Genomic DNA, 143,065 nt, shown 5'->3' on the forward strand with positions numbered 1-143,065 from the left:
GTGGCTTGATTATTATGTATGATATATTATATATTTATAAAACAAATTCTATAGGAAGTTCAACCAAATCAAACACACACAAGAGAAGTTATTCTTCCTACTATAGTAACACGTGTTCTCTTCGATACCTTGCTTGTGGAGGAGCCAAGGTGCATTTTGTTGCGGAGTGATGATTCTCTTGACTAAGGAACTTCTGAAGAATAGATCTAAATATGGGAAATAAACAATTGAAAATGTCAGGGCTTTGATCCAGTGAAAACCGATTATTTTGAGTGATTAAAAGTTTTTAGCAGTTCGGTTATGGCTCAGCTGATTGGGTATTGCTTTGCTGATTATTGATATGAGCAAGTTTGCAATTTACACTAGTCAGCTGTAAATTTTGCTGTGTTTGCAGAAGGTATTTTATATTTATGCCTTGATGCTCACTTCAAGGTAAGGCACCTTAAAAGTGCCACGGAACACATCAGAAAATTATGCATGCACTTGGGCGGTGCTGACCTATGATTCATGCATAAGACATCTATGAGATTATGTTTAATGCATGTTTTGCTTTCTTTCTACCTTCTTGTTTTAGGTTTGTGCTTTATGTGCTGATGCATGTAATCGGAAATACACCTTTAAAATGGAAAATTATTTTGAAAAAGAGAAGTTTATTTTTCATTTTTCCTTAACAAGTAAATGCTGTCAGTTATAAAATTGTTTGTTACTTCAATGGGGCAGTGGTCTTTCTTGATACATCCATAATCATACATAAATGTGTATCTTAGTATGCACGTCTGTCAACTTCATCTTGTTGACATGAAATGTAGCATTCAACAAGACTTACTCCACTATTTATTTTACTGCTGGAGTTTATTACTGGATCAATTTCTTGCGGCTTCTGCAGCTATACACTTGCAATGGAGTTCCAGCAGCGAGTGATTGATGAATGGGAGAGTCATGGACCAAGTGCAGGAGATGAATTCAAAGAAGCACACCGACTTCACACCGACTTCTTGAACAGCTTAAGAAGAAGGCTCGTGGTTCATCATCAGATGAGGTTCCTACAAAGGCTTTGCTTCTGCCTCGAATTAGTGAAGTTTCCGGATCCGGAACACTAGACCTAATGCTCAAGTTAGTGGGAAGTGATCAAATAGAGATGGGTTTTCGTTAGATGTGGTCTTCTAGAGGTACCAGTGATCAAACACACTGGAGCAGTGAGGCTTTATTTTTTGATTACTGATATATTGTGTTAATTGATACCTATAGTTTTTGGGATGGACGGAACTTCTGGTTTACTTTTTCTTGGAAGTTTTAGGAGGCTTTGTTTCATGATTATTGATATATTGTGTTAATTGATACCAATAGTTTTTGGGCTGGAGGGAGCTTCTGGTTTACTTTTTCATGTAATTTTTAGGAGGCTGCCTATTGTCTCATGTCAAACATATCTTGCTAAGTTGCAGCTACACAATTTGGTGAACCTGCTGATTCTGTCTTATTCACATCTTTTGGGTACCAAGAAATAGTGGCCTGGTCTGAGTTCAAAACTCGGGATCAGATTGGCTGGATCCGCTGATTTGGATCGGAATTGGCATTAGAATTGCCTTAATCCTCTGCCTGATGACACCCTGTCACTGAAACACTCAGATTTCAGAAAAAAGCGTACAGCTTCAAATTATTGTAACTAGTGAAACCCTTGGCATAATAATGTCATCAATCATCCATGTTCTCACCTCTCGAAGCAGGTTCCAGCTCAGCCTTATGTTGGAAGATAACTGGTCCAATAGTGACTGGGGTCTTTGGTCAGTATTAAGCATCAGAGTTCCATTTACATCGTATTTTCCATGAGCTTCTTTGCACCATAATTTCATATCAGTAGTAGGGCTTTGAAACGACTCTGGTATTGAACGTGTACCAACACCCCCCCCCCCCCCACCTACCCACCCACCCAAAACACAAGTTCATGAAGCAGAACATACAGTTTACCCACTAGTATTGGCTGTAACAGGAATGACCTCAATAAGCTGTTTATGTTCTCTGGTATGTAATCTGTCAGTTTCTCAGTATTCCCACCATATATGCTTTCCCACCCTAAAACCCATCTAGGTCCAATTTCTGTCCCACCCTCACTTATAGCTCTTTCTTGAGAAACCTCAACAATTTTCTCCTCAGGGAGTCTGACAAAAAATTACTACATTTGACTCTTCCATCTCAAACTCCAAGCTCAGCTGTATCTTCTATTCACTTACTGCTTTAATGAAGAGGAGGTGAACTCTTTGCAAAATGAGAGCACAAGTACAAACATGTAAATTTTATCCAACAGAACAAAGTGAACTGAATAAAGCTTGGAGGCCATCGACCAGATAAATGTGGATCAGAATGTACCGAGTCTTTGGAAACTTTTTATAAAGGGTCTAAAACAAGATAACATTAAGCAAATTAAGCAAATATTAAAAAAAAAAATTTCGATTGTACCCATGTAGATCTGTTCCATTCTTTCCCCTAAACCAGTAAATATAGGACGATGGTTAACATGTATCCTTACTATTATACCCGCCCCCGCCCCCACCCCCACCCTCAAGTTGATAAAATGGAAAAAATTATCGAAGAAGAAATCCCAAATTATTCCCGAAGATTTTTTGGTTTTGACCATCGGATAGAAAATCTTGGAGGATAAATTGATGCAATGTCTACGAAAAAATTTCCATTATCGCTTAATAATTGAGACACTTGATTTGTAGCCATTACGCTCTGGATTTAGTGTTGGAACATTAAAGAACAGCGAAAAGCATGGAAAGCATATTTTAGATTTTTAGATTTAGATTTGGTTTTTGAGCATAAAAAGAAGATTGGGAAGGATAATTGCCTTTTGTCTGTTATTGTTAGAAAATTAAAATGAAAATTTCTCATTTTTCTCATCAAGCTTGGTACTTTGAGAAAAATGATCTCGGATACAGAGAGCAGCAAAGTTGCAATTTTCTGGCATATATATCTACTACTCAGAGAGCATCACAACATCAAAAAGTGTTACTACTTACCTGCTTCATCGTTGTTAGCCTTACGATATGATTGGGCCGAGCGTCAACGGATGAATCTACTTCCACCACCCAGTTATCTCCTGATGCTCCATTTGCATCTTTGTGAGTGTCTTCTTATTCCTCTTTATGGAAAAAAATCCAAGCTCCTCCACCTCAATCTTCTTCCTTTGTCCTTCCTCTCTCATCTTCCATTGTTTTCGCCGCGACCGCGACCTTCTTAAGGTCCAAGGAAGCAACGTCGACTATTATAGAATAGATCGACTAGTATTTCTGAATCCGAAGGATCGGGATCCAATTCAACCGCATCCAATTATGAATCGCAGCAAACACCGATTCGTACTCGTCGAATCCATCCAGCTGAGTCAAGTGGTTGCAGACAGAATGCTTCGATGATGATGATGGCGTTGGCCGCAGCGAATTCTCCCCTAAACCACGCAATACTGGCGTCCCTTGCGAACGTCTCCAAAGGTATCTGTGGTGCTTGGGGGTGGGAGCAGAAGTCAAAGGCGGGACAGGGATAAGTGGTGGGGGTGCAAGAGTTGCAGGAATGGGGCGCCGAACAGGTAATTTTGTGGGGGTGGTGAAGAAGAACAATAAGGATATATGTTGTTGAATTATATTGCGTAGATTTTCCTGGTTTACGAGGGAGAAGAAGGGTAAGGATGCAAGAGAGTAAATTTGGAAATTAAAAAAAAAAAATTGATTAATATTATCTTGATTTAGGTATATTCTTAGGATACTCTAATTGCAATTTTTGAAACGTTAGGTATCTTAAATTGTCTTATTTATGATTTTTTTTTTTTAAGACTATAAATTATTTTTATTATTTGGATTAAAAAACAAAACTTCAAGATAATTGTCACAGCGTCTACGTGATCTAAAGCGTTGAGAGGGGTCTAAACGCAAGACAACACCAACAAAACGACCAAAGTGTCTAGGGGCCTAGACATGGCATAGTGAATGGCTTCACAATTGTCAACAAAATCTATGTGCATACTTGTGTGGTCATATAAATCATTTTTTTTTTTTTTGGGGTTAAAAGATCATATTGTATTAGATACAAAAAAGAACAAAGAAATGAAGAGATTAACAATTAGACATACCTAGACGAATACAAACACAAAATCGATTAAAGGCCCCCACCTTCGATGTAGCCATCAACAAGAGCAAAAGTCTAAAGTCAGTTTACTGAACTTCTATACCATCAAAGTTGGGATTTGAGGTTTCGGGATTTTTTTTTTTTTTTTTTTTTTCTTTTTTGGGGCTGGGGGTTGGGAAAGGAAATCATTACCATATAGACCTAATGGTTTACTTTTGCACACAAATTAGGACTTAATATCACAGTTTAAACTATCTTCAGTCTGATTTAAATTAAACAATCCAATTGTAGATTCCTGATATCCATTAGTAACAATACACATTTCCAAGCAAAACACAAGCTCAGATGGATGTCAATCTGTTTATTACGCTTCATTTAGGTTTCATGTAGGAACCGCAATGGTCTTAAAGTGACATACGAGTGTCATGGACACTACTTAAATTCCAGTTGTGCTTAACACAGCACAATATTGTATCCAGACAATTTTACCCACACCCAATTTATCAAATGTGAGACATTAAGTGTGCAGACCAGAACCCTATCCCACGTAATAAAATAAAATGCTAGGCCATGAAAAGTTTGGAATTGTGCACAAACGTTGTAAGTTGCCAATGGATGATGAAAATTTATCACTTCAGTCAAAGCAGTTACAATTTATCACATTGTAAAAGAAAATTTAAAAGAGCAAATGAAAGACGACAGGTGCAAAATGTCTGTAATAATCTGATCAACTGTGAGGGGGCTAGGTCTAATAGAAAGTCTATTGATGAGCACGGCTGGAACACGTGGACAGTAAATTACATAAGTTCATGAACCACGGAGTGAAAAGCGGCCAAACTCTGGTTAAAATCACATAATTTCAGTTGTACTTATAGTAGTACATTTAGGGATGAGAAAACATAACACAGTATATGTTTTAGGTATTACTCTTGTCTTCTGGAATGAAGACCAGAAGCACCGAGTCATCTCATTAGTTGCAAAATTCCAATAAAACAGTTGAAAATTTTCCATTTTAAGCAGTTAAGAGTCAAGTAATGTGGAGTTTGGAAGAAACATATAATTGCAAACCTAGGACCATTAATGGCAGGGAAATAATATCAACAATTCATTCCCACAATGCCAGCCTCCCAAGAGAACAGGGTTCAGTTATTGGTCATTTGCAACGCCAAGAATCCATTGAGCAAGATGTGTCAAATATGGCTCTGCTTGAGAACCATTGCTCAAAATTGGTCCCAAACTCTGAAGCTCGAAATTGAATTCTCTCTCAAATTTCCTGCAGTTTATGAGCAAAAATTAAAGGTAGTACAGAAGTGGGGAAACTGATCAGAATTGGAAATTTATTTCCGTTGATGTTTTAATTTGACTTACAGAACAGAATCTGTCACTGCTGTTGCATCGCTAGTTGCTAACTTCATTACTGGAGCCTTGCTCTTTGATCGCCACTGTTTCAATTTCTCTGATCCTGTTGGGATATTTGACTGTTCCTCTGGCTTGGGAATGTAAATGGATGATGAAATCAACCGTTGAGTAGCCGCCACATACTGAAGACATATGGATTTCAGCCTCTCCACCTTCTGCAATTGGACAACTTCAGCTAAGAACCAACTATGATGAGAAATTGCAAAAATCGTAGCAAGGTGCAGAAGTTACAAAATTCCCGAGACCTGGGCCTATTCTTCAATCAACAGCTACTTTTAATTTTTATTTTGCAGTTTTACCACCAGGCACCTTACCATAACTCGTAAGAATTAATAATACAACCTCAAAATTTCTTCAGCAACGAAGAAATCTAGAGCTATAGCTTGCTTTTGATACGTTTCAGAGAAAATACATATATGGTGTGTGGAATATGAGGTCTGGTCATTCAGACCATAGTTGTCAAGGCATCACCTCGGCATTGCCCAGGTGACCGCCTTGGCATCCAGTTGCCTTGGTTGCCTTGTTGATGTCGCCACCCCCCCCCCCCCCTCCAACACCTTGGGTTGCCTAGACACCATGAAAACTATGATTCAGACTTCAGTCAATAAACCTGTTTGACTATTCTCATCCCGAAGGTGAACTTTCCACCATTATGCTCCCCATCCCCTCCCCCTCACTTTACAGAAATTTAACCATCTAAACAGATGGCTAAACTGTAGAAAGGATGAATAGGCGAGCAGCCATCTCTAAAGAACTCCAGGTAAACCCATCAAATATGTCAGATCAAGGCACTGCATACTCTCTCTACCACCATAGAGGACATTCTAGTTACGGACAAACATGTGCTGCTGGATCATTCCCGTGAAGCTGCTTAAAATTTTAATTTCTCAAATATCATTCCAGAGAAAAATTTGGCATTGGGAACGCTGTAAGTTTAACTTGCAATCGGCTAGTTTATTTTAAGTCCTGAGTTTTTATTTGTAAATGGGGCTTCAGTTAACCCCATGAGACATCAGTAGTCAGCTTACAAGAGGCTAAGAGATAATGTTAGTCTTCAAACTTCTTTTCTAAAATAGAATTATGTTGGTTAAGGAAAGTTCCATGTTAGGAATGCTTTCCTTTTACTTTCCGGGTTCATTTTTTTCTTAATTTTATAATGGGAGAGGGTTCTACGAGCAAGCAGAATAGAGGAGCGCACCAATGAAATGTGGCGGAATTGTTTCGTACATAGGAGGCCAGCAAGGTCATTTCATGTGAAGAGGAGAGAGAGAGAGTGCCAGCGTACCCTCCCCTGGCGGTTCAGAGAACCTATTCCCTCAAATATATAAAATGAAAACGGATTAGTTACTGAGTTTGTTAATGGATGTATTTTGGAGAGTTGTCGGTCCTTTTGTTCTTTCTGTGATTGTAGCCAAGAAAAACCCAGCAAGGGCTATAGCCATGGCTAGTTTCCTTGCCAGGTTGTAGCCTACTGAGCCTTTCATTGTTTTATCTTATTCATCATTTTTTCCTTCTTCCACCATCCCTCTTTAAATTACTGTTCACAACCGCATAATGGTACCTTGTCTTTCTTCTTTGCCCCAAATTTCTTCTACCCTCATAAACCTTAGTCTTTCTTGCATCACATTGAGTTTCTCTTTAAATTTTTTCGGCCAAATTAAATTTAATGAAAAGAGGAAATGAAGAGAAAAAGAGAGAGCTCATTAGAGACTCGAAAAAAGAATGGCAATAAATGAAACAACCATCTCTCTAACCCAAAATAGGCCGACGATTAACTGCAGCCTTCAAGCACCACAAGATTCATATGGTGCAAGACCAACCCCCCCCCCCCCCCCCAAAAAAAAAAAAGAGCCCAATAACCACCACCATTCTCTATCCACCCCACCTCCCAACAAGACAAGCACAAAAGAATCCATACCAGTAAAGCGTTACACATACCATGACAGACTTACTACCCAGGTCCCTATAACCCATAGTTCAAGGTCTCGGTCTCGAACATGGTTTCGGCCAGCCCAAAAACCGAGTTGTCTTGGTGAGATACCAAGATCACGGCCGAGATGATGCATTTTTTTAAAAAAAATTGTGGCCCCTGGTTTCGGTGGCCATATGACCTAATTAGGTCATGAAATTTGTAGGACAGCCAACTCTAGGTCCCTATAAACATAGTGGAATCCTCAGTTCTTTAAAAATCATACCCAAAATGGTAGTTTGACTTAGGGCCCTAGGTTAGTAGTGTATATATATATATATATACACACACATACTGAATTACTGATCTTTAGTATTAGACCACATAATTCAAGTAAAACAACTTAAATAAGCAATAGGTTGTTGGGCAGCAAATCTCCTTCAAATGTTATAGTTGAGCAACTAATCCTCTTGTTCCAGATATTGAGCAAATAAGAAATTTTTTTTCTAAGGTTCCTGAAAATCAGAAACTGTAAGCCAAAACACATCTTCAAATTGAGCCCCACGGTGGTCTGAACCAGAAATTGGTTCAGTTTTAAGAACCACAGACAAAAGAAAGGGGGCTGATTCCATTCTGCTGCAAGCCCTCTTTCTTTTACTACTTCTGGCCACTGAAATCTGCATCAACTACCCAACCACCTTCCCTCCAAGAAAGAGCACAAACAGAAACTGGTATAGTAGAATGTTCAAACAGTTTACCAACAAACAAGTAAATGTGGTGAAGACTTTGAGGCCTAGAAGATATAAGGAGAAATAGATACCATTCATTAGAATTAATCATCGTGGAAGTGGAACTCACTATTCCATGGGCCACCTAAATATCCCATTCATTAGAATTAATCAAGATGATTGGAAGGTGGGTCCAATCTACAAGATCCAATTGCTAGGTCAAATTTAGACACGCTATTTGAGCGCAAGAGGAAAAAGAAAATGAGATAGAATCACCATTTTCTGTTGACTTTTAGGCCTAGAAGATCTAAGGAGAAATAGATACCCCATTACATGCATCTACATTTATGACATTGATTATAACCATTCATGGTTTATCCAAAAGGTAACCTATACAATAGCTAAAGAACTGCAATTAAAAGAAATAAACCACTAACCTTGAGAAGTTCAGGCAAAAGAAGCAAACATTCTTTCAAGCACTTATCAAGGAAAAAATCATGGTACTGGATAACCTGTTATGGGAATCAACATGTTAGAAATTGCTAGCTACTTGACATGGTATATATCTGTCAAAAAGAAATAGTTAGAAGAAACAAAGAGAAAAAGGAACTTACCTCATCTATGCTCTTTGCGGTTTGAAGTCTATCCTGCATCATGTGCCAATTGGGTTCAAGCACCTGAAAATATGAGACGTTAAATAAGTAATTTTACATAAAGTACAAAGCTGAAAGGTTGAAACCTAAACAAATTGTTGCATGAAGGCCAGAAGCAACAAAGGAATCTTCTTTGTTGATACATCATCTTGGACAAAAGCAAGAGAGACAAAAAAAAGAATTCAATGAGTTCCTACACCCAACGCACCCCTTGGCAGTACACCATGTAATGATGGGATTGATGCAGATAAATCAGAAAAAGTGAGCTTATTTTACATATTTATTTCTTGGTCCAATGGCTTTTCATTGTAATAGATCACTTTAATGGGCCTAAAATAAGGGCAGAGCTAGGACTATGAGATTAGTTTAGTAGGATTAGTTTGGAGTATTTTTTATGATACAAATTAACTAAGTCAAGTCCTAAAATTATTAGGAATTTCAGTCCAGAATTCATTCCAAGTCTCTGTTCTGTTGTTAGAGTCCTAGTTTGAGTAGGAGTGTCAAACACTAGTCTGTTTCAACTATTCCAAGTAGTAGTTTGAATTCCAAATCAGTTTAGGGTTGTTAAAGAGTTAGTTTATGAAATCTATACATAGGAGTAGTGGCCTATGGCCTCAGACACGAATATATGAAATATAGCTTTAAGTTTTTCTGTAGTTTTGCTGTTGTGGATTCAGGAGTGTGGTTGTTGGATTCCAAGTGGGGCTTAGGTCTAGCCTGTCTATCCCTTATATTTATCTGTCTTTCTGATTCAAGATTACAGGTCAGTTTTCTGCTAGTTAAACATTTGTTCTAATGCAATCAAGTTCTTATATTATCTTTTCACTTACTGTGTTGAGTTAGCTACAATTGAGACATACGGTTCTGTTATTCAACTTTCTGAAGTTCTATTCTTAGTTCTGATTCTGATCAATATTGTTGTTCTAGTTCCTCTATTAGTTTTCCTAGTAGCACTAGAACTTCTCCACAACTTCATACTCTGTTATCAGAATCCTGTCAAATTCTGCAGGCCTGTTCATCAATTAGAATAGACCACTCGACCAAGTTATTGGACTGTTCTAAGCACTCAGTTTTGAAATATAAACCTTCTCCATTATCTGATCTATATTCTATGTTTCTACGATCTTATTTGTACTAGTCTCTTGCTGGATTTTCTGGTTCAGGATTAGTCTACATTATTTGGTGTCAGAGGCAAGGGCAAGGCACCTATGAACAATAGCAACGATACTGAATGCGACTACAGTCATAGGGTTGGGTACATTGCTAGGTTTTGTCCTATAAAGAGGAAGACCAATGCAGCTGCCAGCCTGCCATTAGTGTAGAAGAAGATGATGATACAGCAGAGTATAATGCCTATCCTCAAGACGAAGAGCAAAAGTTTGATGATGATGCTGATGAGGAAAATAAGACTGGAGTTCCTGTGGAGAGCAAAATTTTGTTGGTTGAAACCAGAGGAGAAGATTGGAGATGACTTTGTCTTCCACAAACACATGAACAGTGGACTTAAAACTGTGGAGTTTATTATGGATAGCGTATTTGCGTGAATGTGGTACCTAAAGCCTTCATTAATTGGGGCCAAGTTACCTACAGAAAAGCATCCAAAACCTTATGAAGTCTCTCCCCTAAATGGACACAACTTAGAAATAATCAGTGTCAGTGGTATTCTGTTCCATTGAAGCTCCAAGCATATGAGGAGAAAATATGGTGTGATGTGATACCAACAGATGTATTATTAAGCCACCTTGGACGTATAACAATAATGTGTTGGTTGGAGGAATAAAAAATCAGTGCATCTTCAAGTTCAAGGAAGGTCAATCAAGTTCAATCCTATCAACATACCAGCTGAGAAGGCAAGAAGAAGTCCCTAAAGGCTAACAAGAAGCAGGATAACAAAGACCAAAAAAAAATCTTAGCATTACAAAAGGAAGAAGTGAACGAAATTGTCAAAGAAAAGGAGCCTATTATGTTGGATGGGCCAGCAAAGGAGAATTCAGATCCCCCCCCATACAAGTATGATGTGGATCGTGATTGTGAAAAGGAGATTGTGATTATAGAGAAATTAGTAACTCATGGTGATCCTTTGCAAGGCAGGATATTTTCTTTCCTCGAGAGCAAGAGCCAAAAGAGGAAGACAACGTTGAAGAGATAAAAAAAAAACAATAAAGACAAGGTTGAAGATTTTAAGGAAGAGTATCAACACAAAGAAACTCTATTAAGGAAGACAGTGTTGTTCCTGGTCCAATATATAGAAAAGAGTCAAAAGACGTGCTTCAGGTTGAGGATCAATCAATTGCATGAAAGATAGTACGTGGCTGAGATCTAGTTAAAGAATGATATACATAAAGCTCTGAGAGTTTAAGATGTTGTTCCTGCTACCAAAGAGCTTATTGAGTTCGTGATATCTCACCACTTCTACGAGCAGGTTTGATGCATTTTTTATTTGATTCTTATTGTTCGAGAGAAGCCAACATTTTGTTTTGGGTTGAAGATTGATGTCGATCACGTGGTTCTGATTCTACATCACTTCAAAACTTGAAGACGAATTTCTTATTTTCAACAAACGCACAATTGATGCACATAAATTAGAAAAATGGTTATTAAGTGGAAATAAGCCTTGGGTTGGGTTCTATACATGTTGGTTCTTCAGTCCAATGGATTTTCATTGTGATAAATCTTCTCAATTGCCCTAAAATAAGGGGAGGAGCTAGCACTACGAGATTAGTTAAGTAGGATTAGTTTAGAGCCTTTTTATGTTAGAAATTAACTTAAGTCCTGGAATTATTAGAAATTTGAGTCCATATTTCATTCTAAGTTTATGTTATTTTTTTTAGAGTCCTAGGTTAGAGTAGGAGTGCCAAATACTAGTCTATTTTGACTATTCTATGTTGTTGTTTGAATTCCAAATCAGTTTAGGATTGTTAAAGGATTAATTCATGAAATCTACATAGATGTAGTGGCTTATGGCCTTAGACACGAATTTATGAAATATAGCTTTCAGTATTTCTGAAGTTTTACTGTTGTTGATTCAGTAGTGGGCTTGGTGGATTCCAAGTAGCCCTTAATGGATTCCTAGTCTGGTTATCCCTTTTATCTATCTATTTTTCTAATTCAAGATTACAGGCCAGTTTTCTGCTAGTGCTACATTCTCTGCAGCACCCCAGTTTTGTAATCTGATTCAATTAAGTTCTTCGTATATTATCTCTTTAGTTACTGTGCTGAGTTAGCTACAAACAGAGACACAAGGTTCTGTTATTCAACTTTTTGAAGTTCTGTTCTTAGTTATAAAATTTTCTGATCAAATACTGATCTTCTAGTTCTGCTATTAGTTTTCCTAGTAGCACTAGGTCTTCTACATAACTCCATCCTCGTTTATCAGAATTTTGTCAAATTCTACAAACCTATTCTCTTATTAGAATAGACCACTCGACCAAGTTATTAGACTGATCTGAGTTCTCAGTTTTGGGATATAAACCTTCTCCATATTCTGCTCTATATTCTCTGTATCTAAGATCCTGTCTGTAATACTCTTGCTAGATTTTTCTGTTCTGGACTGTTTTACATTAGGGATCCATTTTGGTTTAATTGGATCATCAGAGCAAGCACAATATACATGGACGCAGATCGTATTATTATCTTTCTAATGGTAGAAGGAAGAAGTAAAGCTTACCTCAAATGTTAAATAGTTTAAAAGGCTGTTGATAAATTTAAGCATGCTACGACATAAAACTGATGAGCGGGAGATGACAGTTCCTCTTGTGTAAAGAGCACGAACTCCCTGAGGAAATAAACTGCATTTAGCTTGGGAAAAAAAAAAATTTTTTTTTTTTTTGGGGGGGGGGGGGGGGGGCGCTAGGAAACATTCAAGCAGGTTAAGCGAAAGATAACTCCATACTTGATGAACTTGCCATGCCCCACAAAGCTGACGGTCAACGTGTTTACAGTGGAACAGGAAGCGGAATATTAATTGATATTTTGTCAAGGCCTTTCTTGAAATAACAAGGGACAATGGCCATTGAACCTGTACCAGAAAGTAGATCAATGAAATTGAGATTTCTGCTAGATCATATATTGAGTAGACTCTTAAGAATGGTCTAGATTTGGCATCATGCAAAAGCTTTGCAAGAGATAGACTATCTCGCAGAGAAGCATCCCACGAGATCAATAAGGGTAGGATTGGCAGATTCACCTCAGCAAATAATCCTGACCATCTGATCTATCAAAAAACATAGGACAAAAATGGAAATATGATCTACAAAATTATTGGTAGACCAGTTATAAAATCAATAGTTTAGGGCCTCACAGAAGAGCACATTGAATCGTAAATCTAACCACAAAATATAAGGATACAACTTGGCCAAAAGCCCATGAGAAAATCGGGCTCATATTTGAACTAAATTGAGCCCGGCCCCAGGCTCAGGCCTAGTCAAAATTCATCAATTGGCCAATCCAGCCAATCCAAGTTGCAGCCCTTCCTACACGTGCTACAGGCATATTGGCTTACTGTCCACAAAAATCTAATAAAGTATTTCATAATTAAAGAAACTGAAAGGAGCCACAGAAATTCCACATACCTTGTAACTCAAAGAAAACGTTTCCAGGCCAGTAATGCTTACTGATTCCTCTAGGTCATTACTATCAGAAACAGGCCTACTAATTTCAAGATCTTTAAGCGTGCCCAATCTTTTAAGCAAAGAAGATCTTTCCTGGAAAAAGAGAGGAACTCATGAAAGGGACAAGAAACCCCAGCCAACTCCATCTAACAATGAAAGTTTAAAAAGGATAAGTAACCTACCACACAACATGTCAAGTCCTCATGGCGAGGATCTGCTGCTGCAGCCGTGGTTCTCAGTGCAAGATCTAGAAGTGACTACTTTCACAAAGATCACCAGGAAAAAATAAAGATTCAAAAATAATTTGCGTTTCCTCAAGGCAATAGCAGCAATTTTTAAAGAAATAAAGAATTAGAGAAATTTTAACCTGAAGCTTCTCCACCGAAATTTCATCAGGCCTTTTCACGAGTTCATCTCTAGCAATGTCCATAAAATGAACCAAGAAGTCACCCTGTGGATCAATACACAAATAATCACAGGACAGGAACAAAATGAGAGTTACAACCACAAAGATAAGAGTGATCCATTATTTTCAGGGTAATAATACACAGCTTAGACTAATAAAGTGTTCTATGCAACCAAATCAGGAAAGATTAGGAAGAAGAATAACACCACAGAGAACAAGACAAACAAAAACAATGAAAAAGGACAGCACAATGTATGACATTCCCAATAAAAGCTACCATACAAGCTTTGCAAAGATCCATGTTGATGCATGCCGAGCGAAATATGAAGAATCTATTGACTTCTTCTGTCTCTGGATGCCTTTGAGCATTTCTGCCGTTTACTCAAGTTTACAATGAAATAAATGATTATTTGCAGGAGTTATGGTTGGGGAGGTTAAAGTGTTGTGGAGTTAGTATTTCATGGGTGTCTTTGGTTATATTGTTTATTTCCCCTCTGCCCTTCATTTATGTTGCAGTTGCGTTAGCATAAAAACCCACTTTGGAGACCCAGCTGTGACGCAACTGACCGAACTTGATTTTTTAAAGAGGGCTGGTAGTTTAAATAGGAGCAATTTTTTATTTTATTATGGTGGGTAGATTACATAGGAGTTATTTGGCAGTTTTCTTATTTGATTTATTTCCTTGTTGAGTAAGTTTCCATATTGAGTTGGGCTTCGATTAATATGTGAAGAGTTTTTCTTTATATTTAAATGTACTGCCGAAGGAATTCAGAGAATTGAATGGAATAAAAATTGATGATTGAGTTTGTCCTTCACAATGGTGAAGTTGTGACTTTGTGTGCAGGTTGGCTACCCATGATCCTCTCCCTTTCTTGATTCTTTTCCTCCCTCTCTTCTCCTGTCCTAATCACTCTTTCCACAGGTATGACTCCCCCCCCCCCCCTCTCTTTCATTCATCTTCTTCCTCCTTCCTCTTTTCTCCATCCTATTCTAATCCTTACTCTAGGGTGGTCTGAACCCTAGTTCCCTGCTCCTTATTTCCATCCTGAGGTGAGATGAGTCTGAAACTCAACCTGCTACTCCTTCCGCCATGTTTAATTTTACAGATTTGGGATCTCTTCATAACGGTTATTTGAACCATTACAGCTTGCATTCAGTTGGGTATTGGGATAGCCTCCCTCGCCTGAATTTTCGTTTGGAAAGGATTAGAGGTGTCAGAGATATCTCACTCGAATTAATTCTGTTCCTTACACAAGTGTTATGGTCGAGAGGTTGACAATGAGGTTGCTTCCCAAGTTACGATTAAGGGTAACTCCCTCAAATTACAAAAAGCCCCTTATTCCTTTAATTGATCCTAATTTATCACCATACTTTCTAGAAGCTATTATTGACATTTTTTATGGTTCAGTCCTAGAATCTGTTGTCCTCTACTTCAAGGGTCTTGAACTTCAGATAATTACAGTATTGACACTGCTTTATCATAATTGGATTTCATTGTTCGAGTGGGACCATAACTGATCCAAACCGGATTTTTTGGTACCCCAGATTGCATCAATTTAGTATCAGAGCTAACCTCCTTCCTACCCTAAATTATGGTGGCCAACAGTGAAGTTATTCAACAGCTCAACTCCCACAAAGAGGAAACCCGAGCCAATATTCCCCGTCTCATAGACTGGTTTGATCAAATCGCCACTAGAGTAGATAGTTTCAACTCCACAATCACTTCCCTTCAGTCCATGATGGCGTCACTACAAGCTTGTACTGACAAATTAGCACCTTCAGATAAGGGAAAGAGTCTCATTCAGTCTGAGGACTCTTCCAGCTCCGTTCCACGGGTTCCATTTCATGTTGCCCCATCACCACCACCACCATATGGAGCTGGATGACATGTAATCTTTATGGGGATATTTTTCAGATGGTATGCGTTGACCGAGGCTAGAAAGATTCTTTTAGAGGAGGCTAAACTGAAGGGCATGGCTCTGGATCAAATACCAACAACAGAACCAAACTCGCAGCATCGGGTTTATAGTTGGCAAGGCGTCGCCTAGGCACCAATTAGGCATCTAGGCTCTTTCTTGGGTGCAAGGGGACAACACCCCTTGTTGACACTTCAGGATTTTTGTTGTTTATATTTATTGCTTTGTTTTTTGGTGAATATGCTTATATTATATCATATGCTTTGTTTAACATGTTTATTTTATCATATTAGACCATTACTAGCATAATTATATTATATTGCATTGTTATGACTTATGTGTTGCATATAAACATAAAACATAGTTATATAAATTATCAGTGCTATTTACATATAGTCATTAATGTGTCCCTAAGCGATGCCTAGGCAAGCACCTTGTCACCTAAGCACTCCTCCAACTCCTAAGGTTACCAGGTCTCCTTGACAACAAATATGATCAGGTTAGTTACTACTAGGGCTGAGATGACCAAATCCATAAACTAGAGATTCCTACCGACCGACTACAAACAATTGATGATGCACCTCAAGTTCGCACAACTGAGACAGGACAGCATGACTGTTGAGGACAATGTGGCCAGATTTTATTACTTAGCCACTCGATCTGATTTTTTAGTGGGATTAAGAAATACTGGTGGCACAGTTTCGCAATGGCTTGCATCCTCAAATCAGTGTTTCACTAGCATCCAGTGGACTGCTTACTATGGAGGATGCAGTACAAGGGGTAAAGTATATAACAGGTAGAAGAGAGTTTGAAGAGACCTTACACTCGGAAGACTTTTACAGGCACTTCCCTTGGGGTGATAGCACGAGCAAGCAACCTTCTCAACCAGAGAAGTTGTTCAGCAAGCCACATGCTAGTGGTTCCTCTATGGCATCCTCTATGCCAAACCGACCGTCCCTACTCTCCACCTTGCATTCGTGGTTCTGATAGACCTTCTGTGATGCCAAAGGCCGCGACTCAATGTTTTACATGTAAGAGGTACAGACATATTTCTTCCCAGCGTCCCAACTTTCTGGTAGCTTATATTGATAGACTCTTTTATACCTCTTGCTCCAGAAGAGCAACAGAGTCTCGAGACAGTTCTATTGGAGGCATAACGTGAGCCTGGTGAAGTCCACAGTGATAACAGTGAAGGGGAGCAGCATCCTTGTTATGTTCATCATCCTATTTTTACCACTCACAAGGTCTCTAAGGATGAATATTCGTGTTGTAGCAGTATTTTCCAGACTCGAGTAAAGTGCAATGACCAATTATGTAACATGGTGATTGATAGAGGTAGTTGCACTAACATCGTCTCTGAAGACGTCGTTTGCAAGTTAAGTTGGGATTGAAGGCAAAGCCACACCTCACTCCATACAAGGTTGCATGGGTGAACAACACTAATAAATCTTAAAATTACTGATGAATGTTTGCTCATTTATTATATTGGTGGGTTTGTGGATATGGTACAATGTGATGTCCTTCCTTTGAAGGTATGTCACATATTCTTCTCTTAAGCCCAATTATTCTCTCTGTCTATCAAGAGAAAGAGAAGAGACTATCACTACAAAATAGCAAGAAGTGTATTTTAAGCAGCCACAATATAACAATACCATCACAAAACGAGCAGGATAGAGAAATCTTATTAACTAAGACATCAAGTTTAAACGTCATACAAATATGGAAATGGAAGTGCCAAATGGATTGTCTTCTTTTTCTTTATCTATTTACTAAAGAAAACAAGAGAATCCATTTGTGAAACATAAGGAGCAATCAGCTGAACAATTTAACGTCCAGGGTGAAGTTAGAATCCAAATAAATTTCAATATCAAATTCAAGTAGTAATAGATTAGCACACCTGATCAAGAAGAAAATAGTGTTTTATAGAACGAAGCTTTCCCATGAGATCATACTGTAAAGACGGAGGATAAATTTCATTATCAGAAGAATTGTCACATAAAGCATTTGAATGGCAAGTATACGAGAAAAAAAATAGAAAATTGCAAAGAATATGCCAAAAAATGAAAAATAGAACAGCATCACACCTTTTCCTTTATGAGGTTCAAGAGTTCGCCACTGGCAAAATTGTAAGCAGATTTGATACACTCAAGATAATGATGATTTGATCCAAAGCTCATCAATTTTGAATTCTCTGATACAGGAACCTAAGGACAACAACCTCATCAGCACTATGCGTTGATGCACCATGGTGAAGATTGACTGAGGCTATTGCTATTGTAGGTTCCAATGAAAATTTGGAACAGTAGCAGAAAAGACAGATATAATAAAACCTGAACATTATGTCCACATTCTCTCATGACGTTTAAATATTTCCCGGTGGTCAAAATTGTCCCCGCAGCATTGCTGAGGAAGCTAGGAATATCATCCTTGAGACTATACCGCTGTTGCCAATACTTAGCATCATAATCCTGAGTGAGACTCTCCTATCAAAAATGTAAACCTACATAAGCAAATTAAGTCCATGTACCATGACCTCATACTCAACAATAGGGATATTATCGTTACCTTTTGGAGTGATTTGTTCTCTGCAATGAAAAACTCACCATATGGATCATCGATCACCCCCTCATAGACCCACCTAGAGATTGATTCCATACAGTTCAACTGAAGGCATCATTAAGTATGCATAACAAGATCAAAGCACAACATACAACAGTCAAAGGCATATAAATGAAGGCTAGGAATAGGTAGTTGTGAAGTTCAAACCAAATCCATAGAATGACAGTTGACACAGAACATGAATAAAAAGATCCGTCATTGTTTGGGCTTTGTTTTGTAGCCTGTAGCACTTCTTTTATAAAAGCTGTTTTTTCTGCTCTCTTCTTGTATCTCTCGTTCCTTCTCTATTATTAATATATCACTGTCTTCTGATATATAAAGGAAAAAATGAAACAAAACAAAAACAACAACCGAAGCTGATGATTGAAGTAGACTGGGTTGAAACCAGTCATTCTGTATCCAGGAAAAGGGGACAGACAAGATTGAAGACATAGCCCTTTTTTTCCGCGGGGGGGGGGGGGTGTGGAGGAAGGTAGAAACTGATTTACCCTATTGTTTAGATTTTTATTGGGGTGGGGATCAGCCTTCAGTTGTTGCAGTATATTATTTCCTTGTACTTTTTTTTAAATAAACTTCGCCGTTAGTTATCCGTGAACCCCAAAAAAAAAACTGTATTGGGTTGGGTCCAGAAAAGAAACGTGAACCTAAAAGAGAACCCGAATTCTTGCTGATTAAGCCTGCAAATCATCCGACCAAGGAGATTTCCAGTGCTAAAGGTCAGCCAGTCTCAATATAATAATTAAATCAAAAGATTGACGAAATAACAAAATAAAATAGATCTCTAGAATAGGATGATTCCTTCAAATAGTGGCCCTGTGCCTCTCAAATGGCAATCAATCCCACTGCACATGCACTGTGAAAATATTAATATGCATTTGGTAGATCCTTTCCCCAGGACCAAACAAGCACATCAGACTTCTTCTTGGTATGTCAAATTAAAATTCAGATTCCTAGATTAATTTTACAATTAGACTTAGAATTTTGAGCAGACAACCTTTAGCAAATCAAATTGACACAGGAGTGCAAGAGTAGAATTTAAAATAAGCTGCCCAGCAACAAATACCTTTCCAATATGCCAAGATATGCAGAACTTGCACACTGTGTCATCTTCTCCAGTAATGACCTCACCGCATGATCACCAGCCATTGCCTTGGCCTGAAATTAGCAAGAGGCACAATGATAACTGAGGAAATAAAAAGAATAGACACTTCAGTGATAGATACGAGGTAATATTAGGATATTCAACATCACAAGAGAAAGCTTTACAGGAGTTTACTCGAAAGACCTTGAAGTTATTGAGAGAAAAAGTAGGACCTGGTTTTGCAAGAGATTAAGAACCACAGAACCCATGAAGTTATTAGCTGAAGCCTTCTGTACCACAGCGCACAAAGCTTGCATTGAACCCATCATTGGCTGGAAAGCATGGCATAAATGAGGGATAGGATATCCAGGAATATTTTGCAGTAAAAGATAGATTTAAGGCAAACTCGAACCTGACAGAAAAACCAGAATCCTTGTATAGAGAGCCTTCCAAGCCGGAATTGGTGCTCCAGTTGTGCCACCATAGCCTGGAAATCCTGATAAAGAAAATTTTCCATGAGTTTTGGACAAGTACGAAGACTGATGGCATATCAATGCAGTTGGAATATCAAGCCACCAACACGAGTAATAGAGTTACTTGCAATACCATTACTAGTAGAAATTTATAATAGATATACATGAACAAGGATGACGAAGTAGATCCTTCCAATTCTTATCAGATGTAGCAACTGAATACATGGTCGAAGTTAGAAATAGGCTGCCTCTTTAAATTTTCAGAGATGATAATTTGTGGAACGATTTTGAATCTTTTAGAAGGTTTGAGGAGAATTATCTGCAACAAAAAGGTTGGAGCTTGCATTGCCGCTGTGGAGGAAAATGTGCTTGTCCTTGAAACCAAGTCAAATGAGAATTATGAGTTATCTGTCCATTAGAGATTCTAACAATTTCTCTATTCATAGTAGTATTAGAAGCAATTGCTCTCGATCCTGACAAACAATAGATGTGTTTGGACAAAGCTAGGAAAGCAACCCTTTCAAACATTATCAGATGTAAGCAGTTGAACAAGTGGTCAAACCATGGTTCGAAATCTCGTCGAAATTTCGGAAATTTTCGAAGTGGCTGACTCGAAATACCATACGAATCAGAAAATCAACAATGTTTCGGTCGAAATTTTGGTGCTTAGCCGAAATTTCGACCCTACATCGTATTGTTTCAGCAATACAGTTCAACAGGTTATTATAAATACCCTGTTTCGAATGTGCCTAGTCAAAATTTTGACCGAACTCAAACCATTTCACCCGTTTTGCCCCTTTTCTCTGCAGGAAGAAGAAAAATCACATTTCGGCCTGATTTTTGCCACCTCACAAATACACATTGTTGGAATACGGTGCGAGAGATTGCCACATCACCCCCAACGACATCGTTTTGCTACATATTGGTGAAGATTTGGCTACACTCAACAGTTCAAGGTATGAATTTCCCAAAAATGAATTTTTGCAAAAAAAAAATGATAAATACCCGAATGTTGGTGATGAAATTTTATATGTTAGACACCAAAGCCCGATCAACGGTTTCACAGTGTCAGGATTTTTTCTGTTTATATATATATATTACTTTTCTGGTTTCAAAGAGTGGATTTTTCTACAACAAAAATGTGACAAAATTAGGGTTAATGTCAACTGGATGGGGCTCAATTTTATACATGTTAGACACAGTTGCCCAATCTACTGCGCATTGTTTTTTCCTACTGGTAAATATTTTTTTAATTATCAAATTAAGAAAAAATATTTTAAAAAAAAGAGGGAAATTAAGGAAAAGAATTCTGTTTCAGTTTGAAAATAAATAAAGAATTATAAAAGTAATTTTAAGTGTTTTGAAACACAAATGAGACTTATTATGTTGTACCATATTTGCTTTTGTTGTATTAGGCCAATATTTTTTTCAAATAAAAAATTATGAAAACTTATTTTTAATTAAGAGAAAAATATAGGAGTTAGGGGAAAAATTGTAAGTAACTACATGGTTGTTTTAGTGGTCTCAGTTGATGTGTCTCAGTTAATAATGGCTTGTTTTCTTCATGCAACAGTACAGTGGTGAGATAATGGCTGCTCAAGGATGGCGGTAGTGGAGACATAGCATAGAAACATCAAACATGGAGTGCTACTTGGAGGTAACAAGAGAAAACACTATGTAATTACTGTGGTAAAAAGATCATGGGAGGTGGGGTCACTAGACTGAAACAACATTTGACTGGGGATGGTAAAGATGTGGCCAAATGTCCAATGATTCCTGTGGAGATTTTTAGGGCCATACCTAAAGCCATGAGGGGAGGGCAAAAGGAGAAGGTGACGGTGATATTTGAGCAGACAGTTCTAGCAACCTAGCCAGGACAGGAGGATGATGATGGCAATGGTGATGACATGACAGTGCATGTCTCTAGTACTAAAACAATATGTAGAATAGGCAATATCACAAGGTATACAATTGGGTTTGGCGTGTACTGCCAACCAAGGGTGCAAATCCAAACTACCGTGTGACTTTTCCTGCAATATAAAGGTTTACATATGTTTATATAGGCTAAAATAAGGCTTTCTTGAAATATCGGGGCTTAATATGGCCGTTTGCCCCCCCTCCACTCCAACAAAAAATGGCCAACCGAAACTCACTGGCAAAAATTGCGTTGTTTAGGGAAAATTGCAGTCATTTGGCCGAAATTTTGGATTTCGGTCAAGCTGAAATGAGACCCAAACCCAAGTTTTCGATCGATGGGTCAAACTTAGAAATATGTCAGCTCAATATCCACTTGAACTTTAGAAGGTTTAGATATTGGTATCTACACCAAAGGGGTTTGGACTTTATTTGTGTTGTGGAAGCATTCTCCTTGGAGGGTGGGGTTGTAGTGGCATTGGAAGCTAGCTGATTCCGGAGGCAAGTCTTTCTCTTCTTTTTGCTATTTGGGTTTCCTTTTTTCTAATTTTATCGAAATATTTTTCTTGCTAGATAAATATCAAGAATTTATTGATAGAAGAAATCGTAGAAATACATAGTGATACAAGTACAACTACGTATAAATATAACAATACCAACATAACCAGCCCTCTACAAGAGGACCAACCCAACACGCATGAAAATAATCCTGATCAGAAATCAACCAAAGAACCCCCAACCAATACAAAAGAAAACTCATAGACCAATCGCAGCAGAATAGAATTCCCAAAACTAATCCAAGGTATAAGTGTATAACAACCCCTTGCTTAGCTAACTCATCCGCAATCTCATAACACTTCTAGGCTGCAGAAAGAATTGTATACTGATTTGAGTAGCTAGTTGACAAATTGGCCTTACTAAGTGAGCATAAGACCAAGGTTCACCACTCTCATCTGTCATCTATTTCATAACTGATGCAGAATACCAGCAAGAAGAGAAAAAGAAGAGCTTGTTGTTTTGGTCTGGTTCATCGAAATATTGTATTTTTTCTGAGTTTTGATTGGCCATTTGTGGTTGTAAAATTCCGAAATACCGAAACGAAATAACTGAAATTTCGACAAAACAGTGCATTTTTTAGTCCGAGATTTCCGAAACAAGATGACCGAAATATTGTATTTTTTTCAATTCGATGTTGCATTTCGTTTCGACTCGACCAAAATACTTGAAATATTCGAAATTTCGACCGAAACGAAACGAGATTTTGAACAATGGATAGAACTTCTGTTTCTGGGCCATGTTTCTATTCCAGAAATGACTTTTTGTATTTCTGTTACTGGGCTGAATTTCTGGACAAAAAAACTTGATAACGCATAGTAATTTCTATTTCTGGGCCAGGAAAGAAATATAAACACATTTGTTATGCACAATAATTTTGTTTCTAGAACTTCTATAAATTTTCAAAAATGTCATTGAATACCCAAAAATTTGGTGGAGGTGGTGGTGATGGTGGTGGTGGCAGTGGTGGTGGTGGTGGTGGTAGTGATGGTGGTGGTGGTGGCAATGGCGGTGGAGGTGGTGGTGATGGAAGTGGAGGAGGTGGTGGCGGCGACGGTGGTGGTGGAGGTGATGGCAGCGAAGGTGGTGAAGGTGGCGGTGGTGGTGGTGGTGGAAATGGTGATGGTGGTAGCGGTGGTGGAGGTGGTGGCGATGGTGGCGGCAGCGGCAGTGGTGGTGGTGGGCCTGGTGGCGGAGGCAATGGTGACTGGTGGTCATAATGGTGGAGGTGGCGGCGGCGACGATGGTGGTGGTTGAAGTTGCATTGGAAGTGGTCTTTTATTTTGAACATGAAATTACTGCTTTGCCCATCAAATTAACCATGTGCTCATTAAAGAGCAACTCCCCCCCCCCTTTTATTTCTTCCTTTTTTTTCTGGGACAGAGAAGGGTCAAATTGTAGCTTCTTTTTTTTATTTCTTAGCAACTGTTCTGTCCCGGTTCATTTGCAGGAAGAAAAGAAATGAACCGGTGTTAACAAATGGATTTTTTTTATTTTTTTTTGTTCCCAGGAACCAAAAAACAAAGAAATAGGGAAACAGAAGTGTTATCACGGGCCCTATGTCACTAATTTTGAGTTCTAATTTCAGCTACTTGAATGAAATGTTGAGGCCCATTTGTGGTATGAAAACGACTGATTGGTTGAATTCCACATTTATTCAACTATCCTTCTAAGATCAAGTACTTCACTTCTTTGACCACCATTTTAATTTATCTCACTGTTTTCCTATAGTTTTGATCCTTTCATGAACAAAAACAAAAACAAATGGGAAATAGCTACTGCAAGTAATCCGGGACTAGGGTTCCCATTTCATGTTTTCTTGGACAAAATGTCCTGCCTGTCCTGGGGATTTAAGACAATTATTAGATGAGAAGCAGCAGCAATATTCCCTTTCCAGTTTCCATCATAAAAGAAACAAAACATGAATCAAGCCATCAAATTAAATGGAAAATTATCTAATTAAATGAAATATAAGACAGAGATACCTACCAAGAGGAGTGCCCTTAGTGCAGCAGCAAAGGCATGATTGACGAGGCCGTTTTTGAATTGTGACTTCGACTCAACAAACTGGTTGATTAACAAAAAGTTCTCACACAAGGGAAATATCCGCTTTGCCAATTCCTGCAATAAGAAGTCATTATCAGTTCCATACACGGGTCGAGGGCTTAGGGCTTAACACAAACTTAATTCCCAAATCCCTAGAAACCTAGGTTTCAAGGATCGCCCCATTACGATAAGAATCCAGATTGGCCAACCTATATTGGTATCAGATTGACACAAATTAATCTATGATACAAATTAGAGCAGCCGATCTACTGGCTGCATCGGCCTTTTGCTCATTGGGTTGATTGATCCTTTGTGTGATTGACCGATCCGAAGCAATCTGGATTGGACTAGCCTGGGGATGATCTGACGTCCAATATCTTAAAATCCATGATAGAACTACTCTGATACTTGATCGAGGTCTGACAGCAGATAATAACTAATTATATCTTATTTCTGTGCAGCCTTACCAAAATACAAACCGAGTGTTGTTGTGCCCCGCTAATCCCAAAAGCTTGAGCTATTAGGTTTTCACGTGATACCATCGTGTGGTGTTGCCAACACGTGGCACCGAGGGGTCCAGGCGGGGGTACAACACACAACACAAACAATTGCACCTACCAGGGATCGAACAACCGATAATAACATGTTACAACTGCTTATCTTAAAAGCTCAGGATGTTGGGTAAGGATCACAACAATCAAGTAAGAGATGTATACAATTAATCTAACATTCCGCAACCCAAAAGAACAAGACCACTTATTAAAAAAGATCGTTCATAAACCATGCAAAACCAGTTAAACATATTCTATGGATCCCCTGAAATTAACTCCCCAAGTACTTTTCTGTTGCAGGTCCCAAGCCCAGATAAAGGAGGAGGATTGTTGTGTTAGCCATTAGGTCAGCAGCCAGCATTGTAACCATTAAAAACCTTAGCCGACCACATTTAGTTGAGATAAGGCTTATTTGAGTTGAGTTGAGTTGAGTTGAATTGAGTAGCTACCCCCCAAAATTGTCTTGCAGGCACAGTCCAATCTACAAGGAACCCGCCAACAACGTACAAAAACTCGCGAAATCTCGACCTTACCGAAACGAAATGCATATTCGAATTGAAAAAATACAATATCTCAACCGATATTTCGGTCATTTCGAGAGATTTTGAGCCTTCGTAACATCTCGCCGAAATATCGGCAAGATGTTACAAACCAACCTTATAAAAAGACCAAATCTTGTGACTCTCGGTCGAAATTTAGACCGAGAGCTCACAAGGCAACTATTTGTTGAGTTTTTGGTCCTATTTCTTCATCCTTCACTCATTTTTTGTGATTTTTGCTTTGTTCTTCAAATCTTCGCCACATCTACGCCGAAAGCACTTGGGGGAGTCAATATTGAACCTTCTTAGCACATCAGTGAAGCTTTTCCACTATTTCAGGTAAAACCATTTTCTCCAAAACTGTTTTTTTGAAAAAAACATGATCATACATGTTTGTTTGTGATGAAATTAATATATGTCAGACACCGGAGGCCGATCTACAACCTCACAGTGTCGAAATTTTTTTCTTTTGTATATATATTATTTTTATTATTTTTCTGCTTCAAAATTTTGATTTTCCTACAACAAAATCTAAAAAAATAGGGGTTATGTACATTGTATGGTGATCAATTAAATATATGTTAAATAATGTGTATGTGTAATTAACTAAGTTACACAATAGGATTCGACCATAAACTGCCGATCAATGGTGCAAATCCAAAACACCACTTTGGGTGACTATTTTTGCAATTTGAATATTTACAGTGACCTACCAAAACCATGCAGAAAAAATACAATATTTCGACCGAAATATCCGAAATTTTGGATATTTCAGTAAGACCGAATACCAAAACAAAACGAGATTTTAAACCTTGCCCGCCAATGTATGCAAAAATTCCAAGATAACACCTGGCACTATCTTCTAACACTCTTCTTTTCTTTTCTTTCCAATTCCACATACCCCAAAATAATGTAGATGATTTCACAGAATACTTCCTCAATCACCAAAAGGAATCTTAAGCCAGAGAAATAACAGCCTATTTACATTCTCAGACCAAGTCAACCTTACTCCAAACAAATCACTAAATCCAAGAAGAAAATCCATACCTTTTTCCATCTTATGATCCGGCAAAGATCTGCCCAACCTTGAAGCTCAGCCAACAAGAAAAAGAAAATACAAATACACTTTATTTTCCGAGTTGTGAGCATTAATTTGAGTTTTCAAGTATCTGATACTGTGGCACATCAAGTTTGCAAGAGCTTTTTTGATAACTTTGCACGCTCTAACTTAAAAGGTTTACCCTTTAACTCAACAATGATTGGCAAATCGAGTTTTCAAGTGGTCAGGATTAATTCAAGCTATTCCATTAAAATAGCATTCATCCGAACTAATAGCAAAATTATTGGTAAAACACTCACCTGAAGCGCTAAGTCCATAGACGCATCAACCTGGAAGCTTACACGGTCATCCTTGCCACGGACCCTCTTTATTGAAGTGTATCGCCCCTCAATTCCAACCAAGGCAGAGAGGAGATCATCGATAAGTAAGAGCTCCTGCTTACAAAATATCAAAAAGTACAAATGAGTTTGCAACCTAGTTACAACTTACAAAATGGGAAACAGTTACCTTGATCAGACTAACAAAGAGAAACAGTGAAATGAATCAAATGATACTCCATCATTTAGAGGATAAATGTGAGTTCATGTTTACCTTATCTTAACATACAAAAAGAAGTAAATTTCCTAGTCTTAAGCAAAAAGGGATTCAAATAGAGGTCAGGGCTTTTTCCCCCTAATTGGCAATGACAAAAACTAAATTTTCATTTCTCAGTAAAAAATGTAATTACAGTTGAGGAAGTACCAAAGAACCACCTCCTCCATCTTAAACAGAAAGTAGAAAATATGCAAGCTATATATGTTGTATTCAACCATAAACAAAAACAAAAAGGACATAGAGACATCATTCAGCCTTCTAATCAAGAGTTGTATTACCATTCCCTTACCTAAAGTAATTAGGTAACTGCAACATTTTTTATTCCTTATTTTGATAAACATGTAGGTGCAATTGATGGACAGGTAATGATGTGGAATCTGGGAGGGGATTCTTGCAGGATCGATTCTGGAGGACAACCAGATTAAGATCAGGTTGTGTAGGATCTTTGGTACTTGTATGGAGGTATGATTAAAGTTTTGATGGTGAGATAGGCTTAAGGGACTGAGGGGAAAACAATTCTGAATTCAAAGAGGGGCTGCAAGCTAGGGAAGATGAAGAGTCACCTAACCACGGTTTGGGTTTAAGTTTGTATGATGGGAGGTTGAGGATGATGGGGATGGTTGAAGTTGGAGTTGAGAGAGAAGATAAACAAAATAAATGAAGACAGCTTTGGCTGTTAGAGATCCACTAGAGCCGGATCTTAGGAGTCCACCTAGATCACCAGCAATGAGATCCACCTTGGATGTAAATGCGGAGATCCACAGCCACTTGAGTTGCAAGTGAGGATTCTCAAAGAGACCTTTTGATTTTTAATTCATGGTTGCCAAAAAGCTCCCACGATTTTTCTCTAATAGCCAATGCATGGGGGCTAATGCCTCTTGAAACTTACAAAAAAATATTAAAGAGACTTTTGGGATTCCAAGACAAGGAAATTCCCAACAAGTCCAAATGATGAGACCTAAACAAAAAAAGAAACATTAAGACTAGAACTAGACTCTAGACTAATACTTAGGAAATTGAAAAGACTAACTAATAACCTAGGAATAGGAAAAAGGCTCATAATTATGCCTTGAAATAGAAAAATTCAAAATACTAGAAACTACAAAAATTAAAGAGACATTCTAGTGGCTTCCTAGCAAGGCCACTAGGTGTACTACAGCAGAAATCGTGGGGCCAGAATTGCCCTGGCCAGCCTAGACCGAAAATGATGGGCTGGGCTTGGAAGTCTTGGACTTAGGCTTGGGCCTGCACAAGTAATTTTTTGAGACTAGGCATGCTGGCCTATTGGCTGGTGGATGCCCTGCATCAGGTAATAGGGATTTTTCAGAAAATTGCCTCCTGCTGTCTATTTGAATCCGCAGGAGGAACATAATAGGAAAATCTTCAATAGCCTGGGACACAACAACAACAACAACTCAGCCTTATCCCAACTAAATGGGGTCGGCTACATGGATCCTGTCAAAAACAAAGTAGGGAAAACTGAGGTCCTCATGAAAGGAAAAGAAAGTAAGAGGAATTAAGAAAGAGATAACAAAAGTGAGAAACGGAAAATGAAAGTAAGAGGAAAAAGGATTTTGTACTTCTATTGGATCATATTTGATGCATTCATCTACTAAACTGTATGAGCTTTAGGGATAAATTGAACATCTTTCAAGAAGGTATGCATGTTATGTAAACATATACCATCTTTTCATCTTTTGTTTTCCTTGCATTGCAGATAACTTTTGGCTATTATTAAGGAATGCTTCTCTCTTTTTCGTATATCCTTCCTCAAGTATTTAATACAACTGTAGCTTTCTTGCCAGTCCATCTAAAAGAAGTTGGAGAACTTGAAAGGTTGTCACAAACAATATCCCCAATTGATAATGGAACTGCCTCAACGAGATTTTTACATGTAATACCATATCCCCACTTGAGGTCAATTTTTGTGATACCTAACTTATATTGTCATTGTGCAGTTCTGTAGGTGCAGCGGACGGAGGGTCGCTGGCGTGCACCTAGGGGGAAAGAAACAAAATGTGGTGTCTACAAGTTCCAAGAATTCTTTTTTCCTTTTTCTCCAGTCACACACATTTTAATTCTCAAGACTATTACCACCAAAACTAACCATCAATCACAACAAGCACATCCATTCATGGAAATTATATTTTGTTCAAAACAGTATAATCACTTTAACTATAATGCAAAACAATTTCAGAACATAACTAGAAACAAGAAACGCCACAAGAAATAAAATTAAGATTATTGCCTTCAAGCCAAAACCCACACCTGAACGGAGGCAGGGTAGCACCCAATAGGCTTTTCCGTACCCGGACTGCTTAAATAAATCAAGTTATCCCCGATAAAAAGATGGGGTGGGGGGGGGGGGGAAACAAAAACAAAACTCAGATTAGAACCAAACTATAGTTACGATTTAAACTACAATAAGGGTAATTAGTAAAATCAACGAATTCGTTACATAAAAGTATCAGTGGAAAACCCTTTTGATCCAGCTTGTTGAGACGTAGCTTTTGCTTCCTAAAACATAGCCAAACTAATCAGAATTTTTTTTCCTTTTCTTTTGATGAATTGAGGGGGAACAAGAATTCAGTTAGATGGAATCTAGGAACAGAGGAGAAGAAGAGATCATACCTGATGAAAACGACCTGTCAGAAACGGTCGTTCCACATTCCATCGAGGAGTTACAGGGCAAGAAGCAGTTTCCATGTAAACCCTGCTCTGAAGAATGATCGACTCAGATCAATGCAAAAAGGAGAAAAAGAGAGATTAGGCGGAGAGAAAAGTTGAGGAAGAAGGAGCTCAAAAAGTTAATGGCGGGATTTTCTTATGCGTATTATGTTTCAGATAAAAAGCGTTTTCTAAAAACTTAAAAAAAAAAAAATCTTTTTTGAAAAACAATTATTGTTTACTGTCACATAAACACGTTTAAAAAAAATAAATAAGATTATGTTGGATGCTAGGAAAAGTAAATTTGAACTTTAAAAGAAAAATGGACACATAAATCAATCATTGTGATTTTTTTTTATCGTTATAACATCCAAACATAACTTAAAGAATAAACAATATCTCCAAAAAAAGGTTGTTTTGATTGATGGGTGCAAGAAATGTTAGCAAAAACACGTCTAAACACGTCAGCAAACGACAAGCATTCATGTTTTAAACGCGCATAAAACGTATTCTCGTTACCTTAGACTTGTTGAACAACAGCTTACTTAACTGACCATATCTCTCTCTCATGAACTTCGATCAGCCTGATTCTTTTAGCGACATAAAGATGACTCGAAGGGCTATATTTTTCATGATATCACATTCAATTCAAGGTCAATGCATGAACACCGAAATTAGAAGTAAGTATTTCAAATAAAAATTCCTCAATTTATATGAGAATATTACCCTTTTTTTGTTCCCTTGTTTTGAAATATAATCGTTTAAAACTTGCACCATTTGTTTTTCGTTTTTTACCGTTCTCTCTTTTTTACCGTCTTATTTGACCGTCCATTTGCAATCTTTATTGTTTAGAACCCAAACCATAAGACTCTGTGTTTTTGCCATTTCCCTTGTTTGCTAACTATGAGTGCATCTTCTCTTTTTCTTTTTCTTTTTTAAAAAAACAAAAAAAGTTTAGGCATTATTTGTTGGTCCAATCTAATGATCCATATTGTATTCTACAGTTAGGGCATATTCTATTCAACTTCTGAACATTCTTTATAATGAGTGTGCATTCCAATCCGTATGATTTTTTTTGTTTTTTTTGTTTTTTTTGTTTTTTTGGGTAATCTCCTATCAAGGGCCATAGGGCAATAGGGGTTGGCATCCCAACTCACAAAAAGGGTGACCAGGGATTGGGGATGTGAAGGGAGGGGATTCGGCTCCTATCCTGCAGTGGCGGGAGCTGGAGCGTCCAGCACCCCCTGCGATTAGGACACCTGGCCATGTGATAATCTAACGGTGTTATTACATTTAACCTATTATTTTAATCCACCCCTCCCATCTACCTCTCTCACCCGCCCACATTCCATTAAATCTGACCCGTTTTTCAGTTTTTTAAATCCAAATCGAAAATAAGAAAGAAGATAAGAGTCCCGTTTGACAAACCCTATTCCAGAGCTCTCACTTCATCTCCGCTGGTTGAGCAAGCGGTGGCGAGTGGCGACGAAAATCATGGTCTACCTACCTACCTATCTATCATGTCTTGCATCCATTGAAGACCTTGGAGAGTACCTGCCGGAAACTGCAGCGGTAGATCCCCAATAAAAAAATGCCGGAAAATCGAATCACCGATGCGAAAACCGATAGCAAATCCACTAAAAAGAGCTTAACTTCAAGAAATCGGCATATACTCTTCTTCAGTATTACTTCCAACAATGTGGAAATCCCAGCTTTAAATCTATACATTTTATTTTTTCTTTCAATTCTATAAGTAACCACTTTTAAAAAACCAAACAAACATTGGGAAAGAATGAAATGGGAAGAGAAATCAATCTTTCTTCAGTTTTGTTGCAACAATTTCTGGGCATTTCCCCTGATGTCTAATAATCAGTAGTAACAATTTTAAGTCAACTACCATTTGAAGAAAGAAGACTGAAAATTTTAAATGTTCCCAATTTTCACCTTTCTGAATCTATCAGATTCTTCATCGTAGATGAACATACTCATCTCAGATCTTGAACCAATAGGAAAATACAAGCCTACATCCTCCAGCATCTGATGAGGATGATTCCTTCCCCCATCTCTTTTATGATGAATAGAGAATCATTAAAATCGATCACTTACAAATACAACATCGGATGAACAAACCCACCTTACAGAAACATCTATCGCCAACATTAATTACTATTTCACGATCCCGTGAAAGGGTACTTAGCAATGACCCAAATATCACCCTCATTGGGGTTTTTCAGGAACAAAAATGTGGGACAGCCAAATCCGAGAGAGAGACAGAGAGAGAGAAAAGTCACATCACCTTTCGTCGTCGGTCGGCTTCGTCGTCTCTCGCCGTCACTCGCCGCCGCTCGCTCAACCAGTGGAGATGAGGTGAGAGCTCTGGAATAGGGTTTGTCGCTCTGAAAAACGGGTCGGGTTTAATGGGATATGGGCGGATGAGAGAGGTAGATGGGAGGGGTGGATTAAAATAATAGATTAAATGTAATAACACCGTTGGATTATCACATGGGCAGGTGTCCTAATTGCAAGGGGGTGCTGGACGCTCCAGCTCCCGCCACTGCAGGACAGGAGCCGAATCCGAAGGGAGGGGAGGTGGAAGAGGGGATGACAAGATGTACTCCGTTGAGGGGGGTCAAATATGCAACATCTCGTTGAACTTAGGCAAAGTGCTCTACTACACTGGCGGCCACCACCACGCCAAGAGGGATGCATAAATCATTATAAAGAAAAACAGGAACTCTGTTTGGAACCTTGCCTGCTTATATTGCATTATACACTTTTAATTGGAAAAATAAAAATTGAATACCTGGGTAGGGCACTCCATGGAATATATGGTGCTCTTTATCCATAAATCTTAAACTCAACTATGAATAATGCGCTTAAACCAAATTGATTAATTCGACCTCCAATTTTAAAAGCATTAGAATGCATATATAAGAGCCTATTCGCCCTTGTTTGCCACTTCTGATACCGTTTACAACTACATTTCCCTTTGTTGCAACATCCATTAAAGCACATGAATTCAAGCCGATAAGCCCTCTCTTCATTCATTATACAACAGGTACAAGATGTTTAGTTTCATGGATGGATACAACATGCTTCGTGTCCTTCGTGTATTAAAATCCTTTGCAGTACCAGCAGGGCAGCGGTGCACGCGATACAACAGAGGCCATGTGTGCCACACTACCACCTGACCTCTACTATGCCGTCGGATGTGCACCGCAGCCCTATCGGTACTGCAAAGGATCCTGGTCCTTCGTTCTACCTATAAATTAGTACATGTTGTTTTCGTCCCTTTCCTTTGAACTGCATTTATCAACTCTCAAAATCTGGTAATCACTAGACACCGAGTGATCCAAGCAAGGGTCTCCTTGGTATTTTTAATACTCGTAGAGAACTTTAATTGAGTGTTGGAGAGGTTGAGCGATTTCACGAAACTGATGACAAAGTTGCACTCCATGTTGTTGAAGCCCTACTTAACTTGTTACAAGTTGAGGCCTTCTTGGTTCATAGGGGGAAAAAATCACATTAGGGCAGGAGAAGAAAAAAAATGTTGGAATTTAATATGGTTCTAAACAAATACCTACATTCACACGAGAGAACAAATATAAATAATAATAATAATAATAAAACAACAAAGCCAAAAACCGCTTACACCACTCTTTACTTAACAATGTGCTATATCTTATATATGTCTAGGAAATCCTAAAAGTCATAATCCTCATATAGTTACAATTTTACCCACGTACATGTAATGTAGCAATAACCTAACCCAAACATATATAAGCCCGATAAAAACTACAGGCCATTATAGAATGTGAGACATAAAACCAGCAAATCTCTATCTTGGTTTGGATTATGCAAACAACACTCGAAAAAAAAAAGTGTTGATGTCGATTCTGCAAATTTCGTCATTGTCTCTGCCTATTAGGCCTATCCACCAGGTCATTGTCGCACGATGTAATGTGGCTTCACCTCTCCTACCCTCAACATGACAGAGAGAGCACTTCCACTAACTAGATCCAAAGCACAAGAGACCCAACTTTTTTCTAGATCTGCATATGTTATAAGACTCAATTGTCTGCAATATTCGTCATCCATGTGTACCTCTTAGCTGAGTTTCAACGGTAACTCCACCCGTTTCAACAGTCCTTCCATTCCTTTTTCCACCCCTTAGAATTGGTTTTACAAATTAGTTTCGTTGATTTGGGCTACATGATCCTCATTCTCAAACGATACACACTTAGAGCAATGGCAAAACGACAATTCCTCAGGCTATGTTTCGTTGCATGGGAAGTGGGGAAAGAGAAATATTTTCATTTCCTGTAAAATATATTTCCCTTGCAATCGAATAAAAATAATAATTTTTTGGGAAAGAGAATGCTACCTGGCCACTTGTGATGCGTGGCTCTTGCGCCTAGACATAAAGGCCCACAAAATGACCGTCATGCCCTAAAGGGATTTCAGCCTTTCCATGGGGGTGCAATGGTCATTCCGAATGACCTTGTGTCTAGGCGCAGGGGCTGCGGGCCGCATACGACCAGGTAGTGTTCTTTTCCCCTTAATTTTTTTAAGGAAATATTTGCATTTCCATTTTGTGGGCCATTGCACTAAGAAAAAAAGAAGAGGAAGAATGGTGTAACTTTAGTTGGAAATTTGGGCTCAAATATGATCCAAAATGAGTCAATTACTGATGGGCTAGGGCTCAAGGTGGTCCAATTTTATATCCCAATCCCACTTGCATCCCTTGTTCGTCAACTTCTCAAGAACCTCAACTTAAAAATGTTACATGGGTGATGAGTCGCTCTCTTCTCGCCCTCCCGCCTTCTCTCTGCAATTCCCATTCTCTCCGAATCTAGCTCTTCCCCAATATCACCAAAGAGGCTCTAAGGGAAGACGCCACCGTCGGAAAACCAGTTTCATTCACCGAAGCTTTTAAAGGATGCAAGTCGCCTCAAACACTCGTAGAATTTCAAGGGTCGTGAGAGCACCACTTTTGATTCACCAGGAGCGTTTTTCAATCTCTGATTATGTTGAGAAACAACATATTAAGCAGAGGAGCTTTTCAGTTCATATTTCCAAAATATCAGGTCCTACTTTTCATTTTCTTCTTTCGTCATACTATCTTAACTGGTATTGAAAACTCTGTTGGACTAAACTTTGATCCTGTTTCAAACATTATCCGAATTGAAAAACAGTTAGTCATCTAGTATTTTTTTTTGCCTGTTTTGTGTAATTTCTGCATTTCTTTACCCGATTTCATTGTACCTCGATGAATGCACGAGTAAACTGAATATACTGAACGGCAGGAAGCATTTGTGGCGTTTCATTACCGGTATCAAACAATGTTAAATTCCTAGGGCATCATCCAATGTGCTCTATGATGGGTAGGGCTTGTTTTGCATCCGAAGCAAGTGCAACAGAAGGAGGCCCTTCAGGTTACTATTCTGTTTTAGTTTAATTAGTGAAGCAACTATCACTTGCTAGTATTGGTTTTTATTTATAAATTTTTTAAATATATTTAAAGGGATGGGTTCTCTGGTTTGACACACCATAAAAGCAAGAGCTTTTATGGCAGTAGGCTGGAATTATGTGACATTTCGGTAGCTTCAATTGTGGTTGGGGGGGGGGGGGAAGGCCTTCTCCACTTTGGATGACTCTAGACCACGGAGTCAGTTTTCTGGTTGGCAGACTAGAAAAAATTTCTCCATATTTAAATTTGCTTGATTTTTGAAAATTAACTTAGTAATATCTCTTTGCAATTGTCGATTGTAGAGGCTGTGAAGGAGGTGTACGAGAAAATGCTTAAGTCTGTTGAAGCTGAAACTATGCCTCCAAATGCATGGATGTGGTCATTGATCGAAAATTGTGTAAATCGCGAGGACATTGCACTTTTATTCCAAATGTTACAGAACCTCCGAAGATTTGTAAAGTTCATTCACCACTACTTTATAGCTTGTTTTTGCCTCTTGTATTTCTTTCCTTATAGTCCTTAAATGCTTTTCTGCGCATTAAATGGTCGATTCTTAATGGTTTATGTTTATATTGGCTACAGAGACTGTCAAACCTTCGTATTCATGCGAATTTTAATTGCAATCTTTGCTTAAGAGTTACTGAGGCATGTGCACGTGTGGGGGCCATTGACTTCGGTATGTAGTTGAGGATCTTTATTCTGTTTGTGCAGAGTTATTGTACCATGATTCCCTACTCGAAAGATTCTTCCTTCTTTAGTCGTTGCTGGATTTTATAATTGATGAATGTAGTTGGTTCCCCCCTCCTCCTTGTTTCATAAAAAAAGAAACACCAAAAGAGCGTCCATGTAGAATGTTTCTGTCTATAAGGAAAATAGGATGGCAATTAAAACTAGCATCCTGCTTATACAGTTTTACCCCAAAAGAACCTCCAACCTTGGTTTAATGCAAAATACAATTTTATTGAACTCACTGAGATAGAAACTATTTGCAATGGCAATGACTTTGACCAAGAAACTGTCCTCACTCTTCATCTGAGATACAATTCTCTCCTATAAAAACTAGATCACTTCCAATTAATTCAGTACTTTAATCACAAATACGTATGTATCATCCTAAATGTGCTACATTAAGCATATAGGGTTCACCCAAGGCACATCAAAATTTTCAGAAATTTGCTGCCATACCTCACTCTCGAAGGGACAATAAAGTGGAAAATTACTTCAAAATTCCTGTCCTTTCTAGGGGAATAAATAGATTTTCATAAGTCCCTTTCTGTTTCAAAATTCCTGTCTGTGCTAGGGGAATAAACAGATTTTCATTCTCCTCCCTCCATCTGAACATATGCTGAGGCTGCCCCACTCAAACCACCCACCGAAGACATCATTGAAGAGGTCTTGGATGACATGCACAAGACCACATGCCATGGCAACGGTTACCATGCTTTGCTTGTCTAGTGGAAATGTCATCCATGTCATGACAACACTTGGATTCATGCTGATGACTTCAAGAGGCTTGATCCTGAGTTATATGAGCGCTGCCTGTCCTTCACCCATTCGTCTCCGATGAATGTTTTCAAGCCGGTGAGAGCTGATGCAGATATGAAGACCTATTTTCGAAAGAAGAAGAAGTCCAGGCTTTCCAAGTAGTATTAGATTAGTAGTAGTCTATACTTAGTTCTTATTTGATGCAACAAGTTACGCGATTACTTAAGTGGTCACATGACCCTTTTTTATTTAATTCAGTTTTCTTTTTTTAAGTAGTCATGTGACCTTTTAAGTGGTCACATGATAGAATCGGCTAGGCTAGATTAGAGTCATGTGACTACTTAAAAGTCACATGACCTTTTTATTTCTGTTGGATTTGTAATAGGAGTCAGCTAGGGGAATGTTCCCTTCTCCTAGGCTGAATAGGTGTAAGGCCTTTGGCCAAATATAAAAAAAGCAAATCGTTAGGGGGGGGGGAATTCTCACCTTTGAATTTTGAAAACTCTCTCAAGCTGCTCTGCAACTTATTCTTCTCCATTGAAGAATGTCTTGTATTTGATCAAGGCTGGTGGGATTGGTGTTTGATCCAATCGGCACCTTGCGGTGTGAAGCCCGGGTGGTTCTTTGAAGCTCTCATTCAAGGTTCTAGTTCCAGTTTTGCAATCAAACAAGCTGCTGCCAATGAAATTCTGCAACAACAGTCAGTTTGAATCATTCCCCAACCCCAATCATTCTTCTTCAAATCCTCTCACAGCCCAAACCCTAGAGTTTCCCCTTTTGTTTTCAATTATCCCAATAGCTAAATTCTGCCCAGACCAAACCAGCTAGCCAAATCACACCAAACTTTGATCGAATTCTCCTCTCATACTAAGGAAAACTCGATCCAAGTTGCTCCCTCATCTGACCATCCTAAACCCTAGAAATCCATCTTTTCCCTTTTCCAAAAACCCAAAACCCTAATCTCTACAGTGCTGCCGATTCTGGTTAGCATACCTAGAACCATTAAACTTTAACACGACCTTCACTGGAAGACTCCCTGACATCAATTAACCCTAACCTTACCATTAAACCCTAGATTCCATTAAACCCTAACCCTAATTTAACCAAAAACATCTATTTTGACCTAGCTGAACTACCCTGTTCTTAGCAGTTCCTGGTTATTTGGCTCCTAGTTTGACTATTCAAACCCGGGGCTACATTACTATTTCCACACAGACAACTTTTCTACCATGTATGGTATATTAAGCATTGGATGGATGGGGAACCCATGAAGTATGTAACATTTCAAATTTAATGCCCCATATGGGCCATCTCAATCGTACAATCACTGTGTGTGGGTCTTTTCCTCTTGTTCTTCAATGGTCCCTATCCTCCAAACAGTCTCAAATATCCTTCAAACTGATGCAAATTTTAAAGCATTGTATGGATATCTGTAGAGGTCAGGTTCATCTGAAAATTAAATCATGAATAAATAATGACGTGGAGAGGTGTCTACTTGGGCATGGACAACTAATGCCATGTGGGTAAAATAAGCAAGGTTCTAAATCTCGGTTTCGAGGCTGGTTTCGGTCAGGCCCGAAACCAAGACGTGCTGGATCTCGTTTTGAGGTTTCGACACTCGGTTTCGTGTTGGCAGGCCCGAAACCGAGACAACTCGGAGGTTTCAGTAAGTTTTGATGAGATTTAGTTTCATGAAAATAAGTTGAGTGTGGGAATTGGTTCCCGCACTATTGGTGTAGGTTCTCACTAAATATAGATTAACTATGTGCAGTAACTGTGAGTTGGAACACATGTAACTCTATGGCATTAAAAGAAATTGTTTAAATTTTTTTTTTTGACAATTTGTGTGATAGGCTTCTAAACTAGATTGCAAATTCATAAAACATTATAGATGGATTTCTTATGCATCTAAGCATTCCTGGATATTTATTTGTGCTGAACTATCAGTCTCTATGGTTGCACAGCAAAATCTAGAAAGAAATCAGTTTGCCCAAATTCTGATGATTAATTGAAATATTTCAACTTTGCCAGAGAGAATGGCGAAACTAAAATATTTAGAAAATTTTTCTCTGTTGCTCACTAGCAAGGGCTGCATAGCCTTGAGAGTTGTGAGCAAACTCTCTCCCTCTTTCTTGTATGAAGGACCTTAATTTTTCATGACAAAGAATAAACTCATTGTAGCAAGGCATCATTATGCAATATAGATGAAAAAGATGTTTATATAATCATCCATTATGTTTACTTACCCCTATTTCCTCCCCCCCCACAAAAAAAAAAAAAAAAAAGGGAAAAAAAAAGACTTGCTAACAATTGTTAAACTTGTATAAGCTGTCACTCATTGTCTATTTCTGAGTGATGTGTTCCCTGTTAAAAAGTGTTTCCCGCTCTGAATTCTGGATGTGTGAAGTTTGTCACTTAGTTTTATCACTTCAATAATTGCTTTTATGAAATATTCAATTGAGGATGATTGGTTGAACTATTTGAAATAATTGAGTTGTTATGCATATGCAGGCAAGAAGGCACTATGGAAGCATAATGTGTATGGGTTGACCCCAAGTGTTGGATCTGCACATTATATATTGGTAATATAGTGGTCTCAGCGTTTTATGCATTGAATTGAAATTTGTCTGTACTCAGCATTGATTGATTGAATGTTTGGGTTCATGAGACTGCAGTTCTATGCTAAAGAGCAGAAAGATACTAATCTTATGGTGGAAATAATGAGACTTCTGAAAAAGAACTCCTTGCCATTACAACCTGGTACAGCAGATATTGTTTTCAGGTACTGTACTCATCCTTTTATTTTGCTCTATAGCTGTTACTGAAGTGCTAGTAGTAATATTTGATCTACGAGGCACTTCAGATAATTATAACCTGGAGATCAAAAGATTTTTTCGCTGTCTGGCACTGGATTATTGCCATAGATTTTGTTAACATTTTAAAAAGGTGACTGAGTCATCCAATTAGTGCAATTTCGGTGGCCATAGCTGATCCAACCTTGAGCAACCTCTAGTTCATGAGCTTGTCTCCTTTTACACACTCTGGGTAGCATGGATTGGTATACCCTTCATCAACCTACAATCTAACGGGCCTATGAGTTGGCTACTTTTATTTTCCTCAACTCTTTCTTTACCCTGAGCCTGAACTTTTGTTGCTTTTTTTCCTATCATGGCTCCAGTGGATGGATCGACCATTGATGCACAAGTCTTACAGTTCATGAATACCTTTTTTTTTTTTTTTTTGGGGGGGGGGGGGTGTGGAAGGGAAAAAAAGAAAAAGAAAAAGAAAAAAAAGCTGTGAGGTCTTGAATAGAACTGCAAAAGGCTATTGAAATTTAATGCAACTTCCTAAGCAAACCTTGGAAATAAAAGGTGCGTTTTACTCTTGGGGTTGAAGATGGAAGTGAAAGCACTAACACTTCATCTTTAATTTCTATATTCCATACTACCCTTAGACCATAATAATTTCGAAGAGAAACTTGAAGGGATTTTTCATAACCTTATGTGCATCTTTTGTTAAATAAATTTTCTGACGTACTATTTGAACTTCAACAAGTAAGACTTCGAGTACCATTGCAGCTTTAAGTGCCTAGGAATCTTTATTGCCTATTCATTCGCCTATCAGCTTTGATTATACGGGTGACGTTGAGTATATCTTAAGTTACAGGCATCCAATTTTGTGTCCATATTATGCAACGACTGCATATATAAGGTTAGCTTGCCTAGACTTGGTCTGTTGGAACGTTTGGACATGCATCTCCAAGTTAGAAAGGAAAGTTTGCAATATGGTCTTTCTGTCTCGAGATCTTCATTCCTCATATGCTGGTCCCCTTTCTGTGCCTTCTTGACTCATCCAGAGTCTTGAAGTTATCAAGCATAGTATTGATCTAATCTTTCAAATTACAGAACAAAATCAACAGAAAATGATCCATTATTTTTCATCATCCTGTTGCTTATGGGAAAAGGTTAATATACTGCTGGCATGTAATTGATATGCATTATGATTTTACCATTGCCTCTACAAAATGCAGAATTTGTTTTGAAACGGATAATTGGGAGTTGATCTCAAAGTATTCAAAAAAGTTTATAAAGGCTGGAGTGAATCTTCGTCGAACAACTTTTGACACCTGGATGGACTTCGCTGCCAAAAGAGGTCTCTACAAGTATTTATATATTTTTCTTGAAAATTATTCCTGGAATTGAGTTTTATGAAGTTCACTGACTTCACAAGTTGTCGTTCAAGATACTGAATTGTTGAAATTTGTTTTTGGGTTAAATCTGTTGATTTTCTTATTTAAGTCGCATCATTCACTTCACATCATGTATATTACTTGATTTATTTTACATAGGCATTCAAGGATGTGCTTATTTTCCAAGTCTATCTTGGTTTGGTTATCATTAAGATGAGGATAGAATTAGAAATGAATTCTTTTATGGGAGTAAGGGTTGCATGTACACAAGACAAAGCTGACAGGGGCAATATGTTTGAGATGGTTTGGTCTATGCAATGAAGGCTGTGGCTGTATCACTGAGAGGAGTGCAGGTTGAAGATATTCAAATGATGAGGGACATACTTAAGCATATATGGCTCTAAGTGGAATGGTGGAAGATGATTGGTAAACAGCCAATCCCAAGTAGTTGTGTAGTACAACTAGCACACAACTAGCAGGCAAACACTAAATTGACGCTGGATCTTGGATCAAACAAGGAAATTTTTTATGGCAAGAGCATAAGAAAAAACAATCCATTTGGTACCAAAGATGAATCACAGCAAAGAATGATAGAAAATTAGAAGAAAACAAGAAAGATTATTTTCAGAAAAGTCTGCCTGCATGACTATTGGAGTCGATCAGGACTGCTAATAGAAGGAGTTCATCTTTAAAATCCAAATATCTCCCAAAGAAAGAAGCTATTTCTGCAACTCAAGAATTTAAATATCCTTAAAAAACGTATAAAATAACTAATTGGGGGGGGGGGATGGTTTGGCATCCTTCTCTATTTATTGCCCTTAAGACTATCTTGAGCTCCTAATCAGAGTAAACATAATAATGAAAATATTGTCAGACTGGTCCCTATTTGTTGTCTGCAATACTATCTTGGGATCTAATTAAATTAAAATTGATAAATAAAAATTGTACAAGGGTTTGTGTGGTGGAAGTTAAAGAAGCCTTAATAAAGAGGAAAGCAGGCAAGACGCCAGGCCCAGATGAGATTCCAATAGAAGTGTGGAAGACCCTACGAGGTTGTGGGGTTTATTGGTTAACCAATCTGTTTAACAGGATTATGAATGCAAGGAAGATGCCAGATTAATGGAGGAGAAGCATTGTAGTCCCGATCTATAAAAATAAAAGGTGATATCCAAAGTTGCAATAACTGTTGAAGCATAAAGCTAACGAGTCACACTATGAAACTTTGGGAGAAGGTTATTGAAGCTCGTTTGAGAAGAGAGATTCATATCTCGGTGAACCAATTTTGCTTTATGTCGGGAAGATCCATGACAGAAGTGAAAAAAGGGCGTACCCAATGCACGAGGCTCCCAACATTGCGGGGTCTGAGGAGGGACATAATGTTCGCAGCCTTACCTTTGTTTTTGCAAAGAAACTGTTTCCAGACTTGATCCCGTGACCACTTGGTCACAATGGAGCAACCTTTTACTGTTGCACCAAGGCACGCCCTCAAATCCATGATAGAAGCTATCTACTTATTGAGGAGGCTCATGGAAAGATATAGAGATAGGATGAAGGGTCTCCATACGGTCTTTATTGACCTGGAAAAAGCCTATGACCGAGTCCCTAGAGATTTAATCCGGCATGTTCTAGTGAAGAGAGGGGTGTCAAGTAAATATGTGGATATAATTAAAGATATGTATGATATCATTATGACCCTCAGACCCTGCAGTGGTGGGAGCCTCGTGCACTGGGTGCACCCTTTTTAATTAAAGATATGTATGATGGCGTGGTGACTAGTGTGAGATTTGTGGGAGGTCAGGGCAAGGAATTTCCAATTACGATTGGGTTACATCAGGGATCAGCCTTAAGCCCTTATCTACTTGTGCTTATCATGGACGACCTAACCAAGAGCATTCAAGACGAGGTCCCGTAGTGTATGCTCTTCGCCGATGATATCGTTTTTGGTGGATGAGACAAAAACAAGGATTAATGCTAAACTAGAGCTATGGAGATCAACTTTGGAAACAAGAGGCTTTAAGATAAGTAGAATGAAGACAGAGTATATGATGTGTAATTTTAGTCATAATATGATGGATACTGACATGGTGTGAATTGAGGGAAAAGAGATACCGCAAAGTGACTATTTTAGATATTTGGGGTCAATCATAAATAAAGAAGGTGACATAGAGAATGATATTTCACAAAGGATTAAAGTGGAATGGATGAAGTGGAGAGGTGTGTCCGAAGTGCTGTGTGACCGACGTATTCCTTTAAAGCTTAAAGGAAAGTTCTATAGGACTGTTATACGACTTGCTATGATGTATGGGGCAGAATGTTGGGCAGTTAAGAAGTGTCATATTGAGAAGCTATGTGTAGCAGAGATGAGAGTGTTAAGATGGATGTGCGGAAAAACTAGGAAGGATAAAGTAAGGAATGATCTAATTAGAGCTGACTTGGGAGTTGCCTCGATCAATGACAAGCTCCGAGAGAGTCGATTGAGGTAGTATGGTCATGTTCAAAGGAGACCTAGGACTCCTAGACTACAAAACTAAAATAACTTGCAGCTCAAACTCAAACTCTATCTAACTTCTACGTAGGTAACCCAAAACAAATAAAAGACTGAAATAAATAACTTACTAAATAACTAATTCCAACCCTTGTTGGACCAAAAACCATTGGACTGGTTCTGTTTGGGTTTGGGTCTCCAAATCCTATCATGCTGGTCCAACGAGCCAAGTGATACTGCATCACTGACAGTCGAAAATTTCTGTATTCTGGGGTTTATCTATTCTAACTGTCTATGATCATTGACTAGAATCTGAGCCCCCTCAGAAAAAGTTGACTTTGAGCTTATTGTTGACCTAATTCTGGTTTAGGGTTTTCTTGAGATCCTGTTACAGTCTTACAGGGGTGTGTAATCTGAACCTAGGGTTCATCCTACCTATTCCCCACCATTCTCTGTTTTTTTTCTTTAAATCATTTAATAGATGTCACAGTGATTTACGCGAAGTGCAATCATGTCTAGCTAGTGGATTTTTCGTCATAAAATGTGTTGAAATTTCACTTTTGCAGGTGATACCGAGTATTTATGGAAAATTGAAAAGCTTAGATCAGATTCCATGAAGCAGCATACGCTTAAGAGTGGATTTTCTTGTGCTAAGGCAAGTTCTCTCTCTCTCTCTAGATAAAGATAGGGACACCTACAATTAGTAGAGCCCAAATAAGAGAAAGACAGATGAAATATTGTATTAGTGCTCGTAAATTACCAGCAAAGAGATAATATAGAGGAAACTGTGGTTTTTGATCTATGTTTATGCGAAGCATAATTACCTAATAACTGATTTATGGTTTCATAACACTAGTATTGTATATGGTATCTTGAACATTCAGAAATGAAAAACTCTATCCTTATTTCATAATGCAGTATCTGCATCCTATCTACAAATTCATTACACTTTATCATCTTGTGTTTCTATTGGCATTACTGTTTGGAAGAAGTATGCTGATGTGTGTGTGTATCAAGAAGAAGCATAACTAAGTTAAGATGAGAATGGAAATTGCTTGAAGTACATTTGCATTTATGATGTTGGCTGAAAGTTGCATCCACACATGTATTGTTGTTATAACTAGTAAAACGAGTGGTTATATACCTGCCTGGGAAATAAAGGATTGGAGCAGTTCTGACAGTTATATAGAACTAATAATGAACTGAGGTTAAGTTGGTCAAAGGATGATTTTTTTTTTTTGGCCTTTCTCCTTTTCCTTTTCTGGTTCCATTCTTTCATTAACTGACTACTTTGCAGGATGTTTGATTTTGCTCATTCGTTGCAGGGTTTATTACTTGAGCGTAAGCCTGAGAGTGCTGCTGCTGTTATTCATGCCCTCAATCAGGTGGCTATTATTTTTCACATGGTTTAGACTACGAAAATGGGGTTTTTCTGACAGTTGGCTCTTTTATACTAAATCTTGGTGATACTTTTTGTGCACCATAAGCTCCATATGATCACATTATACATGACCAATTGATGATCTTTATCTAGCTTTGGCATTTAAATTTGAACAGCTACCATATATTTCTTACTTTGGATGGAGTAAAAGTACTAGTCTTCCTGATAATATGGAATTAAAGAAAAAAGACTGTTACTTATGGTTCCTTGGTTTACTGAAGTACCATCTTTGATGGTAGGTTGGTTCCTGCGGAAGAACTGGATTTTTCTGGGTTAAAATATGAAAAACAGATGGGTTTTGGTGCTTGATTTCAAATTTATATCTATCACTTGCTATCAGTGACGGATATATAAGGAGCACATCCTGCATAGGCCTTTTGCACTTAATTGTTAGTGGGTTGGAAATTGTACAGCATCCATGTTGATATTTGTTGGATTTTCTTATACGGACGTGTGCAGTGAAGGGGAAGATATTGGTCATTGGTTCGTTCTTCTCTCAACTCCATTTTATGAAAACTTAACCCAATGACTTGGGTTGGCCACATGAATCCTGTTACAACTTTTCTAACTGTGAGATTTTGCTAAAAATTCAATCAGCTGCCAACTTAAAGCACAACCCTTCTTTATCTGGCTTGGGACCAGATGTGCAGAAGGGCTGGCAGAGTTCGCTTTGAAGTTTTTTTTCCCTTCTACTCTTAAGGAAGTTGAGCTTGTATTTTTACCAACTATTTATTTATTTATTTTGGGAGTTCAGATGTTTAATGTCAATCTGTGCATGCAACAGAACCTGCCTGACAAAATGAAGCCAGGTATTGCGGTTGAACTTGAGAAGTTGGTGAGCAAATGGCCTTATGAAGTTGTTGAACACCAAAAGAAAGAAGACAGTAAGGTATGCTTTTCAACATATATTACTGGGTGTTTATAGGCTTAGAAGGAATATGAATGTCATAGAGTTCACTGCAGGTTCTAACAAACAAATTTTCCCATGGTTAATTTTCATAGGACGAATAATTGTCTTAAAATTCTTTCAGAGTAAAATACTGACGATGGAGTACCTAGTCAGACATATCCATCTAGTGATAGATGATTGTAGGAGCATTTAAGTTTCTAGGAATTATGCCTGTTTTCATCTCAATAATGCAAATGTCAAAGATTAAGGTAGAACTAGTGGGTCGAATACTTGTTTTGTTATTTTAGGGGGCTGAGAATGTTCATAGTGGTTGGTGAACTTTGCACTTGCCAGTTGCCACTTGGCAAGCTATTGGTCAACAATTGGGTGAGTCTATGTTATAGAGGGCTTTTCAGCCATCTCATCGGTCAAATTTCAATAGAAAATCAGCATGCTATATGGGTTAAAAATGTCTCCAATGTTATAGAAAGTTACACACATGCCACTAAACTCTATTATTACATAGGTTTATAACATTCTTGTGAGTTTACATTTGATCCACATTATGTACTCATATCGCGATGAGCATTTACCAGTGAGATGGATGGGTACATGCTCCTCTATAACATGGACCCACCCATGTCCACTATTTGATCCATATTATGTACTCATATTGCGATGAGAATTTACTAGTGAGATGGGTACATGATCCTCTATAACATGGACCCATCCATGTCCACCATTTCTTGCCACATAGCAACTGGGAACTCTACAAAGTTCACTTACCTTGGTGAACATTTATCATTTTGTTTCACAGAGAACATTAATGGTTTCAACATTCAAGAGGGTTGGGGGGGGGGGGGGGAGAGAAAAAGGCATGTGGTTGACTAGTGAGTGAAGAAGGAAGATGGGTTTTGAAACCCAGGTCTGGTATGAATGCTTATTATACCAACCGAGCAAGGTGGTACTTGAGTTTAGTACACTGGGTAAATCAATATTTAATGCATGAAAAGGGCAGTAGCAAGAATCAGTACAGCACAGCCAACTCCCTATTCAAAATCTAAAAGGAGAAAATTCTTTAATACAAATTTCTCATTTATTTGTGCCTTCAGTTTGAATGCATTCTTGGTACATCAGACTCTGCTTGTTAAGGAAAACACAAGTCGAAAATGGTGTGATGTGTTGTGTCTTACAGAAGTAAATGTTTTTACATCAACTCTCATTGGTTGAATGCAGTTAACTGCATTCCATGCCCAGTGAGGTACAGTGTACATGCCGACATTGGAGGAGCTTTGTTCATAAATCTGCTGATTGTAGGGGAATGTTCTGTTTTGTGTATATGCCATGTATAAATCAACTTATTAACTAGTGAATAGAAAACTTCTGAAGTTATCCCTGTCAAACCTAAGCTCTTAGGACCAGTTTGTTCGAGTCCATGTTTTGTCATTCAGCCCATCAGGTGTGTTTTGTAACTCCAAAATTCCTTTCAGAATGACATGAGAATGATTTTCCTGAATTGGCACTTCTACTTTTTGGTCATCGTAGACACCAATTTTTTTAGTCCTAGGTGGGGATGTTTCCTGTGCTGGTTTTCAGTCTTTTTGGTTTTCTTGTAAATATCAACCTTGTTCCTTGTTTGGTCCATGCTTCTCTTAATTGCATGAGAATATTTCCAGGAAAGTCACAGGTATCAGGTTGGTTTGTATTCTCTGTTTGATATCACCTTTTCTTTTTAAAATTTATGGAGCATTTGCATTTATCAGTTTCCTAGCTAATTTTTGACGTAAAAAGGGGGAAAAATATGAAAGAAAAAAATGTGGTGTAGGCTTGGTGCAACAGTCTGCTCAATTTGCGCCACGTGTCATATGATGAGGCTATTTTCAGCTGATAGATAGGTAGTCTATGGGACTATTCCCATGTATGTTTGATGGTTCATCTTTATTATCTCATCTTTGATTTTTGGACCCAGTTTTCCTCCCCAAAAGTGAAGGAGGATCCCTTCACTACTGCCGTCAGTCCCATCTGATGGACTATGGAGATTTTTTCAACCCTGACAATAGGGGGTGGGAGTTAACGATTACATAGGAGAGTCTAATCGCAGGGTCACATCCCCAGTGGTGAAGGGATTCTTCCACGAGTGAAGGAAAACTTAATCCTCGACTTTTTAACCATTTTCCCCCTTAGTCTGCTCCTAGTATATAATTCAGATTGGGTTGACATATTATAGGTAGATTTGGGTGCCAGGTGGACTGCCATGTGGTAGATATAAAGTGGTTGTTATGCCGTGCCTAGCACTATTGTTATGCTACGGCATATTCATATTTAATGACATGTCATTTGGACACCATTATTATTTCCTGATAGATAGTAGGGTATTCTATCTCTTCATGCTCATGGTGATTTCCTTTTTGTACACACTGACCATTAGAGCAAGAGCACAGTTGCTGGTGACAGCTAGTAACCAATGGGTTTGCACTGCTTGTACTGAGTTTATATTGTTTCAACCGAGTCTACTTGTGGTTGTCTTGAATTAAGAAGCTGTTTCCTTTATTTCTTCCCTGGCATATAACTCAGTACTTATCTATATTTTGCTGATAATTTCCAGGCATTCGCTAGCTCCTTGGTGAATGATATCCGTGCGATGATCACTGGTCTCCTGCACATGGGTTTAGAGGTGACAGTGAATCTAGAGGATCTGACTAATAAAGCCATCCCATCCTGAACCATCAAGTGGAAGTCATGCATAAAAACAGGCTGTTTACAAAAAAACTGGACAAAATGAACACAAGAAAGAGGATATTTGTCTTTCAGCCACGGTTTGCAGAAAAGGACTGCTGGCAATCAACTTTAATGTGGAGGCATAGTTCAAACTTCCGAAGCCTAATAACATCCTCTGTTTCACTGAAAAATTTTGTTGTCGTACCATGATGTTTTGATATTTCATTTGACTTGTAATTCTTTCAATATTATTGGCATGTGTTTCAGAATTTCTAGTTGTGGAGCATGAGGGGATCTCAGAGGATGCTTATTATTCGAGTTTTACTGGTGAAGATGGACCACATTCTGGGGAAAGCATGTTTTTTGTTTTTCTCCTTCTCAGATTCCAACTCTTATCTAATGAAACAGAAGATTTGTATGTCATGGTTGGCAAATGGACCAGAAGGCAAGGCTAAAATTTATCTTTATTTATTGAGTTTGGATTCCAAGTTTCCACTTTCCACCTTACAATGAAACTCTCCCCCCCCCCGGCCCCCCCTCCCTCTTCTCAAAGCTGCCAAGACAAACTATACTCTAATAAAAACTTCTCAATGTAAGTGCAACATTTCAAAGAAAACTTATGGATGAGAGGATGCAGGTGAGGCCCAAATTTGTGGATTTGAGCTAATCTAGTGTCAAATAAAAGGGGGAAAAATTGTGAAAAAAGACATTGTTGGAATATGGGTATTACGTGTGACATGGGTCGATCCATGATATAAGATCGACCCATAGGGTGTTATTTCTATTTTAGTTATTTTTCCTTTCCTAGTTCTATTCTAGCTCTATTTAACTAGTTAGAATTAGAGTTATATTTGGGCTGTGATACTGTTCACATGAACAGTGTCGTGAACAGCATTTTCCTTTGTAATCTCTTTTATTATTATTATTATTATAAATAGAGAGCTTGACTGATCTCATTGATCAATCAAGCCATTCACTTATTTCTACATGGTATCAAAGCCTAAACTCGATATCTGAGAAATTAATTCTGCTCTCCTCCATCGTCTCTCTCCACAATTGACCTCTCCTAGATCAACTAACCCATTACCCTAAAACCCTAAATCAACCGAGACCCTCCTTCTCTCGTTTCCATTATTTCATGGGGGCAGTACTTTGAGGTGATCTAAATATGATCTAGTACTTGCCCTAGAGTTTACCTCCTTTACTTTATCCTATTTTATGTTCTCCATGCACAGTGAGATCCATGTTTGAAGATTGAAGAACTGCAGATTTTTTTTTGAAGACCTGCAGATTTTTTTCTCGAAGATTAAAGACCTGCAGATTTATTTCTCTCGAAGACCTGCAGTATTTTTTTTCCATGTTTGAAGACTGAAGCACTGCAGAATTTTATTTAGAAGACCTGCAGATGTTTTAAGACCTGAAATTTTTTTTCTCGAGACCTGCAGAGTTTTTTCTCGAGACCTACAGAATTTTTTTCGAGACTTGCAAATCCATATTGTGCGAAGATCTGCAGACTCCTTTCCTCTTTTTTTTGAAGACCTGCAGCTATTTTAAAACACCTGCAGCAGTTTTTTATTGAAGACCTGCAGCAGCTTTTTTGTTGAAGATCTCTGATTTTTTGAGAGTACGATATTTTTGAAGATCTGCAGATTTTTCGCATACAGATCTGCAGCTTCTCTTTGTTTGACAACACTTGTAGTTGTTTATTTATACAACTCTGCAGAGTTTATTTTGAAGAATCTACGCCTATTTACCTATTGTAGAATATTCGCAATTTCCTGCACTTCTCGTTCTTGAAGTTCTATCGGTATGCCGATTCATTGCATCCACGCTACCACCAACACTGGCCAATCTTCTACACAAGGGACCCATCATGATTATCTCTCTTTTCTAGTCAGTCCGATAAAGCTCGATGGCACTAATTATTTACTTTGGTCTACACAAATGTTTCTTTCCATTGATTCAAGGGGCTATAAGGGATATATATATATATATATATATATATATATATGGTACCACTCTCAAACCAAGTGAAGCTGGTACATTACAAGACAAGTGGAGTTCCAACAACTCTCTTGTTATGGCTTTTCTTCTCAGTGCAATGACTCCATCCATTGCCCGTGGCTATACACTACTTGATTCAGCGGCAAAAATTTGGAAAGCTGCTAAAGGTACCTATTCCCAGGTAAGGAATGATGCACAAGTTTATGATATTCAACGAAAAATCCATGCAACCAAACAGGGTGAACTTACTTTATCTGAATACTACTGTGAACTCCGTAGCTTGTGGCAAGAGTTTGACTATTATGATAACTTTCAGCTTGATTGTCCCTTTGATATTACCAAATTTCAGTTTAGGGAGGATAAATTCAGAGTATACACTTTCTTGACTGGCCTTAATGTGGAATATGATCAGCTTCGGTCTCAAGTTCTGAGTCGTTCACCTTTTCCCACTTTGGAGCAAGCCTACTCTATGATACAATTGGAAGATACTCGTCGTTCCACCATGTTACCAACTACACAGCCAGAGAGATCTGCTTTAATTTCTTCTAGAGGTAGCTCTTCTAGTACTAGTACACGTTCCTCGTTTGAGAAGGAACCTCTTAAATGTGCTCATTGTGGAAAGGAACGACATACTGTGGATTTTTGCTGGAAGTTACATGGTTGGCCATCTGACTCTTCTGATGGTCGTAGTGGTGGTCGTGGTCGAGGCCGTGGCCATGGTCGTGGTGGCACACAGGCCCATCTTTCTGAAGCTACTGAAACAGCCCCTCCTACCACACTTTCTATAGAGGAACTTGCTGCCTTTTGTCGTATGATGACTACCTTCGCCTCTTCATCTGTACCTGCCTCTACCTCGACTGTGGTTCCCTCTTCTGAATCGAACCTTGTTTTCTCCAAACCAGGTATTTCTTTTGCTGGTCATTGTACTTCGGCATTATCTCATCCTTGGATAATCGATTCCGGAGCCACTAACCACATGACTGGTCAATCCAATTTATTTTTTCTTTATTCTCCCTGTTCAGGCAAAGATAAAATTAAAATAGCCGATGGTTCTCTTTCCTTTGTCTCAGGGAAGGGAGCCATCCATTGTTCTCCTTCTTTATCTTTGTCCTCTGTTTTACATGTTCCTAAGTTAACTTCTAATTTGCATTCTATCAGTAGTTTGACATCTGATCTCAATTGCAAAGCTATTTTTTATCCTTCACATTGTGACTTTCAGGACTTGGGGACAGGGAGAACGATTGAAACTGGTAAAATGCGTGGTGGTCTCTACTTGCTTGACGATGATCTTATCTCTAATGCTGTTACTATGTCTGGCCAGGCTCTTACTGCTATTTCTGCTGAACATCATTTATCTGAATTGCACCGATGGCATCGTCGACTGGGCCATCCACCTTTAGGAACCTTAGCTAAGATTTTTCCTGTTTTATTTCAGCATTGTAACCCTCACTCTTTATTATGTGAGGCTTGTGTTTTTGCAAAACAAACTCGTTCTGTTTATTCTAGTTCAAATAAAAGATGTTCTAAGCCTTTTTCTATGATTCATTCTGATGTCTGGGGTCCCTCACGTACCTCTTCTATTTCTGGCTTTAAGTGGTTTGTCACCTTTATTGATTGCCACACACACACACCACTTGGGTTTACTTAATGCGACACAAGAGTGAGGTTTTTTCCTGTTTTAAAGTCTTTTATAGCATGGTTCAAACTCAGTTTCAAGCTACCATTCAAACTCTCAGGAGTGACAATGGTCGTGAATATTTAGATGGAGTCTTTCAATTATTTCTTGCTACTCAGGGTATTATTCATCAAACTAGTTGCGTTGACACTCCACCCCAAAATGGAGTGGCTGAACGCAAAAATAGACATCTTCTTGATGTAGCTCGCTCTATTATGTTTGAAATGCATGTTCCTTCTCATTTCTGGGGAGAGGCTGTTTTAACAGCTGCTTATCTTATCAATAGGATGCCCTCTTCGGTACTTGACTATAAATCTCATCTTGATCTTTTGAAGTGGTCTTCTTCTTATATTATTCCTCCCAAAATTTTTGGGTGTGTTTGTTTTGTTCGAAACCACTATGCCCATGGCAAACTTGATCCCCGCGGTCTCCGCTGTATTTTCATTGGTTATTCTCCCACCCAAAAGGGGTATAAATGTTATCATCCTACATCTCGTCGTGTTTTTGTTTCCATGGATGTCGTTTTTCATGAGGCCGTGGCTTTCTTTCCATCTTCGGCACCTCTTCAGGGGGAGTCCATTCCTACTCTAGAAGAAGTGCCGATTCCCATTCCTCCTCTACATGAACCTATTGATGACTATCATGTACCTTTAGATAATGATGTTCAAGGGGAGCAGCAGGTACAGCCAGTGAAAGATTTCACGCAGCAGTATTATCGAAAGAAAAAAGGGCAACAACAGCCTGCCACTGCAACATTACCAGACCAAGAGTTGTCCTCTGACCCAGGATCGAATGACACCTCCTCTGGTAATATTTCTAATCCTTTAGATGCTGCTACTTCTCCTATTACTTCTGATCCATCACTTGATCTACCCATTGCTCTTAGAAAGGGAAAAAGGTCTTGTACGCAACATCCAATATCACAGGTTGTTTCGTATGAATCTTTATCCCCATCATTTCATGGTTTTGTTTCCTCTTTATCTTCTGTTTCCATACCACAGACTTGGTAGGAGGCATTTGTAGATACTAGGTGGAAGGAGGCCATGATCGAAGAAATGCTAGATCTAAAGAAGAGTGGTACATGGGATCTTGTCACACTTCCACCACAAAAGAAGACTGTTGGCTGCAAGTGGGTCTTTGTAATTAAACAAAAAGCTGATGGAACTGTTGATCGTTTTAAAGCAAGGCTGGTTGCTCGCGGATTTACTCAGACATATGGGATAGATTATTTGGAGACTTTTGCACCTGTTGCCAAAATGAACACTATCAGGGTAATTCTCTCTTGTGCTGTGAACTTAGGATGGAGTCTACATCAGCTTGATGTTAAAAATGCCTTCCTCCATGGTGAGTTAGAGGAAGAGGTATATATGGATGTCTCTCCTAGGTTCTCATTTGCTACAACTCATGGCAAGGTTTGTAAACTTAAGCGTGGGTTGTATGGTCTGAAACAATCACCACGTGCATGGTTTGGTCATTTTCAGACAGCGATGTTGACATTTGGTTATAAACAAAGCAATGCATATCACACTTTATTTATCAAGACATCGGGCAACATTATTACTCTCCTCCTAGTATATGTCGATGATATAATTGTAACTGGAAGTAACCCTGCTGAAATTTCCAAGTTGAAGAATTATTTGGCCAAGGAATTTGAGATTAAGGATCTAGGCATACTTTGCTATTTTCTAGGGATTGAAGTGGCCCATTCTTCTCAAGGGCTGTTCTTAGCTCAACGCAAGTATACTCTAGATCTTCTTTCTGAAACTGGCATGTTAGGCTATTCTCCTATGGATACTCCCATTGAGGCAAATGCTCGTTTCTGAGACACTGATGGTGAACCAGTGGACAAAGGGAGATATCAGAGGCTAGTTGGGCGACTAATTTATTTATCTCACACTAGGCCTGATATTGCCTATGCTGTGAGTCTTATCAGTCAATTTATGCATGATCCCCAGTCTAATCATCTGGAAGCAGTATTCAGGATTTTGAGATACTTGAAGTCGGCTCCTGGTAAAGGAGTATTATTCTCTCGTCATGATCATCTACAGATTGAGGCCTACACTGACTCAGATTGGGCTGGTTCCCATGATCGAAAATCCACCATAGGTTACTGTACATTTGAGGGTGGAAATTGTGTTACATGGCGCAGCAAGAAGCAAACAGTGGTGGCTCGTTCTAGTGCAGAGGCTGAATTTAGAGCTATGGCATCTTGGTATTTGTGAACTATTGTGGCTCAAGACTTTGTTACAAGATTTGAGTATTCCTATTACTCTGCCTATGCGACTTTACTGCGACAGTAAATCAGCAATAAGCATTACCCATAATCCAGTGCAGCATGATAGGACGAAACATATTGAAATTGATCGTCATTTTATCAAGGAGAATCTGGATAATGGGACGGTTTGTGTTCCTTATGTGCAATCTGGGGAACAGTTGGCTGATGTGTTCACCAAAGGCTTAAGTGGAAAAGTTTTTCAACCTCTAGTGTGCAAGTTGGGCATGACTGATATCTACGCACCAACTTGAGGGGGAGTGTTGGAATATGGGTATTTGGGTATTACGTGTGACATGGGTCGATCCATGATATAAGATCAACCCATGGGGTGTTATTTCTATTTTACTTATTTTCCCTTTCCTAGTTCTATTCTAGCTATATTTAACTAGTTAGAATTAGAGTTATATTTGGGCTGTGACACTGTTTACGTGAACAGTGTTGTGAATAGTATTTTCCTTTGTAATCTCTTTTATTATTATTATTATTATTATAAATAGAGAGCTTGACTGATCTCATTGATCAATCAAGCCATTCACTTACTTCTACAAACATCTTTAAACAATTTTGAATTGTGGAGTCTGCTCCAATAAAAAAGCCAGTTAAGAATGACAAACTCTTGCCTGGCATTAAATACATGGGTTGGAATGTTGGATCCTATCCTGTCTCCCCTCCCCCCCCCCCCCCCCCCGGCTCTCTCCAGTAAGGAATTTCTTAGGCTGCTTTTGTCCATATCAACCATATGACAATGATACAATCTATAACCATATTAAGTAGAAGGGTTGTATCCTAGAAATGAGAAATGTCAAATATGGAACTGCATTTCAAACAAATGGCCTAGTGGCCTGCATGAATGGTTTTTTTTTTTACTTGTTTCTTCATTAGTCCATGTTCAGTTAAATATTTTTAAAGTATTTTTATTCATGATTAGATGGTCTTTTTAAATAATTTTAAAGTATTTTTATTCATGATTAAATGGTATTTACAATAACCATACGATGGTAACATTGCCATCATTTTACCATTGTGTAGATGATTTGTTTCCTGCTAATAGATATGTCATATTTGAATACCATCTCACTCATATGACCTTCCATGTAGGTTTTTTCCTACTTTTACATATGATCATTGTTTTACAAACTGAGTTGACTATTTCAAACAATTTTCATATTCAATTGTAACACATGAAAATCTTGAGTTGTATTGCAACTCAAAAAACATGATTAGATGATGACATGTACAACATGAGCACAACCAAGCTCCCATCCACTTCAATTAAGTATCTAATTTGGCGGGCCTATAAAATCACCTATTATGCTCTTTTTGAATGAGAAGTACTTTCATTCCTCACCCAAGTATCAGATATACAGAAGTTCTTACTTTGCTGAAAAATTCTACAGAAGTCTATGGCACACATTCTTTTTCATTAGGCTCTGCTTGGCTGCAAGGGAAATTAAAGAGAAGTAAAAATTTTCAAACCTAAAAAAAGGAATTTATGTAATCATTTGAAAATTCATGAGATTTAGATGCAAAGTAAAGTGAAAATTAATAACCTAATATGAAAAAAGTTGGAGTAACTGATACAATCATTTGAGTAATAATTACAAAAATTTCTTTTTTAGATTTGAAATAAGTCAATTTTCAATTTTAGGTTGCCGTGTAGGAAAATTTTTTGAACATTTTTTGAACACTAGGTAGCCCCAAGTGATTTTCTGGTAATTTAACAAAACTATAGTAGACTAGGTGAGGATTATAAACATAACCTGCCTCTCTTTTGATTTTAAATGCTTAGTCTAACTATGTGAATAAAAATGTTGATTATCCTCACCCAATAATTAAAAACCACATTCTATATTAGTTGTTGAGGTGCTCATTCGTTGTTTACAAAACATTTTTTGTTCTTTGGAAAATTTCCTCAAAAATCTGTGATCTACATTTTCCTCCTATATAAATGACAATTGTGACAATGGTCACCGGTCGGCACGACTACAATGAAGGGTGCATATTTTAGGAGTTGGATGAGACAGAAATCATGAGTTGAGGGCATTGCGGTCAGTTCATATATAAGGGCATGGGTATTTGTATTTCTTCCATTTTTATGGTCTATTGTGTGTCCCTTAGCTGGTCAGCCGAAACAGCAAACTTTACTCTCTCTTTGTCTTAATCAATGAAGCTCGAAACTAAACATTGAAATCTTTAAGACTAGATCTTATGATCTTCCCACTCCCCCCACTCCCTCAAAGAGGCTCTTTTAAAGTATTTACCTAAACTAAGATTAAAATTAAATGTATCAAGCACTTATCTCCACACATGGCAGGAAGATATACTCCCATAAATAGGTATAAATTATAAATAGAAAAAAATTAACCTAATTTCATCTTGGGGATAACCTGTTATCTGAAAGTAGTTACCAAATTTCTAAGAGTAAAACTTACCTTAAACTTCATCTAATGCAACCCTAAAATGTAATCATGTTCAATAGTCTTGCATATTATTAGTTACGCATTAATTAAAATGGACAGAATAATGATGTAGACCGTAGACATATCATCTCTCTCATATCATCTCTCTCTATTTAAGAAATTAAATACCTAACAATGATCCGTGCCACGACAGCATTAATTAGATAAAAAATCAGAACAACCAAAATATTACAATTATGTATTTTAGTTGGGACCATTTGAATGATGTAAACCATCAAAGTTCTAAAAATAAAAGTTCCATAGATCATATAAAAGAACAACCTGATCATGCCAATTTTTTTGTAGTAATCTGTTTGGTGGCCATTATGAAGCTTAATAGGGTTTCATGAAACTAATTTGGAAACATTTGGCCCAATAGGAAATAGAACCAGAAGATTAATATATACCATTCATTCATTGTTATGTTCCTAACTTATATTTATGAACTATTGTGTTTTTCTTTTTTAAATTCAAACCCTCAGATCATAATTTAAACTGGATATAGATTTTTTAATTCTGGTGGATGTTACGAGGCATAGCAGCACAACTGACTTGATATGAACCATGTGGAGAGCTAATTTGGCAAACCTAATTCCAACCATTGGTTAGTATTGTCAGTTACTCTGGTCCTCCAAAGTAACAATACAGTCTCTTCCAAATCAATAAACAAAAAAGAAAAATAAAAATTGAACATCTACAGGTATAAATATAGAGCTTCAACCAATCATACAAATTTAAAACCCAGTTTTCTGGCCATGTTTTAGAGGAATGACCAACGGATGATACTGCAAACTACTGGACAATAGGTTAGGATTTCATACAGAGTTTACAGCCAAAAGGTTACAAAGTAATGCACAAGAGCAGTAAAACAGAAACTAATCCCCTTTCTACCCTACATTTCTGTTCCCAACACAGTGAAGAAATAGCAAAAACCAAATAAGATCAGATAAAATTTCAAGAAGACAAGCCTACATATTAGATTAAGAAATAGATCAAACTCTTCTTTGAAACCTCTCTTCTCCATTTGGTCTTCATCCACTCTGGAGGTTCTTTGGAAATCTTAGAAGTTATGCTGCAAGAACAAATTCCGTTGGGGAGAAGCTGGCCCAATCTCTTCCTCCAAACACCTCAACCCATCACAAGCACCCCCTCCATTACCCAAATTTCTTGCTTCCAAATTCTTCCCATCTATGTCAGCATCTGAAACAGAAGATTTCCTTCTCTGGGAGGAGGTAACACTTGGAAATGTTATCCATGAAGGAGCTCTGAACTCAAACCTTTGATCCTCAGTTTCAATAACATCAGCCTCTGAACCTGACCGGTTTGAAGACCTTTGTGATGATTTTTTGTGCAACCTACTGCTTCCCAAAACTACCTCAGTAGGCAAGATTGGTTGTTCATTGCATGGGCTCCCCATCAAGAGTGCAAGGGCTCTCTCTAAGGCAGTTGTCACCTTATCCATAGATGGCCTCTCCTTTCCTCTCATTCGCACACACTTGCATGCCACATTTGCTATTCTTTTCAATGCCTCAAGATCAGCTGGTGGTTTCAACACAGGGTCCAAGATTGCTGACAGATCACCAGCTTTGATCAGTGGAACTGCCCATTCAACTATATTGCCTTCTTCAAATTGCATATCAATGGCCTTACGACCACTTAAAATTTCTAAAAGTAGGACACCAAAGCTATAGACATCAGATTTGGTTGTCAGATAATGTAGTCTATAATATTCTGGGTCAAGGTATCCCAATGTACCTGCAGGTAGCTCAGCCAAGGGTGAGCTACTGTCAGTTGGGCCAAGCAATGAGAGACCAAAATCAGCAACTCGGGCATTGTGTTCTTCATCAATAAGTATGTTTGAAGACTTGATGTCTCTGTGAATCACGGGGGGACAAGCATAACCATGCAGGTATTCAATCCCTCGAGCTGCTTGGACAGCAATAGTTACCCTCCGCACCCAATCCAATTGTTCTTTCAGGCGTGGGTTCTTACCATGGAGATGTTGATGCAGAGACCCATGAGCCATGAACTCATACACCAGAAGCCTCTCCCCACCTTCTTCACAGTAACCCAGTAGATTGAGCAAGTGGGCATGGTTTAATCTTGAGAGAAGATCAAGCTCAGTGTGGAACTCCTTCGAATTCTTTTTCAGATCTGTCGATTTAATCGCCCTTTTAACTGCAACCACTGTCTCATCACTCAAGACCCCCTTGAACACACAGGAAAAACTACCTCTTCCCACAATAGACTCTTCTTTAAATCCACCAGTGGCCTTCTCAAGTTCCTCATAGTTGAACATCTGAGCCCTCCTGATCTTAAGCTCATCCAAGTCAGGCCGGACTTTACCATTCTCTTTGTGGAAAGAAGCACAACCCACATTGCTCTTTATGGCTTTCGGTTCTCCCAAAGAGCAGTGACATCTCTGTAGTTTATAACGAACATAGAAGAATGCGCTCAAGGACACGGCAATTACAAAGAACACAGCAAAAACAAGTTCAGCAACAAAAATTGGCATCTGAAGTGACCAGATTCTTCCGTTGTTCCTTTGCCTAGCCATCACAGGGAAAGAGCAATTGGACAAACAGTCAGCTGAGACACAGCTTGAACAGTTGAATTCACAGTGCCGATCAGACTTTGGCATGCATTGAATGGTCTGATACATCTCAGAAGGGCAGCCACTGCTACAAGGCAAACAAACTCTGGAGTTGGGTGACTTGCATGTTTCAGTCCCATGAGAAAACTCGTAGTACCCCAGACTGCAAGGATAAGACATGCAGAGGCCAGGTGACACAGCCAAGGGGAGGGATGTCGGGAAACCAAGACCCCAGCAGACAGGTTGGAGAGATTTATCAGCGAGAACTCCACAGGTGAAGTAATCCCCAGCGGCGATCTCATAAACCTTAACTCCATTAGGGGCTGGGGTGCTCTTACCTATGTGAAGACGACCCCAACAAATCACTCCATGATCAGAGCTTTTAATTCCACAGGCATGGAACTTTCCCCCTACCACAGAAACCATGGGATCTTCTGGAACTAACGCAACATTTCCTTCATCTGAATATGCAGTGGAGATTTCTGTTTCCATGTCCAACTCCAAGCTTCTTCCCCAACAAAAAGCTCTAGAATTGTGACCTTCTAATATTCCACAAACATGATACCCTCCTGCTGAAATACTCTGAAACTTCGTCTCCAGAGGCATTGAGCTGATAACCCCACTACTAGATTCATCACCCCAACAAAAAACAGTTCTGTTGTCAGAAAACAATCCACAGTTGAACATTGAACCAGCTGTGATGGACATGATTTTACCACCGAACACATGGTTTGCTGTCATGTTGTAGCCCCAACAATCAACAAGAGAAATATATCTGCCCAATCTTCCCTTCTTTGGTTTCCTCAAACCACAAAAATGGTGATCTCCAGCACTGATTTCTAAATATTCAGCTCCCTCTAGCATTGGCTGGGGAACACCCATTTGGATGTAAATGCTGCTTCCCCAACAATAGGGCTGGCTTGATTCCAGTAGAAGCCCACAAACAAATGCATCACCAGCAGTTAGGCCTGAGAATGCAAATCGAGCAGGTGTTCCATAGATTATAGCTGAATCAGATCCATAGCAAGTCACAAGATGAGACCCATCTGACCTCAGGCCACAAAACACAGGTCCATTCTCACCATAAGACACAGCAATGGAAGACATTGAACCCAAACCTGAAACCATCCACCATGAATTTGAAACAGCCACCAACATTATAGCTTGGAGAAGAAATCCAGTTTTCCACGGGTTCATCTTGAAGACCCAGGTGAGAAAATCTCTGACCAGACACCTGGAGATCCCGCTTGCATAAATCCACTCAACCATATAAACAAAATCTGAAAGCTTCTGCATTGAAATCCCCAGCATTACAACTTGAATAAGAAACTACCTCTTATGACATTCATTTACAGAGCACAGATGAGAAAATCTATCATAACTTTCCCTAACCAGAAAAAGAACAATCAAAGGAATATTTTCTCTCTGGATGTTCCATCTTCAAGATCCAAATGAGAAAACCTTCTGCTTTTCCCTTCTTTTCGATGGATGAGGAAAGGAGAAAAAAATTAATTAACAGTCCATGTTTAAACAGCAATAAAAGATGTGGAATCCAAACCTGGAAGGTTTCCAGTATGCGACTTCTGAAGCTCAATACGCCAAGACCCAGTTAACAAAGATGATTTCTCTGCAATATCAACTCAAGAACACAACCACCAGACGATTAACTGCAGCTCTTCTGGTGCTCTTCTCTAGGACCATGTAAGGTAAGTTCTCTCCTTTCTTGCTTTTTGGCATGGAAAAATGGATGGAGCTCCAAGGGAAGAAGCATGTAACTTTGAATCGTGAAATGGAGATAGATGACATTCCTTTTTACAGTACTTTACCATTCTTATTTACTGCAAAGCAACCCTTTTTTTCTGCTTCATGTGCTTCTGCGAGTGTTGGCATAGAGACGAGGTGTTGCGGTAAGTAACCATAAAAAGCTGGAACAGAGAATGGTGGGGTTGCTGTAGAGTGCAAAAATGGTGATGGGTGGAGTAGGGAGAGCATTAAATGACATTGAATTCCAGTTCTTCTATGTGACCAAAGTATAGGTGAGAGTCTTAAATGAGAATTTAATGCATTTGAGCTTTTCATGCCTTCTGCACAGATGTCCACGAATCCGAATTCTTCTTTGCAAGATTAGTGTATAACTGTGCAGCGCAAACTGTCTTTCTTCATTTTGATCCTTTGTTCCTCTATATAAATTTCCTTTCCAAATTCCATATTTGTTTTATCTGAGTTTTTAACATTCTTGTTCCAATCAATTTTTGTTTCTGTTCTTATTTCATGTCATGTTATGAGTTCATTTTGTTACGGGCTTTCTAGATATGTGTGAGAGATTGTATGGTTTTTATAATGCTCTGATTAGTTTATAAAATAAGAGATTAACATAATGTAAATGTTTTGTCTGTTTTAGACACAATAACACATTCTCCAAAGAGAAATCCAGCTTTTCACTGCTTTCATTACTCATATGGTTCTTATGAATGAGATGTGTTTGTCAACTTTGGATGGAGCTGGTAACAGATTATTGGTTTTCCAAATCCTGAAAAGCTTGTACCTCTCTGCATAAACTATGGATTTTTGTCTTTTATTTAAAACTAGATTAGGAAGTAACAGTGTCTTTTGAAAATGTTGATAAAGTTTCAGTCCTTACACAGAAGGAAAGGATACCCAGATCCTAAAAGGTTCATAATGTTGATAAATTATTGTTGTCTTTCTCTAAAAAAGGTTCTGGAAGAAACAATGGCTTTTGAATCTGGGTCCTCAAACCTTGCTGAGCTACCCAATATAAAGTCTAATGTACAATCCAATTTATTTAGGCAACCCTATAAATGATCTGGATGGAACAATGGATATTTTTTGTGGCCACCAGTCTCAACTGTCACGTTACAACTTCTTGAGAATGACCTGAGCTGGGTTTGGTATAAACAATTTGAAATCCAAACTGGATTGGGTCAGCTGGGCAGCCAACCTAAGATTGACACTGGACCATTCATGACCTCCAAACAAGGTTTAGAAACTTTGATACAGGATTGGCTGTGATTGGGTGGATAGGGCTATAAAGTATAAACAAAGTTAAACAGTCAAATCTTTTGGGGGATTGGTATCAAATCAGTGGATCAGACATGAATGAAATGCCCAATCCAATCTCAATACCTGAAACTATGTTGTCATGGAGTGTAGAACCAGTTTATTGGATGCATACCTGTGTAAGTAAAGCTCACTCAAAACCATGGCGGTTTTGAACCTGCAATTTCTGTACAAGGAATAAATGCACCACCAATAATACAGCTTGTGATGATGGCAACCTCATCCATTCTCAGAAAAAAAAAAATGAAAGACAGAAACAAATTGTAAATCTTAATCCGATGGTTGAAGATGAATGGAAGCATGTAGGCCAGACGAACACAAGGAACAAGCACGGCTCTGCTCTCCGATTACGTGAGGGGAAAAATACGGAGATATCCAAGAAAAGGTCTTTGAGTATTTCAATTCCCCACCTGATCTGCAGATGCCTGGGGAGATCCCCAAGGACGAACACAGGGAAATCTGAATGCGACATCTGCTCGGGCTTGTGAGGGAAATCGAGAGCAGAACTATTAAATATGTACTCGAAGATCCTGCAAAGTATTTCGCAATCGCTGAAGCAGTTGGGAGCGTCGGCATGTCGCTCGGCATTAAGATGGGTGTCCAGAACTGAAAATTTTGCTGTAATTGAATAATTCCCTTCTCCATTAGAGCCTCTCTATGAGTTGTTCTTGGGTTTTTTTGTTCAAAAAACTGTGGTAAAACCTGGAATTAAGTGCTGTTGTTAAGAGTGATTTTGATTAGTCTCTCCACCAAGACATTGGAGGGAATCTGATTGTGGTCTCCTTTTGTTTTATTGACTGTTTGAATCATGGCTTGAACTGTGTAAATTTGATTGAAAATCATAAATCATGGCTTGAACTGTGTAAATTTGATTGAAAGTCATAGCATAGTGAAACAGGGAAAGGCTTCACTTGGGTTTGTTTTGGCTTGCAAGGGCTCTTCTGTCCTCTTGGCTTGTGAAAAAAGATTGATTGTGCTTAATTATGCTTAGTTTTTGTACCTTTCATCATCCTTTCACTTTGATTACTCTTAAATTGCTGAGTGTTGTTGTGGGGATCTAGCCCAGAACTTGGCCCGCAGTTTTTTTTTTCCCAGCACTTATTTTCTTGTTAAGAAAAAGAGCAGAGAGAGAGCGAGGAAAAGGGGAACAGGTTTTTCAGAGTTTTTTATTCTTTTCTTTTGAAGCTTTTAGGAAACCAAATCAGACCAGATTTAAAAGCATCTTCAAGAAGAAGTGCAGGAGATTTCAGCAGGGCAGACCAGATTTTATCTTTCTTTTATCTCTAGATTTTATATTGAAAAGTTGGGAAGTGTAATATTATCCGAGGGAAAAAGGATTCTATCCGGGAGCATAGTTTCTACACCCAGATACAAGATGTGGCGAAATGACCACCCCCATGAAAGGCGATAATCACGCTCTTGTTGATGCTTCTGTGTGCGTTTTCATTGGGCAAGGACTATGCTCCCAGACAGAAAACTCTCCCCCACTGTTTAATTAGTGAATCTATCTCGGATTTCCCCCATTTTATTTTTCCATTCACCTTGAAGGGTTTTCCACAAATTTAGTATTGTGATTTGATTTATGATTACTTTCTTTTATTGTTTTCAGCATTTACATGCACACATTTGTGGGTTGTTTCATTTTTATTTCACATTCACATAGGGAAGGGCTTGCTTCTCAACACCAGGATTATAGTCTCATGGACCCACTTTTGCAAGGTCCCAAGAGGGATGAACTAGAGACTGTCCTAACATTCGGCATTTTTTCGTAAAATGCAAAGTCATAATTCATGACATTAGTTGGTGTGGGCCTTGTGGCTTATGATTTTATCAATTGGAAATGCATATTTGAAAAAGAAAGGAACATTTAATTACCTTAAAAAATAGTATAAAAACCAAATAGATTTCTTTCTAACTAGAAGGTTTGATAAGTTGTTATGTAAAAATTGTAAAGTTATATTGGAAGAGAGCCTAACCACACAACATAGATTATTGGTCATGGTTATATGTTTCATCACGCCTAATCGTAAGAAATATGAGCTTATTTGCCCTAAAGTAAGGTGGTAGAAAGAAAAGTCTATAACGTATTTTCTTTCTATTAGCATGCTATCCACAAGCTGACAGAATATCTGAATTTCCAAGTGAGAAATATTGACAGTTTTGGTCTGAGGCATATGGATGCATTTAATCCTGAAATTATGTCACACGGCCCCCATAACCATGCAATCAGAAGTTCAGAACGATATGATTCAGTATACATAATATGTTGGATTTTGACTGCTATATTTGGGACGGACGTTCAGATGAATAAGATATCAGCCCTTATGTAGAAATATTGGACTGCTGTAAAGGATACTACCTATTTTTCTGGCCTGGAACATTAGTAAATTTGAAGCTTCTGTAAGATCAACAGGTAGTAAGTCCATGATTCAGGTATAAACATATAAACATCTCTGTAACAAGATCAAATATAATAATACCGATGGTAATCGGTGCACAAGTTTTTTTTTTTTTTAAATTTAAAATTCCTCTAATTCAAAACTAAACCTATTCTAAACAGATGTAAAGTGAGATTTTCTTTCTTTTTTTTTGTTCTTCCTTTACCCCATTCAGATGGAGAACTGTTCTACATTCGAAGTACAAGGGCTAGAAGTGCAGCTGCCATGAGTATCCAGAAACTTTTAACAGATTCCTTCTTGATTGTGTAGGAGAAATTCTTTCCAAATAAGGAGTTTATATCTACAGTGCATTGCGTATAAATGAAGAATATTTTTTCTCCAAAGTTGAGCTTTATTGATCATAAAATTTTACAGTTTCCTAGAGTCCTACTACCAAAAGACGATTTCTTTTTATCTACTGGGAATCTAATGTTAAGGAACACAAACCCAAGAAACTTTATTTAATTAATTGTCAAAAAGATTTTTGTACCTAAAATTTGATTGAAACACCCTTCCTCACAATCTAGTAGTTCTGCAACTTGTATATGCAATCCTAGCAGCCTCACTTCCCTGTCGGATGTCTTCATACATTTTTAAGGAAGCCTCTGCAAACTTGGTCAGCTGGTCAAGTGCCTTAGTCAAACCTGAGTGTATGCTGCCAACTTTTGAAGTATTTTCATGCCTCTCATACTTACTATTTTCTGATCCTTCACCATCGTCTGAATCTAGGGATCCTTGTTTCTTTTGTTGATCTCCTGTCTGCTGCTCCATTGAATTGCGCACATTAGTTGCTAAGGCTTTGATGGCATCTTTGAGCTCTCCAGACGGCAGGGCTCTGATCCCAGCTGACCAGTCAAGACACAGAACAAAAATAGGTGGGGCCAGAGCCCGGCGGGGACAGAAGACTCTCCTTCCCTTGGATCGCTCTTGAGGTAGTAAAATGCAATTTTGGAGCCAGCCATTGAGAGCTTCTACGTAAGATATGTGAGCTTCAATCCAGTCTGTGAAGCTTGATCCAAAGCACTCGATCTCATGGTGGAGATGAGCCAACACCTGCCTGTGAGAATCACCCTGAACAGGTCCTGATGTTGAGCTCTTTGAATGGTAGGCAAGTGAAATTGTGATATATTGTGCATGATGGCATGCAAGCATCGCCTTCCACATCCGAATCAATCTGCGGAGGGTCCACCGGTCATGAATCTGATGCTATAATTAGATACATCTCAGAGGCATCTAGTCTTCGATCAGAATGCAATCAGTTTGAAAACCAACAGAAATCAGAGGAAACAATTCATGGACAAAGGTTCAGAGTCCTAACTTATTTGAAGATGAATGAAATGGAAAAAAATTACCCCTGTATCATCTCCACAAGCTGTGGTTGCAACTCTTCATCCCTTAATTTTTCAATTCGTTTCGCTATTGAATCAACCGCATGAATAGCCACTGTTATTCGTGAATGTAGATCTTTCACAACTGCCCGAGTCTTGTCAATCACTTTGGGGCTTACATCCTTGGCAAATTGGTGCCTGAGCTGATCACACTTCTGATCAAACACCTTCTTGATGGACTCACTAGCCTACCAAGGACAAAAAGAATAAATTGCTTCTCCATACTTTCCATCATGATAGTGATGTTCATAGGGGGAAAGGTGATGGAACTTAAGATTCAATCATGTTATACATCAAAAATAAAACAAAAATAAAATGAAATGGCTATAAAAAAAGAAATAATGTTCTTTCTTAAGGTTATTTACAATGGCTTTAGTGGCAGCTTAGGAGACTGCACCAGGATCAAGATCAAGTTATAATTAAAATAAATTGAATTTTAGATTACTTTGCTTTACCTACTTATCATAAGATTTTTCTGAGAATTTTATTTTAATTACAATATAATAAAAGTATGAGGAAAGAATGAAGATTTTGTTCAAACCCTCACAAATCCATGATAAAAGAAACAGGAAAAAAAGGGGGGAGTGTGGGCGAAAGGTTCCCTAGAAAAGCAACCCAAGAGAAGTATCAGTTGACAAGTGGTTTATTTCTATCATGTGGACAGCTGATGGGGCACATTGGACCATTGGATAGATAGAGCACCCTTGGCTTGTCCACATGTCAAATTTGTAAGCCATCACTTTTTTCATATGAATTTAGTAAGCCATCTCATCATTGTGATCCACCATCTAATGTATTTCTCTCATATTTTTTACCAGTAAAATCAATGGAAGGTTGAGGTGGCAATACTAGCCATTGATTAGGTGGAATGGTGGATTAACCATTTGTTAAATTTCGGAGCCGAACTCAATTACATATCCCACCGTGTATTGAACCTTTCCCCTTAGCATCATCAATTATCCTCCTCCAAATCTTGACCAAAATTGACCCGTTGATCATGCCAAAATGGTGTAGTATTTATCGGTTGGAACATACCACATAAATAAAAGGAAAATTGAGCACCAACTAAGCTCCACCAGGCACATAAAAGTGCCATACCTCATTCTATATTAACAGCCAGGTATGTTATTTTTGAGCAACTGTGGTCCATTTCCCATACAAACAAGAGAAGTGACAATTAGTAAAAACTGAACTTGCATGCATCAGAATTACAAAATGAAACTGCGCTGGCTTTATTGGAGGCTGCTTTAAAAAGTGGGAATCTCCATCACACTGAGAACATGGAAAAAATAGTGATGGGAAAGGTTCTTTGAAATGGATGTGGCTTTCCATGTTCCCATCACAAAGCCACCATCCATTTCAAACTGGTGACGGGATTCATCATGCAAAGGTCTTCTAATTTTTCTTGCCATCCAATGTTTTCATTCTGTTTTACGTACCACAATAAAGCAAGGGTACCTATCATTCAAAATGCAAACTCCGGTTACTCCGCTTGGCAAAAATCTACATGAGTAAGGCTCTTTTGAATCCAAATCTAAGACTGTTCAGAAAGGTTTCAAGTGATACTCTAAATTTGTTATATGCAGGCAGGCCCCCCCTGGGCAAGCAGGGCATTTCTCACAAGCCAAGCACTACAATGTGATGAACTAAGGGTAACATTCCAAACAAGTTAAAAACTATGAACACATGGATGGTCCTAGAAAGACCATATGAATAATACAAATCAGAAAAGGCAAAGACAATTATTATAAGCCAATTACAGTGCATGCAGAACTAAACAATAGATACTATTAAAGGAATTTGTAGATAAAATGTATCAAACCAAGTACCTTAACTTCATCATAAAGTTTCCGCTCCCATGCAAACAATCGGTCTAAGGTGGAGGAATGGCTCCCCGAGATCATGCAAAACTCTTCGATAAATTCACTTCCACTATCGTCAATGTCATCCTTTGAAGCCGTTGCAAGATGATTCCTAGATGAAGATGATTGAAAAGATGTTGACCGGTTCCAAGTAATCAGTTTTTTCGTATGTTGTGGAGTTTCTACAGAGACATTGAGAGATTCGATGTCATGACAATATAAAAGAGACATTTTTCCTACGTTGTTTCGTTTACAACATCCAGTAAACACACCCACCAGGAAGGTTCGCAGTATATTCAGTCAATAGGCTATCTTTTGGGTAAGTGACGGCCTACGTAATTTTAGACGAGATTACTACACAATTCCACTCAATGGAATTTATAATCTTCTGGGATGGGGTAAATTTCACTCAGTTGAATAAAGTTTTCAGGCCATCCAAAATTTGGTTGGATTCTGTTCTTCAAGAGATTGGCAAAACTGGCAATAAATAAGAAAAGGTGCATCTTGTTGTAACCAAAGTGGTGAATTGAGAAGTCGTAGCCTTCTTTTAATTGTCAGAGGTTAAAAAGGATTTTCAAAATAAGTTGAAAATGATTAAACAATGTCTATTAAAGAGCTGCTATTGTCTTTTCAAGTTTTCTAAGAACACATGTGTTCTTTCCCACCAATTTTGGTTACAATTAGAGTTTCCCAATAAGAAATATGGCCACAATAATCCAGGAACACTACCCACCGATTAAATACGACCACACAGTGGAAATAGACAATTTATTGTATGAAAACCACCTCTGAAACTGTCACCAAAAAATTTTGGAACATTATTAAGCTCCCAAAATGATGCAGGAACATGTTAATGGGAGAACCAGTCTAGCTATCAATGAAAACCTACCATCAGTAAGAAGTGTGTTTTGACGCTGGCAACAGACTAGATCAAAAGCTGCCACAAGTACAGAGTTAGGTGAACTCCCTGCAAAGAAGCTAATTTTAAGGAGAATTGAAAAGGTAAAAATGAACCTCAATGCTTACCGAAACAAAAAATCAAAGAAAATCCATATGATCCTGTTAAATAGTAAATCAAAATGCAGCACAGATTACTTCCAGGAATACCTTTGGTATGAGTACAGTTGAGGCTGATTTTATTTGCTTCAAGCATTCTAGAGAACTCCTTGCCAGATTCGGATGCTCTAAAGAAACGATGCTCAATATCCTTTATGCTTGACAAAAAATCTTTAGCCCTGTGGGTGATGAACTCAGATGGATCCTCCCTATCAGCAGATATCTCTTTCTCTGGCTGTGTCTTCTCTTTCCTGGAATTTGACTGCTCCATAACAACATTGCCAACCAAATTTTCCGCCAACCCATTGGAAATAAGATCGGACTGCAGCAGTTTTTCTTCGTCAACCAGTGCTTTACTTCGAGATCGAGCAGCTGAATCACCAGAAGTTTCAGTCCTCCGTTCAGATTCTGGCCTTGCTGGCCCTGGAAAGATTTCACCGTTCCATTTTGAATCAGTCTTCTCCAAATTCTCCCCAACCCCATCAATGAAAGGAACAACTTCCTCTCCTCGGAACTGTCTCAACTCCGACATATTCCTATCAAATCCATTCCTACCAAAAAACCTGAACCTCTCTGTTTCATCAGCAGGATCAAAATAGTCCCACGAAAATCCGGCCCCAGGTGGAGGGGGAGGTGGGGGTGGCGGGAAGTTCATGAAATCATCGTCCATGAAACTATCCAAGGATGGATCAATATTAACAGTTACCGCTGCAGTTCCTCCCAATCTCATGTAACTCAAGTTGGAGAGCGGAGGTGAAATGGGACTTTCGTTGTGCAGTGGTGAATCCAGAGTCTCGGCAATGTGGGAAGGAGATGGAGATGGGTAAGAGGAGTGAGAAGGGGTTTTATCATGTTCAGTTGCAGAAGTAGAGAGGGATGATTCCGTCAATACCTCGGCCTCTGCGTATCGCCGAAGCGCAATTCCAATGTTTCTGAAAGATTGAACATAACCGAGGTGAGCAGCTGCAAGAGCGTACCTAGAATCGATAGCTTGCTCGATAAATTTCTTCCGCTCCTTACAGAGCCGTAGAGCCTCGTTCTTACCGCTTCTAGAGCTCGAACAACCCATTTCGCGCTAGCGACCACGCTCACGCTCGCAAAAGCCCACTTAAAGAATCTAACTCCATTATCGAAACTCTCGCGTAACTGCCGCTTTTTAAATGCTGTTCGCCAGTCGCCACAGTTGTTTCTCTCGAAATCCACCGTCTCAGGGAAAAGCAATAGACCTATCTGCACTTGAAATTACTAAACTGTAAAAGACCCATTAACTGTAACGAACCTCCACAAACGATTCAAAGTTCAAACGGAACCAACACCACAAGCAGCCACTTGGTTAGTTCCTTCGACCGTCCACTTTGTCACCAAAGAACAGAAATCTTTCTCTCCCTGGTGAGTGCTAAGTTTTCCATTCAATGAGAAAAACCCACCTCTCCTGAAACTCAATGAAACACAAATGATAAATGAAAACGGTGGCTACGTATTGTAGCTTTCCAAACCCTCGTGTTCTGACATTCTGGGTAGCGAAAGTGAAACAGGTCGTTCAGCAGAGAGCCAGAGACCGACCTCGTGATCTAGAAGAGTAGTTGACGAGGGGAATTCATATCAGTCTCCAAAATTTTCTCTACATTTGTTTTCCTTGATCCTTCCTAATAAAACAAGATTTCACCTCACTTCTTTTTTAAATCTATATCCAATGTACGAAATAAGTATCTTTTCGGGTTTGAAACTATGGTCTTGCAGAGAAGAAAGTGAAGAAATCTGCAACAAGACGATTCGGGAAGAGAGCCTCGTAATGTGTGCGTGAGAGAGACAAAGAGAGAGAGAGAGGTATCAGCTTTAAAATCTCTCTCTTCGGTAAAAGAGATGGGAATGGGAGGGATTGTCAAAAGGAAAAGGAAAAGAAACAGAGACTCCTTTTTTGTTTTCTTTCTTAGTTCTTAAGTTCTCTGCAGTCTGCACTTTTCCTTTCGTCTTTACTATCAGGAGGAGAGGGAGGGGAGAGAAAGAGGGAACCGCCTGTGCATTTTGCATTGAGAATGCTTTTAATTGACAAAAATGTCCTTACGTTTTCCAATGCATGGGTCTAACGACTCCTTGAAATATGGGTCAAATGGGTCCATTACATAATCCCATACTTTTAAAGTGACAGTGAGCCCAGCCCATCTTTGGTTTCCGTTTGTCTGTTTAGATATTTTCAGGCAAAGCGGCTAGTGGGTGCCCCGCATTGGGTCACAGTGATACCACTAAGCCGTGTTTTGCTCCTTTGTGGTGCTCACACTGCCTCCCCTAATGGCAGTGATGGGGTTATAACTTATGGTTTTCTTGTTTAAGAAATGGGTATATGAAGGGGTGGGATCAAAGAATATAATCATGTGGGAGTCATGGTCCTCAGATAATTTTTTTTGTTAGAGGGTTCTTCACAATTTTTTTTTTTTTTGTTTGTTGAAATAAAATCTATTGATTAAAAGAGTCATTATAAACAATAGCATCTCTATTACAAAGTTGGAAAAGTTACATAGAGGTAAGTGGTCAAACTATTGGAGATTCAACCGATAGGGTCGACCTGGCCAAAGAGTCTGCCATAGAATTGGAGGATCTTGGAACATAAGAAAAGCTGCAAGAAACAACAGACTTTTGCCGATGAAAAATATCTTGACATATGCTATTAATCCCGATCTCCAGATATGATTTGGAGCATAATTGTTAGAGGGTTCTTCACAACCAAGGTATAAAAATTCAGGATCGGCCTCCGAATTGGTCTGAGTTGATTTCGATCTGAATTGGATTGGAATCGATTTAAATCAAAATAGAACTAGATGAGAATTAGGAACCAGCTCAGAATCGATTCGATTCAATTGAAATACAAAGGAGGTTCAATTACTCAGACCTTTCCTGAACTTCACCTTAATTCCAATCTCCACTTTTGTATTTTCAACAATTATTCTCTTTTTTGGCTAATTCTCAATCACCTTCACTGTAATTATTGAATATACAGAGGAAGTGATTGGAATTAGGACACAGTCCAGGGGAAATTTGAGTAATTTACTTTACAAAGAAAATTATTAAGAACCGACCGATCGAAATCTGATTTAGATAATAACAATTAGGATTAATAGAAAACATGATCAATGTCAATTGATCTCAATCCTAATCGGCCGAGTCCAGATTCTTGAAATCACGTTCACAATGTTAGTATTAGGAGAAATCTCTACTTTACAGCAATGGTAGTGTAGAGAATGACATCATTCATATTAATCAAATAAGAGAAAGAGTATCAAACTGGCAATGTGAGTTGTGAACTACGTCTTATTATGTGAGAGGGTGCATGTTGAATTTTTTACTTTGAAATCCATGCATTTTTTATTTTTTTAAAATTTTCAATTTGATCCCCGATTATTTTATTAGAACCCAGATCTCAGGTCCTTTTTGTTTTCTTAAGTTTCACACACACATACATGAAAAAAGAACTCCGTCCAGGAGTGTGGTTTACATCAACACTCTCATGTGTCTATCTCTCTCTTCCTCAAAAGACATCTGTCTACCCTTGCTCCCTTCAGTTCCTTGTGTCTATCTCTCTTCCTTTATGAAATAACATCTCTATCAATTATTAAGGGAGGAATAAATGCAGGAGAGGGATTGACCCAAGGAGGATGTTGTAGGCCAATCTCTCGTACAAAAACATCTCATGAAATAAGTATCATTGGATTCAATTACAGAAAAAATAGATCTAATTTTATAAAATTTTAAATTTCATATTTTGACGAGTTTTAGAAAAATAAAAAAAATTGCTTTACGCTTTCCTATAATAATTGTTTCAAGCTGGAAGATAAGTGGTAAAGTGGATGTGACTTGTGAGCGTCTCTCTCGCATAGCTCCACTCTTTTCCACTATGAATCCATGGCATCCATGTGACAAGTAATGATGGGTCACAAGTAGCGGAAAATTATCGCCCTCAATACTGGGGTGGTTCAGTGCATATCGTGTGGTTGGGCATTGCCCATATTTACACAGTGAGTCCTATCGTGCACACATGAGTGGTGCCCAATCGCATGATGCGCACAGGACCCCCCAATACTGGGGGCGATAGAGATCCAACAAGTAGCTATAGAAGAAAACAAAATCAGATTGTGCCATTATTAAATTCTGTTCGGTTAATAATAGGATCATCTTTTCTTAGAGCCTGATTTAAGTTTCATTAGAGAATTAGATTTCAATCCGAATCTATTCTTAACCTTATCAATAACAATGATCATTGTGCCATCATTTTTTTTCCTTTTTGGGCTTGTAGAAATGACACCTGATGTGTATTTTGAATTTGCAATTCTTTTGATCGAATCTTGTTTTATTCTCAAAAGTTTTTTAATTAATGGTTAAAAAAAAAAGTTTTTAAAATAAGGGCAAGAGACCATCATTATCTAGTCATGTAGTGCCTGCACCAATAAGGGAGTCAATAAGAGCACACATAAAGGCATCAACATAAATGTGATTTTTTATTTTATGGGGGCAGGCCAATACTTTCGCACGCCATTGGGTCATAGTGTTCTTTATTTTCTTTATAATAATTTAAAAATAAGTTATAATTATGTTTATTATCAAAAAATATTATTATCTTACACAATTTTGCATACACATGTGAAATGATAGGATTTACCCTTGTTGAAAAAATATATATTATGCTAAAAATGTGCTTAAAAAAAGAGGTTATACTCCCATTTTCTATTCTAGTTCTGGACCTACCTAGCCCAGGGAACAGCCATCTAAGTGTTATGCAACTTTGTTTGGCCTAGGCTAAACTCTATGGTGAAGCTAAGTCTTTGGTCAGAAGAGAAGGTATGTGTGCCCATCGATAGGCTCGGTTTCTGATGAAGAGAGCGTAGATGGCTCAGATCGGGGATCAGAAGGGTTGGTTTGTCAGGCCCTAAATGAAACTTACACTTTCATTACTGATTTTTCCTTTTTTCGATCGTTTATGACCGCTTGTGCTTTCGATAGATCTATCAGGCCTTCTGTTATTTTAAAACGCTTTGCGATTCGAATCTCAACAACTGGGTGATGTCCTATCGATTATGGATAGGAGGAAGGTAAGCACAAAACAAGCACTTCCTAACATAAACGAATGTGAGTAGGATCCTTCCCCATCCCCCCCCCCCCCCAACACACACACACACACACACACACACACACATACACATGAGTGGGGGGGGGGGGGGGGCACTGCCCAGAACCCACACAATGATATGAAAGCAGTTCTATGAGTGAAAATTAGAGTTTCAAGCCCTGCGGATCTCTCTAAATCTTTGACACTTTTCTTGAAAAAAATGGGACACCATAAAAAAGGAGTTTTATGCTTCCGAGATTCAATCATATATTATTTATTATAAATGAAATGAAAAGCCCTATACTCTTCCTTCGTCGACTGGCGGCTGAGAGAAGTATACTACTCATGTAGTATACTGAATTCATTCATTATGTTTATCAAAAATAAAATAAAAATCATTCATTATGGTTTTTTGGGCCCAAAAATGGTTTTTTTTTTTTTTGGGGGGGGGGGGGGGGGGTTGGTTGGTGTGTGTGTTCTGTGTTGTTATAAAAAAACAACATTTTGATATCAAATCAGTATGATGCAACTTGATACAAATGATCCATATCGATAATTAGTAGTGTCACATGCAATACCTTATACCTTTGGCACCACCATTTCTGTGCATGGTTTTAGTTCATTGGATTAGGATTCATGATCATACCAATATTGATACACAATTTTAAATATTATTGATCAAATCGATTGAAAATTCAAAAAATAGTACCATTTGTCCAAAACTACAAAATAAAGTTATCGTATCAATATCAATCACAACCAATATCAATATAGAAACCAATACAAGAAATGTATACCAATAACTAAAACTTCCACCACCCCACCTTAGCCTTGCCTTTTGCACCTTTTTAAAAAAAAATAATAATAAATAGGATAATTGTCTGGATCTACGAGATAAGAAAATTAATTATTAGAAGTAGATTTGACTTGTTTATATTATTACTTGTCTTGTAAAGTTACATATTTTGTAATTAATTTCTTTTAAGAGTACGTTAGGCAAACCATCTGTATGCGGTAAACTAAGGGTGACACCATGGGGTGCGAGAGAAGAGTTAGGGGTCATTTCAAAAGAGGGGGGGGGGGGGGGACAAAAGAGATACTGGATGTTAATTTACGATACACCAGTGGTGTGCCAACCTTTTCGTTTGTTTATTTGTAGATTTAAGAAATTTTCCTTTAAAATATGAACTAAGATACTATTATGTAAGCATACATTTGCATCCATCACCCATTGGCTTTGAACAAAAAGATGGTTATCATGGTCTACCATGTGCATGCAGACCGATCCATGTACCGTGACCTCAAGCCAAGCGTCAAGGCTCAGTATGAATCTCTGGCCGGGAAGATTCTCTACGGCAGATTTGCTTACATAATATACACGGAATCTCTCATTCTCAAAGTATTAGTGTAAGAGAATGGAAAAATATCACCTCAATTTGTCTGTCTGCCAATTTCCTCAATTCCCTCTAATAGAGGGAGGTGGACTCCACCTTGGGCAGTGTGTTCGGATAGAAAGTAAGGTGGTCATTTTTGTCCCCCTATTAGATGGAATTGAGGAAATTGAGGGACATGCAAATTGAGGAGATAAAAATCCATAAGAGAATATGGAGTGGCTGGGATCCTCTTTCCTCTCCTTTGATAAGGTGGAGGATCAAAATACAATAATGCTAATGTACAGCTAGGACACTCACGTGTTTACACGAGTGCAGGGAATTTTCATGTACTTGAGCAACTATTCACAGCCGTTTAGATGGAATCCATTCTATGGGAATGTTTCATCTGAACGACTGTGAATCGTTCACGTACGTGAACATTCACACCCCTCCGTGTACGCTTGAGTTTTCCGCAAAGAATCCTTACCCTTGTGATTTTGTTGTGTTATACATTTGACTAAATTAACCGAAAAAGCCCTTGTGAATTTGTGAATTAGGAGTGTAAAACCCTAGTCCGAACCAGTGAAACCAAAATTGATTGAATTGGCCGCCAAAAGCCCAATTCAAACCAAACCAATGCCTTATTGGTTTGGTTTCAGATTGAGGTATTGTGGAATTGGCTGAAAATTGGGTTTTACTGAAACCACATTGAACACGAAAAATTGGACTGAAACCAAATCGAAACCAATATCAACCAAAAAATCATAAAGAGTAAGGGGTTTTCATAATTGGATCGAACCAGATGCCATACCGATTACACATCGATAAGAGAAACCAATAAGAAGCCGAATCCAAACTAAACCAAAATCGAACCTTCCGTTATTGGTTTGATTTCGAATTCACCTATTATCACAACTGATCGAAATCGGAATAAACTGATCGATTGACACCATTGTGTGGTTAATTGGTTATGGTGGTGCCAGTGCCTGTGCATATGCAGTCTCTTTGCCCTAAAGGACATGGTTCATCAGCTGGAATCACCTTTATTAAAATTAAGGAAAAGAGAACGCCATCCAGCAGCCAGCGCCCCTGCACTCAGACATGGTTGCGCAAAATAATCGCAGCACCCCGGGTATTTTCATCTTTTCAGGGGTTACAGTGGTCATTTTGTACATCCAAATGTCTGGGTGCAGTGGCAGTGTGCGCTGCACGACTGGCGGACCGGGTGGCGTTCTTTCACTTTTGATAAAGATGAAGAGGAAAAGAAAGGTTCCTTTGAGCAAAAAATTTTAGTCTGTTCCCTCCCTGCACCTTCCAGCGTTGAAAATTACTCAGACGGCTAATAACTAAAAAGAGTAACTGACAAGAGAAAGATGAGACACAGGTGATGAGGGAAAAGAGCTTAAAATCTTGTCTTAGGCCAAAAGGTCTTGTACAGTAATGGCTAATATGAATATTCGCTCCTTCTGTCCTCCACCACGCATCTCTCCCTCCATCACTGATTCTCTTTCATTGCCTGCTACGGTCGGCCACCTCCCAGTTATGACCACCTTAGCAGCTCTGATGATGATGGGTCTTTGGTGATGGAAAAAGAATCTCATTTTTTGGTTGTGGGAGAAGAAGAATACCCTGTAACTGTTGTTGCTTAAATTCTAAACTTAGTAACCATGGTTATGGAACTCAAATGCATAATCATGTAACTTCAAGACAGAAAAATAGAAAAAAAAGAACATCTGAATTTAAAATTTAAATTTTCATGGCCTCATTTGTTCTTCAGTAGGTTATCGGAGTTTACTCGGCTTAGTGGCATAGATGCAGTTAATTTTCTTATACTTTCCATTGATCTCCACTTGTGGAAATTACGACCCGAAAAACAGATAAAAATCAAATTAGATCATGGAATCTGGTGGTATATCTGGGATAGTAATGCTCTTGGATAACCTACCTTAAACTTTTCCAGGCAGAATCTATATCTGACCAAACCATGTGATAGCCCATGTGTTTCACACAATCCTTGAATATAATACAATGGTGTTTACATAACAGTGTCACTTGGGAACCCCTACTCCCATAAAAGAATTCTATTTTCAATATACCTTGAGTGCAGATTCTTAATAGAAAAAAATGAGGCACATGTGTACCTATGAAAGACATAAAAACTTTGTCTAGCAGAAGCTGTTCCTTAGCTGGAGTAAGTGCAAAGATAAAGGGATTGGTTGAGATCCAAACATGGGATCAAGTTATTCAGTCCAGCTTATCCATAACAGGGGAAAAAAGGAGAATGGATGTACAAAAAAGAGGAAAAGGGAACCGAATAAAGAAATTTTGAGGCATAATCAAATAACATATTTTATTTATCACTGAAACTGTCAACTTACAAATATAAGTTTATATATGCATAGATAGAGATTTTGTCAGTGATATTTAAGAAGTCCAACTAAAAACTCAGCAATGTAGCCAAAGGCCTTATCAGTGGTATTGTTACACATATTTCTTATGAGGCTCTCTATTGACCAACCTGTTTTGACAGCAAAAGCATTGTTGATTTCCTTAATGTCAACCCCAGCTCGTGTAATGACTATTCGAACAAGAATTTCTCTGCAATCACCATTTTGCAGTGTTCTTCGTAGTTGCTTTACGAAGTACTTCACAGGATATTGGATGCATTTGATAACAACTGAAAGGTCCTTTCCGAATTGTCCACACTTATTTCGCTTAAGAGACTTTGAGAACTCATGGCCATAGAGTTGTTTGTAGGAGATAAGAATGGCCTTAAGTTGGTAAGTGCTTCTTTGGCTTAGAAGGGATATCATGATCTTCTGATCAAGGTATTTACCACTCTCCATTGCTTCATAAAGTGTCTTGGCATCACACATGGCCATGCTCATGTCAACTTTGCTACTGTAATGGCGACTTGACTTCAATACTGCCAACAGAATCTAAAGAGAGCACCAAAAGAAAAATTGGTCAACTGTGCTTGTTGTGAAAAAGTTCTAAAGTAGTTGAAATTTTACCTCTTTAAAGCCACCCTTGATTTTAAGGGAAGTATCCTGTTCAATATCAGAATTGTATAGAGAGCGATATGCTTGCTTGATAGACTGAAGCTCTAAGGAAGGACAAGCGCAAACCATCTCAATAAGAGTGTTGATGTCCACATTCCTCCCAAAAAGTACAGACCTCACAATCTCGGCATCACGAGCTTGTGGATCACTCATCCGAAGATACACCACCCTCTATAGGTCCACCAACACAGACATAAAACACAATCAGTATCGTCATATGGGGTTCCATGCAAAAGTAATGATCCCACGTTGGATGTGAATAGCGCGATATGAAGGCTTATAAGGACGTGGGCACTCTCTCCTTAGTGTCTCGATTTATTTTAGTTTATTTTGCACATACTTGGTTATTGTTGTGTTTCTCCATTAACTTGCACATTAGTGGGAAAGAATTGTTTTTCCCAACATATAATCTGTATACATGAAATTGAATTGGGGTGAAAAAAGCCTAAATTTGGAGACAAGATAAAGGCTTACAGCAAATGGGCTGTTTCTTTGAGCATTAGAGAGGATGTGTAGAACATCCTGGTTGTAGAGGGCATTATAAGTTTGACGAATAAGCCTAAGCTCTTGCAACTTCCTAGTTGTAAGGATCTCCACGAGCTTTTTCTTGTCAGTTGCACCATTCCCTGTTGCTTGTCATTGTCAATAAACAAAAAGGAATTCTTCTCAGTAAAAAAAAATCCAGGAAACTTCCAACAGACAAGAAAATAGAAGCCTTCTAGCTTTTGGTTGCAAGAATGAGCCTTAAATTGGAACTTTGGGACTGATTTAAGTTACCAGAGAAACAAGAATGAAGATATTGACAACATAACTCATTACTCCCAGAGACTTGAATGGAACTGGCCATCTCTTGAAGAGATTTTTCTTGTGTGCTTGCACTGATACTGGTAGGAGAGTCATATGAGCTCCATTTTATAAAGGTTAAGGTGACCTCAACTGTCTACATCCGAGGAATATTTTGCTTTCCATTCTACTTTTTTCAAAAGGAAGCATTAGCAATCAAGAGGAGAGAATAATAATATCTGAAAGTCTGAAGTGAAGGAACACAGGGAACATATCCTCAATTCCAATTTCAACCATACTCTGCTTAGCACACTTCACTTTCTCTACCAAACTTCTCTTTCCAAAATATTAAAAAAAATGGCTGATCTTATAAAGCTTTCAAGGAACCTAATTAAAGAGAAACTGGAAAGTAATTGAAAAGAAAACAGCAACGAATATCATTTATGTCAAACAACCAATTTCTACGAGGGAAATGAGAACCATGGCCGCACCTGATTGTGTTTAAGGATGGGGACATCAGAAGTGGAACCTTTCAGTACTTAGACAGCAAGTACACATTGGAGTTCTTTGAAGCTTGGAGCACAATCCTCCCAAAGACACTTCACACCTGTCTATGCTTGTGGTGCTTTCAATGGGCTGGAAACAGTTTCATTCAATAGGACCCACTGAAGAGTTCTTCTGAATTAAGAATCAGATGGACATAACTGGTAATGCTTTTCAGTATACACTACTTTTCTGATTATGCATGACTGAGCTTTTCACATTTCTTGTGAGTTCTGTAACTTAAGTGATGACCTGAAATTCTGGTTCCACAGTTGAAGTAAATAACAATTTCCTGTGTTCTTACTAGTCTCTGATGAACCTATTTTGTGGCTCCATGCTCTGTTAATACAGGATTAGCAGGAGCAGTCATTCAACATGATATTATTGGTAATCAGGTGTTTGTTTGATCTGCATTCTCTTGTCTGCAAAGAGATATCTAATAATGTCACGAGTGGTACCCATGAACTATTAATTAATTAGTGTCTTAGTTTAGTTGACCAAGGTTATAGGTATCGGTGTCGGGCATAAATTAAAAAATGGACCACTTTTTGATAATAAAACCGATCCGTATTGGTTTCCGGTGATACCGATACGGTACTGATATTTAGAACCATGTATTTGACCCCAACACCCTAATAAAGTTCAGATGCTTCAGTTCTCTCTTCTTTTTTTTTTTGAGATATTAAATATAACTGTTTTTAAGGGGTGGGGGGAAGGAGGGCTAAGAAATCCTATTTACAAAGATGAAATCAGATTGAGTACAGTAGTTTACTGTTATAAGAAACATTCATGAGAAAAAATAGTTGCTACAGGTTCCCCAACATTGTTCCAGGAATCAGAATCGGCCAAGACCGATCCCGTTTCCTGCATCTTGTTTTTTAATTGTCTTGTTTGATGTTTGATCTCTATTTTTGGCCACTATTTCTATCTTCTAATCAACAAAATAATAGAAAATCAATTAAACTTACCTCTTGCTTCAAGAATCCAGGTATATTAAATCAAATACCCCAAAGATTACAGGTTTGAGAAATCCTTGCTTCTTCCCGATTAAATTTTTTTAGAGTTCATCCCAATTCAGAATGATTTGAAAACAATTCCGACTGGTTTGGATTGGAATTGCAGGAGATAGATAAAGGCCAATTCCTTCTGATTCCACTTCCTTGAACTTTGATCCCCTATCCAAACTCTCCTAAAGTCCTAATATGAAAGCCCCACAAGCTAACAATGATCCTCTCTGCTTTCACCTTTTGGCCCACAAGTTTTTCCTGAGTTTGTAATGTGTATCCAAGTAACAGAAATTTCCAACAATGGAAGAAAAAGGCTATCCCTTAAATTAGTCAAGTTATTACTCACAAATAATGCAGGAGCTACAAACTGGTGATGGTCGGACAAAGTCAGAAAGATGGGTACAACATTTATATAAAGAAACGACACTTGGACAGTCTTACTAAAAAAAACGAGACTTGGACAGAATCACAGCTTTAATCCTTATGCCTTGTTTTTTTCCGAAGTTGATGTGATTACCCAGTTCTTGTATTACACTTATCACCAATTACTGATACACGCAAGGATGAATTTCATCCACCTGTGAGCTATAATACAAAACTACAAGTGGAGCAAAAACTTGAATAAAACAAGAACAAAAATAAAATAAAATACACAGTGAATGGTGGAAAATTATCTCCTCGAATTCAACAAATGTGAATTGCTTGTTATTAGTGTTGTAGTTAATAACAAAACCAGAACAGAGACATATGCCATTATTACATGAGATTCTCTAGCAAGGGAGCACTGGCTAATAGTCACTGCTTTGTTCCTCCCAAAAGTGGCAACAATGAAACCAGGGTCATCCCTTGCATTCCAGGTCATGGCGGGGACAGTCACCTCCCGGGTTCCATCTCTGTGAATGTGGTCACAGAATCTGTGGGTATGAGCACTGAAGACTATCCTGCAGAAAACCAGGGGAAAACAACCAGTTCGGAGAATGTAAAGACATGAAAGAAGATAAATGGGTGGATTTCATACTTCTGCTTGATAAAGACAAATCCGAAATACACAGGTATTTTATCATTCATCAACTCTCTCATGGGAATAACAAACAAATCTTTTCCCCAGCAGTCTCCTAATTCTCTTAACCAGAACAATGCTTCATGCATCTTGATAGGTAAGTACATACCAAAATCTGATAATACTTCTAAAGGGTTTAATGGAATGGCATTTTCCCTCATCTTTGTCCTCGTATTATTTACCCCACAAAGTGTACAACTTGGTGGACCATGTGTGGGTGGGTAAGAAGCTACGGTTGAGTTACAATGGTGAGATATATGCTATCTAGACAGAAAGATAAAAGACTGGATTTCTGTGTGAATAGGGAGGTTGTAGGTTTCAGGCATACCCACTTCGTGATCAAACTTGTCTATAATGAATAATCTGATACAGAGAATGGAAAAAAAAATTGCTCAAAATTAAGCAGGCTATCCGAAACTTCTACCTAAAGAATGTAAAATCCAAAATGCTTAACTTGCATTATCAAACCTGTCCAATAATGAATTAGACCAAACAGGCTATCTGACACCTCTATGTATAGAATGTAGAACCCAAATTGTTTATAACTTGCACAATTGCCACTTTCCCATTGTAAGATGGTGAATGCCTCTACTCAGGGAAATATAAAGTGCTTTGATAAGGTGTAAAATGGACAGGTTTTGAAAGGAGGACATTGTAATTATAGAGCCCAGCAAGCAGGCATGTTATAATCGGATCAGGTTTTCCTTAAATAGCACAACTCAGTGCCATCTAAATATAAAAGCCTCCCTCAAAGGCCTCAACTCTCAAGGCTCAAAGATTTAGCTTCTATTGATCATTTTCCATCTTATAAGAAAATTTTTGCTGGCTGGAACATGCCTTGATCTGGCATCCCCCCTACTGGTAACACCTGAAAGGGTAGACACATCATATAGGTGCATTTGAAGTAGTAGAACGGACTACCGAGTTCTCTCAAATACGGAATATAGTCCTACAAGGCAATGTCTCACTTCCCAACCTCATCCAAATAATGGGGAAGCAAACAATAGTTATGGCACCCCAACATGTTTCAAAAACAGATAGGCCGAGCCAATGAGTTCCACAGGCAACACAGTTTGTCAAGAGGTATCCTTTCCTAAAAAGACATCCTGAAATATACAACAGAAGCTATGCATGAATACTAGGCACGACACCAACTAGCGGGATTCATGTTATTTGACCCCAATGATTTGGCAAGGCGCTCAGTCAATTTGAGACAAGTATACAGACAGCACAGAGTTGGTGTGTTAATGCTTGATAGAAAGAACCCCAAGGTAAGTTAAAATGGATAAGAAACAACGGTCGAACAAGTAGGAATTTATAGACTACAAACAGAGAGAGCAGAAGTGTAGGAAAAATAAGATTTTATTGAATGAAAATGCAGTACCTGGGTTTAAGAGCATGGATGATGTATTCAGTTGCATTTTGGGGGAGAGCTTGCAACAACTCGTAAGGTCCCATCCCAGCTTGCTTCCTGCAAAGAGTTCAAGAGCAATCAACCAAAGATGATGATCATTCAGTTGAATTTCAAGACAGACTTAATAGTGAACCAATTGGGTAACAATGTTGTACGCCTTTTGGAGACATCACTGACAGATTTGTATTCTATTATTTCAGTATGGGGCCCAAATGTAATACTAACCTAAGAACAACACTTACTGATTGTAAAATGTTCTTAAACTCCAACGTTCAAGAGGTGAAACGGTTCTCTTGAGAGCACTGGCATCCATACAGCTATTGTTTGTTGTCGGATGCAGCGGAAAGTGAAGTAAGAGGACAGGTCCAGAACCAGATGACACTGCATTCTCTCTCCAATGAAAACTGCCAAAATTCTCATGGACATGGAACCTGTTGGAATCATTTGTGGCTTCATTTGTACCCACTATGTGGGTTTGCAGATCTACACTTTCTCTCTCTATGGCCTTTTCAACACCAAAGCGTAGGCCATTATTGCCACAAAGAAGAGCTACAGTGTTAAGTGAGAAAAAGCTAATGTTGCTTACTTCAAAAGAACCACAACCTGCAGAATCCAATCCTGGCAAACTGCTAGATATTCGATTGATGAGTTTTGAACTTACATGCCTGCATTCTCCTATGTCCCTGTCACCAAGAACAATATGAAGAGGGAGACTAAGAAAGGGTCCCACCATCCTCTGAAACTGCTGAAGCACAGAGAACCATTTATGACTCGTCAATTCTGATCCTTTTGCAGAAACATCACCCAAGACTACTAGCATATCAGGCTTTAGGCGATCAAAAGATTTCTAGTTCACAAAAGAGTAGGTACAAACTGATTACATTACTTCAAGGAAAGAATAGATAATAATCAAATATGTTAGGAGTCAAGTAGTTCAACAAATAAATATTTCACGTTGTTTATCACAAAGTGATCACTTCAGTGATTTGCTATTTGTTTTATGAAGTCAAAGTAGGTGAAATGAACATAGAATGGAAAAACTACCAACACAGAAATTACAGATGCGACATAAAACCCAGAGGATTTAACCCAAAAAAAAAAAAAAAAACAAATCTTTTGCTTAATGAAACAACAGAAACTTCTCCCTCTCACTCTTACTTTGTCAGTTTTGTAGTGGTTTTCGGGAGATAACATTATAAAGAATCCAAATGAAAAACCAGTCAAGGAAACGCAACATTTCAAAACAGGGAGCTATTAATAGGCATTGAACTCAGAATTAGAATTAATACCCTAAAGAACTTGGCCATGTAGGAATCTCTGAAATACAAATTCATGTAGCCTGCTTCAGATCCCAGCAAGAGCAGGTTCGCCACCATCATCACCTTCAAATCCTCTGAATCTTCAACAGAAACGTCCTCAGGATGGTTGCTTGGGACTACCTCACATGAAGGTATGGATACCCATTCTTCGAAAACTATTAGAGCCGCGACAAAGATAAGCGGAAAGATCGATCTCCAAGCAACCATCTTTCTCGTTCTTGATCCCAACGTGTCGAGAATTCGATGCCGAAATTGACGAATTTCGGAGGGATCGGAGGCAAGATCGCGCAATAATCTAGGAACAGGACGTCTTCTTTCGCCATCTTCCACCTCTTCTTGCCTCTCTCGTTTGATTGTATCATGAGGGTTTGATTAACCAAAAAGATAAGGATATTTCTGTCTTTCTACATTTTCGCCAATCTTTGGTCACTCCTTCAGTGTACTTGGTTGCATTTAGTAAACATAGTAGTTATAGTAAACTCGATTTTTTTTTTGGGTGAAATAGTAAACTCGAATTTATCTCCTCCAAGGAGCCCAGCACTCAGGATGTCGTCAGTCGTTGGGCTGTGCCGCACACATTCTTAGGAGAGCATCGAGATGTGTGCGGCACAATTCAACCGCTGGATGCCCCTAGTAGCACTCTGGGCGCTGGGCTCCCTGGAGACGATCCTGATCCAATAAACTCATCAATCCAACAATATATATATATATATAGGGGCCCTCTTCTCTGTGCCGCAGCGCAGGTTGTGCCCAAGCACATGGGGGTGGGTGCAATGACCACCCTGCCCCCTTAATGGCAGGCTCATGTGCCTGGGCATAGCCTGCACTGCGGCCTAGAGAACATTCTCCCATATATATATGTCTGGAAGTCAAAAAAGTTGATTTGATGCCAATGGTCAAAATCTAGATTTTCTCCTTTGGGACCAAGGATCAAGTATAGGTTTAGGCTAAGATTTGAGGATCTTTCAATGCACATCATCTGGCTGTGGAGCTCCGATTCACACACGGTACACATCCCAACATGCTGGCATGTGGATCAAAGCCTCCCTAATTGTACGATGTGCACAAGATTTGATTCCCTTCGTTAAGCTAAGGAAGCAGGATTTCTAGATTTTTTTTGGTCGAAAATTTCTGCATTTTTTTTTATTGGTATGAAAAATGGTGAGGTTTCATTCACAATATAAATCACACATTTTATGAAATCACACATTTTATGCCCCTCACGATCTAATGTAGATCAAAAAAAACGAAGGAACTATTATTTAATCTAACTGTATTGTGCATATTTAGATATTTTTTTATTAACAATGTGTAATAATAATACTGCCCCTCCTTGTAGAAGAGCAAGATCTCCTTGATATGGATTCTGATGTGTATTCCTCTTTTTAGTTAATGAATTTTTCTGGTTTCATCTAAAAAAATATAAAAATAACCGTCCCTCCATACAGATACAATTGAGTAGAACAGAGAATTTCATTATCGTACAAAATAATGAACGAAATTTTACGGATCCGGATCCTCTACGGTTTGGCTATAGCAGCCATCTGTCCTGCCCAGTAACAGGAGCATGACATCTGTAAAGTGCAAAATCCAACGGCAGATTTTAAATCTTTTTGAAATCCAAGAGTTAAGTGGTTTAATTGTATAAAACCAAATCCATCTAGACCAAAACCGTTTTTACCAAACTGAACCGATCTAAACTAAACAAAACTAAAACGAAACACTAATCATTCATCTTCCCATTTTCAAAATCAAAACCCTAACCCTGTCTTTTCCCTCTTCCCGCTCCGAACCAGATCCCCAAAATCGAAACCGCTGACGAAGAAAACGACAACAACATCATCGACGGCAAAGACCTCGAAGCAGCAGCCGAAGACGATCTCAAGCCTCCTCCCTTCAAATTCCATCGCATATGGCTCGAATCCGACGAAATTTGATTCCTCCAAGGCCTCCTCGAATGCTCCGTCAGATGAATTTGTCTTTCCTCAAGACCTCCCTCTCTTCTAAGATCGCTTCTCACAGTCCATGCCTCAACCCTACGCTAGATCCCAGCTTGTGATATGAGTTTTTGCGGATTAGATACATACCCATTATTTGGTGATGGGAGAAGATAAATTATGAACCGAGTCCGGTCTTTGGTTATTCATTATTGTCAGTGGAGACTTGTCAGGGGATCTCTAAGCTTGTCCTCACAGCTTTGTTGTAAATTTCATTTTATTTTGCAAAAATTCATTAAAATTTCAGTTTCAGCTTTGGATTATGTTGATTAATAAACTACTTCCCTGACTGCATTACCTTATAATTCTGTCCTGATCCATGATAGGAGACATTTTTTGATGGCTTCCGCTCCTTTGGCGTACTGAAGAGGAAGCGAAATAGCTAGATTGCTTGGATTAACTGAGAGAGACGATGGGAAGGAAGTCGAGATGGCTCTTAGAAATCCTCCATGGGTGCAGTACTGCTGCATATAATCTTATTACCTTGATAAAAGAGACATATGGGGAAGTAGGCACTTCAGAATATTCGGCACTAGGATAGTACTAAACTGAGTGGATATCAGTAGTTCAATCTTATATTTTGAAATGGATTATGATGTTGCACCCAGGGTTACACTTCTGTATGTAAAAATGTAACCTTTTGGCTGTATATTGTGCGTATATAACCACTCCCTTTTCGATGATAAACTGAAAAGGAAGTACCAGGTGGTTAAGAAAATTAATCGAGTCTACTTTCCTTGTGTTCTAACTAGTGAAAAGCTTATTACTCTTATGAGTAGCTTAATGTAAATGATGACTTCAATTACTCAGATTGGCTGATCCAAACTTATATTTGATCAAGTAGTGGTGCTAATTGGAACGGTTCCAAATAATCAGGGTGGGTCTTAAATCAATTCCACAATTGGTCCATGGCCAAACTGTCCCAATTAACTTGTTGGTTTCAAATTTTGGAACCAATTACCAATTAATAATGGAAATGATCTGTTCTAGTTCCTAAAATTTTCTTATTAGTATTAATGATAAAAAAAAAAAAATTTAATCCTACAATGATCAGTTCAATAAGCCTTATGGTGGCTTCATCAGCCATTGCTGCTGTTTCATCATGGTGATTGCATGACTGTTAGGCTTGGTTGCTAGTTCTCAAACTAGGGATAGAGGTCATGCTCATCAAGCCTGGAAAACTTGTCATATGTAAAATCACAGCTCCTAATCAAGATAGCTCTTTATCAGTTTCATCTTTCTGGAGATGCTCTGGGGCACCCATAAATGCTCTGTCATTCTTGTAGACGATGAAAAACAATTGTTAATTGTGATCCCATTTCAAAGACTGATCCTCTGAACTTGGAATTATTTTGGGGTTAGAAAGACATGGCCATTGATGAGTCCAATAGAGTTTGTGGATGCTTTCCGAAGGCATTTATCTCAAATCTGGCATAAGGCAAATTTATTGATTAATCATCTCCAATCCTTTTAGTCAAAAACCTCAGCCCAAGATCTAAGCATCTGGTTTTGCAATTGATCTTGATTTGATCAGGATAGTTTTCAAATACGACTTGCAAAACAAGCAAGCTTATACTGTAATTGGACATTGAATGCACAAAAATGAATCCTTTTATGATTGAATAAACAAAAATCACCTAGAAGATCAAACACACAAGAAAAAACCAAACAAAAAGAAAGCCAAAGGATTGAAGGTTATATAAAAGAAGATAATAAATAAATAGGAGAGAAAAATAATGTTTATACATTCGATTTATACATCGATCAAGTGCTCTCATCGTTGATTGATAGCATTCTCAAGAAGCAGCCTCAAGCTGCAAGCCATTACATCTAGTTTCTCCGCTCTTTGCTCTCGCCACCTCTTCTCAAAATCTATTGCCCTCCCCTGTTTCGACGATTCTGCTGGAGTAGACGAAGACGTAGACGTCTGGTCCGCATAAAGAAGCTCCTGGCGAACAAGTATCATTTTCACTGCCTTGAGGGATCTATCAAAGCTATCCATAATGGTTTTCGCCGCGAACCGTCCAAGCCCACCACCATCTTCACCGACTAGCAAATACGGCTCCTCTTCATGTCCACTGCCGAGATTGTTCTCTAAATTCAATTCAGTATCTTCCTCAATAATATCAGCGTCGTTGATGCTAGGTTGAACTGGTGGTGGAGGAGGAGGGGGAGGAAGACAAGCAGAAGGGTAGGAGAGAAACTCACCCTAACACTAACCTTAGAGGGCTTCCGCTTATTAGACTGAAAGGGAGATGAAGAGGCATATGAAGGATGCCATAACTGATTGGAAAGATCGAAGAGCGCACGATCGTGCGGAGCAAGAAGCGAAGGATCAAGCCCAACTGAAATTCGAGTAGAGATAATGCGAAATTTCTTACGAAGACGACGAAGCTTCTTAGAAAGCTGGGATCTGGTGTAGGGTTGAGGCATGGACTGTGGGAAGCGATCGTAGAAGAGAGGGAGGTCTTGAGGAAAGACAAATCCATCTGCGGAGCATTCGAGGAGGTCTTGGAGGAATCAAATTTCGTCGGATTCGGGCCATATGCGATGGAATTTGAAGGGAGGAGGCTTGAGATCGTCTTCGGCTGCTGCTTCGAGGTCTTTGCCGTTGATGATGTTGTTGTCATTTTCTTCGTCAGCAGTTTTGATTTTGGGGATCTCGTTCGGAACGGGAGAGGGAACAGACAGGGTTAGGGTTTTGATTTTGAAAATGGGAAGTTGAATTTGTTTAGTTTAGATCGGTTTGGTTTGGTAAAAACGGTTTTGGTCTAGATGGGTTTGGTTTTATACAATTAAACCACTTAACTCTTGGATTTCAAAAAAATTTAAAATCTACCGTTGGATTTTGCACTTTACACATGTCATGCTCCTGTTACTGGGCAGGACAGATGGCTACTATAGTCAAGCCGTAGAGGATCTGGATTCAAATTTTGCTGCTACACTAGTAGGAGGAATGAATGTTCCTGCTACAAGGCTGGTAGCCAAGGAAATGGGATCTTAAGAGGTATTTTAAAAAATACTAAAACCTAGGAGGGTATTTATGAATCAAAAGGGAAAGTGAATTATTCTATTTCCTTGGCTGCTAGCCTTGTAGCAGGAATATTCCTACTATGGGCGTAGCAGCAAAATTTTTTCCTAGAAACAAATGAAATTTTACTGCTACACTAATAATAATATATTTTAAAGAAAGAAAAAAGTGCATCCCTTAACAATAAGTGTTGAATAGATTATTGTTCTCGTAGCCTTGTGGACAAAATCTTTGTTCCTAGATTATTGTTCGCGTAGCCTTGGGGACAAAATCTTTGTTCCTTCATTCCTTCTGATCAATCGGAGAAGCCAAGTACACTCACCAAGAGAAAACCCAATCTTCCTCTTCTTCTCTCAAAAGATATTCTCATCTTTGCTTCGATCCTTGCAATCCCAAAGTCAAGTTTCACCATCTCTTGTTATTCTTCCATGGAATTCTTGGCTTCCAAGTTGGTAGGTGGAGCAAGAAAGGCTATGATTCCATTTGTTGAGTTGTGAAGGTCACCATTGTTAGTGATATTAGTTTCAGTAACGGAGGAGGAAGATGGGTCATGGGTAACAATCACATCAATCTGTTGTGTTTCTTTGGAGTACAGAGGCAATGACATCTGCTGGGACATCATCTTCATCTCCTTCCCCTTCCCCATTAGTATCACATACAATCTCACTATTATCATCGCCCCTCCTACCAGCGTTGGGCTCCTCTGTAGCGTAATAGGGAGTGCACACATTCAACGGCCCACAATGCCTGGGCACGTAGCCCAACACCCCGTCTGTGTGTTGGGCTGCGTGTCCAACCATTGTGGGCCGTCGGATGGTAAGCTACACTTCCTGTCACACTAAAGAGGAACCAAATCCCTCCTACCATGCTGTGATTCATGTCAACACATAATAAATCTAATCAAAATTAAATTATACATTTTAGGATTTAGTTTCCCTCCACTCATAGAGGATGGTTCACCCACCATCCTTGGGTTCACCAACCCATTATTATATTGCCCCTCTTACCATGCTGTGATTCACATCAATACAAAATAAATCTATCAAAATTTAACTTTAAATTTTATTCAAAAATCTATTATTTTTTAGATCTTTGTAGGCATTACTATACCTAGTGAAGTATAACTCATCACTATTTACTACTTGGGAGTACATGAGTTAGTTCATATGATTAAGGATCTCACATACAATTCAATAGTCAAATTCTAGACCAAAATATACAAGGAAAGTTATTAAACTCTGATTTAATATAAAGATGTAATAAAATTACCAAAATGCCATTGATCGGAGATTGATTGGTCCAACAGATTCAGGTTAGAAATTCGACACCCTTGTTTCATTAGGGATTAAACAGAAGACAAAAAAGGTTAAAGGAAAACGCGAAGCTTTTGTTCAAGGAGGAAGGAAGCCATGACCCATCTTCTTCTATCTATCATTTTATTGACACGAAAAGATTGAGGAAATTTTTACAACCAAAAGAAGATCTACAGTGTTGACTATTGCTGTTATTGTGCAAGACTCGAGTGAATCGACTTCAGTATCGAGTTCAATTCGGACCTAGCTCTTGTCCACAGCCATGGCGGGAGTTGGACGGTCCAACGCTTGGTAACCATCTCAAAAACAGGGGGTGATCATTTCACATGTGAGGCTCAAGTGAGACCCACCTGGGAAATGACCACCCGATCCCTGATTTTGCTGTCATTTAATGAGGCTGGATGCTCCAACTCCCGCACAGCTGGACAGAATCTTTTTCCGGGGAATTCTCTATTTAAAGCATTCCCATTCCACACGGTGAAGACCTTAGTAAGTAAATTCGCGTATTATACACGTATTATATGCGTCCCCATATTTTTAAACATATAATACTCCCGTCCCTGTATGTTCCCATATTTTTATAAAAAAATGCATTTTTTAATCGATTGAGTATTATAGTATTATACTCGTATAATACACGTATTATACATTTTTAAAAAAAAAAAAATTTTACCCAAAAGATTAGAATTTAGGGAAACTATTTCACTTTCCCTTTCGTCCCTTTCGATTTGCGTTGAACATCCAACCATAGCAGGCAACAGTAGCCGCCCTCCATCTCCAATCATCCTCGCCATCTCCGTTCAACAAAGCGGCACTTAAGTCTTGTACTCTCCTCTTGTTTCTCTGGTTTTTGAACTTTGATGGTGGTAGTGAAGCAAATGAATCTGGTGTGATATTGGCAAGAACGGCTCAATCTCTATTCTATTTTATTCTTGTTTTTCTGTCTCTTGTAGCTAATGTGTACAGTGGAGATCCATATCTGGAACTCTCCCTCTTGTCTTGTGTTGGTTAATTAGTGGGAACTCATCTCCCTTCACAAGAACACATCTGGTTAAAAATATGTGGTTATCTCATTGTAGATAGAAAGAACTGTAATGTTGGAAGAATGATTTAATGATAAGGTAATCAACTTGCTCATGTCATTTTCAGACAATCTACATTCATTTCTTGTAGATTATTGATATTTTGGTATGTTAAATGATAATCTTAGAGATGTTATATAGCATATTATATTATTGTGTTTATTTTAGTTAATAAAATCATGATATTATTTTGTATATTAGGTGGTGAATGCATGTTATATAATGAATATATGTCCGTTTTTTTAAAAGTATTATTGCCGTCTATGTCGTATTATACCCGTATTAAATGTGTATCGTATTATTATCGTATGCGTTTTATGAAATCGAATTTTTGAAAAATATTATTATTATCTAGTCCGTTTAATTGCTGTACGTATCCGTTTCCATTCAATTGGCGTTCCCGAACTTACTAACTAAGGTGAAAGACTATTCTTCCATGGGATGACTCTCTCTATCAATACAACATTGTTGATTTGTTTCTTTCATGCTTAAATTGCTGGTCGTGACGTATCATCGATTTGCATTAAATCCTTGCCCCACCTGTATAATTAATTCTACATCCACCAGTTGGAAGGAGAGTATGAATTCAACTGTGGGACTAACGGACATAAGACACATAAGTGAATTAAATTTCATGCCACACTTACGTTTTCAATTCACTCAATTTACTGTAAAAGGAATCCCGTTTCATACGTTGATGACCTTCTTCTTGAGGACTTTTATTTGCATAAGATGCCCAGAGTCTCAATTTGTTTACTTAATGGTTTCAATTGATAAACTTTTAATTGTGTAAGATGCCTAGAGCCTCGATCAATTTGTATCCTTTGTGGTAGAATAATGGAAGTGGGTCACCAAATAGCAGGATTGACCATGGTTATCAAATATAAGATAGAGAGATCCAGATCAGCTACCCACATCAGGACGGATGGAGATAGATTTGACCCCTCCATAAGACATGGGTCCCATACCCTCGAGACAATTAAGTAGTTGTCTTCATTCGGTGATGATCGACCCTCTTCTTAAGGAGAGCCTCAATTTGTTTCCTTCACGGTGGGCTAATGGAAGTGGCCACCCATTAGGTAGCAATTAGGTAGCAGGACTGATCGTTATTGACTAAATTGCTTGTGAAAGTAGTTGTGTTCACACGGTGATGACCCTCTTCATAAGAACTTTGGGACTTTGGCATCCAATGCTCGAACGTGGGTTTGACTTCACAATACTCTCATGCCTAAATTAAAATTAAAGAGACTATAAATTGCAATTGATGAGACTTCTGACGACTCGTACTACTCCTACTTTTCCATCACTCCCAAATTTTCATTCAGTCCATATAACCCAGAGGATACACACTGAAAATTAACATTTTGATCGATGGGTTATACCTTGGTGCCTTTGTCCATTTGCACTATTAACATTAATGCCATTCTTCTTCTTCTTCTTCTTCTCTTCTGTTACAACAGCAGCTGCATGTGTTTGGCATTTTCACAATCAGGTAGAGGATCAAATGGAACTGATCGGCTAGCCTTGTTAGCTATCAAGGGTCGGATTACCAATGATCCCTTTCATGTTGTGAGTTCCTGGAATGACTCCATCCCTTATTGTGAGTGGCCAGGCGTTATATGTGGTGGTCGCCGGCATCCAAACAGGGTCAAAGCCTTGCGTTTACTATCTAGTGGGTTGGTGGGTTCCTTGGCTCCAGAAATAGGAAACCTCAGTTTCCTTGGAGAGATTTCGCTCCAAAACAACAGCTTCAATGGTGAAATCCCTCGTCAAGTAAGCTTTCTCTTCAGGCTTCGTTATTTATACCTATTTAACAATTCATTTGAAGGAGAAATCCCACCCAACATATCAAGTTGCTCCAATCTTATAGAACTCAATTTAAGTTACAACAATATTATGGGGAAAATTCCGGTAGAACTTGGCACCTTGTCCAGGCTTCAAGTCCTTTCATTCCGTCACAACAGAATGACGAGACAAATCCCACCTTCCTTAGGGAATCTTTCATCCCTTTACACCATTTTCGCATCATTCAACGATTTTAATGGAAGTATTCCAAATTCCCTTGGACAATTGACAAGATTAAAGATTCTCTTGCTTGGTGGAAATAAGTTGTCTGGTACTATTCCTCCCACTCTATATAATCTTTCTTCACTCGGTGTTTTTGATGTCGGAATTAATCAGCTTCAAGGGAGTCTTCCAACAGATATAGGCTTCAATCTTCCTAATCTATCGTGGATTTCAGTTTTTGAAAACCAGTTTCATGGACCAATTCCAACTTCTGTGTCCAATTTGTCGAAACTCGAACTATTTCAAGCCAACAGAAACTATTTTACTGGGAAAGTGGCTATTGATTTTGGAGGCCTATCAAAGCTCACTCGGCTTGTATTGTCCAACAACCATTTGGGAAGTGCAGAGGACAATGACTTGAGTTTTGTCATCAGCACATTGACCAACTGTAGTAGTTTAACAATTTTGGTGCTTGGTGCTAATCAGTTTGGTGGTGTGCTCCCCAACTCCATAGCAAACTTGTCGACCCAACTAAAAATGCTCACATTGGAAGAAAATCAAATATCTGGAGACATCCCAGTGGGGATAGGGAACCTTGTAAGGTTACAATTCTTGAGCCTATATCATAATTTACTAGAAGGAAGTATTCCAACTTCAATTGGGGATTTTCAAATGCTTCAAATACTCTATTTATATGAGAACAAATTCACTGGGCCAATCCCTTCTTCTTTTGGAAACTTGACACTATTGATTAATCTCAATTTAGGAGATAATCGCTTGCAAGGAAAAATACCTTCAAGACTTGGAAAATGCAAATCTTTGTTAAACTTGATCCTTTCTGGTAATAATTTCAATGGTATCATCCCCAAAGAGATATTTGATATTTTCACATTGATAGAGCTAAACCTGAGTAAAAATTCTTTCTTTGGTTCTCTACCTTTGAATGTGGGTCGACTAGCCAATCTTGAAATCCTAGATGTTTCTCTGAACATGTTGTCGGCGAAAATCCCTAACACCCTTGGTGCTTGTACAAGCCTAGAGCACCTTTCTATGGAGGGTAACTTATTTCAAGGACCTATACCATCGTCTCTGAGTTCTCTAAGAGGTCTTCAAGATTTAGATCTTTCACGCAACAACTTATCTGGTTTTATCCCAAAATATTTGAGTACATTTAACTTTTTACAAAAGTTAAATTTATCATTTAATCATTTGGAGGGTGGGGTATCAACAAATGGAGTCTTTGAAAATTTGAGTGCACTTTCAATCATTGGAAACAATAAGCTTTGTGGAGGTATACCAGAACTTCATTTGCCAAAATGTCAAAATCAAAAGTCAAAAGGAGATGGCAAACCTCATGTTTTTAAGCTGATAGTTATCATATGTGGTTGTGGGGGCTCTCTAAGTTTGATTTTTACGACATATTTTTTCATTGTCTACCGGAAAAGAAAAGAAAAGAAAGAATCCACTTTATCTTTGATAGGAGATGGCCATTTTAAGATCTCATATCCCCAACTCCTTAAAGCTACGGATGGATTTTCTTCTGCAAATTTGATTGGAGTGGGGAGTTTTGGTTCTGTGTACAAAGGAGTTCTCAATCATGATGAAACTATTGTTGCTGTAAAGGTTCTCAACATCAGACAAAGAGGTGCTTCCAAGAGTTTTATGGTTGAATGTGAATCCCTTAGAAATATCCGACATCGTAATATTGTAAAAATCTTAACATCTTGTTCAAGTATAGATTTTGAAGGCAATGATTTTAAGGCTTTAGTATATGAGTTCATGCCCGGTGGGAATTTGGAGAGGTGGTTACATCCACATGCAAATGGCATACAAGATGAACAAAGGCATTTAAACTTTGGTCAAAGATTGAATATTGCCATTGATATAGCTTCAGCATTGGATTATCTTCACCATCATTGTAATACGCAGTTTATTCACTGTGATATTAAGCCAAGCAATATTCTTCTCGATGGTGATTTGACTGCACATTTGGGTGATTTCGGAATATCAAGAAATCTTTCTCAAGCCACATGTAGATCTCAAAATCACACAAGCACAATTGGTATAAAGGGATCTATTGGATACATTGCGCCAGGTAATGTACCTCTTTTATTGCTCTAGTATTTTTTTTTTCTTTTTTTGTTGATCTAGTATAATTTTTATTCTTTTTTTGAAAGTTGAGACAACTTACCTTCGTACGATGAATCTAATATTTGTCGTACCTATTCTACTGTAAAATCTTAAGGTGTAATTACTATTTTCATATACATGTTGTGATATCTTTAGCCCCTTCCTAAAGAAAAGTAGTTTAATATCTCAAACAATTGAAAAGTAATAATATAAAAATCCCAAGAAGATACGTATGCTTAGATGATATTTTGAGTCTCTTTATTTTTACACCAAAGTTTTGAGTGCATCTTTCCTTAGTATAATCAAATTATACCTTAAATGCTATAGGCTAGAAACCACGATTTTCTGGAGAATTATGCATTTACTTTGTGTAGGGGTTGGTAGTTTTTTCCTGTACATAGATTAATGTGGCCACATTATGCCACATTAAAATCGTGCGATAAAATTACTTGGATATCATGCCATTAGATAATCAGTTGGATTTAGATCCACAACTATGGACACTAGAGGAGCCTATGGTCCTTGTATGAACACTATAATTCAGAACAAATATGATGATACCCTAACCTCTCATGAGATGCACATTGTTAAATTGGATACATAGTTCACTCAAAACTCTAGACCCAAATAATTTGCTCTATGAGATTTTCGTCAATGATTATACTTAATTTAACCCTTGAGTTCAACTGAGTAGGTTAATATCATGTTATTCTTCTAGTTGAGACCAATGTTTCTCCTATTCTCACTAGTTATAAAAGCACTAACATAATATGCATAAATTATAGAGTATGGTGTAGGTGCTGATGTTTCAACACATGGTGATGTTTATAGTTATGGGATTCTCTTATTAGAGATGTTCACAGGGAAGCGGCCTACCCATGAAATGTTCAAAGGTAACTTTAATCTTCACTATTGGGCTGAGATGGCTTTGCATGATGGAGTGATGGCTGTTGTCGACTCATCACTTCTCCCCATGGAAGAATATGAAGAAAAGGCAACAACAAGTGTAACCAACATAATTGGAAGTCGAAGACGATGCATGAAGGAAAGAGTGCAAGAGTGCCTTAATTTAGTTATTAAAATTGGAGTTGCATGCTCAGCTGAATCACCATGGGATCGAATGGACATAAATGATGTGGTTAAAGAGCTACTTCTGATCAACGACATTTATCTTGGAGTTGACATTCATTAAGGAAGATGATCTATAATAAGGGCTATGAACAATGGTAAGTCATCATGTCCTTAAAAAATTGAGTTTTCTGTACTTGTTGATGAAACTGCTGAAACTTTTTTCTTCTATTTAAGTTAATTATTCTTTTAATCTTATTAATTTTGGTATGGCTAAGGAATTCCATCGGTGTTTCATAGGGTGGTGTTGCATCAACCTTACAAGACCAACTGGAAATTTCAAGGAATCTATGTGGATCTATGTGGTTTGCTTTAAGAAGCTTTTGAAGTCTAATCTTTTTTTCTTTTCTTCCTTTTTAGTAGTCCTTCATACTTTCTTTTAGTAGCCTTTTATCTTGTGTGAGCAATATTTATATATGAATATGTGATATTGATAAGAAGTGCAGTTGTATTCAACACTAGTATACATGAAAGGTGTTGTGTCATGGACACAACATTTCCTAAAGTATATGATCCAAGGAAAAGTAGTGTGGTCTCATTCCCAAAATCAAGTTCACCATCTCTTGTTATTCTTCCATGGAATTCTTAGCTTCCAAGTTGGTAGCTGGAGCAGAAAAGTCTATGCTCCCATTTGTTGAGTTGTGGAGTCACCTTGATCTGTTGCGGCAATGGCATCTGCTGCGGCGTCATCTTCATCTCCTTCCCCTTCCCCCATAGTACCACATACAATCCCACTATTATCATGGCCCCTCCTACGACGCTGTGATTCAAGTCCACACAAAATAAATCTATTCAAAATTAAATTATAAATTTTAGGATTAAGTTTTCCTCACCAATAGAGGATGGTTCACCCACCATCCTAGACTTTTGGTATGTTCCAAAATACCCTCCCGATACCATTTACCTTGTATTTATTGACAGAAGCCCAAGTGAAATTGGCTAAATGGTAAAATAAGGCTATCAGCAAATTTCAGCCCAACCCGAAAGCCGGCCCATTTAGCCAAAGTTTGGTTTTTGTTTGATTTGGTTTGGCCATTTAACGGGTTGGTTTAATGGGCTCTTATCGGATCCTAAGCTAAACCGGTAAGGGTTCAGGTCAATTCAGTTTATATCGATGGAAATTGATTTAGGTTAGAATTTGACACCCCTTTCTTTCATTAGGGATTAAACAGCAAACAAAAAGGTTTAAGGAAAATGCAGACCTTCCAACGTGAAGCTTTTCTTCTGGGAGGAGGGAAACCATGAGCGCCACCCGAACAAGCGTCACAGGATTGAAAGCCGATACAAATAGTGGACCCCTTGCCGTCACTGCCCATGATACCAACGTCACCAATATGGCCGATGGCATTATTCCCTATAAACAATAACAACAAACAACACAAGATCGACCATAACAGCATCAAGCTGACACATATCGGATAGTTATCCGTGTCGGACATGACTGATACTAATACTGATACAGATCCAGCAATATGCCCGGCATGGTTGTATCATCTGCAACACACCACATAAGCAACACTCCAAAGCCCGATATTCCAGCGAAGCTTCCACTCTTCCCACTTATTCCTCGTCGTCCACATAGCTAATACAACACTCTGTAATGCCGCCGTCGTGCACATCAGAGCCGCACTTGACAAGTGACACGGATACCTCTCACTCATCTTAGTCTACAAAGAAAAAGATGATTTGGAGATTAGAAAACATAATTAAAGATAGAGGTATCGTATCGGGCTGTAGTAATAGTAATAGTAAAAAAATAGTACTAAAACTTGCGAAATTTCGGTCGAGATATCGAATATTTCGAGTATCTCGACTTGTCCGAAACGAAACGCAAGTCCAAAATGAAAAAATACAATATTTCGAATATTTCGATCATCTCGTTTCAAAAATTTTGGAAATCTCGATAATTTCGGTAATCTCGTTTCAAAATTTTCAAAAATCTCGGTCAATTTTTACATTTTACACCCATAAAAAAAAATACCATATTTCAACGAAATTTCGATATCTCAAAAAATTCAATCAGACCGAAACGAGATTTAGTACCGTGAGTGTAATACACAGGCATCGATATATCGTAACCGATACCTATAACCCTTAGTATCATACCTGAATTATGAGCCACGTGGCATAACAAAAACAGCTGCCAAGACCCATAAAGATGCTTGATACGGGTTTCTCAGCGTGAGATGATGACGCGTGGACTCTGACCTTATCTAAGAGGTCAATTTGAGTTGGCCAAATGTTGATCACTGCACCTTTGTAGAAGGTTGGCACTGTGGCCCCACCTAAGCTTATTATGGTCCCCACCACCTTTGCTTTACCTGCTACCGTCCAAATCGCCAGCCTCTCTAGCCTGTATCCACATGGGAAAGATTGAAACCCGGGTTTTTGAATCGGGTCGGATGTTATATTATATGGATTAAAAAGAAGGAAATGGATACCCTACCCGATAGCCACGGTCAAGATTAAAGTTGTAGCTGGAATAAGGTTAGTCATGGTCACAGCAAATGTTGCTGACGATAAGTATAAGCTTTCCATGTATAAATTCTGAACCAACGTTCCCCTATATAATTAAAGTGTTAATCCATAGTCAAAGAAAACAGGCAAAATTTTCATTATCAAGTGTCAACCAAACACACCAGACAAACATGTAGTAAGGTAAACCCGGAATCAGACCGATTTGGATATAGATTGGAACAGATTCAGAATAAGCCTAGATTGGTCCAAACCGGCCTTGGAATCAGGTATATTCTAGCCATCTAGGGTTTTTATTAGCCAAATCAGAGAGAATTGGGATTGGGATCAACCTCGGCTAGAATCCAAATAGGCATGAATCGCCAATCCGATTCTTAAAACCCTGGATCATAACTTGTTTGTTGACTTACCCAAATAACTCACATAGGAATGCCTGGAAGATGACCATCCATGTTAGCTTTGGCCTAATTTTCCTACGAGAACATGTCACATAATAGATCAATACCATAAGTATAGAAGAGAAAGCTCTTTCTTCCAAACCAATTTTTCTTGTTTCCACAGATTATATGGAACTATGGTTTTATAACTTGGATCCATATCCTCTCCAATGAGGGCATCTTCCAATGAGCACTCAATGAGCATCCAACGGTTGGACAATACTCCCTTCATGTGTGGTAGAACAAAACGTCACAATACATGTGGAATGACACGAGAACCAAAAAAAAAAAAAAAACAATAAACCTTGGACTGTGACACCACATTTGGAGGGTCTAATCCAAAACTTTATTAAGGCATTAGGCAAAGAGATCTCCCCAGATATATTAATGCACCAAAGACCTGGACAAACTGTTGTAGAATTATAACTCTATAATCCTTTCAAATAAAATAAGACCTAGGAATGAAAACATAAAATGAAGCAAAAGGACAAAGTTGTTTCCTGTAGAATAACGTAGGAAGTCATTCTCACACAACTCAATAGCGTTGGACATAGTGAGACGTGTAAAGATCGCCTCACCCTTGCCTAAGTGTCTTGTCTGAGCAGGGTTGAGGCGGTCTTTTCATGCCTCACCAAGTCCGGCACTGCACATACAGCCCGGGCAAGGTGTTGGACAGAATCCTTTTGGATCCCATTATAGAGGAAAACACACATAGTAACGTAGAAAGTTGTTTCCATTTTGGAAAAATTGTTTTCACTAAGCTCAATTCCAATTCCATTATAAAAAAAAAAAGAAAAAAAAAAGTGGGACCAGTTAGGGAAAGGAAATTCTTTACTGAAGCAACCAAATCACACTAAGGGGAAATTCTCTCCCTCACTTTTCTCCTCCCACATATGTTCCAAGGAAAGGCAGCCAAACACAACCTCAAAACTTATCAATATTTAAATTTTTTTTTTAAAAAAAAAACGAAAAAACCTTCTTTTAAAATATGGGTCTCACTTGAATCTTAATTGTTAATAGAATGAAAGAAAAAAAAAACTACACCTTTCTATGAAGAAAGCAAGAGAAGCCAATAAACCAGCAGCGAAGAGATATCTATAAGCAATCAAGATCCTCATATTCATCCCATCCTTGATAGCCAGCTTATAGAATATATTAGCTACTGCAAGTATAATCTGAACTAACACCATCACTATCACAGGCTTCAACCGATTAAGAATGCTACAAACACCACAAACCATTGTGAAGTTGAAACAATCTTCTAATATTAAGAGAAAGAACTAAAGAAGATGAGAAACACTGAAAGAGGGAGAAATAGTTATGGAGATGATGAGTTAAGCAGATAAAATGCTTTTTATTCTCTCTCTTTGTTAGCCTCTTTAGCCTTTTGACCTGAGACGAAGCTGTACTGAAGAGCAAACTGATATTTATAACCAATACGCACGCATACACACGTGTGCACACCACACACACACACAACACACTTTTAAATTTTCTACTAAATGAGAACTCCACCACGTGGAGATGGGGAGCTCTTCCTTAAGTTATCAAGGTCATTTAATCTTCTTGTTGTAGAGCAATTGTTTCGTTTATGAGGAAAAATCTTACCCTTGTTGGAAAATGCATTTAAAATAAGAGAAAGTTTTCTAATTCAACACACTAAGAGTTTTAGGGTTGACAAACCCTATAGGGTTTTAGCATGTTTTCCAAAATACCTTTTTAATATCATTTTTAGGGGTGTAAATGATCGAATAGCCAAAATCCGTTTTCATATCCGTGTCCGTATCCATTTAGAACTATTCGAATCCGTCCGAAAGCTAAATGCATGCGCATACGGATAGGCTATAGCTATTCGAAAAGCTAGATTTACATGTAAACGGATAAAATATCTGATCCGTATCTGTTTAGCACTATCCGAATCCGTCCGATAGCTAATCGGATGCGGATGCGGATGCGGATATAGCACTATCCGAGCCAAATCCGATCCGTTTACAGCCCTAATCCTTTCGCATGAATTTGAAGCCTCGAACTGAATTGATTTCCATTCACCGTTGCTTAAGGAAAACTCGATCCTTTAAAATAATTAATCATAATTCATTCATTGTATCTTAAGAAAAAATCAAAGACTGAAGTAAAACTATGATTTTATATTTTAAGTTGCTTTATATAGCAGAAGACAACTTAGATTTCATTATAGTGAAAAAAATCTACAACACTAATAAAGCCGCCTCGTTAGAAACCATTAAACTTCTTCTCCCTTTTTCTGCAGTGCCTAGAACCGTTTAGGAACCTGTATCGTCCCATCCCATTGGTAATTGAGACCGGGATCTAGGTTTGGTCCAGTTAACTAAATGGGACGATTTTAGGATTGGCATTTTTGGTACCGGTATCAGTACGATCTCGTCCCAAATACCGGGAACCATCCCAATTGACACCCTTACCGTGAACACCCTTTTTCTTGTGAGAGAAATAGGGAAGTGAATGCTAAGGTGACCCTCCTAAGTAATATTTATAATAATACTGTCCTAAAACCCTAACCCACTTCCACAATGGGTTTGGGCTGGCCCATCCTAATTATAACCTAATGACATGCTTGAACCAGCTCCAGCATTAGGATCCCCACCAATTGAACCGGACCAAGTAATTAATCAAGCCCATTAAATTTCTTTAGAAATTTCCTACACTTCTGACATTCTGCTAGCTTTCCAACAGCTACCACAAATTCCGCTTCCTGCGTACACCAAATTATAACCATTAAAACAAAGAAACAACAATTGTGGAAGCAAATGTACCTCATACAAAAGAATCATCAATGCTTGATCAAAACAGATGAACCGATGATGGGCAAACCTAAAGTAAATTTATGTGTTCCCTTTAACAATCAGCTTCCAGCCTTTCCTTCCAAACCCTAAACAATAAGAAAATTATAAGATTCACTGATAATTTTTGGATTACTGGTAACAATTGTCTTCAACTACTTGCTTGATATATCAAGCCTAAGAGAAACATTTTTGCAAAGTCGGTGAGCAAATCACCTCTGCATTGCATTTGGCCACAGCCTTGCACCTGCACACAATTTACACAATTATGCCCATCCTCTCATAACTTTGAAGACAATTTTCATCAAAATTAACTTTGAAATGGCCAAGAGATGGTGGAGACCGGCCATGATGATCAGAAGCAACATTTGAGGGTGTAAATCCAAGAGATTTACATCCCAAAACAGAGAAGATGTCGAAGTATATCTTGGAATCTTGGGATGCGAAGAGGAAGTCAAAGAGCTGGTCACCGATCTTGAATAATTCCTTCTTTTTTTTTTAGTAGAACCTACAACCAATTCCATCACAATGAGAGGAAGAGCATTTCTATTAGTACAAAATACACAAATACAAATTGTATGTTAACAAATAGGATAAAGGATGGGGTTGTTAGCGTTGTGCCTAGCCTGAGTCTATCACTCTCGCACCCATGGAAATGACCCCCTATCTTCCCCATCCCACCCTCTCCGTTGGGCACATCCGCTAGCTTTCCAGGAGCTAGCGGCATACCCAACCCTCTCCTTTAAAAATAATTTGAAATACTACTTATCATGATTTATTTGTGCACATTGATATATTCTTATTATCAATTGATAAACAAATGCATTTGTGCTATGCACCTATGGTACAGATAATAGAAGGAACAACAACACCAATATGGTAGGAGGACTTCTTCCCAGCAAATTAAAGATGTGCAATTTCTCTCATATATGATTTTTTTTTTAATTTTCTCTCACCTAAAAAATGTGAACCTCATATGAATGATATATTTTTCAAGACACGCATTGGTGGCACATACAAATTCCTTCCCATTGTCACAGTGTGGGGAGCTCTCTCCCTAGGAAAAATTATCGGAATACCCAAAAATAGATTTATACTTATAAATTACTCATTGAATCTTTATTTTAACCGATTTACCCTAGATACATATGGGTATTAAAAAAAGAGGGAAAAAGATTCACACACCGTACATGTGCGGAATCCTTGATACCTCAAGACACGTAAAAGGAGTCCCACTCCCTCTCTCTTCTCATAAAATCCTTCTTATTTGAATATTCGTGATGGGGACCCTCTAATCGCCAGAACTAGTACTCTGGCATCACAGGGAGTGAACGGGGAATCTTCACGTATGTGAACGACTCACAACCGTTCAGATGGAATCCAATATATGAGAATATTTCATCTAAATGATTGCGAGTCGTTCACGTACGTGAAGAGTCACCGGACTCATCAGAGGGAACCCAATACCTAAAAAAATTCCAAAACAATGCCCACTTCTATGCTAACACTTTCTCTTGGAAAAATTTTCCCAACTATCTTATAGCCATCTTTGGCCTCGCCCGGTGAGGAAACTGATGGGTAGGGAGGTCACCACAACCACTTGCTTCTTTCATCCCCAAAGTCCCACTATCCACCCCATATCCACTCTCCCTTTCTCTGAGTCTTTGCCTTTGTTGGGAGTTTGGGCAAACAGTGGGCCTCCAGAACCAACATGCCCTTTTTGACACCCATTTGTACTTGTAGTTGTCAAACAACATTGTCACCAGTTTTCCATAAAAAATAAAAAAAAAAACATTGTCACCAGTCGCTTGGCCTCCAGAACTAGCAAGGTCTCTGGTTTAGAATGATCACTACGTACTCCAACACTGGAGTCTTTGGCTTGACTGCCATTGCTTCTCTGATCAATGTTCTACTAATGCCCGTGAATCCGTTGAGCCCGTGGAGAGGCATGTCTCCACCGCCGGTATTGGGAGCAATGGGATCGAATATATCGGTGGCATGCTAGGTGCTAGTGGCAGAGAGACAAATGTAGAGATCGATCGATATCATTGAGTCCGTGCCCGTCTCCATTGCCAATGTTTGGCACAATGAGGCTGAATCCATCAATGGCGTGACAGGTGCTAGTGGCGGAGACGATGGAGGCGAGGATATCACTATCGATAAGTATGTGGAGCCCATGCACGTCTCGAGGGGGGTGAATGTTCATGTACGTGAACGACTCACAATCATTCAGATGGAACATTCTCACAAAATAGATTCCATCTGAACGGTTGTGAGTTGTTCACATATACTCATGTACTTAAACATTCCCTTCACTCGCAAGTCTCCATCGTTAGTGTTATGAGTGACAAGACCAGATCTGTCAGAGAGAGGGAGAGAGAGTGGTGATTTTGTTGGGAATAAAATTATTCAATGGGAAAAAGTTCTCTGTCCGGGAGTGTGGCCTACGTCACCACTCCCATGAGTCTATCTCTCTCCTCCCCATGTGAAAAGACACCTCTGCCCCCTTGTTTTAAGAAGGAGAGAGATAGACACATGGGAGTGTGGCGCACTCCCGTATAGAAAACTGCTTCCCTTATTCAATTTATAGGATAATACATAAAAGGTACCATTTTGGGTATTTTTGCAATACTTATGTTTATTTGGATATATTTGTAAAAATAAAGAATATGTGGATAATTTGAAACTTTTTTTTTGTTTTTTTTTGTTAGAATTCAGGTTCTCTACACCATCAGCTTTTTGTGTTTTTCAGGTAAATAATAGTTAGGAAAAAGAACTCTGTTTGAGAGTGTGTCCTACGCCAGGACTCCCATGAGTCTCTCTCTCTCCTCCTCATATGAAAAGACACATTTGCCCCCTTATTTTGAGGATGAGAGAGATAGACATATGGGAGTGCTGGCATAAGCCACACTCTCGAACAGAAAACCATTTCCCATAATAATCTCTTCGCCATCTCTCTTTTTTGATTAACATTAGACAAGGATAATTTGAACCTTCTATTATATTGGGTAATACTTAATGATTACTAAGAGTCCAATCATAAGGCCACATCACCAACGGTAAAATCATTCTTTCTTCTCTAAGGTTGAAGGAAAACGTAACCCTTTGGGTGACATGATTACTTTCCTTTAAAAATACAAAGTTGAATAAATTACCCTGAAATTCTTAGGATTACCAGGAAATAATACATAATCACTACAATGACTATGACACATTGGTTTGGTAGGCCCACGAAGAAGGATGCGTGACGAAAGGCAGGCCCATTATCGTCGAAGAGTAAAAATTGGAGATAGGAGAAAAGACAAATCAAATCTTTTCAAAAATTCTAATTTGAAAATTAAAACCTAAAATCTAAATGCCTAAAGTATCCTCACTTGTTCCACTAAATTGTAGAATATTCCCCCCGTCAATTTTTCCTTCTATGCTAAAAACGGACTCCTGTCTTGGCTCAAATTTCTAGTGATGATGCAATCTTTAGCTGGCAATTCAAAATTTGCCCATGTGCTGGCTTCCATGTATAATATGGTAAGTTTTAGTCGTCACGAGTTGGGATCACCTACCCGTGTTGGTATGCTTCACCTACGGTTAAGATGTGACATGTGTTTTTTTTTCTAATATCACAAGTGTTCCTCTCATGTATTTTTAATGGCAGCATAAAAGACACATGTCACCATCCGATAGTATATGAAGTGTACCGGAACATGTATGTGATCTGTGCTCTTACACCACATAAAAGTAAGAGTGTCAATCAATCAGTTTGGTTTGATTTCATTGGTTTCGATGCGACAATGATTGAGTCCAAAACCAGTCCAATAAGGGTGCATCGATTTTGTTTCGATTTTGATTCTTCAGTTTCTTATCAATTAGCTTATCAGTTTGATATTGGATTGGGTTCAGTCTACCATGTAAAGTATACCCTTAAATATGGGGGGGAAAAAAAAAATCATGTTTTTTTAAGGGATTTCAAGCTAGTATCGATTTGGGTTCAGTTTCGGTTCAATTTTTTAAGATAGGTTCGATATCTTATCGGTTTTGGTGCAATCTAGTTTGGATTCGATATTGTAAACTCCCAATCCAAAACTGATTCAATAGGCTACATTTCGGTTTTTAATTCGAATTGATTTTGATCGATCCAAATTCATCGGCTTGGGCTAGGATTTGACACCCTACATAGAAACAAGAAAAAATCTGAAAAATCATTTAAAAAATGTAAGTGTACCTCATGAAATACATATCACACCGTAAAATCTCACCAATTTCGATTCACACCATGAAACTACAATGTTCACATGTTCATGTCTCAAAAGAAGTTCATAAAAAACCATTCAATCTCATGTGATTTTCTTGACTTGTGATCATTATAGGCAAATATGGAAAATCTTAGTTGAATAGTGCTACACCATGTAGCGGCAAATAGAATACTTTTAGGATGAACTATAACACTTAAGGATTTAAATGATAAAGAAAGTCTCCTAATCTAAGATGGTCCATATCAATCGAATTATTTGTGCACGTGGCTTAATTGGTCGAAGAAATGATATGTGAATAAATAAATTTGGATAATTCAAATCCTAAGGGGTTAGTTCAGTTGGTAAAAGATCAATTTCTCAAATAAGAGGTCATGACTTCAAATCACCTTGGGGCCTATCCCCATCCCCAAACCCCCCTTGTTAAAACTCTCCAATTCCAAAAAATTTGGATAATTAGAATAAAAAAATAAAAAAAATTAAAAGCTCGTATGTGTGGACTCAAGAGAATGTGACTAGACAACATTCTTTTACTCTACTTTTGAAATTCTAGAGATTTGAATGTAAATTAAAGTAAAATTTAATAACTAAATAAAAAATGATTCGGAGTTAATGACATAAACATGTGGGGTAATAATTACAATTTTTTTTTAAATTTCACTTCCTTCCCCTTTAATTTTCCATGCAATACACATTAGGCATTAAACTGTTATAAAGACGGATCTCATCATGAAATAAAATGTGTATGCAGCTTTAATTGTTTGAAGAAATTATATGGGAGCAAATAAATATGGATTAACCCACCTAAAAAAGGAAAGACTTTTAAAAAGAGAATAAATACCTCATGAAATACCCATCACAATATTAACTCTTAGAAAGATGGATCTAAAAATTAACCATGAAACAAAAAATCTCACATGGTCATGTCTGAAAAGGTTCATAAAAAAACCATTCAATCGCATGTGATTTTTTGATTTGTGATAGCCATGGGCATATGTATCATGTATGTCTTTACACATATCATCGTCAGTTCGTCACTATCATATAATTGATTGGATTATGATTTGGCACGCGTGAAAAGGGGTTAGAACAATTGGATTAGAATTTGATGAAAATTTGTATAAATAAGTGCAAGTGAGGATGTTAGTTAGATTCCAATCAGAAAAAAATGAAGCACCTAACCATTACCTTTTTATATGATTTCCCCTATTTGATACTAATAGAGGGAGAAGTTAACCTAAATAATGAGACAAAATTGGCCTTATGCATTATCCGCAATCTTTGTTATCTTTCTAAAAATAATAGGTGGCACTTGTTGTAAATAGAATGAAAATTTAGGGCTCTTAACAAGTAGAGCCGTAGAGGCCGTATTTATTTCCTTAAAAGGATAAACAAAACAATAAATTAGAGAAAACCCAACTATCTATTGAGACCGGAAAGTGTTTAACGGCTACCGGAGATATATCCGTCCGGGGAGGTGGGCTTCGATATTTCCTATATAAACCCCTCACCACATCCTTCCTCTCCTCATATTTGCATTCTTTCTCTCAAGGCTGGCGCTTTCGCTCTCTCCCTGGCTCTCGTTCTCTAGTCTCTCTCTCTCTCTCTAAATCTAAGATTCGGAGCTAACGAGAGGTAAGATTCCCTTTATTTGTCTAGGAACCTAATTCTTATTTTTATACTTATGTTATTTTATTTTATTTTTTAATCTTTTGGATTATATTCTCAAATTGGGGACTAGTGAATATCGGTAGCGGAGGAACAGATTGAAATACTGATATTAATTCGCCTTCTTCTGTCTGGGTTTGTGTTCGTAAATTCATGTGTTATCTGTTGCTTTTGCAATCAGAATGGATTGCTTCCGGGGCTTTATATTGTTGAAGGATTGGAAGAGATCGGATTATGATTTATAGAAAGAATTCATTGTTTGATTTGAGGATTGTTTCTGCTGGGGTAGGGATTAGTGGGTATCTGGAGAACTTTTGCTTGAGCTCTGGTACATGAAACCCTAAGGAAAATGCTGAGTTGCCTGCAGACTAGTTTGCTAAGAAGCGTTTAGAATCTGTTTCCTTGAGGGGTTTTGCTTCGATCCCTGATGTCTGATCGGGCGGGGTTCTTTTGCTTGGTTGAAGAGTATAGTCTAATAGCATCTGAGTAGCGGTGGGTCTGTGAGGCGATAGGGGAAGTGTTTAGTTGATCCCTGCTGCCCCCCCCTTCCCACCTATATCTCCATTGAATATTTTTTTTCTGGGTAAAATATCTCCATTGAATTTGAACGTGGTTTGTTTGTTTTTGTATTACAATTTTGTTGATCTAGGTTTAAGGTATTTTTTTTTAAAATGCAAATAATGCAATGTTATTTAGGTCAATTTTTTTGGCGGTTAGGGTTATCTAGATGCGATTCTCTCTAGTTGTTAGGTAATTTTATACATGAGATTGTTCATGCTTGTGAACTTCTGGACTGATTTTTTTCTTCTTTATTTTGTGGTCTTTGGCTTGGCATTATATATAACTCTATTTTGAATCAAGTATTTGTTGGATTTATTTCTTGTCTTTTGTATTCGATTCACTGGTAGATCTCACACTGATTCTATGAGTTGGATTGATCTATGTGATGACCTTCACTGTGCACTTGAGGAACCATGGTCATCCACATGTAGTGACTATGGAGTATGGATGCTAAGACATGGAGATTTTATACAATCTTTTCCTGGTTTCCACATTTGTGTCCTAAAAATATGCCTGAATATTTTTTTTTAAAATTTTTATTTCTTCAATGACTTAGCTTCCATATATGTACTTTCTTAAGACTTTTGATATTTTGTTTGAACATTTCCCTTGAATATGCTCTTTTGCATTTTTCTTTCTTCATTCTTTATTTTATTTTTCTGCTTGCATAATGGAGGAAAGGTGACAAGGTGTTCTCTTCCATCACAAAATTAGTTGTCTTTATATTCTTGGTTCATCATTCTTGAAGCCTATGTTCTTATTATGTTTGCCGTTGATTACATCGAGTAATTTAGATTATATTTGCAGTTGTTCTCTTAAACAAAACAAGCTTTATCTTAGCTGGGACCGGACGGTGATATTGGTAAATCATGGAAATTGATGGAACTGTTTTGTCTCTTCCTATAATGTGTGTTTGATACACCAGACTGCTCAGTGCATCTGAAAGTTCATTGGGGTTGCTCCCCTTGTGTGCATGTGATTGTCGGTTAGGGACATAGGATATGTGATTTGAGAGCCAATAATAAATTTCAACAATTAATGATTCATGCAGCTGAAGCCTGAGAACTTTTTAATTGCTATCCATGAGAAAAGTAAAGGCAATAACTTTAATTTGGTTAAGTAACTTTGTGGACGTTTTGTTCGTTCATGGGTTTGCCCAGATGTTTTATTTAGGTCACATATTAAATTCTTTTTTAGTCAGTTAGCGCATGACTACCACTAACCTTTTCTTTGGCTGTTCTGAATTTGACATGCAGGAACAATCACTCAGTCGGAAGTTATTTGAGGGTCTCGTGGTTCAACACAAAAAGCAACACGTAGTGCTGTTTGGAAGTATATTTTGTTTTGTATGCCTTTACATATGAGATGGGTTGTCGAGGAAGGCCTTTCTTTGATCTTAATGAACCCCCTGCCGAAGAGAACGAGGAAACTGATGGTGTCCTCTGCTTGCAGCCTCAAAAGGCACTTCCATCTTTGAATTCTCATGCCTCTGACTTGTTTTCTTCATCTGAGGGTTCTCAGAGAATGCTGAATAACCATGCTTTCTCTCATGCATCCTCTGTTTCGGGCTTCCAGCCTTTTGTTAGGCCTAAGCATGTAAATAGCGCTGAAGACGATGTTAAACAAAAGAAGGTAGATGATTTGAATTCCAAGAATGCCTTGTCAACATATGGTGAGGAAACTAAAACAACACCACCACTGGCTGCAGGCCCTGCAGATGCTCAAGTTGTGGAAAGAGAGGAAGGGGAATGGTCTGACGCAGAGGGTTCTGCTGATGCCTTTGGATTGAATTCAGACAATGATAAGCATGAGCAGTCAATTAATGTTAATGGTGAAAATGCAGAGACACAGGAACTCGCTGAGAGAATTCATCCTTTTGTTACTAACAAGGCTTCTGAGAGTATCTCTCGTGATTCCCGATTACCTCAAGGTGCTAAGGATGAATTCAAAAACATAATTAAGGATGAGAACTGGAGTAATGCTTCTTCAGGATTGGATCTGGAGTCGTCAGAAAAGATGGGTAACAATAGCCAACAGTCAGAGGGTAATGCCAAAGGGGACATGAACATAGATGGACAGGAGTTGTCGTCCTTGATTGTGAATAAAAAAGAAGTTAAAGGAAATGAAGCAAGTCATGCACTGAAGTGTGCAAATAATCCTGGGAAGAGGCACAAGCTTGATCAACACAAGGAGGCAATGCTGGGGAAAAAACGTAGCAGGCAGACAATGTTTCTTAATTTGGAGGATGTCAAACAAGCTGGCCCTATTAAAACATCCACACCAAGGCGGCAAACCATTTCGGCACCTTTAACTTCCCGTGCTGTTAAGGAAATTCGAAATATTCCTGCCCCAGCCGAGCGCAGTGGAGAAAGGACTGGCAAGGATCAGAAACAAGGAGATGTGACATGTAATGAAGGAGGCACTCTAATGGATACTGGGGACCAGAAATCTGAATCCAATGGTGATATAAGTGAAGGATCTCAAGCAAGGTCTAGGAAGCTAAACAGTGGTGTTGAAATCCTTGCAGAGGTATATCCACCACCCATGCTGAGACAAAGTTCATGGAAGCAGCCCTTGGAATCAAGGCAACTGAAAAATCCAGTGGTTCCAGCTAGGAAACAGGCTATTCCCAATCAAAATTCCATGGACCCAAAGTTGGGTAACAAGAAATATTTTCCTTCCAAGAAACAAACTTCAAATAGCACACAGTGTCAGGATACATCTGTGGAACGTCTTCTGCGGGAGGTGACTAATGAAAAGTTTTGGCATCATCCAGGTTTGAAATCCTTAACTCATAGTTTCTTGGCATCTCTTGACCTTTTACTTTCAGCTTTTTCTTATCTTTTAACCTGTACTTCCTTTATATCCATTTAATCCTTTCAGTTGGTTCCATGTGCACATTGCTGTCAATTGTTTGCTTAATGGTGGGGAATGTAGAGGCAAGAAGCATATTTACCTTTGGGAAACAAACCAATTGTCATTTTCTTAGTTCTGTTAAATGTAAAGAGCTTACTCAGGTTCTCAAGTCTACCAGATATTGTCACATAAATTTTTTCCATCAACACAATAGGGTATAATTATTTAGCACAAATATTGTGTTCCAAAATTTGAAATTAAGTGGTTGACTTGAAAGCAGCCATTAAAGTATCATGCGGCCTAATATTTGATGATTGACTCTGAAAACTCTTATGCTGTTATGCATTGTAAATGACTTTATAACTGTGTCGAAAGCTATGTATGACCTATGTAATTGTGGAAATGATGTGGAGTTTATATTGTGTTGAATTATAAATTCTCGATACAGTAATATGATTTGCTTCAGGCTCCATTCATGGCAGAGGATACACTCCTTGCTGCAATGTTTGGTAGCTCTCCAATTCTGGGAGATCCTCTACGGCATGTTTTGACAAAATTGTAAGTTTTCAGCCATCAGAGATATCTTTTCTTTGGTATTTACCATAGTAATGGTAATTGTAATTTTAATAAAATGATATTAATAGTTAGTTAATGGACGGCAATTTTAATATTATTAGCATTATTGATAATTGTTGTAGTAAATTAAAGCCCTAAGAATTTGAACTTTAGCTGGAATGTGGCTCTATTTGTGCCACAAGAAGCCCTGATCTGAACAATCATGGTCGTTGGGTAAAGAGAGGATCTTTTGTGTTGCTACAGAAAATTGGGAAAATTATTTTTTACAGGACCTTGTAAAGGCAAGCTTGACCTCATGGTCCATCTATTTAGGCCGTATGCTGTTTTGATACTGGGAATCTATGATTACCCTTTGGGTTGACAATGTGACTAGTTTCTGGCCTCACATAAAATGGATTGCACACTATGTGTTAAATTTTGTCCTTGTGTTTTTAGCCATTAAATCAAACTGTTCAAAGTTGATTTTTCAACCATTTTTCTAAGCTTTGTAAGTCCACATGGCAGATTCCTGTTCTGAATGAGTAGACAACAATTTTATACATGCCTACAAATCTTGGGCACCACTAAGCTGCCATTTGCCATATCAAGGTTTGGAATTTCGGTGAAATTTTGGTCAATTTTGCAAATTTTGATCCACTTTGAGACTGCAATTTTGACAGTCATTTCGTTTTGATTTTGATTGAAACCAAAGTATTTAGTGAAATTGCATTCATTTTGACTGAGATTTTGAACCATGTGCCATAAATTAAGGGCTGTGTAGACTGGCTCTCTTAATGGACCATGAAGGGAACATTGGCCCGAACAGATTATAGCTCACACCATATATTTGACTATTTCCCTTCATTTTTTAGTGATTCACTGGTCACTTTGTAGTTTGCAGTCAGAAGGATACACGAGAGGGCTTTTTTGCCAGGTGGTAACCTGTTACACTATCTGAGTGTGTTTATTGGTGCCACCCAAGTTGTCAAGGGGCAGATCTGGCCCCTTTTAATTACTAGGCATGCTGAACTGGCAGCTGTTTTAAGCCCCTATGGTTTGATTCATAATATCAAGCAAGTTTATTTATTGTTTTCCTTGAACAATTTTCCATATGCAGATATTCCAGATATATCATGTCTTCCTCTTTCATTCTTTTTTCCCTCTCCAAGAGCCAGGTGGGTTTTTTTTTTTGGGGGGGGGGGTTGGAGAGAGAGTTACCATATGAGTTTGAAAGATGCTTAAGTAAAACTCGACTAGAAATGCAATGAAATATGTATAAAAGGAGGCTAACTGTTTGGCATAACAAGCTCCCAAGCTTCATAAAACTATGTTCTATTTTCATTTTAAGAGTTTCTAGTTTCTACTGCCTCTGTTATCTTGATTATCTGCTGCTTTCTTTTCTTATCCTAGTTTCTCTTTTAAGATTGTATTAAATTTTTGCTTCTCTATCTTTGTATGACGGTATGCTTCTCCCCCCCCCCCCCCACCCCCCCTCCAAATTAAAAAACAGAGGAGACTGAACTCCAATGTGTTCCTGGACGGTTCGAATCTGTGGAAGAGTATGTGAGAGTATTTGAGCCTTTGCTTTTTGAGGAATGCCGGGCACAGCTATATAGTACTTGGGAGGAGCATACAGAAACTGTTTCCAGAGATGCACACGTAATGGTGAGAATAAAGAATGTTGAAAGGCGAGAAAGAGGTAATTAGCTATCACTCTTTTTTATGTAATGCTTTCTGATATTCTGTTGCAGAATCTGGTTGTGATTAATGCTTTAAGTTTTCCCCTCGTAATGGTGAGAATAAAGAGTGTTGAAAGGCAAAAAAGAGGCCTTTTCAATCGAATTTTATTTTGGTTTACCATATCTCAACGAGTATTATGACTCACATTTATACATAAAATAAAAAAAAGAATATTAAGGTTTTTGTCTCTGAAAAGTTTTTGTAAAGTTTGCTATGTTATGCTACAATTTTTCATGTATTTCATGTTTGAGCTGTGTTTGTTTTTAGTTGTGTTGTGAAGCTCCATAGTTGTGTTTGCTTACCTATGAATTATATTATGGTGAGTCTCTGATGATTGATGTCCATAGCTTTTGTTTTAGTTTTAAATAGCATGAATTCATTTTTGGGATTCAGGATGGTTCGATGTAATAGTTCTTCCTATGCATGAATTCAAGTGGACATTTAAGGAGGGTGATGTTGCAGTTCTTTCATCTCCGAGGCCTGGAACAGGTTTGATATGAGTGTGCTGATTTTTCTGTTTGTTTCGATTTACAGCCTACATGGCATTTATGTTTACAGTTGGTTATCTAAACTTAAAATTGTATCAAGCAGTGAGATTTAAGCGGAACCAACCTGGTGCAAGTGAGGACGATGTTGAGGCTGGGGTCACTGGCCGTGTAGCTGGTACTGTTAGGCGACATATTCCTATTGATACTCGTGATCCTCCTGGTGCCATCCTCCATTTTTATGTTGGTGATACATTTGATCCTAACAGGTTGGATTTGGACCATTAATTTTTCCTTTGATTGGTTTTGTTTGTTTATTTGCATTTCATGCATTAATAATTTTCTCTGCTGTGCTATAACATGCACGCCAGTGAGTACTTTCCAATGATTTTTTTTTTCTTTGCAACTTTTCAGCAATGATGATCATATTTTAAAGAAATTTCAGCCCAAGGGTATCTGGTACTTGACTGTCCTTGGTTCTTTGGCGACTACCCAACGTGAATATATTGCCCTGCATGCGTTTCGTCGTCTCAATTTGCAGGTCATAGTTGGATCCCAATCTTATTAGACAGAACTTTGTAAAGCTATGTATGTTTTTGTTATAATTTCTTTCATGCAAAGTACCGTCTAAACCTTTGTATTGTTTTTGCAGATGCAAACTGCAATCCTTAAGCCTAGTCCTGAACAGTTCCCAAAATATGAAGAGCAGCCCCCTGCCATGCCTGAATGTTTCACTCAGAACTTTGTTGAATACCTGCACAGAACCTTCAACGGGCGTCAGTTGGCTGCTATTCAATGGGCCGCGACACATACTGCTGCTGGTACGAGTAGTGGCATGGCGAAGAGGCAAGATCCGTGGCCTTTCACTCTGGTTCAAGGGCCTCCGGGAACAGGGAAAACACACACCGTCTGGGGAATGCTAAATGTTATCCATCTTGTTCAGTATCAGCACTATTATACTGCTCTGCTTAAGAAACTTGCTCCTGAAAGTTATAAGCAAGCTAATGAGAGCAATTCTGAGAGTGTCAGCACAGGATCAATTGATGAAGTTCTTCAAAGTATGGATCAGAACCTCTTCCGTACATTGCCAAAACTCTGCCCGAAACCTAGAATGCTTGTGTGTGCTCCTTCAAATGCAGCCACTGATGAATTGCTTGCGCGTGTTCTTGACCGTGGATTCATTGATGGTGAGATGAAAGTCTATCGGCCTGATGTGGCCCGAGTTGGTGTTGATTCACAAACACGTGCTGCACAGGCTGTTTCTGTTGAACGAAGAACTGAGCAACTGTTAGTTAAGAGCCGTGAAGAAGTTATTGGTTGGATGCAGCAGTTAAAAGTCCGCGAAGCTGATTATTCACGTCAGTTTGCTTATCTTCAGAGGGAATTAAATGTTGCAGCAGCAGCAGGCCGAGCTCAAGGATCTGTTGGAGTTGATCCTGATGTTCTTGTTGCTCGGGACCACAACCGGGATTCATTGCTGCAAAACCTAGCTGCGGTTGCAGAAGGGAGGGATAAAAATCTGGTGGAGTTGTCCCGCCTTCTAATATTAGAAGCAAGGTTTCGTGCTGGTAGCAGCTTCAATCTGGAAGAAGCTCGTGGTCATCTGGAAGCAAGTTTTGCTAATGAAGCTGAGATTGTTTTTACAACAGTCTCAAGTAGTGGGCGTAAATTGTTTTCTCGTCTTACTCATGGTTTTGATATGGTTGTTATTGACGAGGCAGCCCAGGCTAGTGAAGTTGCAGTTCTTCCTCCTCTCTCTTTAGGTGCAGCTCGTTGTGTTCTTGTTGGGGATCCACAACAGCTCCCTGCAACTGTTATTAGCAAGGCAGCTGGGACCTTGTTATACAGTAGAAGCCTCTTTGAAAGGTTCCAGCAAGCAGGTTGCCCTACAATGTTGTTATCTGTGCAGTATAGAATGAATCCGCAGATCAGGGATTTCCCATCAAGATACTTCTACCAGGGGCGTTTGACCGATAGTGAAAGTGTATCTAAACTACCAGATGAGCCTTATTACAAGGATCAATTATTGAGACCTTATGTGTTTTATGATATCACGCATGGACGGGAGTCCCATAGAGGAGGATCTGTCTCTTATCAAAATATCCATGAAGCACAATTTTGTCTCCGCATTTATGAGCATCTTCAAAAGACTTTGAAATCCTTGGGTGTAGGCAAGATTACCGTTGGCATAATAACACCATACAAACTGCAGTTAAAATGCCTTCAACGTGAATTTGAGGAGGTTCTGAATTCAGAAGAAGGTAAGGACCTTTATATCAATACTGTAGATGCGTTTCAAGGTCAAGAACGTGATGTCATAATAATGTCCTGTGTACGGGCTTCAAATCATGGTGTGGGCTTTGTTTCTGATATTCGCCGAATGAATGTTGCTCTCACTCGTGCAAGAAGAGCACTATGGGTATGGGCATCTCCGTTCTCTTACATTTTTCCCTTATTATTTCACACACACACATGCTCACAGATATTGGTGGTGGTTACATAACTTACTAGACTTTATGTTTTAATAATAGGTAATGGGCAATGCCAATGCTCTGATTCAATCAGATGACTGGGCTGCATTGATTAATGATGCCAAGGCAAGGAATTGTTACGTTGACATGGAGTCTCTCCCTAAAGATTTTCTGGTCTCTAAAGGACCTCCTTACACTCCATTGCCAGGTAAGGCTTCCTCTAACATGAGGGGTTTGAGAACAGTTGGACCAAGACATAGACATTTGGACATGCAGCCAGAGTCCAGGTCTGGTACTCCATTGGAAGACGAGGGGAAGCTGAATATATCATCATTCTCAAGGAATGGAGGATACAGAGGTATGAAGCTGCCAGCAGAGAATTCCTTGGATGATTTTGATCAATCAGGGGAGAAATCTCGAGATTCATGGCATAATGGTTTCCAAAAGAAGCAAAGTTCTGCAGGAATGGTGGGAAAGAGAGATTCATAATCAGGCGATGATATATGGAGATTCTCTGTGGCTGGGGGAGTTTTGAGGGTATTAAATTAATTATAATCTTAAGAAGCTTGCCCCCAGAACTGAACAGTTTTAAAGGGAATTAGCTCCATGAATATTTTCTGCTGCAGAAAGCCAAGAGCAATCAGAACTGGCATATCCTGCTAGTGAAGCCACATATTGGGAGGATCCAAGATAGAAAAAAGACTCCAAGGGATGGCATTCGTTTGATCTTCTGCTTATTGCACCATAAGGGAAAAAAAAATGTGAGCAGACTGAATGATATGCTTATCTAATAAAAAGAAGAATGCCAAGGAAGATGCTTGGCACTCCTCCCCTAAGCATGAAGGATGATATTATCTGTGCGAAATCGTTTGGTCTTCTGTGATTGGGCTCACCAAGTGAGGATGGCCGCCAGGTTTTTCACATTTTTTTCTTCGTCCTGGGTAAATTGGGAAATCTGTAACTAAGGCAAGCAATCCACCTGAGCGGGTCTGCAAGCTTCAACCACTGCCAAACAAGATCTAGTGCAAGATATCCTGTATTGAAGCAAATGACTTGGATTGATGAAGGTTCGTTCGGGTCAAGCTTCCGTAATGTGCTTCAACCAGTGCCAAACAAGATCTAGTGCAAGATATTCTGTATTGAAGCAAATGACTTGGATTGATGAAGGTTCGTTCGGGTCAAGCTTCCGTAATGTGCTTGCCAATTTTGTAGTTCTCATGTGTGCGTACAGTCTACTCCATGGAGAGATTGGGATATAGAGGAGTGTTTTTAGGTTGCTCACAAGAGAGCCCCACATTGAGAAATATGGTGGTCTATTACATTCTTAAGAGGTCGTCAGATGCCTTAGGATAAAAGAATGTTTCATAGCATGTAGGTTTGCAAATTCTTCATTCTCCATTTTGGGGGTAAAAATGTGAATGCACTTCAGTAGGTATTAATGATATCTTCATTGTGTACAGGCAATTGCGTTGTCACCTGAATTGGGGTATTGTACATTATTAGCTTTGTAATAATATTAATTCTTTTCCTTTATGCTTGTGACATTGGTGGAGCATTTTTATGCATAATTCAAGGGGATACCTGCTTCTACATATCTATGAGACTCAGAAGGGAATGAAGAAACATTGCGTGTATCCAATTTCTGGAAATTGGGTCTGTGGACCTGTATTCTGGTAGAACACCTTACCTTCCCCCTTCTTTAATGAAAAGATGGAAAAAGTAAAGGGATACACATATATCGCAGCCACTGCAGTTGCATTGATTGCATAGAGGTGTGGGTTGAAATTGATGCCAATACAGAGGTAAAAGAAAAGTTGTCTAAGAAGTCTCGAGAGTTATAAGCCGAGATCAGTTTTTGTGAAGAAGGAAGAAGTAAAAAGGAGGACGAAGACTTACCTGGTGTTAAGTGCGAGGATTCATGCGGGCACATGTGGGCTCCACTTGCCACCACGGTACGTTTCCTCTCCAAATACCTAATGCAATTCATACATCTTTGTAAATTTCTCTTCTCTGTTTGAATAGGTAGGATATCTTGCTCTGAGCAGTCGGATTGTAATCCAGGTAATTAAAGCAGATGCCAATCCATTTTGATGTGGCTGTTGGTAACTACTTGCAATTTAAGCGCACACACACACACACACACACACACAATCTATCTCTGAATCTTACCTCCCCCAAATACACATGTATGTGTTATATTATTTGTTTTTTTTTTACCATTGGAAGGTATTTTGTGATTGTGATCATCTATTCATGGCTTTAAAACAGCTGATACTTAAAGGTGCACGTCATAGATTAGTGGGCCATAATCCTGTGTTAAAGAAGAAAGAACTTTTGATTTTGTAAGCTAAGGGGTCTGAACTTGGTATTGCACATCCACTGACCACTTTTATACTGGTAAGTGGTAAGGGCCCTGCTACTTTTGCTTTTCATTGTAGTCATCAAGTTTGTTGTCATGATTCAGACGATTATGTACAAGTCAGCTTCATCAAGCAGCCGATTAAATGGAGCTCAACTGTTGTGTTACTTCCTTCTTTGACTATTCTGCCAAGTGCATCAAACAGTTGATTAAATGAAGGTCAACTGTTGTATTATTATTATTATTATTATTTGGATAGGTAAAATTAAATCTTTGGCTACTTTGCCAAGTGCCAACCTTCACCAAGCTGAGATTTGCATAACAAGCCATCCCTCTTTCAAATTTTTAGAGAATATCCACTTTGTGTATATGATGGCAAGTTAAAAGTCTATTGACATAAAGCACATCAGAGAGTATGAACTCACTTGGTTATTAGGATTGTCACTTGACAGTCGAGGGATTTGAGACTTGGCATTCAAGAGTTCTTCACCTCCTGACCTTCTGAATACCCTACAAAAAAGGCAAAGAGAAGCCTGTTTGCCTTGCTATCATTTGTGTAACCTAGGGCTCACCTTCCCATCCATTTAGTAATCAAGGACTTTCACCACTTCACTTCCACAACATTCAATCAACCTCAAGAGTCATGAAAACATATCTTTATGGCTTAAATTTATTAGCACTTGAGCTCCTCCAAGCAACTGATCATATTCTTGAAAACTGAGCTTAAAGACCTATACTTTCTTATAGTTGAGATTTACCCATCCATCTAGTCCCTTATGAGCTAAATGCATATGGTTACTCAAACCCAACCATTCTTGCATTCCAGTGTAGAGTCTATTTCAGTTGAGCTTAAATTTGGTGACTTCCATGATTGGCCTAATGGTTGCTTCAATCGAACTTAAACCTGGTATCTTCCTTAGCCTTCCTCCATATATTCTCCACTCAGTGCTGCTTAACCTTCGAAGCATTTATATTTGAAAGAAGAACATAGTCTCCACAGTGATGTAGCTGCAGCTTGATCAGATTCTCAATGGCAGTCTCAGCAAGTTGACATTTGATTTCAATCTACAAGCACTGAGAAGGACGTCCAAACTGTTGCATTTAGCGGAGACTATAGATGAAGTGCTTCTATCTGGCATATAGGTGAATCCTCTTGTCAATATCCAGTGTCCCGGCATTAGAGGAAGCTTGAGTTTACTTACTAATGTGGCCTCATCTGGGTTCAAACTATTCGCTTTCAGTCTGAAACAAGTCTAAAGTTCCGTTGAAACGACTTTTAAAGACAACCTCATATATGTGTATTCCAGCTGCTGATATCTTTCCTTTATATTTCATAAAAAATCTGCGGATGTCAATCTGCTTGCATTTTGCATACATGTCTATAAGAGTGGTCAAAACCTTGATACTTGCATCGGATTCAGGTGTTTTTCAGCAACATAAGCATGAATCCATCTCCCAAGCTCGAGGTCCTTGTTCTGCATAGAAGCAGAGAGCACACCAACGGTGGTCACATCATGGAGTTTCAAACATTCTCAACCAAACATTCCAGTCTGTTCTGTACATAACCTGAAATCATGACGTTCAAAGTGAACAATTTTTTGAATACCCATTTCTTCAAACATCTTCTCAGCAGAGCGGAAGTCAGCACAAGCAGAGTATAGATGGATAACAGTGTTGGCGACAAAGAGATGTGATCCATGCCCACTTTTCATGGCAAGACCGTGGACAGCTCTCCTAGTCAAAATGGATTGGGATCAAGCACAAGCTTCAAGACAAAAGCAAAATTGAAGCTTTCTAGCAGAAATGGAATGCCAACACATTCGTAAGAAAACAAATAGAGCATGTTGTGGAGTTTGGCTGATGGAGAAGCCTCTGATGATTTTGTTCATGTGAACTGGTTTGAATGGTGGGTGGGAGTGAGAAAATATCAGCATGGATTAGGCCATGCCCTTGCTGAAATTTGATGGTGGAAACTTACACTCTCTTGGTTCAGTTGCTTGGAAGTGGAGCATTGATCAAAAAACGAAAGAAGATTTTGGGCCTTTTTGGGTGAAAGGAGAGACTGCGCTGAAATGGAAAGGTTTGAAAGTGGGTTAGGAATGAATTCATAAAACTTTCCTGGGTTCATAAAGTTTATTATAATCCTCAGAATTCTTTTGTGATCAGCTTGGGGAGGGGGTGGTTCAAGTAAGTGGAATCGGCCTTCGCTGTTAATTTTGATTATGATTTAGTCAGAATCAGCTTCCTGAAACAATATTCAGGAGTGATTGGCCAGGTATGAATTCTAAGCAAGTGTTCTGAATAACAATAAGGTTGTAACCTTATTTTTTTGCTCTTTATCTTATTCTTGAAAGTTACTTAATATCGTATATAATGCAGGGGTAAAAAGGGATTTTCATCTACATGATAGACAAAATTTTATGCACCTGTTTATTTTTGCCTACTATATTTTTCGCTCCCTTTGCGTTTTAGTAACCTCACAGATGTTTACGAGAAAAAAAAAACCTCATATATATGACTTCCTGGTTGTTGACAGTCCTGGGAATACAAGTCAAATGTTTTTGGATATTGTTTTCCTTTTGGGGTGTCTGAAAATATATTTCAGAATATAAATAAGGTAACATTCCTCTCTACCAGTGGTTGAAGCAATAATTTATTTTTCTGGAAGGGGAGCTTTTGAGCCATGGTTGAAGCAATAATTTATTTTTTTGTAGTAGGAGAGTTTTGGAATAATCATTTTCACGAATTTTGTTCAAAATTCTGTTACTGGAACACTTTAGAGATGCAAAAGGGTTGAGTCATGTCATCTAACGCTCTCTCTAAGACTGTAGACACCCCTTATGATAGAATCGGGAAATTTACAAATCATCCTCCTCCAAGATAAAATAGCACAGTGGTTTCCCTATAATCATGCACTCGCTTGTTGGTTCCCTTTTAGTTTCATAGGGTTGTGCTTAGACTAAAAGGAAAATTTCAACAATTTGTGACTTACAAAAGATTTAGAATCAAAAGAGAACGAGATAAAGTGTTTACAAAGGATTGCGTCACACAAAAGGCTAAATGAAATTCTGTACGTCGAAGGCTAGAAGTACCCTTTATTTATAGAGTGAAGGAATTTTCTGAAGGAGACACAAGAGGCACATGAATATACGAAGCGTCATAGTAACTCAACCAAGAAACAAAAGTGTCATAGTAACATGAATATGAAGGGGACATAGTCACTTGAAGACAAAGAGATGATAAATGAAAGACACATGTATATACGCATGAAGAGAACATACAAAATGACAATAGACATATTTTAATTTTTTGTTTACTTTAGAGGGTGCATCTAATTTTCTTTCAATTGCCTCTTATCTTATTCGTAAAGAATATTTAATGTAAGAGTAAAAAAAATTTCAAAATAATTTTAAAATGATTTATCATTATGTCACTATCAAAAACTCCACATACGTTCAAATAATGATAGGATTTTACTTTTTTTTTTTTTTTTTTCCTTAAAAGGAGTCATTAAAAATATAAAAAGAATGGACTAGTTTGCTTTCTTGAAATATTATACCCTGAAAATGATTCAAGGAGGACATGAGCATAATGTTTTTTTTTAAATTTTTTTTTTAATTAGGGAGAAAGATCATTACCTGTGTGCGTGCAGTGCGCTATCCTTGTGCCCAGACACAGGGGTGGGCGAAATGATCGTTGTGACCACATGGAAGGGCAGAATTTTTAGGAGTGTGATGGTCATTTCGCCCACCCTTGTGTCTAGGTGCAGGGGTAGCGTAGCGTTTTCTTTCCCTTTGAATTATTAGATTCAAGTCGAACTCTATCCTATGGCCCCATGTATTGATGTAAATGCCTTTACCTCTAATTTGTCTACCTAATTTGTTTTAATATCCTAAGTCAAAATCAATTAATAAACAGTTCCAATTGAATGGTTTTTAAACGATTCCAATTAGGAGTGTAAATTTAGCTCTGACAGCCTAAGCCCGAACATGGCTTGGGTTGATATACTTTGGACCTGAAGGTGGGTCAAGGTTGGGAAATTCTAGTCCTGAGTTAGGGCTGGGCTGGATCAGGGTTGAGGCCTCGGGCTGAGCCCGGTCCGATCCAACCCAACCTTGTCTTTTCTTTGTTCTTCTTCCCAGCCTAGCCAAGCTTATTTTTAAAAATCAAACCGGATCAATTAGTTCAGTAAACAATTTCGGTTTGCAATTGACACCCAGTATCTCAGTCAGTTTCTTTTAAAAAAAAAAAAACCCTCAAATTAGAGGAATTGATATCGAATTGGCTGATTCATATTGGTATCAGTAGAGGCCGATACCAATTCCTAGCCGATTCCGGATCAGTGGGTCAGTACAAAGTACAAAGGGTAAATTGCATGTCACCCCTTGGTTTCAAACGAAACTCAAATCACCCCATGGTTTTTGAAAATACTCATCCGTCCCCTCTATAATAATAGTGTTAGTTTGTTGTTAGTTATTGATGTGAAAGGACTATTTTACCCTTGTACTAAAACATTAGAATTAAATTTACAATACTACCCTTCAAAATCTATGTTTGGATGTCAAGGGTAGTTTAGAGATTTAAATTTATTTAATTGCTTAACATCATCACTTAACAACATAAAACTAACGATAGTGACTAATTTGTCATATTGGGGTCTAATACAGGGGTGATTTGAGTTTCATTAGAAAATGCGGGGGTGATGTGTAATTTACCCAAATACAAACCAAGGTAAAATGATAATAAAATCCGATTTAAAATGAAAATCAGGGGTAAATTCGAAGTATCCAGATCGATATTAATGCAGATACCAATTATAGGGGGTATCTCTAATCTGAATAATTATCCCCTCTAATTCGCTACCCGCTCCAATTTCTTCCAATTCCTCGCCTAAGAGCAGAAATGATCACCCTACCCCGTGCCCAAACACTTTGCTTTTAGATTCTAAAATGAAAATAACCTGTAATTTGTGAACAAATTTCAACATATGCCACCATCTTCCCCGCCAGCTTCAAAGTGTTTTGTGTCCGGAGAAACTGGACTGGAGTGGACTCTGGCAGTCGGCAACGCAATTTTTGTAATAAAGAAACAGGACATATGCCACATGGGACATGAAATGACCTGTCGCCCTGCTCCGAGGAGTGAGAAGGATCTCCTCAACTATCGAAGACCCTTTTTAGGGTTTAGATCCAGAAGAAAAAGGGTAACTTTCAAGGGAATATCCAGTCTCTTAAGCAAATTACTCAATTAAAAATTAATTAGTGTTGAATCTCTCTTATTGGAAGAAAAATTATGAATTTAATAAAGTACTAAGAAGATCATAGAATATAAGTCCAAATTTCGATCCACACAGAGAAAATGAGTTTTTGAAATGCTTTGAACAGACTCAATTTCCTCTTCCTCTTGATCGACTTTGGTCAGATCGTCCGTCTGTCTCAGCAAAACCTTTCTTCTCCTACCCTTTAACGGTTGATCAGATTTCTTCTGTTCTTTTGCAAGATCCATCCACACATAAATCTTTTTTCCTTTTGGCGGAGAGGAGTTAAGGATAAGCAAAATCGACGCCAGGTAAGCTGTCTATTTTAGAATTCGTTGGTTGGGTTTGGTTGTTGTGGTGCCATTGACCTTTTCTTTGAATTTATTTATGGAATGTTAATTGTTAGATCGCCTGCAAAATGCTTGATGAATTCATTTCGATTGTCATCTAATAACATTTTGGATAGTCAAAGTTGTTAGTAATGAAAAACTTGAACTAGTGCTTCTCAAAAATCTCCAAATTGCTAATGCTGATTGGTCAACTAGTATCGTAAGAAGTTTTTTACCAAGGAATTTTTTCTGGCTTGATAGTATCTAATTTGCATTGAATGGAAATGTAATGCTTAACAGCTCACCATTGTTAATTTGTTGCATTTAAAACTCTTACCCATTGTAAATTGCAGTAAAATTTGCTGGCACCAAAAGAAAAGAAAAGAAAAATGCTATAAGATTTGGCATATTGTCAGAATAAAAAGCAAGAATGCAGACCTCATATCAGTTCGTTTATGATATGTAGAATTATAGATTCTCCTTTGAGCATCTATCTTCTCTTGATTCAATCCATGATCTGAGCTTTCTTTGGTTTATTAATTAGTAGTAACTCAAACTTTGAAGAGTTTCATAGTTATGGGAGACTACTGAGGTTAGGTTATTTGGAATGAGCAAGAATATTTTTTCTGAGATTTCATAGTTATGGAAGAATACTAAGGTTAGGTTATTTGGAATGAACTAGCTTATTTTGATGTTTAATGGTTCAGTAATTGGATGACCTGATGGCAGTGTCTGGTAATGGCATGTGAGATGCACACTGTGTAACTAAATTCACTTGGAAAATCTGTGTTGTTGGTCTGAGTTACATGGTCTTGGAGGCTTCTTTGCTTGCTTGGTGACGCAAGTCAAGAATTGGTTCTAAAGCCTCCTGGACTACAGGATTTTTTTTTTTTTTAATTTTTTTTTAGATTTGGTTCTCTCGATCAGCCCCTGAACAAGTATACCATATACATGGATATTGTGCTTATAAAACTTTTAGCAGAGTTTAAAATCATTGCCAGATTGGTGTATAGTGGTCCCAGACATGCTGTATAGTGGTTGTATCACCCAAGACCTGTTGCCCTAAGACTTTTACCATGGATTAGCTAGACTTAGGTGGTCCAGAGGAGTTCTGGTCTTAGCCTTGTTTGAACAAAGAATGATTTCAGGGCGGTGTATTGTTAGTTGCTGATTCGAGTATGCCTCCGTATGTAGGTAGGTACAGGATAGGTTGAAGTATAGAAGTGATGTATGACAAGTACCTGCTATCAAATTCGGAGTAGATCTACTCTTCTAATCTGGTCTGAAAGTTTAGAATACAGTTTAAGGTTGATTGTGCATGGATCAAACTGATACCTAAGGTTTTATTGGCTTTAGTGGTGGAGAGTGTTGCAGGATATTGGGCTAAAATCTAAAAATAAAGGAAGTTGGTGGATATAAAATAGGGAGCCAGTCTAGTGGTCTGTCTGACTATAGTATTTTAGGTCGTCGGACATAATATCCACCATGTGGCAAATCACTTAGGGCCTAAATTTTGTGTACAACCCTGATTTCCTGTCAGATTTGAACTCAATTAGAGTTGGCTATGTGGAAGTATAAATCTTTGAAGATCCATTACATTTTGAAAAACAAATGAATTGCCAAAAAAACAAGGAAAGATGCCAATACATGGGGTGTGTGTGTGTGTGGCGGTAAATGATTTTGCTGTGAAAATCGACATGTGGCCAATCTAGGCCACGCCCTTCCTATTAAACGGTTGGATTTACCAAACCATCCTTCCATGTGGCACATTAGGTGGCAAGTACATGGAAGCTTCCATGGGTGAATCGATCACAATAAACTTTACCAATACATATAAGAACTTGCAAAGAAAGGGGGGGGATTAGGTTCTTGAACCAATGAGGGAGTCTCATGACCAATTAAGAGAGCAATTACACTTTATAAACCCACAAGAGTATTCCAGATTTGCTTTAATATATACAAATAAAGGAAAAGAGTGATATTTGTGGAGGTTTGGCCATTCCCTCCCAAAATTATTCAATTTATGGTTCAAACTTTAGACTCATAAATAGATAGCAAGTGGAAGCAATAGCTTGATTCTTTTATTTTAAGTTCCTATCTGGGAAACTAAGCTTCAAATTTTAGATGGATTATTAATCTGACTCATACTAGAAATATCATCAACATTCAAGTTAATTAGGCAATATATTGAATTCCTACTGTTCTCTGTGGAAGACTTGGTATTCCCAACATCAAAAAATGAAATCTTGAGGATACCTAAGAGAACCATAACACCATAGGGTGTTCTATTTTCAAATCTTGCATGATTTTGGATTAGGGTTTCCACAGCATATGTGCTCCAAGGAGTGAAATAAATAATAGAGGAAGTCTGATTTGTTAATTGGTTAAGAAAACTAAGAATGCGTGCTTTCTCGGCAGAGCTAGAAGTCATAGTAGTAATTGGAGTTCTAAGAGTAAGGTTTCTGGGGTTTGGGTTTAGAGTTTGTTTTACCAGATTGAAAGTTGATTTGAAAACAAAGTGTAAATGGTGAAGATGGGATGATAACAAGGCATAGGGTTGGTGATGTATGCTGTACAAGGTTTGGTTATGGTTTGGTTGGATTAACTAGTGTTTCAGAAGTGCATATCTTTGGAGAATAATGTGGAAGTTATGCTGGTTTGATGGGAAATTAATGGCCGCACGCTGAGGGTAGAACCTTATAGGAGAATAGAAGAAGAGGAGAAGAGAGAATAGAACCTAGTATACCCGGTGCATATGTGAGAATCAATTCACACCGCCATGAACCCACATGGTTGGGCTGGAGGGAGAGTTGGCACCGTGAGAAACTTCAATTCATAGAGAAAAATAAGAAGAGCAAAGCCTATATCCTCTAGGCAAGCAAACTCCTGCTCAGAATGGTACTCTTAGCTGCCTCTAGAATTATGGATGTTCCTAAATGAAATCCAATCCAAACAAGAAAAAATGGAGACTGCATCCCAGCCTTATGCCCTAATAGCTTGCCAAATTAACCCCTAAAAGAATTAAAACCATAGTCCTAAACCACTTTTCCACCTTTATTACAATCTGTGAATGCAATTGAAAATCAACTTAACCTTAAATCTTTCAATCTAGTAACTCAAATTAAAACCTGATTTATTCCTTCAACCATATACTTCTTTACCTATACCCAATGACTGGACATACCAATCACCCTGAATGGGTCCCATCTGTGTGCTCCACAGAGCAGAAACTCCAAAAAACCCTGGATTCTGCTGGAGCATATAACGATACTTAAAGTTATTCAATATTCACCCCTCAAAAAATGATAATTAAAGTTATTTTTTCCTATTTTACCCTTTGAGTTTGATCACCGCAGTAGGAGTATAGGCTTCAAAGCCCCTAATCTAGATTGGGTGATAACATGCCATGTGGTTTTTGTAGTCAAGAAAGGCTTGGATCAAGTCAAATGAGCTCTGAATATGGTTAACTTCAGTGGGGGATATTTTGGGGTGAATAAAATAATTTATTAAAAGAACAAAGAAAACAAACCCAAAAGGCTGGATACAAGCCAAATTAGAAAGAAACTAAGAGACACCACAAAGCCTTAAACAAGGCAAAGGAGAAGAAAAAACAAGGACCAAATGGTCCACCACAAACTAAGTTTCCCATTCCTTGGAACAAAGGTATTATGTGGAAAATCTTAGGCGGTGACTTCGTCCAGTATAGACGCCATGGCTATCCAAATCATCATCATTTTTAGGGCGCTTCGAAAATGCCTTATGGTCATACAGAAGGCAGGCTGAAGGAGGGGGCTGCCAATCGGGAATGCAAAGGAAAGGAGATTCCAAGATTGGATCAATGATGGCATCACTCAGCATAGACTCCGAAAGCTCCTCCGAAGAAGCGACAGATGAACTATCAGCCTCAGGATTCAATTTACACTGAGGGGCCCTTGAAACTGGCCTCTTTTTCTTCTTCTTGGCAAAGGACCGGATAGGGGAGAGAGAGGTGGGGCACAACAACCCCTCACTCTTATCCATAACCGATTCCCTAGAATCTCTCCTCACATGAGCGGGCACAACAACTTGTGTAGAAAACACCATTCGATCCAAAGAAATAGGACCAGAAATGGTCTCCCCACATTCAGTATTAGGCACACAGAAAAGGTCTCCTTCTTTAGAATATTTTCCCTCAAATTCCACCCCTATATGATACCTCAATCCCATATCATTTACTGCTTCTTTGGAATTTTTCCCTCCTCAAAATCCGCCCCTATGTGATTTTCCACCCACTCATCCTTCTTATCGTCATCAACTTCCCCTTCTAATTCTATGCCAGCTGGTTCATCCAACAATTCTCCTTCCTTATTCCTATCCTCTTCACCTCCTTCAATTATGCCCACCAAATTAGGAGGAAAATCTGCATCCATTCCCTCCAAACCCGCAAACTTGTACCTTCTATAAACATTTTCTCTTTGCTTTTACAGGTAACACCCTCTTGCCTTGTATTAATAACTCTTCCAAAATTTATTTCCTTAAATGAATTTGAAACTTGTTAAAGTGTATATCGAGCATACAGGGTTGTGCTCTGATCGAGATACCTACCTCCTATGTGTCTCGTTTTCTATTTGTAATTAAAGTCAGTCCTAGTTAGTCTATTGTTAGTCTAGTCCTAGTCCTAGTTTGGTTTCCTATTGTAACTATGTTTCTATTTTGTGGTTCCTAGTAGGATTAGGAATCCTTTCTTTGTATTCTGATTCTATATAAATAAAGGCACTGTGGGGGGACTGCTTGTTCGATCGATTGTCTCAAGACAGTCCCCCTGTCTCTTCTCCATCACTCTCGGTTCTGGTATTTTAGGGTTCTATCCTGTTACATGGTATCAGAGTACAACCTTTGGTTGGTTGTTGACTTGCTGTTCTGGTTTGAAGGTCTTACAAGGTTTCTCTTAAAGGGGTGCAGCACCCTATGCTGCATACTACTTCAGATTAAACCCTAGTTGATGATACTAACAAACTAGGGTTCCACTGTTACTACTCTACTACTTGCATGGAGTGAAGATCGATTGCAGCCATTACATTCGAAGATCAAGTTACTACTATTTTTGGTGTCCAGCCAAACTTTTCTCATTTATTCTTGAAGGATTGTTCAATTGAAGGGAGAATCTGATCCGTTCTCCTCCTACGATCTTACTCAAGTGAAGGTCTTCATTTCTCCATGCAATACACCCTGGTTTAGGGTAATACTACTTTGAGTTTTTGGAAATCTATTTCCTTATTTAAACTCAGTTTGATCTCTCTGATTTGCTGAAATTTGGCTTTAAAACCCTAATTCTGATAATTGTTGTGATTTGGGTTCTTAAACCTTAAGTTTTTGGAGTCTCTTAAAGAGCCGGCTGTGCCTTTACTACTGGTTAATCTGATTTGTGTTTTGAATCCCTAATTCTGGTTCTCTCATGTGCCAATTGTATCTCTACTACTGCTACTACTTTTCTGCTGTGTTGGTGGTTAGTTGATATCATGGCTGATCCTAAACCACCAAGGGACTACGTTCAAGTCCAGATTACTACCATTAAACTCTCCGGAGTTTCAAACTACCTCTTATGGCCCAGTCAGTACATGAATACATTCATGCCAAAGGAAACTGAAGTACATAACTGATAATCCTCCTACTACTGATCCAAAGGATCTTTCCATGATCACAACCTACGATGAGTGGATGCGTGAGAACTCTATTATCAAAATATTGTTATGGAATAGTGTTGAACCTGCTATTGCTTCTAATGTGATGTTTCACACCCTTGCTAAGGATGTCTGGAATGACTTACGTGAAAGCTTCTCTCAAGAAAGGAACATCTCGCGTATGTATGATCTCTATGAGAAATTATTTAACTTTCAACATTGAAGTTGATTGTCACTTTGTTCGGGATGCTGTTATAAAGAAATTGGTTTCTACTCCATTTGTTTCGACTACTAACCAACTTGGTGATATGTTTATCAAAAAACTGTTTGGACCTGCTTTTCGAATAGGTTGTTCCAAGCTGGGTCTAGGTTATTTGTACGCTCCAGCTTGAAGGGGAGTATTAAAGTGTATTTGGAGCATATAGGGTTGTAGGCTATCTTGGTTAGAATATTCCTTATTCTAATTGAGATACCTACCTCCTATGTGTCTCCTTTTCTATTTGTAATTAAAGGCAGTCCTAGTTAGTTTATGGTTAGTCTAGTCCTAGTCCTCGTTTGGTTTCCTATTGTAACTATGTTTCTATTTGTGTTTCCTAGTAGGATTAGGAATCCTTTCTTTGTATTCTTATTCTATATAAATAAAGGCACTGTGGGGGGATTGCTTGTTTGATCGATTGTCTTAAGACAGTCCTCTTTTCTCTCCTCCATCACTTTCGGTTCTGGTATTTTAGGGTTCTAACCAGTTACAAAACTGATGTTGCACCAACTCACTACCCCCACTCCGGCCGCCATGTCTGGTTGATTTCTTATTGCAGCCGCCATCTTAGTTGGTTGAGCTCCCCGCAATTGCCCTTGTCGGATGAGTTGCCACCGCCCTTCATCCTCATAGGTTGTGCTCCAGCCGTTCTTGCAGATTGAACACTAGCCACACCCAAGTATCTAAAGCTTAGTTTCGAGGCCGGTTTCGGTCAGGCCTGAACTGTGTTGTGGCGGATCTCTTTTCGAGGTTTCGACACAGGGTTCGACCCAGGGAGGCCGAGGGTTGAAATTCAGAGTCGAAACTTGGGTTTTTGATCCTGGGGTTCGTTTTGGGCTGGCTCGTAATTGAGACAACTCGGAGATTTCAGTCAGTTTTGACTGAGATTTTGTTCCATGGCCACACCCACCATATCAAAATGAGAACCTCAGGCAACCACTTCGACATTAACATTCTTTACTCTCCACTCATTTCATAAACCATCTACACCTTTGGCGCATTGGGTCTCTTTGTGAACAAAGAGACGACACAAAGAACAGCGATCAGGTCTCCAATCATAGACCGGTGGTTGAGTAAACTGATTACTCCCCTCTGCAATCACCTGTACTGTGTCAACCAAATTTAGCTGGTTGGTCAGCTGGTTGCTATTTCTATATGCTTATGAGTTTTCTCCTAAAGCGGAAAAAAAGAGTTGAAAAGCTTAGTGGATTGTTGCTCAACAAAGACATAATCTTGGAGAACCTGAATTACTGTCCGGTTCATCTGCTTTTATTAAAACTTAAGACAGAATAAATTGCTGATGAAGACTTTTCCCTACTCCTTCTACCTTTATTGGTAAAAAACACTTGTGATCAGGCCCACATAAGAGTATCTGTAGCAACCTGAAAGTACCGTTAGCAGCAATTTTTTTTTTAACTTGAAAAAAAAAGAAGAGGAAGGACAAACTCTATTGTGGAACTTCAATCTCTCTCTCTCTCTTTCTACAGTGCGCTTGTGGGCATTACTATTCAAGTAGGTTTTGGCTTATTGAACATTCGAGCTCACAACAAAATGTGGACAATTTTACAGTAGGATTTAATATTAAGTCTGAAATGCTTTTGCTTTGATGCCAATCTGAAAGACCCTAAACATGTGGTAGGATGAACTCAAGCCTTGATATGTGTCTGCATAATGATCAAGGATCAGGATACAAAAGATCCTATGAAGAAGTTTAGGTTGACTGAGCTTGGATTCGTCTCCAAGTTTTCACCAAAGAATTTTGCTAACGTGAATGGATTCCTTAAGGATGATGAGGCAGAAAAGAGTGAGAGGAAGAGAAAAAGATGAGTACCTGAGCATTTCTGGGGGACCTATTTCCAAGTGAAATTGGAGGGTTGATGGCAATTGAATCTGACATGATTGACGGCCTTGAAGCTCAGTTCACAATCTATCCTCTGGGGAATGTAACAGATTCCATACCATTATCATGGAGGGTGAAGGAGTCATAAAATATGTTCATGGATATAGACTTACATTTTCAGTGCCAATCTATATTGATTGAATATGTGGACCTATAAGACATGTTGTGATCTCTTTTGGATCTCTCTCTCTAATCTATTGTGAGCATCCAGTGTTCATCATGGTTGATTTAGGAATTAAGGGCTTCTTTGTAAAGGCCTGTTTCCCAGGTTGATTTACAGGAGTGAGAGAAGATCTTCAAGCTTCAATCACTCTTCTTCATCCATATTCTTCCTTTACCCTTCTTCCTACTCAATGTTCAATCTAGCTTCATCATCAATCTTCGCGAAATTAAGAAAAATTTAAAACTTCAGTCTAGCTTCAGCCTCTGCAAGCTCTAATGAGGTGTTCATTTGGGGGGGGGGGGGGGGAGGGATGACATGCTGAGACCCTCTGTAGGAGATGGATGACTCTCCCTTACCTCTCCTAGAATCTGAGGTGTACAGACAATGACTAAGGTTCAGTTGCCCTCATTTTTCAAGAGAAGCTACTGAATAAATGGGGCCATTGTAGGACAAAAAAGTACATTGCTTTCCACTGTGTCCATGTTGGCTTCTCTACTTGCACCAGCATAAACAAAGTTTATATTCCCTTTGGATTCTCTGAATGTACTTCCAGTACCGCCTGCACCTGGTTTACCTGTATGGCAGCCATCAAAGTTGAGCCTGATGAAAGGGGGATCAGGGTGAACACATGTATGCTTTGCCACCAAATAGCAGGGTGTAGATCTAACGGTTCCTCCCTAGTCCCTCATAATGAAATCAACATAGATATACCACAGAACATGTCAAGAGTAGATGTTCTTCAAGGGAAACAATAAAAGAAATGATTTCTCTCTCTTGTGAAATTTTTTCCTAAAATTTCCAATCCAGACCATGGTTGGAATTCCTCATGTATTCAGCTAAGGCATTATTTTTTATCTTAAGGAAAAGAAATCTCAATTTGGATGAGGTTTTTCTAAAACCTAATGTCCTTTCCGTGCATGCTTAACTTTATATATATCCTGAAAGAGTCATGGAAAGAGTACAATATGTACTCTTCGAGGGGCAGTTCCAGGTATCTGCCATATAACCGAAAATGAAGCTTTAAAGCAAAGCTGCTATTAACAATCTGTGATTGATTCTGAGAATAATTCAATAAATTTGTTTTTCTCTATTATTACGCATTTTATTTGCAAATCCATTTTAAGGGGTTGCCAACAAGGGCTCAGTTTCCATCTTGGACTTCTTCTTCTCCTTGCCCTTTTTTGCTGCCTTTCATCATATGTCTAATGCAGAGGCTATGTAAATGCTTATCTGAATTCTTGGCGAATAGGCTGAGATATTTTTATGTTGGAGCTTAATTTTGCGTATAGCAACGAAGGGACTATGCCCAGGCTGAACTTTGGTTGTTATTTCATTATTGATCGTCATTTAATACATATTTTTCTTGGTCAGTGCGATTGTAGAAAGTTTGATCTCATTTGATCGTTCAGGCTTCTTTCTTTATATGCCTGATGTATTAATACTGGTAGGCTGTCTTTGCATGAATCAGTCCTCCTTTACATGACTGTTCATGTGGTAAATGCTGTGGGCTTTGGCAGTTTTCATTTTGTCTGGTTATTAAAGGCCCAGAGGAGAGAAAAAGAAAGTACTGTGATAACAAATTTTTTTTTTAGCGTCCAAATTAGCATGATAACATACAAATGTTTGCATACAGGAATTCCAATTTGAACAGTATGAGCGTGGTTTTGAAGAAATCCACTTCAAATGGCAATGAAGAACTATCAACATCTGAAGAGAAACAAGAAAAGGTACTCCTGATTAATTTCTTGTTTCCTTAGTTAATTCATTACAATTTGGTTAACTTATAAGCATTTATTTCTAGAGAAGCTCAACAATGTTTTTCATTTATACATTTGGGGAGAAGCATTAAAATATTCTTAGGAAATTTGGGAAAATTTATGTAGCCTATGATTGATTTACGGTTGCAGATTAATGAAGTGAGGAGGTTGTTAGGGACATTGCCAGCTAAGTTGTCCATATTCTGTTCTGATGCATCTATTTCAAGATATTTGAGGGCACGGAACTGGAATACTAAAAAAGCAACTAAAATGCTGAAGGAAACATTGAAATGGAGGTCCGAATACAAGCCTGAAGAGATTCGCTGGGTACGCTATCTTTGAGGAGTTTTTTTGTATTTTGTTATTTCTGCATCATAATCTGTTAACTGTTGCCCACAATTCAATATTTTTCATGGCCTTCTTCAATTCATAAAGAACTCTCTTATATTTTCAGCTATTGATCTGGTGGCTATTTTGTCTGGTCCCATACTCTTATCTTAATAGCTGCACTATTATGTTTTGAGATCAGAAGACGTTTCTTTGATGATTTCATCGCGAGTATTAATATCCTTATTTTCTTGTAATGTAGGAAGAGGTTGCTCATGAAGCTGAGACAGGTAAAATATACAGATCAAATTATGTGGACAAGTATGGGAGAAATGTTCTCGTCATGCGACCTGGTTGTCAGGTTTGATCTGATTCATCCTTTTGTTTGTGTGTGTTAAAGTTAGCATCAGAAATTCAGAGTCTAAATCATTGAATAAATGGATCCTACCTATAATCTAGTTCGATCTCCCTCTTCCCCCACCCTACCCATTACCAAGGTTAACTTGATCACCCTTTATGGTTCAGATGACAAGATAATTTCCATTTTCATTTACCAAAAAAAAAAAAATTCTATTTTCTTTTTTTATGGGGGCCCATCAATTAAATAGTTTGGATTTGTAACTTGACAGATCTTCAATAAATAGTGTATCAGAGAGAGCCCTCACAGGTCTCACAGGTCACACTCCTATTTATATATTATGAAAAAATATAAGCAAATTACATAAGTAGCCCTAACAGCTTGTGTATACCAGAGATACCCCTACATTTAATACTTTAACAGGATTGATGATTGTGTTTACTGCATCAAAGTCCCCAGTAATCAGTTTCTATATATGCATGCATTTGAAGACATATTTCAGGCATATTACATAGATTTATGCTGTTACATGTCATATTCAAAGGGAAAATTTCAATATCTCCCTTATAGTGTATCTATATTTACTAAAATTCCCCTATGAAATACTTCTGCAAAACTATACCCGAATTTACAACTTTATACAATATTATCTTCTTTGCTTTAGTTTAAATTCAATCGTTGCCTCTCCTAGCATATTTTTTCAAACAAATTTACAGTGGACTACATCTAGTACGGATGCTTCCTGATTTCTCACCTTTTTGTTTACAACATGTACAATTTTAGTAATACTAAACCTACATCTTTTCTCCGTAAACATTAGAATTATTGATGTGAGAATGGACACACAATTTTACTCCCATAAAAGAGAAAAAAGTTGCAAACTTGTATATGGTGGAAATGGGATGTGAGCAGATGGCTAGACCCATCGATGAGCATTCACCTGAAGCAGAACTAATTCATCTTGTTTAATTGGGTCGGTAGAGAAGATAAAATAATCTGAGTGTGGATGAATTTTTATTCTACAATTTGGAACAAGACATTGAGTCGTAAAATGATTTGCTAAGAGGGGCAATGTTGGAATTTAAGTTAAGAGGGAAGAAAGTGTTGAGTACATCTAAATATTTTGAGTAAAATTGTGCAGAAGTATATGAAAAGGGAGTATCAATAACTGAACTTATAATATAAAGGAGATATTGAAAATTTCCTATTTCTGACTGGTCCGTGTTTTAACTGTGTCTGTGTTGAGCCTTGATTACTCATATTCCTATTTCATGTGCAGAACACAAAGTCAACAAAAGGACAAATTAGGTATTTGGTATATTGCATGGAGAATGCGATTTTAAATCTGCCACCCGAACAAGAACAGATGGTCTGGCTCATTGATTACCTGGGCTTCAAGATGTCAAATATTTCTGTGAAGGTAGCTGTGGAAACAGCCCATGTTTTACAAGCCCATTACCCAGAAAGGCTAGGTCTGGCTATCCTGTACAATCCACCCAAGTTCTTTGAATCCTTTTATACGGTAAATCTGTCTCCTTTGATTCTTTGTTACTATTTTTCCCATTCGTTACTTACAAAGCAAATTATTGATTTTGCTAATACCCCCCTCACCCCCCCCAAAAAAAAAAGTTATAAGCCTCTGTTGGTATTCTTTTGGAACCACGTGAATCTTTTTGCAATATTGCCCATCTTAAATCTATGATCTGATAACTGTAGATGGTAAATTCTGTGTATTAAGGAATTAACAGGATGGCACCATGAAGAGGGTCTGGGCCCACAATTCTATCAGATATATCCTTGATTAAGATTCTGTCATTCATTGTTTCCTTCTTGTGGCAGAAATTTACAGAGTTAGATATATCCTGCTCAAGTTGTCATCCTCTGCAGTGAAAGTGGAACCACTTACAGTGATTTATTCCAAGTTCCATTGTGAATACATGTGTCTAATGCAAGCAATTGAGAGATTTCTCGTGCTCATTATAGATTTGCTGATGTTAATTAATTAACAAAGTCAGTTCAAAAGGCATTTTTTGTGGCTGTCCTCAAGGCTTAACAGACTCTATGATTGCAGGTGGTGAAAGCCTTTCTAGAGCCCAAGACTGCCAGAAAAGTAAAGTTTGTTTACTCAGATGACCTCAACACCAAGAAGATTATGGAGGACCTCTTTGACATGGACAAGCTGGAGGTGGCATTTGGAGGAAATAATCAGATGGGTTTTAACATCGATGAGTATGCTGAAAGGATGCGAGAAGATGACAAGAGAATGCCCACATTTTGGACCAGAGAGAATTCTCTTGTCAACCCACAACCATCCCTGGCAAATGCCACTCCTTGCGCCCCAGTTGACGTGGAATCCGATTCCGACGACTCTAGACAGAAGAATTCATTCTCTCAAGGGGTTGATTCAGGAGAATGCATGCCTGATGATAGTTCAGTAGCAGTCAATGGTAGTAGCAGCGGTGCTTGAGATATAAATTATGGTGTAGGGACAACTAATTTGGGAGGACCTGATGGTCAAAGTGATCCAAAACTGAGAAGCTGACGATGCTTTTAATTTAGATTAGAAGTTTGAAATCAATCTGATCCCCATGAGAGTGAATCCTTTTTCTTTTTGTTGGAGACAAAGAACTCATAAAATAAATTCCAATCTCATGGTTTAAATCATTAGATTCTCTCCACATTACATCCGGAGGTGTCACCCACACATTTCAAGGATTTGGGTCGTCTGTAGTGCGACGGGTTTGTAGCGCACCATCTAACAACCTACAGTGTTCTGGCATGCAACCCAACACACAGGTGGGGTGTTGGGCCGTGTGCCCAAGCATTGCGGGTCGTTGGATGTGCGCTACACTCCCTGTCATGCTACAAAGGAACCCAACGTCACATTTCAATACACACATGAGGTAGCCAACTAGGACTGGAATATAATCATTTTATTTTTTTTGGGAGAATGTTCTCTGTGCCGCAGCACAGCCTGTGCCCAGGCACATGGGCAGCCTGTGCAAGGGAGCAGGGTGGTCATTGTGCTCACCCCCATATGCCTGGGTGCAGGCTGCGCTGCGGCACAGAGAACAGCGCCCCTAATTTTTTTTAAGACCCAGGCGCCATACTTGCTAAAATATGCGCTTCCCACACGACAGACCTGGTGTATGAATTTAGGGGAGAAAAATATAAGTTAATTTTAAATGTTCAAAATCATTCATCCATGGTGTGTGTGGACCCTGAATTTGAGTAGAGAAGAACAAGAGTTTCCTCTCTGAGATATCATAAGCGCAGTATCCTCTGGTTTCTCTATACTTTTCAAACCTCTACTATTAGTTCTCAAACTTGGACGTTTGTGGAACACCAATGGTGAGAGAAAAACACTAGAAACCAGGGTTTCTAAATGCGCCAAGAGAGAGAGAGAGAGAGAGCTCGGCCACCCTAGGGAGTCCTAAAAGTGGTTGTAACCTCTGGTTTAACTTTGTTTTACACTTACTTTTCTTGTAAACCTACTTGTTTTCAGATATTTTTCTTATCTAAGTAAATCTAGGAAATTGTCCCTTATTTATTTATACAAGCAAAAGTTGAAATACAAGGAAAGATGCACAACCTAAATCAAAGAGAAGGTCTAGGTATCAGATGGAGATCTAAAGATAAGTTCCAAATGGACGCAACATGATGATTCTGTGTGGAAGAGATGCATCACCTAATGGATATTTTGGTATGAACATCAAAAGTGATGGAGCCCAAGATCTAAACTTGGGATCTAGAATTGTCTGTCCAAAGCCTGAGATTGCGCTCTTTTCATATATGATAAATCGAAGCACCAAAAGCAAGCTTCCCAAGGGAGTCGATGCAAGCCTTCCATTAAAGTGGTCAAGAATTCCCTTCCACTCGTTATCAAATGATCCAATGCTCCTAGGGTAAGGCCAACATCAATTGCTATTATGGGACCAAATTCGCATGAGAAGAGCTTGAGGACACTCAAAAAAAGAGGTAAGGGAGGCTTCTTTTAGAGCATTTCCACAAAGGCAGCAAAGGAGAGGGACAAGGATGTGTCTCTGGATAAGCAGGGCACGGGTGGGAAGGGAATGGGTTAGAGCATGCTAGACAATAAAACTATGCATGGGGGTATGATCTTTAAACCAAACAATAGGGTGCCAAGGAACCTTTAGGGCTTGGGTGCGGATTAGGTTCCAAGCTGCTGTGGAGGAAAACCCATTCGAGGATTATTTCCAAATGACAATGTCACTAGAGCCGCGAGAGCACCGAGGGATTCCAGGGAGGAAATTCGAAGATTAATTAGACTGTTAAATATTGTCAATTTTTCAACATTCAAGTTGAGTCAAATATTAATGCAACGACATTCTATAATATTTCCTATTTCAGGTAGATGACATCAAATTGGAGATCTACTTAATCTCCAAATTAATCTCCCATTACATAACCCAATTAGTTTGTATATAACCCAAGCAATTTTAGACATCACTGGTTAACTATGTCAAGACCATATATTTAACTGAAATTAATGGATGTCCTCAAATATCAGTGTCATATGCATGTAAAGTTTGCCTTATCCCTCGCTTTGTGAGAAACAGCTTCTCCGCGAAGCTAGGATAAGGCTACATACATTATAACCCTCCCTAGACCTGTGATGATAAGAGCCTTGTTCATTGGGTACGTCCTTTATTTTTAAATGCATGTAAAATTTTCTTTATGAAAAATGTTCATTCCGATGTTACTTAATAACATTTGCTTATTTAATTAGAATGCTCTACTTTCATATTTTTAATTACACATCAAATCTACTTAGCATTAGTTGCTCATTAGGGTTTCTCTCTCTCTCTTGTGGGAAGCATTGGACATCTTTATGGGTGATTAGGATTAGGACAAGAGGTTTTTTTTTTTTTTTATGAGAATATAAAGATATGGATTAAGACAAGAGCTATTAGGGTTAGGACAAGACGCATATATGACAAACTAGGGTTAGGGTTTTTCCCTCCCATTGTCTCTCTCTCCCTTTTGCGTTCACACTGAAACGCACGCGTTTCTTGCGTTACATTACATATGATGACGATGAAAGAGATAGGCGGGATTTTAAAACTTTCCTTTAACGGATAAAAAAAAATTTATAAAATAGATAGGGACGCTCCTCTCTCTCGTGTGAGCACCGAGAAGCCCTGCACTTCCAACCCTTCAAAACCCTAGATGAGTAAGGATTCCGGCCTATTTCGTACTGGAATTTTGCTCTAGCAGCTCCAATTTCTCTCTCTCTCTCTCAAAAAAGCTCTTATCAGCTTCGTATGAGTGATACTCTCTTTTTTGATATATTATTTTCGTGGGCACACCGTTTCTGATAAGTCGTCGAACCCATGTGAGTGATCGTTTCACCTGTAATTTGATGAACTTCTGTAATTACTGATTCTTGTCTCTAATTCCTCTCTTCGATCTTCTTGTTGAAAGCTCAGCTCCATTTCTCTTCCATTTTTGGGCTTTCCTTGGATATCATTTGCTTGTCTATCGCTTACGTAACTTCTGGTTTCTTGGCTTTAGATCTCATCTTGTCAGTCGTTAAGAATTATTCCAAGCATGGTTTGAGGTATCAGTATCGGATCATTCAGATCCGGCGCGATCCATACCAGTATTGTTAATTATCGATCTCAATACCATACCGATACTGTACCAATCTATATCGGTATCATATTGGTTTTCAAAATGTTTCTGATACCATCTGAAGTATTGCATGCTTTAGTGTTTGTGGGGTTTGATGTTTTGAAGTTGCAAATACATATGCGGATCTAATTTACTACTTATCGAAGTGGTTCAGCTAAACCTTTAGGATATATTATTTTGGGGAGAGGTTTTATGCACCATCGTGCATGGACCATGCACACAACTCTTGGATGGGTGTGAGGGGACGCACTACAGATCTACATCCCCCATCGATTGTGTGCATGACATTCCATCATGCGCCGTGTACAAAACCTTTTGTGTATTATACTTATGTATTAGAAAGTTTAATAAGCATATATTTTTGGAGAAACTTTTCCTCCACTCATAAAGGATGGTTCACCCACCATCCTAGGGTTCACAAACTCCTATATGATTTTTGTATGTTTTCAAAATACCCTCCCCGATGCCCTCTCTCATTTCGCAATGACTGGGATCCCATTCACCATGAGTGGACGAAAACTCCATCGTATTTTTGGTCATCTTTAACAAGGAACAGTGATTTACTATCTTCTGCCATAAGAACCTAAGGAAGTTATGATATTCGGGGCTGAAGTTCTAGTTTACAGTTCAATTTCCTACTCGTAGAAGTGTTTTAGCAATGTGCTTGATCCTATAATAGACCACAACATTTCATATTCACATCTCATGTTCTTTCTTTTGTTAATAAAAGTGAGATCTCCCTATAATAGACCACACCATTTCATTTCATACCCTCCCAACTAGGGACCAACTCCGGAGATGATCCATTCAGGTGCCTCCCTATTGTAGTTTTTGTTGGGCAGAGTTGGAGAGTAGAGACCACTTATTTTTTGATTGCCCCTTCACATCCTTTATATGGGGAACCATCCTGAGGTTATGCTTCCCATACAGGAGACCGGGATGAGTGTGGAGCTGGAAGCTCAGTGGGTAAGGACCTCATTCCCGGGATATCTGATAGGTTGCATTGCCAAGCTGGCATTTTG

The 143,065-nt window shown here is 38.4% G+C and overlaps 11 protein-coding genes across 15 annotated transcripts; 4 read left to right on the forward strand and 7 right to left on the reverse strand.

Annotated features, from left to right (window-relative positions):
• Positions 1–5,062: 5,062 nt before the first annotated feature.
• Positions 5,063–29,959, reverse strand: LOC122669177 (gamma-tubulin complex component 2). Of its 3 annotated transcripts, none has more exons than XM_043865867.1 (21): positions 29,821–29,959; positions 29,648–29,706; positions 29,458–29,503; positions 26,895–27,029; positions 24,389–24,520; positions 19,870–19,953; positions 19,691–19,789; positions 19,440–19,531; positions 18,323–18,395; positions 18,088–18,240; positions 17,842–17,961; positions 17,655–17,708; positions 13,803–13,886; positions 13,618–13,692; positions 13,397–13,528; positions 12,718–12,843; positions 12,493–12,600; positions 8,787–8,849; positions 8,610–8,684; positions 5,485–5,690; positions 5,063–5,389 (listed from the first exon to the last, which is right to left on the reverse strand). In XM_043865867.1, the coding sequence occupies exons 1-21, from the start codon at positions 29,893–29,895 to the stop codon at positions 5,263–5,265; spliced, it is 2,118 nt and encodes a 705-aa protein (XP_043721802.1). In that variant the 5' UTR covers positions 29,896–29,959; the 3' UTR covers positions 5,063–5,262. The 3 variants fall into 3 exon arrangements, with proteins under 3 accessions (XP_043721802.1, XP_043721801.1, XP_043721804.1); XM_043865866.1 differs by having other exon boundaries at positions 29,458–29,506; XM_043865869.1 differs by lacking the exon at positions 29,821–29,959 and having other exon boundaries at positions 26,895–26,983.
• A 4,777-nt stretch (positions 29,960–34,736) lies between these two features.
• LOC122669179 lies at positions 34,737–48,796 on the forward strand. The gene is made up of 11 exons (XM_043865871.1): positions 34,737–34,943; positions 35,163–35,291; positions 35,629–35,780; positions 35,909–36,002; positions 39,323–39,393; positions 39,487–39,593; positions 40,842–40,963; positions 44,052–44,140; positions 44,811–44,870; positions 45,711–45,815; positions 48,421–48,796. Exons 1-11 carry the CDS (start codon positions 34,796–34,798, stop codon positions 48,535–48,537), a joined length of 1,194 nt encoding a protein of 397 aa, XP_043721806.1. The 5' UTR covers positions 34,737–34,795; the 3' UTR covers positions 48,538–48,796.
• An 8,861-nt stretch (positions 48,797–57,657) lies between these two features.
• LOC122669175 (serine/threonine-protein kinase-like protein CR4) lies at positions 57,658–61,282 on the reverse strand. Of its 3 annotated transcripts, none has more exons than XM_043865862.1 (2): positions 61,103–61,282; positions 57,658–60,840 (listed from the first exon to the last, which is right to left on the reverse strand). In XM_043865862.1, exon 2 carries the CDS (start codon positions 60,833–60,835, stop codon positions 58,007–58,009), a length of 2,829 nt encoding a protein of 942 aa, XP_043721797.1. In that variant the 5' UTR covers positions 60,836–60,840; positions 61,103–61,282; the 3' UTR covers positions 57,658–58,006. The 3 variants fall into 3 exon arrangements, with proteins under 3 accessions (XP_043721797.1, XP_043721799.1, XP_043721796.1); XM_043865864.1 differs by having other exon boundaries at positions 57,658–60,829; positions 61,098–61,282; XM_043865861.1 differs by having other exon boundaries at positions 57,658–61,282.
• A 4,217-nt stretch (positions 61,283–65,499) lies between these two features.
• LOC122666746 (protein ALTERED PHOSPHATE STARVATION RESPONSE 1-like) lies at positions 65,500–70,621 on the reverse strand. Its single transcript, XM_043862808.1, has 5 exons — positions 69,413–70,621; positions 69,195–69,272; positions 68,273–68,487; positions 66,408–66,631; positions 65,500–66,229 (listed from the first exon to the last, which is right to left on the reverse strand). The coding sequence occupies exons 1-5, from the start codon at positions 70,428–70,430 to the stop codon at positions 65,572–65,574; spliced, it is 2,193 nt and encodes a 730-aa protein (XP_043718743.1). The 5' UTR covers positions 70,431–70,621; the 3' UTR covers positions 65,500–65,571.
• A 7,557-nt stretch (positions 70,622–78,178) lies between these two features.
• On the reverse strand, positions 78,179–80,515 carry LOC122669666 (annexin D2-like). Its single transcript, XM_043866489.1, has 4 exons — positions 79,672–80,515; positions 79,369–79,520; positions 78,847–79,065; positions 78,179–78,771 (listed from the first exon to the last, which is right to left on the reverse strand). The coding sequence occupies exons 1-4, from the start codon at positions 79,739–79,741 to the stop codon at positions 78,247–78,249; spliced, it is 966 nt and encodes a 321-aa protein (XP_043722424.1). The 5' UTR covers positions 79,742–80,515; the 3' UTR covers positions 78,179–78,246.
• Positions 80,516–81,687: 1,172 nt separating this feature from the next.
• Positions 81,688–85,288, reverse strand: LOC122669665 (metallophosphoesterase 1-like). The gene is made up of 4 exons (XM_043866488.1): positions 84,991–85,288; positions 83,944–84,548; positions 83,672–83,758; positions 81,688–82,168 (listed from the first exon to the last, which is right to left on the reverse strand). Exons 1-4 carry the CDS (start codon positions 85,225–85,227, stop codon positions 81,898–81,900), a joined length of 1,200 nt encoding a protein of 399 aa, XP_043722423.1. The 5' UTR covers positions 85,228–85,288; the 3' UTR covers positions 81,688–81,897.
• Positions 85,289–88,791: 3,503 nt separating this feature from the next.
• On the reverse strand, positions 88,792–89,450 carry LOC122667363. Its single transcript, XM_043863625.1, has 2 exons — positions 89,238–89,450; positions 88,792–89,133 (listed from the first exon to the last, which is right to left on the reverse strand). Exons 1-2 carry the CDS (start codon positions 89,448–89,450, stop codon positions 88,792–88,794), a joined length of 555 nt encoding a protein of 184 aa, XP_043719560.1.
• Positions 89,451–93,814: 4,364 nt separating this feature from the next.
• On the forward strand, positions 93,815–97,801 carry LOC122667364 (probable LRR receptor-like serine/threonine-protein kinase At3g47570). The gene is made up of 2 exons (XM_043863626.1): positions 93,815–96,545; positions 97,366–97,801. The coding sequence occupies exons 1-2, from the start codon at positions 93,815–93,817 to the stop codon at positions 97,770–97,772; spliced, it is 3,138 nt and encodes a 1,045-aa protein (XP_043719561.1). The 3' UTR covers positions 97,773–97,801.
• Positions 97,802–98,327: 526 nt separating this feature from the next.
• On the reverse strand, positions 98,328–99,895 carry LOC122667365 (WAT1-related protein At1g25270-like). Its single transcript, XM_043863627.1, has 4 exons — positions 99,815–99,895; positions 99,214–99,375; positions 98,911–99,062; positions 98,328–98,496 (listed from the first exon to the last, which is right to left on the reverse strand). The coding sequence occupies exons 1-4, from the start codon at positions 99,860–99,862 to the stop codon at positions 98,328–98,330; spliced, it is 531 nt and encodes a 176-aa protein (XP_043719562.1). The 5' UTR covers positions 99,863–99,895.
• Positions 99,896–111,198: 11,303 nt separating this feature from the next.
• LOC122667555 lies at positions 111,199–118,514 on the forward strand. The gene is made up of 7 exons (XM_043863879.1): positions 111,199–112,691; positions 114,837–115,025; positions 115,460–115,555; positions 115,658–115,820; positions 115,966–116,092; positions 116,204–117,970; positions 118,083–118,514. The coding sequence occupies exons 1-7, from the start codon at positions 111,281–111,283 to the stop codon at positions 118,509–118,511; spliced, it is 4,182 nt and encodes a 1,393-aa protein (XP_043719814.1). The 5' UTR covers positions 111,199–111,280; the 3' UTR covers positions 118,512–118,514.
• A 7,290-nt stretch (positions 118,515–125,804) lies between these two features.
• On the forward strand, positions 125,805–139,049 carry LOC122670131 (phosphatidylinositol transfer protein 3-like). Its single transcript, XM_043867099.1, has 6 exons — positions 125,805–125,949; positions 135,598–135,673; positions 135,854–136,030; positions 136,293–136,391; positions 137,668–137,910; positions 138,460–139,049. The coding sequence occupies exons 2-6, from the start codon at positions 135,599–135,601 to the stop codon at positions 138,853–138,855; spliced, it is 990 nt and encodes a 329-aa protein (XP_043723034.1). The 5' UTR covers positions 125,805–125,949; position 135,598; the 3' UTR covers positions 138,856–139,049.
• Positions 139,050–143,065: the final 4,016 nt, after the last annotated feature.

Source organism: Telopea speciosissima, chromosome 7 (genome assembly GCF_018873765.1).
Source record: "Telopea speciosissima isolate NSW1024214 ecotype Mountain lineage chromosome 7, Tspe_v1, whole genome shotgun sequence".
NCBI classification, from domain to species: Eukaryota; Viridiplantae; Streptophyta; class Magnoliopsida; order Proteales; family Proteaceae; genus Telopea; species Telopea speciosissima.

Coding starts and splice junctions, on each gene's coding strand:
- LOC122669177 (XM_043865866.1), bottom strand. CDS start 29,895: ATGGAAACTGCTTCTTGCCCTGTAACTCCTCGATGGAATGTGGAACGA. Junction 19,790..19,869: donor GATTCTGGTTTTTCTGTCAG/GTTCGAGTTTGC, acceptor CATGCTTTCCAG/CCAATGATGGGTTCAATGCA. Junction 17,709..17,841: donor TGAACCTCATAAAGGAAAAG/GTGTGATGCTGT, acceptor CCGTCTTTACAG/TATGATCTCATGGGAAAGCT.
- LOC122669179 (XM_043865871.1), top strand. CDS start 34,796: ATGCAAGTCGCCTCAAACACTCGTAGAATTTCAAGGGTCGTGAGAGCA. Junction 36,003..39,322: donor TGTGGGGGCCATTGACTTCG/GTATGTAGTTGA, acceptor ATGCATATGCAG/GCAAGAAGGCACTATGGAAG. Junction 44,871..45,710: donor TTATTCATGCCCTCAATCAG/GTGGCTATTATT, acceptor TGCATGCAACAG/AACCTGCCTGACAAAATGAA.
- LOC122669175 (XM_043865861.1), bottom strand. CDS start 60,850: ATGCTGGGGATTTCAATGCAGAAGCTTTCAGATTTTGTTTATATGGTT.
- LOC122666746 (XM_043862808.1), bottom strand. CDS start 70,430: ATGGGTTGTTCGAGCTCTAGAAGCGGTAAGAACGAGGCTCTACGGCTC. Junction 66,632..68,272: donor AACTTTATGATGAAGTTAAG/GTACTTGGTTTG, acceptor TGTCCTTGGTAG/GCTAGTGAGTCCATCAAGAA. Junction 66,230..66,407: donor CTTGTGGAGATGATACAGGG/GTAATTTTTTTC, acceptor GACCCTCCGCAG/ATTGATTCGGATGTGGAAGG.
- LOC122669666 (XM_043866489.1), bottom strand. CDS start 79,741: ATGGCCAGTTCCATTCAAGTCTCTGGGAGTAATGAGTTATGTTGTCAA. Junction 79,521..79,671: donor TCTTCATTCTTGTTTCTCTG/GTAACTTAAATC, acceptor GACAAGCAACAG/GGAATGGTGCAACTGACAAG. Junction 78,772..78,846: donor TCAAGGGTGGCTTTAAAGAG/GTAAAATTTCAA, acceptor TGCTCTCTTTAG/ATTCTGTTGGCAGTATTGAA.
- LOC122669665 (XM_043866488.1), bottom strand. CDS start 85,227: ATGGTTGCTTGGAGATCGATCTTTCCGCTTATCTTTGTCGCGGCTCTA. Junction 84,549..84,990: donor ACATGGCCAAGTTCTTTAGG/GTATTAATTCTA, acceptor TTTGTGAACTAG/AAATCTTTTGATCGCCTAAA. Junction 82,169..83,671: donor ATCCATGCTCTTAAACCCAG/GTACTGCATTTT, acceptor GGTTTTCTGCAG/GATAGTCTTCAGTGCTCATA.
- LOC122667363 (XM_043863625.1), bottom strand. CDS start 89,450: ATGCCTCAACCCTACACCAGATCCCAGCTTTCTAAGAAGCTTCGTCGT. Junction 89,134..89,237: donor ATAAGCGGAAGCCCTCTAAG/GTTAGTGTTAGG, acceptor GATATTATTGAG/GAAGATACTGAATTGAATTT.
- LOC122667364 (XM_043863626.1), top strand. CDS start 93,815: ATGGGTTATACCTTGGTGCCTTTGTCCATTTGCACTATTAACATTAAT. Junction 96,546..97,365: donor TATTGGATACATTGCGCCAG/GTAATGTACCTC, acceptor CATAAATTATAG/AGTATGGTGTAGGTGCTGAT.
- LOC122667365 (XM_043863627.1), bottom strand. CDS start 99,862: ATGGGTCTTGGCAGCTGTTTTTGTTATGCCACGTGGCTCATAATTCAG. Junction 99,376..99,814: donor CCACGTGGCTCATAATTCAG/GTATGATACTAA, acceptor TTTTCTTTGTAG/ACTAAGATGAGTGAGAGGTA. Junction 98,497..98,910: donor GAAAAGCTTCACGTTGGAAG/GTCTGCATTTTC, acceptor AATTTTGAATAG/ATTTATTTTGTGTGGACTTG.
- LOC122667555 (XM_043863879.1), top strand. CDS start 111,281: ATGGGTTGTCGAGGAAGGCCTTTCTTTGATCTTAATGAACCCCCTGCC. Junction 112,692..114,836: donor AAAGTTTTGGCATCATCCAG/GTTTGAAATCCT, acceptor ATTAAAAAACAG/AGGAGACTGAACTCCAATGT. Junction 115,026..115,459: donor TGTTGAAAGGCGAGAAAGAG/GTAATTAGCTAT, acceptor TTTGGGATTCAG/GATGGTTCGATGTAATAGTT.
- LOC122670131 (XM_043867099.1), top strand. CDS start 135,599: ATGAGCGTGGTTTTGAAGAAATCCACTTCAAATGGCAATGAAGAACTA. Junction 136,392..137,667: donor TCATGCGACCTGGTTGTCAG/GTTTGATCTGAT, acceptor TTTCATGTGCAG/AACACAAAGTCAACAAAAGG. Junction 137,911..138,459: donor TCTTTGAATCCTTTTATACG/GTAAATCTGTCT, acceptor CTATGATTGCAG/GTGGTGAAAGCCTTTCTAGA.